The 107,469-nt window shown below is 39.0% G+C and overlaps 8 protein-coding genes across 18 annotated transcripts; 4 read left to right on the plus strand and 4 right to left on the minus strand.

Annotated features, from left to right (window-relative positions):
* Positions 1 to 2,736: 2,736 nt before the first annotated feature.
* Positions 2,737 to 15,184, plus strand: emc1 (ER membrane protein complex subunit 1). 3 transcript variants are annotated; one of them, XR_007038971.1, is made up of 24 exons: positions 2,765 to 2,871; positions 3,248 to 3,375; positions 3,471 to 3,536; positions 3,636 to 3,729; positions 3,828 to 3,956; positions 4,048 to 4,174; positions 4,306 to 4,455; positions 4,589 to 4,756; positions 5,241 to 5,312; positions 5,492 to 5,590; positions 5,721 to 5,817; positions 7,145 to 7,261; positions 7,451 to 7,459; positions 8,635 to 8,834; positions 9,031 to 9,180; positions 9,405 to 9,566; positions 9,735 to 9,854; positions 9,967 to 10,104; positions 11,946 to 12,119; positions 12,282 to 12,492; positions 12,599 to 12,683; positions 13,005 to 13,134; positions 14,309 to 14,562; positions 15,023 to 15,184. XR_007038971.1 is itself a non-coding variant. In XM_047370295.1 (23 exons), the coding sequence occupies exons 1-23, from the start codon at positions 2,780 to 2,782 to the stop codon at positions 14,486 to 14,488; spliced, it is 2,898 nt and encodes a 965-aa protein (XP_047226251.1). In that variant the 5' UTR covers positions 2,737 to 2,779; the 3' UTR covers positions 14,489 to 15,184. The 3 variants fall into 3 exon arrangements, 2 of the variants coding, with proteins under 2 accessions (XP_047226251.1, XP_047226260.1); XM_047370295.1 differs by having other exon boundaries at positions 2,737 to 2,871; positions 14,309 to 15,184; XM_047370304.1 differs by lacking the exon at positions 7,451 to 7,459 and having other exon boundaries at positions 14,309 to 15,184.
* A 217-nt stretch (positions 15,185 to 15,401) lies between these two features.
* Positions 15,402 to 26,641, minus strand: LOC124871292 (ERBB receptor feedback inhibitor 1). Of its 3 annotated transcripts, XM_047370507.1 has the most exons (4): positions 26,462 to 26,641; positions 20,840 to 20,998; positions 20,370 to 20,449; positions 15,402 to 19,092 (listed from the first exon to the last, which is right to left on the minus strand). In XM_047370507.1, exons 2-4 carry the CDS (start codon positions 20,884 to 20,886, stop codon positions 18,101 to 18,103), a joined length of 1,119 nt encoding a protein of 372 aa, XP_047226463.1. In that variant the 5' UTR covers positions 20,887 to 20,998; positions 26,462 to 26,641; the 3' UTR covers positions 15,402 to 18,100. The 3 variants fall into 3 exon arrangements, with proteins under 3 accessions (XP_047226463.1, XP_047226470.1, XP_047226455.1); XM_047370514.1 differs by lacking the exon at positions 26,462 to 26,641 and having other exon boundaries at positions 20,370 to 20,466; positions 20,840 to 20,958; XM_047370499.1 differs by lacking the exon at positions 26,462 to 26,641 and having other exon boundaries at positions 20,370 to 20,970.
* Positions 26,642 to 39,695: 13,054 nt separating this feature from the next.
* Positions 39,696 to 48,363, minus strand: zgc:154075 (uncharacterized protein LOC556929 homolog). Its single transcript, XM_047370437.1, has 14 exons — positions 48,226 to 48,363; positions 47,584 to 47,692; positions 47,147 to 47,231; positions 46,992 to 47,065; positions 46,852 to 46,911; positions 46,579 to 46,686; positions 46,291 to 46,347; positions 45,330 to 45,460; positions 45,068 to 45,122; positions 44,528 to 44,620; positions 44,296 to 44,430; positions 43,187 to 43,288; positions 40,661 to 40,822; positions 39,696 to 40,523 (listed from the first exon to the last, which is right to left on the minus strand). Exons 1-14 carry the CDS (start codon positions 48,237 to 48,239, stop codon positions 40,395 to 40,397), a joined length of 1,314 nt encoding a protein of 437 aa, XP_047226393.1. The 5' UTR covers positions 48,240 to 48,363; the 3' UTR covers positions 39,696 to 40,394.
* Positions 48,364 to 51,341: 2,978 nt separating this feature from the next.
* Positions 51,342 to 55,123, plus strand: taf10 (TAF10 RNA polymerase II, TATA box binding protein (TBP)-associated factor). The gene is made up of 5 exons (XM_047370628.1): positions 51,342 to 51,754; positions 53,382 to 53,539; positions 53,770 to 53,834; positions 54,568 to 54,682; positions 54,827 to 55,123. Exons 1-5 carry the CDS (start codon positions 51,628 to 51,630, stop codon positions 54,914 to 54,916), a joined length of 555 nt encoding a protein of 184 aa, XP_047226584.1. The 5' UTR covers positions 51,342 to 51,627; the 3' UTR covers positions 54,917 to 55,123.
* A 1,530-nt stretch (positions 55,124 to 56,653) lies between these two features.
* On the plus strand, positions 56,654 to 81,394 carry ppih (peptidylprolyl isomerase H (cyclophilin H)). The gene is made up of 9 exons (XM_047370641.1): positions 56,654 to 56,830; positions 70,100 to 70,164; positions 70,253 to 70,276; positions 71,089 to 71,133; positions 75,168 to 75,210; positions 75,918 to 76,010; positions 76,143 to 76,230; positions 76,314 to 76,354; positions 81,043 to 81,394. The coding sequence occupies exons 1-9, from the start codon at positions 56,765 to 56,767 to the stop codon at positions 81,109 to 81,111; spliced, it is 534 nt and encodes a 177-aa protein (XP_047226597.1). The 5' UTR covers positions 56,654 to 56,764; the 3' UTR covers positions 81,112 to 81,394.
* si:dkeyp-100a1.6 lies at positions 62,100 to 68,049 on the minus strand. Its single transcript, XM_047370529.1, has 2 exons — positions 67,788 to 68,049; positions 62,100 to 63,594 (listed from the first exon to the last, which is right to left on the minus strand). The coding sequence occupies exon 2, from the start codon at positions 63,552 to 63,554 to the stop codon at positions 62,445 to 62,447; it is 1,110 nt and encodes a 369-aa protein (XP_047226485.1). The 5' UTR covers positions 63,555 to 63,594; positions 67,788 to 68,049; the 3' UTR covers positions 62,100 to 62,444.
* Positions 81,395 to 84,726: 3,332 nt separating the features above from the next.
* Positions 84,727 to 89,532, plus strand: ybx1 (Y box binding protein 1). 4 transcript variants are annotated; one of them, XM_047370553.1, is made up of 8 exons: positions 84,727 to 84,997; positions 87,195 to 87,258; positions 87,522 to 87,555; positions 87,633 to 87,722; positions 87,814 to 88,152; positions 88,425 to 88,510; positions 88,789 to 89,075; positions 89,178 to 89,532. In XM_047370553.1, exons 1-7 carry the CDS (start codon positions 84,892 to 84,894, stop codon positions 89,027 to 89,029), a joined length of 960 nt encoding a protein of 319 aa, XP_047226509.1. In that variant the 5' UTR covers positions 84,727 to 84,891; the 3' UTR covers positions 89,030 to 89,075; positions 89,178 to 89,532. The 4 variants fall into 4 exon arrangements, with proteins under 4 accessions (XP_047226509.1, XP_047226498.1, XP_047226527.1 ...); XM_047370542.1 differs by having other exon boundaries at positions 84,728 to 84,997; positions 88,425 to 88,525; XM_047370571.1 differs by having other exon boundaries at positions 84,728 to 84,997; positions 87,814 to 88,089.
* arhgef16 (Rho guanine nucleotide exchange factor (GEF) 16) lies at positions 89,532 to 104,383 on the minus strand. Of its 4 annotated transcripts, none has more exons than XM_047370404.1 (15): positions 104,206 to 104,383; positions 102,918 to 103,574; positions 101,977 to 102,022; positions 99,421 to 99,584; positions 99,137 to 99,193; positions 97,417 to 97,577; positions 94,588 to 94,740; positions 94,384 to 94,513; positions 93,724 to 93,798; positions 93,526 to 93,618; positions 93,231 to 93,382; positions 91,688 to 91,873; positions 91,312 to 91,382; positions 90,146 to 90,247; positions 89,532 to 90,055 (listed from the first exon to the last, which is right to left on the minus strand). In XM_047370404.1, exons 2-15 carry the CDS (start codon positions 103,536 to 103,538, stop codon positions 89,916 to 89,918), a joined length of 2,151 nt encoding a protein of 716 aa, XP_047226360.1. In that variant the 5' UTR covers positions 103,539 to 103,574; positions 104,206 to 104,383; the 3' UTR covers positions 89,532 to 89,915. The 4 variants fall into 4 exon arrangements, with proteins under 4 accessions (XP_047226360.1, XP_047226342.1, XP_047226351.1 ...); XM_047370386.1 differs by having other exon boundaries at positions 102,918 to 103,592; XM_047370395.1 differs by having other exon boundaries at positions 102,918 to 103,592; positions 104,087 to 104,219.
* Between the last annotated feature and the right edge of the window lie 3,086 nt (positions 104,384 to 107,469).

Raw genomic sequence — 107,469 nt, forward strand, 5'->3', positions numbered from 1 at the left:
TTGGATTGTAATAGTGATGAGCATATTGTTTATCCTTGTTATGGAAAAAAGCTGTGAAAATAATTATTCATGCAGACAATGATCAACTCTGATGATACCAACCGTAAAACCTGGTATTCTTTGAATTGTTACATTTACTTCCTGAAATTCTTTTCCATATTTTTTTCTATGAAATCAACAATACGTGCTGTGGTTATGTTTCCAAATCTAATTAAATGCAGTTGTTGTATTTTTATGGTACAGCTGGATGACTGAATGTGATTTCTATAGAATGGTCCCCTTTTTGATAATGGGATTTTATTTTGTAAGGCTCTGACTGTGGGATTCTGCAGTGTTCTGTGAAAAATCTAATGCCAAAAACACGAATTATTATTTAAAACATACCATCATATATCAGCATTTCAATTAATAGGACAAAATATAGAGAAAATCATTTATGTATATAATTACCCAACCCTAGATTGTGGCACGTTTGGCACTTAATATCTGTGTAATATTTCTTCCTGCATGACATTGTATTCCAGGATTTATACTCCGTGCACCTTTAATTTCATGGAAATGAGCTAGAATTTTTAATAATATGGGGTTTTGAGATATACAAGCCTCCAATCAGATTTTTGTTGACCATTACTGCACTCTTAGTAAACAATTCTCACTCACAGTTTTGCACAACATGATTTCACTTTGTGGAGTAATACACTAATTACTACTTATAGGATAGTTTATCATCAAGAATAATTAAAGAATATTCTATTTTTTTTTTTTCATTTGTTTGATTAAAAAAAGCTATTTTTGGTTCCCTTGTTAAAATGCTCTAATCATGTGTACCGGTACTCAAATTTTTTGTTTGCATTCATAAAGTCATTTAATACGTCTTGAAAAATGATATGTTTGAAAATGTTTACTGTTCTAAATATCAGAGAGAGGCATACCGATGACAGTGTAATTGATAATAAAGTCCTAAGATTAATTCTGAAACATAATTATATTCCTTGTCCAGTAACTCAACAATTTTGAAATGATTAAAACTGTAATTGGTGTCCTTTTCTTTTTATTGGATTGCAAATTTTAATCTTTATGGATAATTTTTCATCCACAGGGTCCCAGATCATAACAGTAAATATTTCCTTTTGTAAACCCATTATTCATATATGTTTTAAAGTTTAAAAAAATGAAGTAATATACATTGCTGCACATATGATTATTTCCCTTGAATTATGCAAAACTATGTAAATTAAAGAAGCAGTCAAATATTTATTTTGTTGAGCAGTTTCATTTCTGTCATTAAACGTTTTTAGATGAATGTTCTGCACCCTAATCAAACTGTGTACTTTAATAAAGAGAAAGGAAAAAAAGCTTTTATTCAGCACCTTCTTTAGAGTTTGCATGCATAAGAGATTGATAAAGCAGTAATAAAAATGGAGAAGCATTTTCTTATTTAATGAAATTCTTTTGATAAAACAGTTATCATGTTATCTGAAGACAATTCTGCAAATTAAAAATCACTTATACAGTATGAAGTTTTCATTGTTAACATTTTCTCATTGCTTTAAAACACAAATAAAGTCCATAAAAGCTTTTCTGAAAATTAGTAATGCATCCGCATATTTTAAACAAATGAAGTTGAACATCTTCAATGCATTATGTCTTTGTCCCCTGCATATTTTCCACTGACCTCTTCACCCAGAAAGAATTTTAGAGCTACTGCATTATATTAATGACATATATATATCTGTAGGCAGCACGAATAACATATTTATGTTTTGTTTATTTGTTCTTATCTTTCAATGTCATTTTTTTATTTCATGTTGTGTTAAAGGTAACTAGAAATCCAACTTGATTAAAGAAGAAAATAATTAGAAATACAAACAGACAGCTAAAGTTCTATGCATAATTAGGGTCACAGGGGCATTTTGGTAAACATGTCGTTGTGATTAATAAGCAGAAGAGAGAACAATTATTAAATATACAATCTATATAAATAATATTTATACTAATTCAAATTAAATTCGTTGTAGTCCCTCAAAAGTAAAGAACAGGGCTTTTTATGTTTTTTAATGACCCCGCAAATGTTCAGCAATTATTGTGAGTAAATATTTCAACATGAAATGTGTTTATATATTACATTATAAAGCATTGTCTTATAAGGGCTGAAAATGCCACAATACATATATACTGTACATTCATACATAGGTGGTCAAATAAATACTATTATATGTGATAATTTAAATAAAATTCAAAATACATATACTAAATAAAATATTTTACAATTATCTAAATGTTTTAACATTTATTAAATAGACGATTAAATAAATGAATCTGTTTTTATTGAGATTTGTTAACTACATATACAATTATTTTTGTATTATTTATTTAATTGTTTCATAGCCTTTCAACCTATTATAAATTGACATTATCCATCAGATTTACCCTTTAGAAAGTGGGTGTATTTAACACTGCTTTAAATACTGATTGAGACATTAAATTATAGATGACATGAATGTAATTATATACATTCCTGTTTATTCTATTTGCCACAGTTTAATTTGAATGTTCACATTTTTAAATATTATTATTTCTTTTTTTTTTTTATTGTTAAAGTTTTGGCCATCTATACTGTTTAACCTTGAGCATTATTTTGTGCATGAATACTGCAAAACAGCGACAATGCTTTGCACTTCTTGACCTGTTGGTGGCAGCACTTCCATTTTAGGAGACATATAGGGAGTGCGACAACTTCCGACTTCCGCCTCCCGTTAAGCAAGTCAAAGCTACTGCAATGGCAAAGCTAATTTTGCTGTTGCTAAAATTATGTATTTTATTCTTTGTTGTCCATGCTGTATTTGAGGATCAAGTGGGAAAATTTGACTGGTAAGAACAGCCCAATGGGCCATAAAAAAAATAAGGTCCTTCTAAGGTGTGTTTGTTTTTAATACTTTGAAGATGCTAATGCTAACACCTGTCAAAGCCATTAGCTTCCAGTCGGTGTGTTGAGCGAGCACTTTTAGTAGAGGACATTAAAAAAATCTATCTATCTATTAAGTTAGATTAACAAATAATGTCGAACTAAAAAACGAGCCTCTTAAACTCCTTTAGAAAAATAAAATTTGGCTGATTTTTAAGTATAGAGCATCATGTTAACTGAATTGTTAATTACACGTTTTTCACCTGAGGCTTCGTCATAACACCAGTTGTTTTTCTGTTGCGAAAATAATAATGAATGCTTTACTTGTTTCTTGTTTCACAGGAGGCAGCAATATGTAGGAAAAGTTCGCTTTTCTCATTTTGACACACAAATGCAGTCATCCAAAAAAGTCCTTGTAGCAACAGAGAGTAATGTTTTTGCAGCTCTAAATACTAGGACTGGAGAGCTTTGTAAGTATTTTCTGTAGCCTTAAACAGACACACCTGTCAGTTGTCATATAGTCTCATGTTTGTGTTATTACACTGTCCTATCCTGTCTGAAACAGTATGGCGACATGCGGACAAAACTGGTCCAGAGGGAAACATTGATGCCCTTCTGCACCATGCACAAGGTGTTTTTCTTCTTCTTTTTAATATACAGTTTGAGCTTGAGTTTTTATCTCTGCATATATGTTTATTCATTATTGATAAAACTGGTTTTCTCTCCTTAGATGCAGTACTAGTGGTTGGAAATGGGCGCATGTTACGCTCCTGGGATGTTAACATTGGTGGTATGAACTGGGAAATTTTGCTGGACTCTGGCAGGTGAACACCATCGTGGTTTGCAGTTGTAATGTTTGAGATTAAGTGAATTAAACAATAACTGCTTTATGTTTTTTTTTTTCTTTTTTTTTTTTTTTTAGTTTTCGATCAGCATGTTTAGTTGGGCAACAAGGCACAGTCAAACATGTTGCTGTTTTGAAGAAAACTGTCATCTCTGTCCATTATTTGTCCAATGGGCACCAAAAATGGATAGAGAACTTACCAGAAAGGTAAAACCTCTTATTTTTTTGTTCTTTTAAAAAAAATATATAAGCAGCATATTCTTTATTATTAATCCTATGTCATTTTTTATCATTATAGTGAAATTGTGGATTACCAGACTGTGTATTCGGGTGGAAATGGTCAAGTTTTTGTGTTGGGAATTGTTCCCCATTCCCATATCACTATTGTTGTTTACAGCATGGAGGATGGAGAGATAATCAAGCAGGTATGCCCTAATATTTTAAAGCTTGAACGTACACAAACTAAAGAAAATGTAGATGGAAAAACAATGTTTTTATTTATGAAAGAAAACCTGTACTCCAGTTTATACTTTTCTTTGGTTTGTGATTGTTCCAGGTCTCAGTTGAAGCTCCATGGCTGTCCAACATACCAGTCAGCTGTGTAGTGGTTGATCAGGGGATACTGATGTGTGTAGACTCAACAACAATGTCCATAAACACACTTGACTTACACCAACAGCTACATATGACACAGATCCCCCTGCAGGTATCAAGCAAATTAAAACAGCTCTATTAAATTACTTTACGTTTTTGCTTCTCTGCATCAGTACTCTATATATATTGTCTGTGTGAAAACCTTTTCCATTTGTTCCCTGATTTCCATGTTTGTCTCATCACAGTCACTTGGACTTGAAGTGGACCCAGACTTTCATCCATCTCTGGTGTCGCACCAGCCCAACCCTGCCCAAAAGCCATTATCAGAGTTCTTCCTTCAACTTGGGCCTGAACGCTTTTTGCTTCTGCAGTTGAACAATGGGCAGATAGTAACACTTAGAGATTTCAAGCCTGTATGTACTTGTTTCTTCATATTTCACCTTTTGGAGTCTTTTAAAGTTTTTATTTTTTATTACTGTATTCCTGTATTCATCTAATTCAAGTGCAAAGGAGCTTTCTCATGGCCACTGTTCTTAAGGGATGGGATGTTATGACTCTTTCCACAGGAGAATTTCTACTTTCTAAACTCTGCAAGTGTGCAAAGCTCTGATCTGAAGGAGCCTCATAATTCCTTGGGGGGGACAAATGTTGGGAGATTTATCCCAGATTCTTTCGTTCAAATGCGGCCCAAGGCTACTCTGGTGGAAAGCTTTATTTATCTGCCTGGCTTGAGTAACTTTTAGATTTGACTTTGATTAGACTCAGTAAGAATCCCCTAAACGTAAGATCCAGATGTGTTATTTTTGTACTTTTAACATCAAAACGTTTCTTAAGATAAATAGTAGTTAAAAAATAGTAATTGGTGAGTAAAATAGTGACACGTTTCTTATTTTATAGGCCCTGCTGGCTTCGTTTGCTACCAGTGGAGAGAAGACGGTAGCTGCTGTTATGTCACCCAAAAATATGACTGTAAGTTAATTTAACACTGTGCTCTCCAGTGTGTATATCTGGCAGTAAATGGTGTATACATTTAGTTTAGTGAAATGCAATGAATAACATTGGGTTTAGTCAGGTAATTTATGTAAGTGATGAGATTATTAATTTCCTCAAATTAATAATAAAAGTGATTATCTGTTATCACCCCACAGGCTTGCAGTATTAACCTCTTTAGTGCTGACACTGGTCGCAGACTTCTTGACACAACTCTGATTTTCACTGTGGATCCCAACGGAGGGAAACCAGAGAGGGTGAAATTAGTTTTTTTTTAAGCAACATTAGCATTAAAAGTATCTTACCATTATTCAACCATTAGTTTATCAAGTTTTGGAGTTTAAAGAGTCTTTTTATAATGGTATTAATTTAAATTCTGTCTTACAGCTGCATGTCCAAGCTTTCCTGAAGAAGGATGACTCGGTCGGCTACAGGGTCATGGTGCAGACAGAAGACCACGCAGTGACTTTCATACAACAACCAGGTATGGTGAAGCAAGGAACGGAGGTTCCATCAGTCTCCATTATTTGCCCTTTCACTCCCACTGTTATTGCATGGTTCAAACCTGCCTGCTTCTTTATTTTATCTCGACTTCCTCTATAATTATGCAAATAAAGTCAGCAGCTCTGTTAGAATGAGGATGTTGCTGGTAAAATGGGGCTTAAATTCCCCTTGAAGCAAGTTGTTAATCGGTGTATAGCGATGTGATGTCGTAGCTCCGGTCTGACAATCCCTAACAGTATTCCAGTTTTCACACGAAATATATCTAATCAGGACCTGCATCTGCTTGTTGGTCTCATTGTTAAAATTTGTGTCTGAAAGATTTAACATAAAGAACACATCAGCTTCCTGTTTGTACAAAGTTTTTGATTAAGGACTCGAATCCTGCTCAGGGTTTCATTGGTACTGGAGCCAATCCCAGCAGTCAACTGATAATGGGTGGGTTCACCAGTCGATTGCAGGGCCAATACAGGGACAATCTCTTACGCATACAGGCAGTTTAAAGTTACCATTTAACCCATGCATTTTTTTGTTCAGCAGAGGAAAAAACAGTACCTTGCAAAAATCCACATGCACACAGGAGGAATGTCCAAACTCCATAAATTAGAGCCGTAGCCGGGATTTGAACTCCTTGCTGTGAGGCAGAAGGTCAAACCGAGCAATGAACAGATACTGTTCAATAATTGTGTGGAGCTTGAATAGAGCTGACTTCTTCTCATTAAGAAAATCAGTATCACATATTGAACTGAAACATTTTTGTCTCCTCCCACTGTTCTTGCCACTTCCCAGGAGAGTCTTAGTCATGAGTAAACCCAGTGTTTATAGTAGCTGAGGTACTTCTGTGCAGTGAGAAGTATTACATTTTTGTTTTCTATTTTTTTTAATCCATCAGAGATTTTTGTATTATTTTTTTTTTGGTCAGATTTTTCTCATAGTTACAAAAACTAGGTGAGATGTTTTTGCTAGACTATAGTTAAAAGTATTTGCTTTTATAGGAATGTTACTTCTGTACATGGGCTGTCTTGTGGGCGGTTGAGAAATACTACATGCATGATCTTTTTAAAATATAAATTAACCAGTGAGGCGTGCCTTGCCTCTTGATGACGTTAAAGTATATGCCGCCTTTTAATCGTGATAACACCAGACTCCCAGATGTCCCTGTACGCAAATAGTTTTGTTCCTTTCCACAAGCCTCAAGGGGAAAAAATGCCATGATGTTGTTAATGGAAAGCTCTGAACCCTGTAGACTTTCACAGGGTGTGGAAGGTAGAATAAATGATTACAGAGGAATAATACGTCTTCTTTTCCAGGGCGTGTAATGTGGACAAGAGAGGAGGCCTTGTCGGATGTGGTGACAATGGAAATGGTAGATCTGCCCCTTACTGGGACACAAGCTGAGCTGGAGGGAGAGTTCGGCAAAAAGGCTGGTAAATGCTTCCAATGTTTACCCCTAACTTACATCTTATCAGTTATCACCAGGAAAGTAGTGTTGTTTTTTTTTTTTTTTTGGCCGATAGCCATTTCTAACAAGTAGCTCTTGTGGTTGTGAATCACCTGGTTGTTTTATTATGTTTACCTTTGTGTTGTCCTGTTTTTATTGCTGCGTATGGATTCAGCCATTCAAGGTAACACGTTTCTCTTTGCAGTTTTTCTTGTCCATCATGTAATAAAAACACACCCTATTTAACATTCTCTGTGATGGAGATGCACCGATTAAATTTCTGTGGCTGATTTCAAATCTCCAGTTTTCTTAAAGCTTTGACCTGCTTCCTACCAGGAGCAGAGGTGATGTCATTTGTTTGTAAAAGCGCAGTCGCTGCAAAGGTTGAAACTTAAAATGATTAGATAGTTGACGTTTTAAACTGTCTTCAGCATTTTATATTAGCAGTCATTACAGCTAGATGAATAATACCACAGTATCAGTGTGTATTTCCAAAACAATGTAGATCCTTACATAACTCTGACATTTCCAAAGACATGCCAACATTTCCAGAACAGCTTTGCTATATTCCAATTAGCCATCCTGTTTTCTTCTGAAAATCTCTCTCTCTCACTCTTCACAGCCTGAACAAATCAATATGTTATAGAAAATAGTTTCCTTTTAAATAGTTTCTTTTGTTTGACTGCAATCTCTGTCTTTAGTTTGATACACCTAATTAGTCCGAAAAGGGCCGTCTTTGAGCCTTTTTCACCCAGTAAACACATCCACACTGAAGGTGGTTGCTGTCAACGTGACCCGATAACAGCGTATGGTGTGTTCTGGGGCTGAAACAGTTAATCAGATTAATCGTGATTAATCGATTATTGAAATAATCGTCAACTAATTTAGTAATCCAATAATCGTTAACTGGAGAATACAGACTTTAAAGCATTCTATTTGCTGAAAGAACAACCCGCTCAGAGCAGTAATTGAGCCAAAGTCGTACAAAAAAATGTATTAATTTTGCAAAAAAAACAACACAATTTGCTTACCAAATATTAATCGATTAATTGAAAAAATAGTCGACAGATTATAATCGATTAGCAAAATAATTGTTAGTTGCAGCCCTAGTGTTTTCACTGATCGAAAAAAAAAGTTTTATTTTTGAGCTTCCGACCAGCCAATCAGAGATGATCAAGTGGAAAACCGGCTGATTTCTAAGTGCGTCTCTTTTCTGTACCTTTTTTAAATCATCTTTATTCTCCAAAAAGGCAGTTTTATCTTATTGTTTTGATTTAGTTAAAATAAGTGAATGATGACTCTGGACACTTGGAGTGCACCTTTACAGAACCTGTTTGCTCTTGTTTTAAACATTTCTAGATGGGTTGATGTCCATGGTGTTGAAGAGGCTCTCCTCTCAGCTCATCATGCTGCAAGCCTGGATTGCCCACCTATGGAAGCTGTTCTACGACGCTCGAAAACCCCGCAATCAAGTCAAGAACGACATCTCCATCGAGAACCTGTCGAGAGACGAGTTCAACTTGCAGAAGATGATGGTTATGGTTACATCATCAGGAAAGGTACGAGACTAAAGGTCACCCTCTAATCTTTCGGTGTTTGTTGATATTTATGTTGAAGGATAAGCTGCAGTGCATGGTTGTGGTTAAACTAGATTTGCTGTATATAGTCTTAGGTTCAGACAGACACACATAGAAGTAAAACAGACTTTTCAGTTTTTTCTATACTGTTGATTCTGGATTTTCTTTTCCTGTTAAGCTGTTTGGGATTGACAGCAAGAATGGTGGAATTTTGTGGAAGCGCTACCTTGACAACGTCCCATCCAATGCTGCTTTTAAATTAATGGTTCAGCGGACCACTGCACACTTCCCTCACCCTCCACAGTGCACACTGCTCATCAAAGACAAGGTATCTAATCAAACACTGGGGCCTGTGTTTAAAAAGTTTAATCCCCAGTTTCAGTATCTTCATTTTATTCTGTAATCGGCGGCTATCTTGCTTTTTAAAGTCTCTTATTTCAAGTCACAGCCATCTGGCACGCAAAAGTGCTGATCTAGCCTTTGTTACATAGTAGTTAGTGAATAGTTCATTGATAATACATTTTTGTTTTGTTTGGGTTCTTTGGGTCACAGGACACGGGTCTGGCCACGCTTCATGTGTTTAACCCCATCTTTGGAAGGAGAAGTCAGGTCACACCACCTGCCCTACCTCAGCCAATACTTCAGTCACTTATGCTCCCACTTATGGACCAGGATTATGCCAAGGTCCTGCTTCTTGTCGATGACCAGTACAAGGTCTGTAGCAAATATTAAACCAGGTCAACGGCTCTTGTTGTCATCTATGCATCATTTACAGGCTTATAATCGTGTGAAATGATTGTATCTTAAGTTTAGAATCGAAACATCTTGATTAAGTTATTTCCCACCTAGAGTTGGCACTTTTTTTTATTGATTTCATTCCAGGTTTCTGCCTTTCCTTCAACCAAGAATGTCCTGCAGCAGCTTCAGGAGACTGCTTCATCCATCTTCTTTTTTCTTGTCGACTCCAGTCAGGGAAGACTCTCTGGTTACAGACTTAGAACGGCAAGTTCATCCATTGACATTATGTTGTATTTTGGTTCATGCAGTAAACTACCGTGAAATAAAACATTAATTAGTCAGTAAGAGTTAACCTTGGTGGTTTTTATGCTCTCAGGACTTGTCAACTGAGCAGGTCTGGGAGGTCGTCATTCCAACAGAGGTACAGAAAATTGTGTCTGTTAAGGGGAAACGGCCTAATGAGCATGTTCACTCACAGGGCAGAGTGATGGGAGACCGCAGTGTGCTCTATAAGGTACAATGATGTTCTCTACAATCTTTATTTGAATTTGGAAAGGGTTCTAAAATAGCTAAAACAAAACTACTGTCATGTCTTATATTCCAATTGAAGTTAGAAAATCTTGGGTTTGTGTTCAATATTAATCATGATGGTGGAACAAAAGAACCGTGCTGAAGATGTAAGAAAGTTCATGTTGGAATTTGATTTAATAATTTTCCAGGTCTGGATAAGTATGTAAATCTATCTCTCTCTTTCTCTCTCTCTCTCTCTCTCTCTTTCTCTCTCTCTCTCTTTCTCTCTTTCTCTCTTTCTCTCTCTCTCTTTCTCTCTTTCTCTCTCTCTCTATGGCAATACTATATGAAAAAGTGGACAAACTATGTGCTAAGATTTATGAGGATTTGTAGGAGTTGTTGAGGTGACTGTTCTATATTGTGTTTGATACAGGGGTTGGACAATGAAACTGAAACACCTGTCATTTTAGTGTGGGAGGTTTCATGGCTAAATTGGACCAGCCTGGTAGCCAGTCTTCATTGATTGCACATTGCACCAGTAAGAGCAGAGTGTGAAGGTTCAATTAGCAGGGTAAGAGCACAGTTTTGCTCAAAATATTGAAATGCACACAACATTATGGGTGACATACCAGAGTTCAAAAGAGGACAAATTGTTGGTGCACGTCTTGCTGGCGCATCTGTGACCAAGACAGCAAGTCTTTGTGATGTATCAAGAGTCACGGTATCCAGGGTAATGTCAGCATACCACCAAGAAGGATGAACCACATCCAACAGGATTAACTGTGGACGCAAGAGGAAGCTGTCTGAAAGGGATGTTCAGGTGCTAACCTGGATTGTATCCAAAAAACATAAAACCACGGCTGCCCAAATCACGGCAGAATTAAATGTGCACCTCAACTCTCCTGTTTCCACCAGAACTGTCCGTCAGGAGCTCCACAGGGTCAATATACACGGCCGGGCTGCTATAGCCAAACCTTTGGTCACTCATGCCAATGCCAAACGTGGGTTTCAAAGGTGCAAGGAGCGCAAATCTTGGACTGTGGACAATGTGAAACATGTATTGTTCTCTGATGAGTCCATCTTTACTGTTTTCCCCACATCCGGGAGAGTTACGGTGTGGAGAAGCCCCAAAGAAGCGTACCACCCAGACTGTTGCATGCCCAGAGTGAAGCATGGGGGTGCATCAGTGATGGTTTGGGCTGCCATATCATGGCATTCCCTTGGCCCAATACTTGTGCTAGATGGGCGCGTCACTGCCAAGGACTACTGAACTATTCTTGAGGACCATGTGCATCCAATGGTTCAAACATTGTATCCTGAAGGTGGTGCCGTGTATCAGGATGACAATGCACCAATACACACAGCAAGACTGGTGAAAGATTGGTTTGATGAACATGAAAGTGAAGTTGAACATCTCCCATGGCCTGCACAGTCACCAGATCTAAATATTATTGAGCCACTTTGGGGTGTTTTGGAGGAGCGAGTCAGGAAACGTTTTCCTCCACCAGTATCACGTAGTGACCTGGCCACTATCCTGCAAGAAGAATGGCTTAAAATCCCTCTGACCACTGTGCAGGACTTGTATATGTCATTCCCAAGACGAATTGACGCTGTATTGGCCGCAAAAGGAGGCCCTACACCATACTAATAAATTATTGTGGTCTAAAACCAGGTGTTTCAGTTTCATTGTCCAACCCCTGTAGTTATATCAACTGATGTCATTTTAGACCTTACCTTACATAATCTTTTAATTGCCCAGGAACATGTTTTGTTTTCTCTTTGAAATGCAATTCAAAGCATGTAAATGCCTAAAATGTTTTTTTTAATCCATTTATTTCTTAATAGTACCTGAACCCAAATCTGCTGGCTGTGGTGACAGAAAGCATAGACATGCATCTGGAGCGTAGCTTCATCGGGATCCTGCTCATCGACGGTGTGACCGGTCGTATCATCCACGAAGCTGTTCAGAGAAAAGCCAGAGGACCGGTGCATGTGGTGCACTCTGAAAACTGGGTTGTGGTAAGCAAGGATATATTCCTGAAGTCAACAAATGTCATCCTCCGTCTTGTAGATATGAAGTTGCTGCAGTTTGAATTTAGTCAGTAGCGTCATTATGTGCAGATAAAACCTTCAGGGTAATTTTAACTCTCTTATTCTTGTTTCCTCTGTCTAACGTAACAGTATGAGTACTGGAGCACAAAGTCGCGCAGGAATGAGTTCTCTGTGATCGAACTTTACGAAGGAATGGAGCTTTACAACAGCACTGTGTTCAGCTCGCTGGATCGGCCACACGCTCCTCAGGTGCTTCAGCAGTCCTACATTTTTCCCTCCTCCATCTCCACCATGGAGGCCACCCTGACTGAGAAAGGCATCACCAGTCGCCATCTGCTCAGTAAGTTTACAAATGATTATTTCCTCTCCTGTCCAGATTTAGTCTTTGTAAGTAAACCACAGTGTTTAACACTTTTGCAACATTTGTTTTTTTCCATCTGTCACAGTTGGTCTGCCATCCGGGGGGATTCTGTCATTACCAAAGATGTTCCTCGACCCACGCAGGCCAGAAATAATATCTGAGCAGAGTCGGTAAGTGCCGTTCAGATGTGGTTGAAAATGGAGCAGATATATTGGCATTTTATGTGATATACCAGCACAAAGTAGTGCATAATTATAATGTGAAAGGAAAATTATACACACACGTTCTGAAAACATCTTTCAATAAAAATCTGGGGCGGAGAATGAATACAATCACAAGCCACACTTTGTAGGTTTTTATTTTAGTAAAAAGCTGTGGAAACAATGTATGGTTTTCCTTTCACTTCACAAATGTTGTGTTGGTTTATCACATAAATGTTAAAAAGTGTGAAAAAAGTTCATCTAAATCCAAAATGCACACCTAATTTACAGGGAGGAAAACCTGATCCCATACGCACCAGAGCTGATCATCCGTACGGAGTGGTTCATCAACTACAATCAGACTGTTTCAAGAGTGCGAGGTATTTACACGGCTCCGTCCGGACTGGAGTCAACCTGCTTGGTGAGTCCAGCATCACAAAAACAACATTAAATAAAAATTACAAACGCTGTTTGTGTTTTAACAAAAAATGTTCTCTGAATTTAATTATTTGCCAAATAGCTTGCACATCTTCTAATTTCTATTGTCTTTTATTTAAAACAATGTTTATATTTTTATATAAAGTAATGGGATGCGTTACGATGCTATTTAGGAAAAATGGCTGGAGTGTCTTTAAAAACGCCAGAATAAACCTAATCTAAAGAGGTTTTATAGGTTTAGTTTTGTTTGAAGGTTTAGGGGGCTTGTTGCCTGTAAGCAGGATGGTACCATGATGCTGCAGAAGTGGAAAAGTAAGAACATTTGTGTTTGGTGGATTCTTTCTTTGTGTTAACGAGGCTTTTTAGCAATACATTTTACACCTTTTGAAACCTGTTTATTTCCCTTGAAATGGTGCCATATTTGTATGGAAGTGCATTTGTGAGTTGAGTAATTGGTTTGCTCCCAACAAAAACTCTCCAGAACTTCTCTGCCAATCCCAAACAGATTATTCTGCTTTTGGCTCTTGTTTGGTGGCATTTACTGGACTGGATGACTGAAGTTTGGGGAAAAAAAAGACATAACAATAAAAATGTAATAATTTAAAAACAGATGCCCCAGTAGTGAGATAAAGAGAACTGTATTTTCCATAAATTAGCCAGTGTGGTTAGCCAGCAGGCCCAAGCTGATCCCAGAAGTGTTCAGGGTGGTTGAAGTCAGGACTGCAGGCAGGTCATTATATCCTCTCCAGTGTAGGGAAGAGGTTGGTCTTTAATAATGCAGATATTGGATTGCCACATGCTGCAGGATCTTATCTTGATGTCACTCAGCATTGAGATTGTCTCTGTTGTGCCAAAATAGTTACTCCTGCCTGAATTTGTTTCCCGTCCGTTGGGAGCGGCCACTCAGCAGGAAGACCAAATGTTTTGCCACCGTGAACAGATAAATGGGTATTAAGAATGGACAGATGATTTTCATTTCCCTTTTTGTAATTTCGTTTACTTTTTGTATTCACAGGCATTTTAGTCATGGTTATCGTGATTCTTAATCAGTTTTTAGTCTAGTTTTGTACTTAAAAAAAGGTCTTTAACAAAATATTTTTTCCGTGGTTTTATTCAGCGGTGTTAACACTGATACACATGTTGGTTTTTTTTGGCAGGTGGTGGCATATGGTCTCGATATCTACCAGACTCGCGTATATCCCTCAAAGCAATTTGACGTGCTAAAAGACGACTACGACTACATGCTCATCAGCAGCGTACTCTTTGCCCTTTTCTTTGCTACCATGATCAGCAAACGCCTGGCAGAAGTCAAACTGCTTAACCGGGCCTGGCGGTAAAGTGATCTTATGAAGTCCTGCACCTGAGAGCCCCGCGGCTGCACGAAGGACCTCGCTCCGAGGAGATGAGACTGGTGAGGCCGTGCCTGTAGGGAAAAACGCAGGCCGAAGTTCAATAAGGCCCTTAAAGAACTGCAGGGGGTGGTGGGGATGGAGGGGGGAAACTAGGGGTTAAGATAAGGGGTTAGATAAGGTTTTATGTGTTTGTTTCTTAATTTATTTTGCAAAAAAAAAGGAAATGACTACATAATAGAACCATTTTTTCCCCACATCACTTCAAATGTTGAACACATAACTCATTACAAACGAATTTAAAAGAGTTGGGTTTTTTAAACTATACTTGTCAAGTTAGGTGCTTAAATATAGTTTATTCTAAAAATACTTTAGATATCATACATAATTCAGCAATCCTAATGGAAAGTTATAATACCTTTTTAAAATCAGAAGAAAACAATTTGTGAGCCTTAATGTTTACTGTAATGCTCTTTGTTCTTTAGCCTGCTAAACTGGCATGATATTGTTTTGGTTTGATAGTAAAGGAGCTGAATTCTGAGACAGGACCCGGCCAGGACAAGATGATGACCTCTGGCCAGTCATAAAGATTTCTAACAGAATGCGCTGTTATAAAATTAAAGGAAAATGTCCAGCAGTAGACTTCATTTTCACTGTTTTGTTCCATTAAAATCTTTCTGAGAATTCCAGTCTGAATGTTTTTCTTTCCAAAGCCTGGTAAGTGTGCTGCCAAAAAGATTGTTGAAGCGTTAAACCCCTTGAATATGATTTCAAGTGAACATCATGCATTTTAGTCTGTGTGCACGACTTCATGTGTGTGGTCACACTTACCCCCCCAAAAACCCTTCACAGCATCTATTTTATTTGCGTCTGGCTGAAGGATCAAAAAAAAGAAATGACACAATGAATAAGTTATTTATTTAATTAAATATAACATAAAACAATATTATAATCTGCAGCCTTTCTAGGGCCCAGATCCATGTCGAACCTTCATAAGAACTTCCATGAAGTCGGTGTAACAAAGGTTGTAAACATGAGTGAACTTCAGCAGTGTAAACGTAACGTGATTTCATCTCCATCCACAGATCTTTACAAAATAAATCCAACATGGACCGTTAACTTTTCAACTAAACAGATGTTAACATTAATTTACAAATGTGAATAAATGATTATCCTAAATGTGACAGCTGATTAGAGCTAAACATACCTCGTTTGTCAGAACAATAAACCTGGAGAACTAGGAAATATGTAGAAAGAAGTATATTGTAAAATAAAATTAAATGCAGTGATTCCTCATTTTAACTTCGTTTAAACTTTAGGTGAAGATTTTTCTCTTCAGATGTCTGAACCTTTCAGTAGAATATGCGCTAGTTGGAAGCTAATGCAGCAAAATACAACAAGTTAGATTGTTACATGTTAAAATCTGTTAAAGATTAGAAATAAGAAACCCCGTTTCCAAAATCCAAATCTGAAAATATGACAGCTAATATTTCTGTAGCTCCACAGGTAATGTTTACTAAACGTACCCTTAATTGTCACATTTACCATAACTCCAAATGTGTGAAATGATTTGGCAAAATATTACTTATAAATACAAATCATAAAAAACAACTTGTACAATCAGCATACAGGCACAAGCCCAGCTTGTTCCTTTTAATTATTTGCTCTCTTAAGAAAAACAGTATTATTTCAGGTTGATTTTAGTGGCATTAAAACAGGATAAAACAATACTCAGTGATCACACATAAACAACTACAGGAAAAGTACATCTTAACATTATAGAATATCCTTAAATAGCTCATTTATTTCAGTTATTTGGTTCAAAAGGTAATTAACAGATTCATCACATAGTGATATATTTTAAATGTTTATTTAACCCCTTTTTTATTTTGATAATTATAGCTTACAGTTAATTAAAACCACTAATAGATTTGTCAGATAAGAATATTACATAAAACTATATAAAAATGCTTTAATTTATAAATATCTTGTTATGACCTTCACAATCACAAGGAAGAATGCCTACTTCCACAAGGAGAGTAAGCCACAAACGGTCATCACTAAAGAAGCTGGCTTTTCCCAGAGTGCTTTATGCAAGTATACTAGCAGAAAGTTGAGTGGATGGAAAAAGTACGTTAGCAAAAGGTCCACATGTAGCAAGGAAACCCACAGCCTTGAGAGGAAGTCCCATTTATGGATTTTAGGGAGATTAATAAAGTGTGGACTGTAGCTAAAGTCACTGCAAAAAGAGTCACACCAATGGAAAGTATTAAAAATCTTTTACCTATTGGTCTGATGTAAAATCCTGAGAAACTGAATACTGAGTGTTCATTAACCGTAAGCCAGGATCATCTCAATGAACAGAAACAAACACCTGAAATATATCACTCTGTGCCAAGTGATGGATATGGTTTTATTTTTTAAAACTAAGTTTCTGAAATAACTGATATTGCAATTTATTGAGAAATACTTATTAGTGAAAACTGTTCCATGAGGTAAGTATTTTTCCTGCACTACTAGGGAAATACTCTAATACTGAGTGCTGTACTTTAATTGTCATAGGGTGAACAGTAAAAAAAATGCCTCTAAAAATACTGACCGGTAAGATATTCAGTCAAAAACATCACAGTGAAACAAAATAAAATAAATGAGTAACAGAAATGAACATAAGTACAGCAGTGTATTGTGTGGACATTAAAGATGTCAGGCAGGCATGGGCCAGCGCTGGTACCAAGGTTTACCTCGGTTTTAAAAAGTTACGGCTTCCAAACCGGTCATAACGTTCTTGCGGTTTAAAGTCCTTTTAATGAGATTCCAGAGAAAGTGCTGGAGTGACCAGAATTTATTCTATCTGGAGTATTAAATAATGCAGCACTCCCCCCTCTCCTAGCTGTTGCTTTGCACTGCCAGTTAGCTGGCTGAAAAGAGGCTACTAAACATTTGCCTTGCAAATGAACTAGTAGCAAAAATTACGTCAGTTATGATGTGCATCTTACCCCTTTTAAGGAAATTTCTGAAATGTTATCTGAAAATTTGTCTTATCTAATGACAAAAAAAAAAAAAATGTGAGTTTGGAAAAAGTTTGATTTTCCAAACTATTCTCTCGTCTTCAAACTTGTAAAAGATGAAAATCCTATAAGTTTACAAATTGTGCTTTGAAGATCTTCCTTGTATTTTAGGATGCTTCCAATTTTTTCATAGTCCAGATTCCTCAAAAGCAGTGAAATGATGCTAAACCACACTTAAAAATTGGACGTTGGTTTCAGCATTTGTAGAACCTACATATAGGACTACTATTTTAGCAGTTAAAAGCTAATACTTGAAAAATGTATTAGAAACCATGGTACACTGCCCGGCTAAATAAACAGCTGATGTCAGCTTTGTAGTCTCCCAGTGTTACTCTATGAAGGGCAGAATGGCAAAAATGGATATTATTTCTGCACAAGAAGTTTATAAAACTAAATTGTACAGAAACTAAATTTATGATATTTTGTTATCAATACCACAAAACTGTGTTTTTAAAAAAAAAATGATACCATGAGAATCTCCTACCGGCCCATGCCTAATGTCAGTCACTGTTTTGTGTCCATTGGAAGGTTTCTATCTTTTCTGCCAGACACATCCTGGCCTGTTGGGCTCACTCAGGAGCCTCCCCCGTCTCTCGGTGTGAGCGGGCCGCTCCGGCGGCATCAGAATGTAATGTGTGGCGCTGGCCTGTTTGCCATCCTTCAAAATGGGAACGATACAGGGAGAAAACTGTGCAGCTGGCGGTGCCCTTTCACTCTGCTGTCTCTGTAAAGTCTTACTCACATAATTTGGATTAGCAGCAAAACTCTGTGTGACAGGCATCACTCCGTTGATATAAATTGGGAGGCTTTTGGGGCTCGGAGTGCGTGGTGGGCAGGGTGGGACCAAAGGGACCCTTGGAGGGATTTTGGGGGGCTTTTCGTCCTCGTTGTTGCTTACTGGCTTTGTGAGAGCAGAGGATTTAGGCGGGATGGGGATACGAGGTGGGATTTGAGGTTTTTCCGGGGATGTAGGCTGGTAGTTCATATGGGCTTGAGGAGGACAGGAAAGTCGGTTTCTGAATGATGATTGAGGTTGTTCTGACTGTTTGTCTCCAAAAGGGAACACTTCATCCTGGTTGTCTCTTTTTGCATGAGAAAAGTACCCAAAGTTAAAGTTGTTTGCTGCAATTCTGCTTCCTCTACCCAGTGGTCTGTCCTCTCTGCTTGGCCAAGAGAAAGCGATGGAGTCATTTCCAGCAACCCTGATCCCCAGTAAGCTCCCCTGGTAGGCGTGATTTACCTGACCACAGTCTTTGTAGCTCCCTCCAGTTATTGCCTTTGGGCAGCTTTTGGGCAGGAGAGGCTGGCGGTCGCTGGTAAAGAATTCAACCTCACTGTCTGCAGCTTCATCCGACAGAAGGTCTTCAGGGTCAGGCAGCGGCGGGAGGGGCTTGGCCTCTTTCTGACGGTCTCTTCTCTGGGAGGAAGGGACCACCTGGTCTCCCTCGCAGCTCTGCAGAACGTTACCCGATGTTAGGTGGTAATTATCTAAGTAGAAAGCAGGAAAGCGGACGGAGATGCTGGCTGTGGAAGGAAAGAATGAAGCATTAAACCATATCAAAACCAAAAACTACCCTTTAACTAAGAACTCGTTTAGTTGATGCAAAGCATCTGCTATCACTGTTTCTTCCTGAAGAGAAGAAAAAACACTCTCAGAGGAAGAAACATGGAAAAACATCTTGCAGTAAAAACAGATACAGGACAGGAAACAAGTGTGAAAACAAGTGTGAAAACACTCGGCTAACCTATCACCTTATTCGTCAAACATCAGTCACAACACCCTGATTAACACAGGAACTGTCATTATCTGCAGAACGGGCCATAATCTTAACGGAGCTTCCCATAACCTTCTCTGTGGAAACATCCGACATGCCCCAGACTGCCAGGACAGCTGGTGACCAACCAGCGATAGCTTCAACTCCTCCTCCTCCTGTCCCTCTGATACCCAACTCAGCTCTGTGATGCCAAACTCATCCGCTCCTTCTGAGGCTTTTTATCAGACACATTAACCAAGAAAATGACTCAGATGAAAGGAAAAAATGTTTTCCATATCTGACATTAAGTTGATCATTCTCTATTTCAGCTGCTCACATTTTAGATGTAGTAACAATTACAGTGAATCTATTGTTAATTTACAATAATTTATGCAAACAAAATGAACACAGATATGGATAGACACCACTCTTCTCACTTGTTGACTCATGTGGTTAAAGGTGTGTGAAAACCCTTAAAATAAATACAACACATTAATGTTAAAACATTTAGAGCAACTGAACCTTTGATTATAATTAATTAGTATAGAAAACAAAATCCAATTTTAAATAAGATTATTTTGAACAAAAATCACCTGTGCCACAATTTTTGGTACCCCTAACAAAACATGTAAATATATGTAACAGAGCCATTTTTTTCACACAAGTAAAGAATATTTAAAAAGCATAGTTTACTTATATTTTTTTATTTGTTCAGAGAATCTAGGAACTTCTAATGATTAGTCCATGATTTCCTGATTCCTGTGGTATAAATATGACCTCACACAGAGGCCCATTTATGTAAAATGGGAAAAACATAGATTCTATGCTGGATTTCCTTCTCTTCCACTTAAAACAATATTACTCAAATTAAAGGTTGTATATTCCCTGAAATGTTCCATGTGAGGTGATGCTGCTGCAGGAAAATATTAGCTTTTGTTAAGTCTTTTTACACCAGGTGATCCAGTGAAAGTGGAGGGCGCTATAACCTGTTTTATCCTCCTTAGTTACTGTACAGCAAGTTAAAGGAAACAGTAATATCTGACTCACAGTTAACCTCCTTGGCCATTTGTTGTTGTTGAAGCTCCCTCAGGCTGGGCTCCATGTCAGCACTCAGGCCGAAGCACACTCTGCAAAGCAAAACAGGCTGAGAAATCCACGCAGAGATGTGGAAGCTTGTCAATGATTCCTGCATGTAACCTTCTGTCAGTTATTGTGTTGAACAACAACATCAATGCATTGTTTAACAGAAAATATGTTCCACTCTCCGTATTAGAGGTTAAAAGAAATCTTTAAACACTTTTACCCTGATTTACCAGACATGTTACATCGCTTTCACTCATACTGTTTATTTTCTTTGTACCGCATGTTGTATTTATCTGTGTAAGGGAGCTTTCATCTGATGCTTTTATTAAGATTTTTTCTTGGCTTTTTCCAAATAAAACACATTGTGCTATTTGCCGTAAATATACCAGTTTTTTTTTTTTTTTTTTTTATATATTTAAGAAGCATTTGTTTACCTGTGCAGTTCTTGGTGCCCCCAGTAGTTATTTTGATTTCCGTCCATGTTGTTGCAGAAAAGATGCTTTTACTATTCAAGTTGTGATTGGTTTTGATGCACCAGTCAGCTCCATTAAACACATCACAGGATCATTTTAGGAAGCAGCTGCAGCAACAAGCTGTTGGGGACACACAGAAAAACTTGTTAGAACTGCTGAGGTACTGCAGAAATAAAATTTACTTTAATTAACGTTTGGCTTTCAGGCATCGTCTCCGCTTTTGTTTAAAGAGGATTTAGTGGTATTAAAAAAGCTCTTAATAAAGATACATGAACAACATGTAACTTGATTAAATACTTTAGGAGAAGTAGGAATAGGAACATATATAAGAACATATAACAGTAAATATAAAATGATTTTATTTATTGACAACTGTGCAGAAAGGTTAGTGTTTTGAATGAGGTAGGGTACAGGGCTGTGAAAACGTTCTAAAATCACATTTTCTTCAAAGTTAAGGTCTTGATCGATATACTTTATTTTTTGCTGCCATTTCATTCACTTTGTTATTTTTCATGGATATTTATTTTTTTTTTTTTGGTTTGATTCAACTCAACAACTATTAGGTTAATATTTTAGGTGTTTTACAGTTTATCTAAACCAGCCTGTTTAATTAAAGCCAAGACAATATGTCTAGAAACTTGATGCAACAATGCAATGTTATTTTTATTTTATCTGATAGACCGACACAAAATAGTGAATAACTGAAGTAAAAGGAAGACAAGATAAAGTTTTTTTTTCCTAAACAAATATCTAAAAACTATGCATTTGCATTTAGTCCCACTGACTCTGATACGCCTACAAAAATTCCAGTGCAACCAATTGTCTGTAGAAGTTACATAATTAGAACCTCTGTGTGATGTAATCTCAGCATAAATCCTACTGTTCTGTGAAGGCCTCACAGGTTTCATGAACACCAAGAGAACACACCAGACAAATCAAAGATAAAGTTTCTCTGGAGGAGCTGCAGAGATCCACCACTCAGTTGGGATAATCTGTAGACAAATATTCATTTTGACTGCCACAAATCAGGTAAGTGGTAGGAAGAAAGTCATTGGTGAAAGAAAGCAAAGAAAAAGAAGTCCTATTTGCCACGGCTGATGTAGGAGCCACAGCAACCACATGGAAGACGGTGCTCTGGTCAGATTAAACCAAAATTGAACTTTTTGACCTACATGCAAAGCCCTGTGTGTGGAACAAGACACACACTCTGCATCACTCTGACTACAATATCCACACCTGGAAACATGGTAGAGGCAGCATCAGGCTGTGGGGATGCTTTTCTTCATCAGGGACAGGGAAGCTGGTCAGTTAATGGGAAGATGAAATACAGGCCAATCCCGGTAGAAAACATGTTTACATACATACATTTAGCCAGGGCAACAATGAAATTGTTTAGATTGAAGCATATTTATGTATTAAAATGGCCCAGTCAAAATACAGATCTCAATCTAATGGAGAATCTGTTGACTTGAAAATTGATGCTCACGAACACTTTCCATTCAGTATGATTGAGCTTGAGGTAGTTTGCAAAGAAGAATAACCAACATTTTCAGTCTTTAGATATAGGGGGTTTGGCTTTTATTTCCCTTTCGCTTCATAATAATGGTTTTCTTTATACTGGTCTACCACATAAAACCCCAAAAGATGCCTCATTCAGTGAGTTTAGGAGGCTTTTTATGCCTGAATATATCATACACCACAGACATGTGGCTTAATACACACAAAAGACTCTGAAAATGGTCAGTTTTTGGACTGGAAAAAAGCTTTGAAAGAGTTTCGGAGATCATAATGAACTGTCAATCAGATCATCTTTAAAAAGTAACAGGAATGTCAGGCCCTGTGCAGTACTATAAAGACCTGTACACACAAATACAGGATTGCTCTTAAAGAGAAGACACAAAAACTTTGAGCTTTGGAACCAATCCCCCTTTCCTGGCACAAAACACATTAAAACATGTTGTACTTCTGCACAATTTTATGGAAGCATATAAAAAAAACTTGTCAACAGCCGACCAAATGACTTCAGTCTGCCCTAACAGCTGCTGAACAGTATGTTTTGCTTTGTACTCCCAGGCTGTTGCGCAACCTCTGGGTCAGATGTGGGAGGGAGACAGCTCTACTCACTCCTCTTCCTCTCCTTTCTCTCTCTCTCTTTGACCATGAAACACGGCAGTATCCGCCCGCTCAACAGGGGCTAATTGTACAGCATTCCTCTGATGCAGAATCTCAAACACAACCAAAATACAGCGATTAAACACACAAAGTTCAGTGTGATCTAATGCATCTCATCTGGTTGCTTATTAATCAGTTGAGGAAAAAGCATCCAGGAACTCTTAAAATCGTTTCATATCGCCTTGACTGGAAAAGCGAATTCCACTTCAAGTTAAAACATTACGAATTGACACTTCTCGAACAATCAGATGCAGAAGGAGAATTTCACACTAAAATGTGGACCATAAATTAATCTCACCCCTGACTGAAGGCCAACACATCACCTTGACTAATGGATCGTCTCCTAAATCTTACAGTCCTGCTTTTTTTCATGTCCAACAACAGATGTCTGAAAATTGAAGTGGGAAGCAAACCATTCAAAGCATGCAAAGATAACCCCACACACAACCAAACAAAACATTGGCTCATATGTGTGTTTGAATATTAATATCATCTCTAAACTAACCCATCTGTGGCGTCATTTCCACCCGAGAGCCTTGGACATAGAAGATGCTGAACAATTAGGAATTCTGTGGGCAATTACTCAGCATCCATGAATGGAAGCACTCTCAGCCATGAATGGGCCTTTGTGCAACCCCGTTGCGGAGTCGGCCAAGCCTGAAAATACAAGTGAACTCTCCCATGAGGTTAGGACGAGAGATACGCCATGGAGACGGGCCGGCACAGCTGAAGCATGAGCCCGTGCCGTACGGCCCTTGCAGGGTGAATGTGTGTGTTGGCGCACTGGGAAGGACGAGACCCAGGTTGAAGGAAACAGTTTGTTTCAGGTCAGAGTTTGATGTGCTGTTCTTGGCAGCACCAACCTCACATTTGTCAGGCTATTCGCTGGTCAGATGGGCATGGATGAGGTTATTGTTCTAATGTGTTGCCACGAATGATGTGCTTTAAATTCACAATAGTTATGTTCATCAGTATGTAGTGAGATGTTACCAACCAGCATGAAGTTTTTTCAGCCTTACCCCACAGAGCACTTTCATTCAAGTTTGCCAAAGTTTTAAGCCATAAGAAAGAAACAAATCAAGTGTTTTATGAATTTTACTAAAGAAAACTTTAAATCCCTGATCTAAGTTCTTAAAAAAAACCAATCCAAATTTAAAACTACCATAGGTTTTAATAAAGGTAAAAAAATTTGATTTTTTCCATAAACAAACCAGATCTGCAGCAGACTGCCAGCAGTAAACTCAATATAAGTGGTTTTTAATAACCCAGATGCGCAAGCCCTATGCTGTAAAGTTTACATGACCAAAGCAATCGTTAAATTGCACATTTCAAAATGGAAACAGGTCTGTACTGCATGCAGCAGAGGAATAAAAATTACACTGACCTTACACAGAAGCATGTGAAAAAACACAACCCCCTAAATAAAAGTAATATTCTGATCCAGCCATTGTCATCTGCTACAAATGACACATTACTTAAAATAATTCAGAAACCTATCGACAACTACGTTCAAAAGTTCCAAAGCAAATTAATGAAATCTAGAACCTGATTACACATTGTAAACCATAAAAAACTCTTGGCACGCCTATGATGTATCTCATAAAGTCAAGTAGGACGCAGAAAACAGGCCATAAAATGAGTACACCTTTTTCTTTTTAAAAAGACATTTCATTCCAATTAAACCATTCCAATGAATATTACAAAAGAAATGAATTTAATTTGCAGGAACCACCTTTATGAAAAAATATAACATAATTCTATGGCTTTGGTTCTCACACTGTGGTACAAGTACCAGTGGGTACAGGAATTTGATGCAGTGGACAACAGTAAACCAGGAACAGTGCCAGTGGGTACTTGTACTCTGTTTTGTACAACAATAGCTTACTTTACACACCTTCTTTTCTTGATATACAGATATTTTATTGGAATTTTGTGTGATTTACAACAGTGTTGTAAAAATGACGCATGGTTATCAATATATTCTGCAATATTTTCTGCAAATAAAAAAAAAAATTGTGGTTCACATATTTATTCATTCGCTCTGAGTCATAACCACCTTTTGCTGCAATTACAGCTGCTGAAAGATGTACCTCTGTCCCAGTCTCAAGTCTTATGCAAGATCATTAAGGTTTTCTTTCCAGGATTTTTTTTTTGTGTTTAGCTCCATACATCTTCCTATCAACTCTAACCAGTTTCCTATTTCGGCTTAAATAATGTATCCCCACAGCATGATGCTGCCATCACCATTTTCACCGCGGGGGTGGGGATTGGGGTCTTCAGGGCGATGTGTAGAGCTGGTTTTTCACCACACAGATTACTGGATGTTGGCCATAAAGTAAACTTTTTATCAAAGTGGGATTTTTTATAGTCACCTTTCGAGAAAAGGCAGATTTGTGAATTAATTTTAGTTGTCCTGCTGACAGATTCTCCTAACTGAGCTGTGAATCTCAGCAGCTCCTCCAGAGTTAACATTTGCCTCACTTCTCTGATTAAGGCTGTCCTTAACCAGCCTGTCAGTTCAGGAAGACAGCCATATCTTAGTATAACCCTAACACTGCCATTCTATTTCCATTTTCAGATAATTGATTTAAAAGCTTTATATGAGACATCCAAAGCTTGGAATATTGCTTTATAAACTAACACTATTTTAAACTTTTCCACAACTTCAACCCTGACCTTTCTGTTGTGTTCCTTGGTCTTCATGATGTTGTTTGTTCACTAACGTTTTCTAACACACATCTGAGGCCTTCGCAGAGCAGTGGTATTGGCACTGTGATTAAAATACACAGTGACTGACTTTTTATGCCAAATGATTACAATTGATTTTATTTAGTCATATCACATCAAAGAGGCTGAATACATGCACTTTTTTAAAAATGAATAAGTAAAGTTTAAAAAACACGTATCCTTTCACTTCTACCTTAAAATTATGTTATTTTGTGTTGGTCTATCAATAAGACATAGTTTGGTGACGAAATGTAAAACAGTTTATCTGAATACTTTAGCAAGGCACTTTAGACCTCTTCAACGCCCTCTGGCGGGTGCGAGGGGAATTATTTGTATTTCACTGCTGTCAGTAATCCAGTAGCAGGACAGTAGGACAGCTTAGAGTCCCACTGGACAAATAACCTCGTCTGTGTGGGTTATTAGCCTTTTCGACCCAGTTACACGAGCAGAATTTGAACAAGGGTTTTAAATAAAGGGTCTAAAGTTATCAAAAACTATTTTTGACAATTTTTAAATTAAATTCCTGTGAGGAAAATAACCAACTCTCACAGCTTAGACTAGTTTAAGAAGACAACGCGTTATTTTGAAAAAGGTCTATACAGATTTCTGGTCAGCCTTTTATCGGTCATTTTAAAACCCAGTTCATCAGAAGAAACACAGTCGGTAAAAGCTGAAAACTCTTACCAAAAATAAATCCCAACTACGTCTCCATCACGTAAACGCGTCTTAGTCGATCTCTGCTTCTCCAGAGTGTCAAAATCAAAGTACAGTTATTTTGACCCGGAGTCCCAACAGATCCGAACCATGTGCAACATCCTTCCTCTGTCAACAACGTTGGGAGGTGAAACTGATTTGGTCAGAGTGACGCAGTTTTCCATAACGCCTTATAAATGGATCCAACACCCTGTGGGCTGTACTGTAACTCCACCCATAGCTGCCTTAAAGGGGAAAAATCTCCCTGAACAATGAACCATCCCACCATTCATAAAAACACATTAAAAAAAAAAGCTCAAAAATCACACATGAAAACATTTGCTCAGTGGTTCTTCTTAATATCTTCTTAATATTATTAATATATATTCACATTTAAAGAAGCACATTGCTTAAAACCTAAAACTTTTATGTTTAAAACATGAAACACTAATAAAATAAGACACATTTTTATTCAAGTGAGACAAGTTTAACTGATGTATTCATGAGCTCATAAAATCTGCCTCTTTTCACCAGAACCATCTTTAAAACGGCAGTTAATACTATATAGCTATTTTTCCTTATGTCCAGGAATTAAATGGTGACAGTATAGGCCTGTGTGAATGTGATCATGATATGTCTGAAATATACTTAAAGCCATGCAAAACCTGCTGCATTTCCATGTTATGACATAAAACGTGTGCATCGTCCCTGTAAGTGAAAAGCACAATTTATCAACACTCAAAAATCCACTAATATTAAATCAGGCTGAAAACATGCAGAAAATCCTTAGATGTCAATTGTGTTGCGTAATGAGAGTCTAGTTGAGGCATTTCATAAATCAGTAAACAGTTTTGATGTGACCTGTGTGGGAGTCAGAGAGCGTGTGGGTGGACTCGGTGCAGCACAGTGTTTACACAGGAGAAAAAGTCAATTGGTAGCTCGCTCGTTGCAGATGATGGCTTGTTTTTGAAGCCATTATGTCGTACTTGACTGTCTGTGTTTGTCTTTCCCCATGCTGAGAGAAGCTAAAGGATGAAGGATAATACAAAGAGCCATTTTGCAGAGAGCAACAGCCCATTTCTGTTTCCTGTAACCAGTAGACTTCAAATCATCAGCACATATAAATCCTCAGGGCAATAGACACTTTAAATATAGAGCTGAGTCAAACCTATAAAAGTGTTGCAGAAACAGCACATTAACCCCTACAATCATCACTGTTCCACAGCAGTACCACACGATACATCCATTTAAGGTCGCATAAGGATTAGGACCCCAATCCTTATGCATTGTGTGCAATGTAAATCATAAACCTACACAATGAATACACCACATGCTGTGTGAAAATCTGGGTCTGCAATCACCCACTGTCCCCTATAACATTTGTTTACTCAAAGGGAGACTCATTCTTTTTCAGCAAGTACGCTGTCTGATCGACTCTATGTTGAGCAATGAAGTGCATGGTTGTACCTGTGACCTCAGTGGGACATAGTGGTGAAACTTCTGTCCGTTTTCATCGGCGCCCCGAAGCTTACAGTGCCATGCAAAAGTATTGATACCCCTTGAACTTTTATACATTTTGTCACATTAGAAATACAAACTTTAGTTTATTTTATTTGTATTTTGGGGGATTTACCAACACAAAGGAGAGCATAACTATGAAGTGTAAATTATTGTAAAGAGTCTTTTTTATGCACAAATATGCATGAACATTTTGCACATTTCTTTTAATCTGAGTACATTATTTTTAATACCTGCACTGGATGTTTTATTATGCTGTAAATTTTACCTTACTGTTTTCTTATTTTTTAGTTTTTATATTCTTCATAGTTTAGTTTATATATTTTTTAACCTTTGTGTGTATCTGCATACTTGCGCTTGCCTTTTATTTTGCTGCTGGTACACCTGAAGTTCATCACTGTGTAAATGGATATTTCTATTTTATTCTCCTATTCTAAAGGATACATGGTTTTCAACAAATAAAACTCTGAAAAGTGTGTCAAGGACCACATTTTACTGTAATTGCGGCTGCAAGGCTTTTGAGGTATGTCTGTACTGGCTCCTCTTTGCAAAATAGTTCAAACTCAGGCTGGTTGGAGAATATCTGTCCATATTAATTTTCAAGTCCTAGATTTAGGTGTGACTGGGCCAGAATATGTTTTGATCTAAACCCTCCCATTCTAGTTCTGGATGTATGTTTAGGGTGGTTGTCCTCCTGGAAGGAGAACCACTGCCCCACTTTCAAATATCTTGGAGCCTCTAGCTGGTTTTCTTCTTGGATTAGCTCCATACATTTTCCTATCAACTGTGACCAGCTTCCTTGGGAAGGTGTGCTCAGGATGATGTGAGTGTTAGCCTTACTCCGCACATATTTTTCATTTAGAGCAAACAGTTTAGGCTGGTTACCACTGACGAGAGCGCTTTCTTATCCCTGCATGACTTGATGCAAACTGCAAAGGGGACTTTTCATAGTGTTTGTTCAACAATGGTTGTCTGGCTGCCACATACATCTTATCTTACATACAGGTCACAGTTAATAGATGTCCTGTTCATACACCTGAGCTACAGATATCGGCTGTTCCTCCAGAGTTACCCAGGGCCTCTTGGCTGCTTCTTTGATTAATGCTTTCTTGGTCTTGCCAGTCAGTTTAAGTGGACAGCCATGTCGTGGTGGGTTTGCAGTTGTACAATTCTCTTTTTATTTTTAAAAGATTGAACAGTCCTCTGTAAATTTTGCTAAGCCTTGGATATTATTTTCTAACCCAACTCTGCTTTAGACTCCACCACAACTTTCTCCCTGACCTGCTTGCTGTTCCTTTGGTCTTTGTGTTGCTGCTTCTTCACTGGTGTTCTCTAACAAACCTCTGAGGCCACATTAAATCCCAATAAATTACATTGAGTTTTGTGGTTTTAATGTGACAAATACGTCAAAGGATATGAATACCTATGCAAGGCGCTGCAGGTGTTTATCTTCTTAGATTTAGAACATTATTTTTTGAAAGATGTTATTTCCTAAATTTGTAGAGATGATTTAAAATGTTTTCCCCTTTGATCAGCAGCTCTGAGCCTCCTCCATGTACGGATGTAGTGACTCTGGATTCTCAAAGCTGTGGGAGTTGTTGTCGGGGTGGGCCAGTCTCTCAGAGCAGAGGTCAAATCATTTCCTGCTCTCAGAGATCTCTGTCTCTCACAGCTGTCAGTGCAGTAACAAGCCCACCTTCCACATCTGCAGCAACTCCCAGTTGGACCAAACATGATGAACATTTTCAAAGGTGACATTAATCATAAATTAGGATTCCCCAGCAAGAAAGAGGCTTCCAATCTTGCAGAAAATAAATGTCTATCCAACTCTTATTGTATAGCGTCTCAGGCTACAACAGGAGATGAGGGAGGAAGGTGTTAACATGTGTTTTCTATGGTAAATATGACTGTGTGGGTGGATGTGCTGACATGGTGACACAGGGAATTCTCTTATGGAGGAACCAGCTGTGCACAAACATGTAATAGTAATTAGTAACAGCACCACAGACTGCAGGCAGACATGCCTGCTGCTGCTTTCAAAGTTACGGTCAACCTGTCCTCTGTTTGAGCTTCACATTCCTTTGAATCTTAACGCTCTTAGCCCAGGAAATCTGGAAGTAGTTGTTGCAACTAAAGCGTGATACAGGACAGCTTTGTTTATGAGACACATACATTTGTAAAACATGTGAAAACAGCTGCAGATTCAATAAGTTAAAATTCCTATCCATTGAATAGACATATCAACACTTACACACATAGTCATTCTGCGCTGATGCAACAACAACAAGGAGAAATTCGAAACTATTGAATCTAATTAGCTGCAGTTCTTTGTTACCACCCACCTCTTCCTCCAGCATGACACGCTCTATTCCCATTTCTTTTTTCTAGAGAAACGCCTAGGATTATGTGTTCTGAATTATTAAGGGTGATTTGAAACACACTCCCTCCCTTTGCCTGTTCTCTTTAGTCTAAATGTTATACGGTTGGGGTTTGACAAGCTGGAGGAGGCAGGAAGAAAATCAGGCTCCTCAGATGTCCGAGTGGGTTTCAACCCACAGCCTTTGACCTCTTTCTGTGAGCCGACAGCTCAGTTGTTGAAGAACTGCCAGCTGTCAGGAGGAAGAGTGGGGAATAAGCTGACAAATGATGCTGGGGTCCAGTTTGATTGCTGGGCTGTTGGACAAAGTTGACAACCAAGAAAGAAATCAAACTGCATTAAAAAGAGGTGAAATTACAATTTTGAAGTGGAACACACAGACAGACACGCATTTATAAACGTAGGATTTATGAAAAAAATTCCTTTGAATCTTAACGCTTGCCAGCAGAGGCAAACTGATGTCAGAAGTGGCAACCGTAAATGCAATAACAACAAAACAATACATAAAAAATAATATTAAAATGTTTATTCTAAGAGCCATTTTTTCCCATTTTGTTTTATTACCAGCAAACATGTGGAAGGATGTGCTCTGGTCAGATGAGACCAGCATTAAACTCTGTGCATGTGTGGTGGAAAACTAATGCTGCATATCACCTTGAAAACCCTATGCCTGATGTGAAAACGGTGGTGGCGGCACCATGCTGTGGGGACGCTTTTCTTTAGCAAGAACAAGAGTCAGAGTGTATGGGGAGATGGATGGAGGTACAAAAAAAACAATCCTAGAAGAAGCCTGACTTGAGACTGGGGCCGCGGTTCACCTTCCACTACCTCAATAACCTCAAACGGCCAGAGTTACAATGTAAGAGTATAGATCAAACCACTGACTAGCACATTCTTGTGTTAGAATGGCGTAGTCAAAGTCTACACCTAAATTCAGTTGACAATCTGTGGCAAGTCTTGAAAATTGATGTTCACAGACACTCTCCAACCAATCTGACTCCAATTGGGCTATTTTACAAATTAGATATCCCTCTCTAGATGTGCAAAGCTGGTAGAGGCGTACCCCAAAAGACTTGCAGCTGTAATTGTAGGTAAGGATGGTTCTACATAACAGTCTATTATGTTCTTAAAGTTATAAAATTGTATCTGTAAACAGTTTTGAAAACCATAAAAGCTTTCTGTCTGCTTTACAGTCAAATTCAGTCCTTTAAAATACATTGAAGTTTGAGGCTGTAATGTTCAAAATGTTTTATTATTGTCAGAGAACTGCATAAAAAGAACACCTCTTGGCCGAGATTTAAAAATGAAGGCTAGAGTCCCACGGGCATCTAAAGTCTCATTCCAATACATTAAATGTATCAATTTATTGGAAAAAATCCCTTTCCCAGCCCATTGTAAAAAAATAAAATGAATCTAGATTATAATTTGGACATCATGTACCAGTCACCACATTCTCTAAGTAAAACGTTGTTTTTTTGGCCTTGAAAAAGCTCTTCAGGTAGTGTTTTTAACTTGTTTCTGTCAGAGTACATGGAATGAGATAAATGTCAATATTTGAAAAATCTACAGCTTTGACATCATGTCCTGAGAGCAAAGTCTGTTTGAATCAGACCAAGATACACAAAGTCTAGCAGAAACGAGTCACGACTGGTGAAGACTTTGTTTGATGTTTATCCACAGTGTGTCCATCTCACTATTTCATTACGTTTGGCACATGATCAGGTCAAGGTCCATTGATTTCTTCAGAGAAGATTGGTCAGTCTCCCCACTCAATTGTTTGAAGTCTTGAAGCATGACACAGCCAATCTTCTCCCACTCCAACCCTCCTCCCTTTCCGTCTCTCACCTCACTTACTCCAGCTCCATCGTTTCCTGTTGAGTCACAGATGGAGCCAGACTGTTCCATGTTTTACAGTTTACTGATCCCCTCTATGCTTTCCTTCTCCATTTCCTTGTTCACGGGTGCCTCTCTCGTACAGAGGAACTGTGACGTTATGAAAGCACTGGAGTGGAAATTATTGTCTGGAAGCAGCCAGGAAAAAAGAAAAATCAGGGCAATGCAGGGAGAGAAGTCTCTTCTTGGCAACAGGCATGTTTCATTAAGCAAACTGCTTAGAAGATTATAGGATAAGCAGCTTGGCAGATAAATCACCACCTCATTCGTAACAACATGCCATTAGTCTTTTTCATCAATGGGGAAAAAATGTTACTTTAGGCAAAAAAAAGAATAGTAAAAGGCAATAATTGAAATTCCTACTTGGAAAACCGTCACTTTCTGCTTTTATCTAAAGACATTTCAAAGTAGGAGTAAGTGATGATGTAGTGAGGTTAGAGCTTGTGTTAAACATATTAATGGCATGCCTGTGTGAGAAGGAGGGTTGAGGGCAGGGTGCAGGGAAAGGAAAGGTCTCAGCGGTGAATGGGTTGAGTCACTGAAAATGCAGCTGCTGACTCAGTTGGCAAACTTGTCTCCTGGACTATGTCTTTAGCCTATGAGTGTATAACCTGTTAAAAATGGAATGGAAGTCTTTCAAAAGGTCAGTAATAAGCTAGGTTTAGAGAAAATCTCAAATATGAGTCACAAATGTGGCCTTTTGGTTTACTCTGAGATTTCTAAAAATTTCCAGCAAATCACATTAAATAGAAAATAATGCACTGCTTGAAGGTGTGCCAGTTTACATCACTCTCTTAATCCCATTCTGGCAACAGGTCAAAGTTTTTTCTGATTCAACCATTTCGTCATAATTCTCTACACACCCTTCTTCCAAAAGCAATCCTATAACTTCAACAATACTATCTTCAACACATAAGCCTCCATGAGTACGGACTGTGGAATACACTATGGAGTTAGTTATCCTGTATGTGTTGCAAAAGGTTAGGAATGGTACGCTGCTGTTGACATTATGATGTAAACAGGGTAATTAAGGACATCTCCCTCCATAATGCAATGTGACGTCCTGATAACAATCTGGGAAGCTATTCAAATGGATCGTGAAGATTATGAGAATCACATATCATTAGTATGAATCACTCTAGGATGTTAAAGTGCATATTTGCTTAGTAGATTGCACTGTATTAAATTAGTAAGATTGACAAAGTCTTGCACAAACTAACTGACTGGGCAACTGTGGCTCAGTGGGAGCAGTAGTTGTCTTGCAATCCAAATGTTGTGGGTTTGATTCCAGCTTCCTTCTGCCACATGTCAGTGTGCCCCTGGGCAAGGCACTTATTCCCAAATTGCCAATCTGTGTATTGTTGTACAATTGGGTGAATGTGGCTCTAGTATAAAGTGCTTTGAGTGGTGGGTATGACTGGGAAAGCACTCTGTAAGTTCAAACCATTTACCTAACAAACTTATGCTCACCTAAGCACACTGCAGTACATAGAGTTCCCCATTTTACAAAGCTAAAATGAGGGATTAGGCAGGGATATCTTGGTTTAACCTACAGTATCTTTCAATCGATATCACTGAAGCAATCACAGATAAGTTACCATGGTAACTTATTCTGGGATGTTAGCCTGGTCAGGATGAGGCTAACAGCTATGCTTAGTTAATGCTAGTGGGTATTTGCCTTCTCAGTCAGGATTAAAATTGACTATTTACAGGTATTCATATGTTTTACACATTGTACATATTTCCATACGAGAGTGGATTGTAATCTTCACAATGACTTTTGATCCATTGGTGTTAAATGCCCGTCCAGATTCAAGCTGTATTTATGCAGTTGTTAGGATGGGATAAAATCAATACATGTGTATATATTTATAAATGGCAACTTGAGTGAATAATCTGCTCAGAAGTGTTTTTGACTTGAAAGAACATAGGGTTTAACACTGCATTATCATAAATGTTTTCACAACTAAAATGACTGGGTAACAACACAAAAATCTTACATTTGGGAGAATAAGGGAAACTAGTTATGTTAGAGCAAGCAGTACTGGGAAAAAAAATAATATATCTAGTAAAATCCATATAAGATTTTTAAATAAAACATGTTTTTTAGGTTTTTAAATTTTGTCTGAACTTAATGCAATGAGTTGATGAAGCTGGTTAAATTGTAACCAAATGTGATGCGGGTCTTTGTGTTATTTTTGGCCAGCAGTTGTTTTTACCTTGGAAATCTCCCATGGAGGCAATTTTTGCTCAGTATCTGTTTTGTTGATTAAACATAAACACTGACCTTCATTGACACAAGTGAGGCCTGCAGAGCTTCGGATGTCGCTCAGGGTTATTCTACCTCCTGGATGATTCATTGATGCTCTCTTAGTTTCTCTTAGTCTCTTAATTTCTGTTTGCTGCTTCCGGGAAGGTTCAATGGTGTTTGCCTACTTCATGTTCTCAGACAGGTTCCATTTAAGTGATTTCTTGATTCTGTATGTCTGGCAGTAAACAGGCCTGGGTGTGGTAAGTTAAATTAAAAAGGAATTGCTCACATGGGATCAGGTTGGATAGCTTTTCTCCTTATATAAGTAAAATCATTGTTAGTGAACCTTATTTTTTTCTACTGAGATGATCTTTGTTAAATATTAAAATTAGCTTGATCTGAAAAATTCAAGTTTGATAAAAAAAAAAAGAAAAAACTGAAAGTCAGATGCAGATTCCTTTGAAATGCAACTGAAATAGGTCCTCCTGATTTCCTTATTGCAGTTGCAGACTGTGCTTTTTTCAGATTGGGGAATGGAAAGGGAAAACAACCGGGAAGGAGTGGTGCAGAGACCATGAAGCACAGTTGGAAATCTGCTGGAAACAAGAAATTACTTAATCCCACACGTCATATAGAAAACAAACCACACAGGGTTACTGCATATTAAAAGATTCACCTTAAAATCAGCTTTTTATGTTTTCTCTACCCTCAGAAACTGCCAGCTATGTACTTCTACTTCTACTTGTACTTCAAGTTCTATGTATTTGTATTTTCTGTACTGATACATGCAACTGTCAGACAAGGTATGATTTAAGACTAGGAACAAAAATCCTTAAGTAAGGTGTTGGTCAGGAGTAAGGGAGGAGGTGAGGGCACCACATTTTCTATATGTAAAATCTTTGCTGGAAAAGATAATGCTATTTAAATCAGCGTAGCTCTGAAATTACGTTTTGTTGTAGAAAGAAAACGTTGGGTAGAGCGAGACGAAAGTAGAGCCAGACATTAGGTTGAACTTAATCACCACCCAGAGGTAGATTAAACGCAATCCAAAAAGCTCAAGGCTTTAGAAAATGTGACAAATTTCTGAGCTGGATGTTGATAGGGAGTATATTATGATTCAGACAGGACATTAAAGTCAAAATTCACTAAGATATCAGTGACATGACTACTAAAGGCACAGCTATCTTTTTGCCAGATAAAATCATGCTGCATAAGTCCATACATTGGATATCTATGTGTCTAATTGAGTGCCTTGCAGAACTACTCATGTATCTTAAACATTTTCATCTTTTATAGTTTACAAAACATAATTGTAAAGTGAAATTAAAAGGATACACGGCTGCATGATTTTTAACAAATCCAAATCTGAAATGTTTACATTTGTATTCAGCCCCCCTCAGTCAATCTTTAAAGAACAATTTTTACTGCACGTACAGCTGCAAGTCTTTTGGAGCATGTCTCTACCAGCTTTGCAAATCTAGAAATTTCTGCCCCTTCTTCTTTACTGAATAACTCAAGATTGAACTCAGAGCATTTCTGCAAAGTTCCTTTCAGTTTATCACAAATTCCTGATTGAATTTAGATCTGGACTTTGACTGGGTGACTGAAACACATACATTTTCTTTCACCTTAACCACACTATTGTTTCCCTGGCTGTATGATTAGGGTCATTGTTCTGCTGGGAGTTGAACCAAGGGTTTGCAGCCTATGAAAGGTTTTGATGCCAGGTTTGAATTTAGTTTCATCATCTTCCTCCTCGTTAGTTTAATGGGACACTCGCTTGATTGTTGGTTTGCATGTGTCCCATGTTCCATTCAATTTTGGATGATTTGAATGACCAACTGAACCATGATTAGTCAGATATTAAAAATTGGGTATATTGTTTTTATAGCCTTACCCTGCTGTTAACGTGTCCACAGCTTTATCCCTGAATGCAATACATTGCACTGGATTTTATTTAGTATCATCTTAAAAGGGACTGAAAACATTTCCATGCCACAGTTTTCAGAGTTTTAAAAGAATATTCCTGCATGGCAATTATATGCAACTGTCACATAAATCTGCAGTTTGTGATAGGAACATGACAAAAAGTTCAAAACATATGAAAACTTTAGCAGCCAAGGTACCTTAAAGATTCTGAATATATCAGCTTGAACATTGGGCAAAAAAAAAAGTACACTCTTTTGATTTACTCATAAAGTGCTTGATTAGTGCCTTAATGCTGCGAATCAGAAACTCATTTACTTGTGACTTATGTACGGATCCGTTAGCCTTCTGTTAGTGAGCAGTTAGGTGTGTATTTGAATATTTGTTGCAACAAAACTGCTTGACTGCATTTCTGTCTCTTTGCTGTTTTATATGCACTGTAACTGTGCTTGTCAGTAATGTTCATGTGATTAATATGATATTTCACATAATATTGAGAGGTTCCAGTAAAAAATAACATTATGATCAAACCACTGCCAATCCATTAATTTCAATTTGTTGACTTCACTCATGTAAAGCACAACACTGACACCTAGTGGTTACAGTGTAACACCAATAGATAATTCTGCAAACATTGATTAGAACAGTACAAGTTTTTGTTACTTTTACTAATTCTAATTATAGGATTTCTATAACGTGTCTCGAATATCTTCCTTGTCTCTGAAAATGAAATTAATGCAAATACCGAGTGGGATTGGATACAAAACAAGTGCAGATGAGCTTTTTCTGTTGCTGGAAATTATAGCATAATAAAGGGTTCCTCAGTTATGATTTTGATCCTTTAGCTAGTTTTATAACCCCTTGTGGCATCATTAGCCACTGGGACTGACAGTCCCAATGTGCAGTCCACCTGACTATTGTATATAGTGGTGGGATTATTGTGGTCACAACTGTGTCTCAACTGAGATTAAAATTAATTTATGCAGTACGATTTTGATGACTCCAGCTGTTACATTTACATGAGGAATATGGTAGAAAAAGCTGGTACTTTTGAGATTTTGCTGTTCTTTGTGTGTGTCAATGAGAAAGCCATAAAACAGCTTCTTAAGATAATTGGCATGTAAACTTAAGACCTGCATGAATCATAAGAAATAAAAAAGAAAATTTAGACAAATTAAATGTAACGTTATCTTGAGTTGTTGTTTGTTGACAATGGCACGAGAGTCCAGCACTTTTACAACTATGGTCATGTGAAGAAATTAGAAGACCCTCTGAAAGTCTGTGTATTTTTCTGCCACATTTGGACAAATGGATGTTTAATATCAATTTTAACAACACTGAAAAGTTTAGGCAACTTACATTATAAATAAAAACTGAAGACAGTACCTTTTAAAATATTCTGTAATGTCCCAGACATTTTGTTTGATGTGATCCTGACTGTTAAAGTGAGAGTGAACACTATGGTAAGATCAAAAGAGCTCTCTGAGGCCTTCAGAAAGAATATTGCAGGAGTGTCAGATTATAATGGATTTAAAATGGCCTCAAAAGAAATTTAATTTAGCATTTCTATCATATGGAAAACAGACTACAAGTGAAGGAGAGCTGGGCCAATAAAGTTTAACCCGAAAGCAGAAGACACGATGCTAAAATAAGTCTGCAAAAAAAAAACCTAGTCATTAGTAAACCTACAGTGGATATTTCGCTCCTGTTGTTATGAAAGTGGGTGTCTGTACAATTAGAAAAAGACTGCACAACCTTAATTTCTTTGGAGGTGTTCAGAACAATGACCCTAATCATACAGCCAGGGAAACAATAGCATGGTTTAGATGAAAGAATATTGAGGTGTTCCAATGACCTAGATCTAATTTCAATCAGGAATTTTTGACAAACTGGAAGAGCGTTGCACAAATGCTCTGAGTTCAATCTTGAGCTATTCAGTAAAGAGAAGGGCTCGGAAATGTCCATCTTTAGATGTGAAAAGCTGGTAGAGACGTCCCCTAAAAGATTTGCAGCTGTAATTGCAGCAAAGGATGCTTCTGCAAAGATTGACTGAGGTGGGCTGAATACAAATGTATACATTTGACTTTTGGATTTGTTAAAAACCATGCAGCCACCTTTTTATTCCACTTGACAAGTATGTGTTACAAACTATAAAAGATGAAAATGTTTAAGATGTATGAATACTATTGCAAGCCACTCCATGAAACGTAGAGATATACAATGTATAGATTATGGAGCATAAACATGCTACATAATCCATCACTGGGAATAAAGGTCAGACTGAGGTTGGCCACGGAAAACATAGACAACCACCAGAACTTCTGGAATAGTATATTTTGAACAGATGAGTCTATAACTGAATATTCTGAACACCAGAACAGGGGACATGTTTGCCATAAAACAAAAACGATGAAGCACAGAGGATGAAGTGTCATGTTTAGGTATGCTTTGCTGCAGTAGGACCTGACTAGATCAGAGAGTGCTTAAGAAATGTTTGAGACCATCTATTAAAAAAATGTAAGCTGAAGCCAAACTGGACCCTGCAACTTGACAATGGCCCAAAACATACCAGTGTATCGACCAAGGACTGGCTTAGAAATAGGAAATGCAAAGTTCAGGGCTTAGTCAAAGCCCAGATGTTGATCTGCCTGAGATGCTGTAAGGTGTGGGGCTGTGGCTGTTCCCTCAATCATTTCTCAGCTGAAAGGGAGAAGTGGGACAAACTTTCCTCATATCATCAGAGACTGGTACCAGAAGTGTCTCACTGAAGTTGTTTCTGCGTATAAGACTAGATATTAGAGAATGGGGTGTCCTAACTTTCTCCTCAGTTAGAATAAACATTTTATTGAAACCTTTTGTTTAAGGAAACAGTTGTGTTTTGGTCACTTGCCTGTGACGAAATCATTTTCTTTCCAGAGATAAAACAGGACTGTACATTATCCAGCTTTAAGCTTCTTAGTGATTGGTTAAGACAGGTTTTAGTTAACTGCTAGAGCTCCTGTTTTCTACCATTATTAAATATAACTTTTTTATAATGCATTAAGAACCTTTTCATTCTATTTGGCAAAACATAAAAATGAAAGTGATTTATTGAAATAAAAAAAAGTTGAAGGAGAAGCTATAAATGAATAAATATACAAATTTAAGACATAACTAAATGAGAATTAATTCCTTGCATGGGAAATGGAATATTTGGGCCTATAATTGAGATGATTAAAATTTAAAAATTTCATACAAATAAACTGGATGAAACGTCTGTGCAGAGTTAATCGATTCGTAATGATTTGTTTTTAATCTTCTTTAATCTGCAACATAATTTTACAAATTACATGAAAAAGATTTGAACCCTAAAGATAACTACAACAATAATCAGAGAAACAAATAGGAAAAGTTTAATAAAAGTGTTATTCTTTGTAAACACTCTGTTGTTCCTCTAGTACTAGTTTGTGAAGAACATGATGACAATTACTGGACCAAGAAAAGTACTCTTAATTTCCAGTACGTTTCTACAGACAGAAAAAGCAACTTAAATGTGAAATTTTACAATGAAATTTGCAAAGACACCCTGATTTTAGTAAACAGTGATCAAAGAACTTTAACAAAGCAAGATAATTAATTAATTTCCTCTGTCATATAATGCATCATTAGTTGTGTCTTCATTCATTAAGCAGGTGTTCAGTCCCAGAGCATCAAAAAAGGCTCCTCAAAGTGAGAAACACACTGGAACAGGCATTTAAAGGAACATTACAAAACTAATCAGTCATATAATCATAACATTAACTCATCAACATCATAATCACATTTATGGCAGTGCATTCTCTTTCAAACAAACACATGCATTATTCAAGTTATTATAGTCCACAGAGGATTCGGATCCCGTTGGTTTGAGACCTGTTAGTATCCTGTCACAGTTCAGCTTGTACGAACTGAACACCGACATCCTGTTGCTTTATAGTCCTCTAGCTTTCAGCTGTGTCTCCACAGTACACCACCCTGCTCTCCACCCTCGATCGCTCAGCTTCAAACACAAGCAAATGGCTGATCAGCGTCTCCTCAGGGCCTGATCGAATCATGGACGGATCATTGTTCTAAAAACACAAGCAGATATTTAATGGCAAGAAACTAATTTTTACATAGGTGCCTATGTACAGAAACAGTCAACTCACATTCCTTCTAAAAGCTGTTTTTATTGAAGTGAAATAAAAGAAATGGAAGTAACACTTACAGCCACTGCAGAAATAAAAGCATTCATGAGGTGGTAGTCGGCCCCACCATGCCCACTTATGCCGTAGTGTTTGAGATCTTCACTGCTTGCTGTGTGCTTTGTGGGTATCCTGGTCAGAAAGTCAAACACGCGAATCTCACGGCCATTATAAGACAACTCTCCCTATGAGGACACAGTTTATTAGGCAGCAAGCAGAAAAAACTCAACTTCAGAAGTAACTTAGAGAACGTATTGTCTAAATGTGCTTCACTTTAGTTACGATGGTGGGTACCTTGAAATCTTTCCAAATTTTCTCATGTGAAATCCACTAACTTCAATGTATCTTTGGAGGGATTTCATGTGATAGTTTAACTCAAAGATGTACATATTTATGAAGCTGAAGAAAAAAAACTACCTTTTTTGGGCCGTTAAGGTATACAGGTCCTTCTCAAAATATTAGCATATTGTGATAAAGTTCATTATTTTCCATAATGTCATGATGAAAATTTAACATTCATATATTTTAGATTCATTGCACACTAACTGAAATATTTTAGGTCTTTTATTGTCTTAATACGGATGATTGTGGCATACAGCTCATGAAAACCCAAAATTCCTATCTCACAAAATTAGCATATTTCATCCGACCAATAAAAGAAAAGTGTTTTTAATACAAAAAACGTCAACCTTCAAATAATCATGTACAGTTATGCACTCAATACTTGGTCGGGAATCCTTTTGCAGAAATGACTGCTTCAATGCGGCGTGGCATGGAGGCAATCAGCCTGTGGCACTGCTGAGGTCTTATGGAGGCCCAGGATGCTTCGATAGCGGCCTTTAGCTCATCCAGAGTGTTGGGTCTTGAGTCTCTCAACGTTCTCTTCACAATATCCCACAGATTCTCTATGGGGTTCAGGTCAGGAGAGTTGGCAGGCCAATTGAGCACAGTGATACCATGGTCAGTAAACCATTTACCAGTGGTTTTGGCACTGTGAGCAGGTGCCAGGTCGTGCTGAAAAATGAAATCTTCATTTCCATAAAGCTTTTCAGCAGATGGAAGCATGAAGTGCTCCAAAATCTCCTGATAGCTAGCTGCATTGACCCTGCCCTTGATAAAACACAGTAGACCAACACCAGCAGCTGACACGGCACCCCAGACCATCACTGACTGTGGGTACTTGACACTGGACTTCTGGCATTTTGGCATTTCCTTCTCCCCAGTCTTCCTCCAGACTCTGGTACCTTGATTTCCGAATGACATGCAGAATTTGCTTTCATCCGAAAAAAGTACTTTGGACCACTGAGCAACAGTCCAGTGCTGCTTCTCTGTAGCCCAGGTCTGGGGAATGCGGCACCTGTAGCCCATTTCCTGCACACGCCTGTGCACGGTGGCTCTGGATGTTTCTACTCCAGACTCAGTCCACTGCTTCCGCAGGTCCCCCAAGGTCTGGAATCGGCCCTTCTCCACAATCTTCCTCAGGGTCCGGTCACCTCTTCTCGTTGTGCAGCGTTTTCTGCCACACTTTTTCCTTCCCACAGACTTCCCACTGAGGTGCCTTGATACAGCACTCTGGGAACAGCCTATTCGTTCAGAAATTTCTTTCTGTGTCTTACCCTCTTGCTTTAGGGTGTCAATAGTGGCCTTCTGGACAGCAGTCAGGTCGGCAGTCTTACCCATGATTGGGGTTTTGAGCGATGAACCAGGCTGGGAGTTTTAAAGGCCTCAGGAATCTTTTGCAGGTGTTTAGAGTTAACTCGTTGATTCAGATGATTAGGTTCATAGCTCGTTTAGAGACCCTTTTAATGATATGCTAATTTTGTGAGATAGGAATTTTGGGTTTTCATGAGCTGTATGCCAAAATCATCCGTATTAAGACAATAAAAGTCCTGAAATATTTCAGTTAGTGTGCAATGAATCTAAAATATATGAATGTTAAATTTTCATCATGACATTATGGAAAATAATGAACTTTATCACAATATGCTAATATTTTGAGAAGGACCTGTATTATTAAAGGGCAATGATGAACAGAAACCTGCTGAATGCCAGAAAACCAGGTCCACATACAGCCTTGAAAATGATTATTCACAGACTTTATCCTCCCAATCTGACTGAACTTTTAACAGGGAGAAACAAAGGTCTGAAGACACACAAAACTGGTAGAGACATATTCCACAAGACGTCCTGCTCTAATCAAAGCAAAAGATGATTTCACGCAGCCTTGAAAAAAAACATGGACTTTGTGTTGGTCTGTCACATAAAATCCAGATTAAATACATGAAGGTTTTTGGTTGTAAAGTCACAGAATAAAAAGAAATTCAAGGGTTATAAAGACTTACAAGGCACCGTAAGTGACCAGTTCAACATCATTTCTACATGTAATGTTTTCAAAGATGACCTTGTTCTGGTCATTGAGTCAACACATTCAACTACAAATCATGAGCTTTTCTCCCCAATGAGTAAAGATTTGTTTTGTTTCTTTTAGGGATGTAGTTGACATTTAAGAAAAACATGCTAAATTAAAAAAAAGTGAATTGTAATCGTACTTTGCTGCCATATATTGTTGTTTTTCGTTGGCAAATCTCCTCAGTGAAAGCCACCATAGAGAAGGCAGCTGTTAAGCCCTCTTCAAACTCCATGTTTACAACCTGTAAGGAAATCACAGATGAACATCAAAAAACAAGGAGTAGTGCTGGCCAAAAAATTTGAAAATTGTATTTATATCAAACTGCTAGACTGTTTGTGAAAAAGAGGAAAACAATGGAAGAGATAAAAAAAAAAAAAAGTGGCAAAACTCCCATCGGACTAAGACGTCATTCCTCATGTCAATAGTACTATAGCTGTTAAACGTTTCCACCAACTTTCTCCGATGAACATGGTTTTAGGCTATGGTCCATTGTGTTTCCACTAAGGTAGCAAGATCAGACAAATTAGGTCTGACCATCTGCGTCAGTCCTCCATAATAATGTGTTGCTGGAGCGTTGCTGCTTTGAAGAGTTGCTTAGAAGCCTCCTGTACATATCAACCCATGGCCAAGATGTGGAAAAAGTCTTCAAATTAAATACATTTTTGTTGCAGAAGCATAACCTTACACTGAAAAATTATAATCAGAACAATAAATAGTTGCTTTTATAGGGTTATTGTTGTCAGTGACAACCCATGCAGTTTCTATAAAGTGAATTTAACTGAAGCACGTTATTCTCAGTGAATACAGAGGGCTCTGTATATGTCATCTATAGCTAGTAAATTTGTTTATTTACAGTTATTGGTTTTTTTTGTGTAAAAATAACCACCTAACTTGGTCATTAATAAAGTCATGGTCCTGCAGCAGGAGATGAAGCTCTAGAGAGGGGCCGGAAAACATTGGAAATAACCAATAGTCCATTTTTGTTTATTGCATCATTGCAGTTACAAAAATATATATGAAATCACTCCAAATGTTGTGGAAATGTTTAACTGTCACAGATTTGAACTGAATTTCTGTCTCTCTCTCAACAGAAACTAAGAGAAACTAAGTTATCGAACATTTTTCTAATTTTATTTTTAAGTCTCAAATTGCAGAAATTATGTTAGAAACTGAAGTTTGGTAACAACATTTTTCAGTTAAGCAAGACAATAATGTTCAATAATATATGGAAGTAAAGAGTTCTCCAACCTGGTTACTGCAGACATCGTTGTCGCAATCATAGACGCAGCGGCCATACGGTCCAGTCCTCAGAGCTTCAGTGACGGACTCAATGTCAGGGAGTGAGTTTGGGCAGATGACTGACACCGGCCAGCCAGTGTGACCCTAGCACAAGCATATACACAATGTACACTTTTAAAAATATGCACAGGAAGTGAGGAATTACTTACCTTAATGATACATTATGTGTGAATTAATTTACCTGCTTCACACTGTCCACATAGATTTTGCATGCCGAGTATGGACAGTTTCCTTCTACCGAACAATCGAGACAACGATCTCCAGCACCTGTTGGCTGATAAAAAAACTATTGAGCCATGTTTCATACCTGCAGCATCAGAAATCAAGCCTGTCCCAAAACGCTGTACAGAACACAGCGGTGGCAAAGCTGAGGAAACAGTTTGTTTAACCTTGAACAGGAAAGAATCAGGAACAGAACTCAAAACCTTTGCTTAACATTGGGAGCAGAGAAATAGACAAAAGATGAGAAGGAAGCGGATTAACTAATCAGGAAATAAGAAAATACACACTATAAACACAGAGCACAAACAAGCCTACAGAGATGGGTTTATGAATGGAGGGGATACAAATTGGATGAGTCGGCATTACATTTTTAGAAAAACAGATTAGAAGTGCACTAATAAGAGGGGTTAATCGTTTTCTACATAAACAGCTTTGATAGAGATAACACAAAAGACATAAAGATATAAACCGAGAACAGTTACTGATAGTGTGGACACACCTTTTTCTCTTTCTGGAAGTGGCTGACCGATCCAAAAGATGACACTTTTACACACCTGCCAAGTGCAAAAGGTAACGACTTATTCTCAGGATATGTAGCCCCAGACTAAAAACGGTGTAAATGCCGACAAGATGACCTGAATATAGCATCTAAAATATTATATAATACCAGTATAATATTAATTTACTACAGGGCCAAAAGTGTGTCACTTCTGAGTAACAAACAACCCTGGTCTATCATTGACTAGTGTTTTTCTGTTTACCTGCGGGCTCCAGCCCAGTGATGTATTAGGTCAATGTCATGGCACGATTTAGCCAGCAGAGCGAAAGAGCTCTCAGCTTCATTCCTCCAGTTACCTCGAACAAATGAGTGAGCAAAGTGATAAAACCCGACCTAGAACGAGAGTTTCATACCATTTTAAACACTTGCACTGGTCAGTTACGAGTCTGTGATTGCAAGAAGGTGTCAAAAATCTACACAAATGAGGTATAATATTGTGACCACTTGACTGTGGAGTGATGGTGCCCTTCAGCTACAAAAACAACCCTGACCCATTGAGGCATAGAATCCATTAGATCAACAAGATGTTAACTGAAGATACATTAATTCATGTACGTTTTTTAGGTGGCGCCTCCATGGATCAGAGTTGTTTCTCCAGCACATCCAACTTATGCTCGATCGAATTGTCCAGCACTGCTTTCATTCCGTGAATCACTTTTGATGCATACTAAACATTGCAGACCAGGAACACCATACAGTAGCTGCGGGTTTAGAGATGTTCTGACCCAATCATTTACCCATCACAGTTTGGCCGTTTTTTGCTTCTGAGATCAATTTTAAGAACAGAATTCTGGCTCGCTGCCCAAAAGAAATCCCACTTCCTAACAGGCACCATGACGAAGAGATAATCATCAGTCAGTGGTCATAATGTTAGGCCTCATCTCCATTTATCCCCACTACATCTGAGCTCATTCTGAAAAAATATTTAGATTTTTCTTGAATTGACCACAGCTTAATCACAAGATAAATTGAGTCTTTTCTGTGACAAAAACATCTTTATGCAGTTGACACTTTTGTCATCTGCATAAAGATGCAAAATAGAATTTCAAATTATTCATCTTAAAATCTGAAGGTGCCGAAGAGTTCAGATGGTTCTCCAAGTAGTACCCATCATGCAAATACAGTATGAAGCTCATTCACAAATGTCCCTGCAGCATTCTTACCGGCTCAAGGTGCTGTATATGGATCACATCACCAATCACTCCAGCATCTATGAGCTCCTACAAAATAGATCAAAATCCTTCCAAAAACTCTTTTACACCTTTATGTGCCACTAGAAATACACTGTGCAACAAACCTAAACAGAGAAAGATAAATAAACTTCTGATAGTTCTGCACACTGAGATTCTGCTCGGTTACTTCCCTACATAGACACAGTTATCAGGTAAAAAAAAAAAAAAAACAATAAATGAATGAATATGCTCAGTTTAACAAGGTAATTACCAAACTACCTTGATCTTGTGAATAAGTGGATCATATCGGAGAACGTGACCCACAGACAGCATCACACCACCCTGAGTGCAAGCTTCCACTATTGCTGTGCAGTCCTCTGGGGTTGTCTAAAGATATACAGGGACAGCAATGCAAAAGGAGAATAAAACCAAAACGTACAATACAACATATGGACAATGTTAAGTAGTGTTCTTTTTCAAAGAGAGAATTCTTAACTTTCATTTTAGGGCTATGAAGCACACATTTTAATATATTTATTTATAAACACTTACTGCCATTGGTTTTTCCAGGAGAATGTGGTAGCCCTTCTTTGCAAAAGCAACAGCAGGATCCTTGGAAACACAAAGTTGTTTAGAAAAAATTTGCCACAGATGACAGAGAGGTTTTCCAAATAAATGTATAATATGTAAACCTTATGAATGCGATCTGGAGTGCAAATTAACACAGCATCTGCAAACTTATCTCGTTCAACAATGCTTTGCCAGTCTGTAAAAACAAAAGAGACCACAATAATATATTTGATATTCGTAAAACAAATTCCTTAAATTAGGTTTCATTAATGCTGACCTTCAAATACATTTTTATCCTCAATTTTGTGCTTCGTTTGCAGTTTGGTGCGGGCAAACTTTCTTGGATCAGCCACAGCAACAACCTAAACATTTCAATATGGACAAGAGAAGAATATTGTTTTTATTATAAAGATCACGCTTTTTTAGCTATTACAAGTCCCAAAACAGGAAATATGTAAAATATATTTCCAATTATATTTTTGTTATATGATTTTTATTTATTAAAAACTGAAAGTAAAGCACCGGCAATCGGTGCATAGTTTTGAATAAAAAATATTTCGAAAAACTTTTAATGGGCAGTTTTCTTTGACACATTACTTTTCAATGTTACACTAATAATTAAAGCTTTTTTTTTTTTTTTTTTAGAAGTTATTCTTTTTTTTTTTTACACCAAAAACAACCTGAGTGAACATAAGGCTCTTAATCTCTCCTGACCTTCATGCGTTTAGGATGAATTGAAGCAAACTGGGCGTAGATCTCCCCTCGACAGCCAGCTCCCACAATGATCACATGGACAGGTGTAGTCATATTGGACTCCTGTGAACTTTTACACAAAGCAAAGTTTTCAAACACACCTAACACTTTGGGTCAGTACCATTTGTACGCCACCGAATCAGATTCAGCGGCGAGGGCGGCTAACTAGCACCCTGGCCTCACAGTGTTTTAACATGCAACAGTTTTACATACATGAATGAAGCCAATGAATCTGTTTATGATATTTGTACCTGTAAACCTTAAGCACTAAGGGTTCCTTATTAACTGCCCAAATAAATTAGATTACAACTACCTTGGTTTTCATCATCAATTCGAGCTAGCTTAAGCGCCGGTGGCATAAAAAAGAGCGGATCAGATGACCAAGTAACTAAGCTATAGTAAATGTTTACAAATGTACTATTACTGCTGACGAGATTGCCTAGCTTGGTTTTTATTTGTAGGAAAGATTTACTAACAAGGAATAACCTATCTGGCAAACGCAGGCGGAGATGAGGCATTTCTGCAACATGCTACATTATAAACATCGTTTTCTGGTATATTTCTGGTATATATATCTAATCTAACGCAAACTGGTCTTTCTACCTGTTTTGTCCCATAAAGCTGTCAGATCCTGCAAGATTTATTCAGCCTTAGTCCATTTCTTTCGAAAGCAGACACGAACAGCTTGTTTCCTGACGCCACCTACGCCGTGCACGGAATCCGTGCTGCATTCACTGTACGAGGCAAACTACAAAGTTTCAATTTTTTAAAGTCGCTGCTTCAGTCGAAAACTAAAATACTTTTTAATAAATGACATAACTCAGATGCAATTGCCCATATAACTATACGACACCTTTTCCACATAACCTTAAAGATGGTGATGATTTTGTTGACGCATAAGTCATCTGGTCTTTTATTTTTGGTAGTGTAAAATATAGCAAATCTGACCCAAAGAGAAACCTGTTGACGTTCGGACTCTTTTCTAGTAAAAGTAAAGTATAATGATTAATATATATGTTTTCTTTTTTTTTTTTACCACAAACAAATAGATTAGGTCTACATTGCTAAAAATTCTACAACCACAAACGCAGCATTTGGAGATCGTCGGCTTAGTTAATAGAAACATTTCTATTGGAACCAGTACACATTGAAGTTGAGGGAAACAATCGGGTGGCAAAAAGGGCAACAACAACAGGACAAGTCAACTTTACAGTAATAACGAGCTAATCAGTAGCAAGAAGTATCGATTAGGGGTGCAACGATCGCAGTTTTCTGGCCGATCACCCGATTACGATCTTTAAAAAGCACGACCTGCTGATTTCGATTTTGGCCGATAGGTGTCAGGTTTAATAAGGTCACAATACACCTTCAAAGTTCTAATCTTATTTTATTCAAAAACACTGAACAATATCTGTGAAACAATACAAACTTGTGTTAATTGCAAATGAGGTAGTGCTCTCAAATACAGGTCCTTCTCAAAATATTAGCATATTGTGATGAAGTTCATTATTTTCCATAATGTCATGATGAAAATTTAACATTCATAAATTTTAGATTCATTGCACACTAACTGAAATATTTCAGGTCTTTTATTGTCTTAATACGGATGATTTTGGCATACAGCTCATGAAAACCCAAAATTTATATCTCACAAAATTAGCATATCATTAAAAGGGTCTCTAAACGAGCTATGAACCTAATCATCTGAATCAACGAGTTAACCCTAAACACCTGCAAAAGATTCCTGAGGCCTTTAAGACTCCCAGCCTGGTTCATCACTCAAAACCCCAATCATGGGTAAGACTGCCGACCTGACTGCTGTCCAGAAGGCCAATATTGACACCCTCAAGCAAGAGGGTAAGACACAGAAAGAAATTTCTGTACGAATAGGCTGTTCCCAGAGTGCTGTATCAAGGCACCTCAGTGGGAAGTCTGTGGGAAGGAAAAAGTGTGGCAGAAAACGCTGCACAACGAGAAGAGGTGACCGGACCCTGAGGAAGATTGTGGAGAAGGGCCGATTCCAGACCTTGGGGGACCTGCGGAAGCAGTGGACTGAGTCTGGAGTAGTGAGCATCCAGAGCCACCGTGCACAGGCATGTGCAGGAAATGGACTACAGGTGCCACATTCCCCAGGTCAAGCCACTTTTGAACCAGAAACAGCGGCAGAAGCGCCTGACCTGGGCTACAGAGAAGCAGCACTGGACTGTTGCTCAGTGGTCCAAAGTACTTTATCGGATGAAAGCAAATTCTGCATGTCATTCGGAAATCAAGGTGCCAGAGTCTGGAGGAAGACTGGGGAGAAGGAAATGCCAAAATGCCAGAAGTCCAGTGTCAAGTACCCACAGTCAGTGATGGTCTGGGGTGCCGTGTCAGCTGCTGGTGTTGGTCCACTGTGTTTTATCAAGGGCAGGGTCAATGCAGCTAGCTATCAGGAGATTTTGGAGCACTTCATGCTTCCATCTGCTGCAAAGCTTTATGGAGATGAAGATTTCATTTTTCAGCACGACCTGGCACCTGCTCACAGTGCCAAAACCACTGGTAAATGGTTTACTGACCATGGTATCACTGTGCTCCATTGGCCTGCCAACTCTCCTGACCTGAACCCCATAGAGAATCTGTGGGATATTGTGAAGAGAACGTTGAGAGACTGAAGACCCAACACTCTGGATGAGCTAAAGGCCGCTATCGAAGCATCCTGGGCCTCCATAAGACCTCAGCAGTGCCACAGGCTGATTGCCTCCATGCCACGCCGCATTGAAGCAGTCATTTCTGCAAAAGGATTCCCGACCAAGTATTGAGTGCATAACTGTACATGATTATTTGAAGGTTGACATTTTTTGTATTAAAAACACTTTATTTTATTGGTCGGATGAAATATGCTAATTTTGTGAGATAAGAATTTTGGGTTTTCATGAGCTGTATGCCAAAATCATCCATATTAAGACAATAAAAGACCTGAAATATTTCAGTTAGTGTGCAATGAATCTAAAATATATGAATGTTAAATTTTCATCATGACATTATGGAAAATAATGAACTTTATCACAATATGCTAATATTTTGAGAAGGACCTGTATAAATTAAATGCTTAGAGCATTGCAGTTCCTTTATTCTTTAATTTTTCACATTTTTAAAAGAAACAAAACTTCCACAATAGGTTAGACAAGTGGATAAGATTAGTGGATAAGATGGGTTTCAGACATACGTATCGGCTGATCAGGATTTCCCAAAATGAAGGAAATTAGGGCTGATCGATTGGCTGGCCAATCAATCGGTGCATCCCTGGTATCAATTAAACAAAAACTGAAGGAAAAGTGGCATAAAGAATGTAATGAGGAAATCAGAGGAAGATAGTATCATAAGATTCAAGGGAAGGTGGGAAAAATTAGAACAGGATACCGGAAATTGTCAACATTGTGGTGAGAGTGAAACAATAGAACATGTAATTTTAGCATCTCAGAGATATGAGAGAGAGAGAGATGATGACGATTAAAGAATTTAAAAAGATTAAAGAAACTTTGAATGGAAATAAACATACTGCAATAAAATCAGGAATTAAAATTATTCAAATTCTTATGAAGTTCTTTAGCAAAACAAAACTGAATAATAAAATATGATTATGAACAGTACATACACGTTCCATAGCAGTAGATGACGGTAAAGCACATTATTTTTGCCAACAGTCAAAAAACCCTAGAAGAAGAGGAAGAAGAAGAAGAAGAAGAAGGAGGAGGCCTGGGGTTTCCTCGGCAATCGCTAACTGGGTGGTCACGTGACAGCACTGTAGCATGACCTCAGCTTTCTGATAGACGGCAACAGCAGACAAATCTATCCCAGAGCTAGACCAAGTCATTTTGATTTTGTCAAATATTTTTTCTTCATTTCGTATACTTTAGTAACGGATTAGTGTAGCAACTAAATAGCGCGGAGGTGCTTCTTTTTTTCTATTCTTTCACACCTTCCTGAGTTAGCTTACCGAGGTTTAGCGCTTTAGCTAACATCAACATGAATATAGACAACGTAAACCAGTCTGTTACAACCGGAGTCCCTGCTACGACCTCTTCAACGTCCAGTAACTGCATCGCAAATGACAATGCAACGACAAACGTCAGCAGCATCCCTTCAGTGACGAGTAATGTTAACGTTGTGTCACTGCGGCTGTTTGTTTTTAATGTGCTCGGTTTGTTTATCTGTGTGATTCTACTGTGAAGTTATTCAGCATTTACAGAAGTGCAGCAACTGTTTTATATAGATTATGGACAGCGCATAGCATCACCAAACTGCTTACAAACGTGCTTAAATTTATATCATACCAAATATTCAGCATACACTTGTAGTTGGTTGCCTCCGAGAAATAGATATTACAAAAAGGTGTATCAAAATGTCTTTGAATCCAAGTAAAACAAAATTTGTATTATCTGGCAAGTAAGAAACGTATATGAATGACAACTCTGAAGTTAGCATCCGACTCATCTCTTGATTAAAGGGCTATTTTACTGCTTTTAACGAATCTGCAGAATATTTGGCCAGCACTAGTTTAAAATCTAAAATGCCCAGAAACTCAAACTTGAACTCGACATTTCAAGTTCAAATTTAACAACTGTTTTAATACCAAAGTGAAAATGGTCACAAAAGGGAACTGAGATTTTTATAAAGATTCTAGAAGTTTAGGTTTTGTAAAAACCAGTTTTTATTTGTTAAAACAAAAAAAGGGTTTTAGTGCTTTACTTTGCTTCAGAGTAAATTAAGACGGTCCCGATTGAAAAACTACACTATCCAGACCGGTCATTTTAAAATCTTTTTCTCTACCTAGTTTTTAAAATGAGAAGCCCAGTAAACCTTTACTTAGAATCTTTTGACTTTTCACAAATCGTAAAAAGGCTTCCCCAATCTTAACCTGTCTTCTATCGAATCTATCAATGTAGAATATTTCTGTCCAGGTTTGAGCTGTCCAGGTACTGTGGTTAAGTGACGCAAATACTAAAAACGGCCTTTTAAGTTTTCCCAATTTCACAAATTACAGTCTGTGTTTTATAATTTTTGTCAATAGGGTAGAAAGATTGTGTCCAGGTTTGACCTTTCTAGATATTGTAGTTGTCAAGATGGACCCCATGTAAGGTAGTTATAAAGCATACCAATAGTCCTTTTGGCTTTTTACAAATTGAAACAAGGCTTTCAGAAATAACAAACCTTTTTTTTTTCTGTAATCTTTAATGAGTATGAAAAATTCCAGTTCATGCCTGACCAATCAAACTATTTTAGATTTTGAGCTAATGCTTAGTAAATATACCCCAGATTCATTTAATGTTGTCTCTTCTGTCAAAGTGAAAGCAGTGAAAGTATAAAACTGGTTTTGGAAAAAAAGATGAATCCACTATTTCAAACAACCAAATTATTAAAATTCACTCATTTGATTCACGTTTTGGCAGTACAAATTATGTGTAAAACAGTAAACCTATTCCGTGGTAAAACACAAAAATGTCGAACGAAGTTGAATTAAATGTATTTGTTAAAATGTAATTATACTTGTATGTAAGTGCTTGGATGCATGTTAGTATATTTTTGGTATGCACATGTAAATGTGCTGAATTTGGATAAAATTAGAAACTTCAACAAAAAGAGCCAACTAATAATTGTGGTATAAATAGAGGTCATGCATAAAGATATTATAATATCTCAAGTCTCCTTCTGCTCCTTTTAAATAAATTCACATTAGTTTTGCAAATAAAAATGAGTAATTAAAACCTTCTCATTTCCAGCTGGAGCCTCAGCCCCCGCTGTGACACCATCTGCAGACTCCTCAGTTTCCAACGGGGTTTACCTTCCGAGTGGAATCACAAATGGAGACATAAGGCCTGCCTCCTCCACTACACCTTTGGCAGATTTCCTCATGCAGCTAGAGGATTACACTCCCACGGTGAGCCAGTCAGCTTTTAACGTGGAGAAATCCTTCCTGAAGACACATCATCATAAAGGCCAATACTGGGCAAATGTTTGGGCTGATCATCACCGAGTATGCACTAATAATGGTTATTATTCATGCTTCCATGTGGGAAGAACTTAGCATGTTGTACGTGGATCGAGCTCATGCAGGCCTTGTATAAATACATGTGTTTACTTATTGTTTGTCATTATGATTGGTTTCAGATTCCTGATGCAGTTACAGGCTACTACCTCAACAGGGCAGGCTTTGAGGCTTCTGATCCAAGAATGTGAGTACAATATACAGCAGTTACCTGCAGAAATCTGGCTGCATCAACTGTCACTCAGATCTCAAAGCAGTCTAAGGTCAGGCACAGATTTCAGCTCCATTCTTAAAAAAAAAAAATATATATATATATATATATATATATATATATATATATTTCTGCAGTTTATTGTCAGAAGTATATTTGCCTGCTGTAGAAATGCTTGTATAAGAAGAAAATGAGGGATTTATTACCTGATTTATGAAAATAACCATTGGAACTAAAGAAAAATTATACTTTTATATTTAAATAGTTATCTTTTTTAGTTTTCTTTAAATGTAGCTGCTTTATTTGTACTCGTTTACAACTGTCATTGCAGAACTTCTACACCCCTCAAGAGTTGTATTTTTTGTGCTATTAATGTGCATTTAAGTAAAACCAAACACAATATAAATTTTCATTTCTTAAACATTCTATTTTTTTTTTTTCCAAAAATGTTTACTACGTAATTTTGTTGTCTTTATTTCTGCAATCTTTTACATTTTGTAAATATCATGAACCATTTGTTTTCCAATTTTGGATTTGATTTACCTAAAGCAAAGTCATTACAAATGTTTTATTAGAGTCAGTAAAGATTCAGTGAGCTGTAAAGTTATTTGGAAATACTTCCAAAGGAATTTTTAACGTTTCTTTCAGATACTTGTAAAGACGCAGGTTGGAGAAAAAACTTTAATGATTTTCTTTGGCATCTTTGCAGAATCCGCCTGATCTCCCTTGCTTCCCAGAAGTTTATCTCAGACATTGCCAACGATGCTTTGCAGTACTGCAAAATGAAGGGAACTGCTTCAGGAAGCTCCAGAAGTAAGACGAAGGTGAGGCCCGACATAGCCCTTTCGAATCTGACCGCATAATGTCCGCATAATATATTAGATGTTGGTGATGGAGGAAGTTGATTGCCGTTTTAAAAATGTTTTGTGACTTTTGTCTCTCAAAACTTCATTTTCTTTTCTCCCCAGGATAAAAAGTACACTTTGACAATGGAGGACCTGACACTTTCCCTCTCTGAATATGGCGTAAATGTCAAGAAACCTTATTACTTCACATAGAACTCTTCACTTAAACCTTTTTTTGATTTTTAGTATTAATGCGTCTTCTGGTAATCTCCTAGTTTCATTGACAAATGTTTTTCAACCATGGTTTGGGACTGCTTTGTAAAATCTTAAGCCACTTGTCAGGTTTTTGTGAAGCTTTCTTTGCATTTAGTTAAATTGAGGAATTTTGTTTTATGATGAAAATAAAAATCTTTACCAAAACTGTCTTTTGAGTGGTGAAGCTGTCTGGAAATCCAGACATGAATTCATAATGCATTAGTACAAGCTGTTCTTAATTTTGCATATAAATTGCTACTTGTGGAGAAAAACCAACTCTGCACGTCATCCCGAACCATGCGCATCTCATAGCTTGGTGGTGGCAGCTTCAAGCATAGGGGAAAGCTTTCTTCAGCCCAGAAAAGGAAGCTGGTTGAACCTATTGGGGATATGGATAGAGCTAAATACAGGGCAACCCAAGAGGAAAACCTGTTATAAACTGAGGTGAGGTTTACTTTCCAGCAGGACAGAGAGCCGAAACATACAGCCAAAGCTAAAGCGGAATAGTTCGGATCAAAATGTATGCATGCATTAGAATGATGTAGTCAAAGCACAGACCTAAATGCAATTGAGAATCTGTGGCAAGACTTGAAAATTGATATTCACTGATGCTCTCCATCTGTTCTGACTGAGCTTGAGATGTCATACAAAGAATTATGGGCAAAGATCTGGCAGAGACATACACCCAGAAGACTGGCAGCTGTAAATGCAGCAAAATGTGGTTACACAAAGTGTTGACTCAGGGTGACCGAGTACAAACTGACAAAGTCCAATATTTCAAATTTCAGGCACTTTTTGAGCAAATATTTTATTCTGAGACATTAAGTGGTTTGATAGTGTTCAAGCTTAACTCAATATGCATTTTGATGCAAACAGACTGGAAGTTTAAGCTATGATGTTGACAAGTTAATTTAAATTTTAGTGCTATCTTTTGTTATGATCATGATTTTATTTTTCTAGCCTCAGATGGAAATACACGTGTATGCAGTTGTAATTAATCCGAAGCAAACTTTCTTGTTGCACAGAGCTGTACTTATGAAGGACCCAAATCTCAAATGCATCTGGTATTCTTTTTTTTTTCATCTACACACAAAAGTTTTATCAATAATGCAATTAATTATGTAATTAATCTGGAAGTACTTAGTTTAAAACACAGTCAGTCAGTCATTTTCTACCGCTTATTCCATAGTGGCTCACGGGGAAGCTGGCGCCTATCTCCAGCACTTTATGGGCGAGAGGCGGGGTACATCCTGGACAGGTCGCCAGTCCATCGCAGGGCAACACACAAACAACCATGCACACACTCATTCATACACTTAAGGGCAATTTAGATTGACCAATTAACCTAACAGGCATGTCTTTGGCCTGTGGGAGGAAGCCGGAGTACCCAGTGAGAACCCACACATGCACGGGGAGAACATGCAAACTCCATGCAGAAAGACCCCCGGCCGGGAATCGAACCCAGGACCTTCTTGCTGCAAGGCAACAGTAATACCAACACATTTCCTTAAAATTAGAGGAGTTTTAGTTTTTTTATATGGAAGGAGTATTTCTAGATTTATTAAAATGGAAACCCAGATACCTTCATAAGAGTATTTGTCTGTGGTCCACGTTTGTAACCTTAAATGGCCACCAGGGGGCACCCTGGTAAAGGTTCACTTTCGAGCCTGTCTTTTGTCCCGCATTACAACTGTCCCTGGTGAGCCACCATCTCTTTAATCTGCGCATGCTCCATATAGTCGAACCATTCAAATGATTCAATTGTGAACTTTATGTTTAGTGTTTTATTTAATAAAGAGCATCAAAATGTCTGTTCAACCATCGAACCCCAACAACCCGATTGTCTTCTTTGACATCACCATCGGAGGGCAGGTAAGTCTACCCGCTGACGTTGAGTCGACGTCCCTGCTTCTCACCAACCTGAACACAACGTGACGTTTAGAGTAAAGTGTTGCTTCTTGAGCTGCGTTAAATACGTTCAAACTGCTCAAATTCAGTTTGTGTGTGTAAATTACAACAATTAGCAAGACCCCAACCTTTCTATAACTGTTTCTCCTTTGCTGGGCTGAACACAGCTGTGTGTTCCTGTTCTTGTTTAGTCAGATAAAGTTGCTCAATATGGGTCACACTACAGCCCCTAGCTGTTAAAGTAACTTTTTTTGCCCTGCTCTTTGACGTTGTAATGCCCATATTGACAAAAGCGATGCTAAAAGTAAGAATCCAAACATACATAAAGGTTTATTTAAGTAAAGAGGTAAGAGATGATCAATTGCTACTACAGGTCCTTCTCAAAATATTAGCATATTGTGATAAAGTTAATTATTTTCCATAATGTCATGATGAAAATTTAACATTCATATATTTTAGATTCATTTCACACTAACTGAAATATTTCAGGTCCTTTATTGTCTTAATACGGATGATTTTGGCATACAGCTCATGAAAACCCAAAATTCCTATCTCACAAAATTAGCATATTTCATCCGACCAATAAAAGAAAAGTGTTTTTAATACAAAAAACGTCAACCTTCAAATAATCATGTACAGTTATGCACTCAATACTTGGTCGGGAATCCTTTTGCAGAAATGACTGCTTCAATGCGGCGTGGCATGGAGGCAATCAGCCTGTGGCACTGAGGTCTTATGGAGGCCCAGGATGCTTCGATAGCGGCCTTTAGCTCATCCAGAGTGTTGGGTCTTGAGTCTCTCAACGTTCTCTTCACAATATCCCACAGATTCTCTATGGGGTTCAGGTCAGGAGAGTTGGCAGGCCAATTGAGCACAGTGATACCATGGTCAGTAAACCATTTACCAGTGGTTTTGGCTCTGTGAGCAGGTGCCAGGTCATGCTGAAAAATGAAATCTTCATCTCCATAAAGCTTTGCAGCAGATGGAAGCATGAAGTGCTCCAAAATCTCCTGATAGCTAGCTGCATTGACCCTGCCCTTGATAAAACACAGTGGACCAACACCAGCAGCTGACACGGCACCCCAGACCATCACTGACTGTGGGTACTTGACACTGGACTTCTGGCATTTTGGCATTTCCTTCTCCCCAGTCTTCCTCTAGACTCTGGCACCTTGATTTCCGAATGACATGCAGAATTTGCTTTCATCCGAAAAAAGTACTTTGGACCACTGAGCAACAGTCCAGTGCTGCTTCTCTGTAGCCTAGGTCAGGCGCTTCTGGCTGTTTTTGGTTCAAAAGTGGCTTGACCTGGGGAATGCGGCACCTGTAGCCCATTTCCTGCACACGCCTGTGCACGGTGGCTCTGGATGTTTCTACTCCAGACTCAGTCCACTGCTTCCGCAGGTCCCCCAAGGTCTGGAATCGGCCCTTCTCCACAATCTTCCTCAGGGTCCGGTCACCTCTTCTCGTTGTGCAGCGTTTTCTGCCACACTTTTTCCTTCCCACAGACTTCCCACTGAGGTGCCTTGATACAGCACTCTGGGAACAGCCTATTCGTTCAGAAATTTCTTTCTGTGTCTTACCCTCTTGCTTGAGGGTGTCAATAGTGGCCTTCTGGACAGCAGTCAGGTCGGCAGTCTTACCCATGATTGGGGTTTTGAGTGATGAACCAGGCTGGGAGTTTTAAAGGCCTCAGGAATCTTTTGCAGGTGTTTAGAGTTAACTTGTTGATTCAGATGATTAGGTTCATAGCTCGTTTAGAGACCCTTTTAATGATATGCTAATTTTGTGAGATAGGAATTTTGGGTTTTCATGAGCTGTATGCCAAAATCATCCGTATTAAGACAATAAAAGACCTGAAATATTTCAGTTAGTGTGCAATGAATCTAAAATATATGAATGTTAAATTTTCATCATGACATTATGGAAAATAATGAACTTTATCACAATATGCTAATATTTTGAGAAGGACCTGTAGGGGAACATTATCAGGAAACTAGAGATGCATCAATCAGTCGAAAAAAAACCCAAATCGGCCAGTTTTCTCTTAATCATCTTGATTGGTGATCAGATTATGGAAAATTTAATTTAATTTGTTTTGGGTGTTTTTCCTGTCCAATAAATGCATCTAAACGGATGGCTCCCACAGTTTTCGATTAGTAAACGCATCATGTAACCACAAGTACCTTGATTCACTTTTCTTTAGTTGAATAAAATTCAGATAACGGCTTGTAATATGTGTGATTCATAAACTAGGGTAATCTTATAATTAGTTGTTTTTGAGAGATTCAAATCCTCTGCCTCTGTCAAAGCTCTTTTTTTCTTTCTCTTTTACGTGTTGTTTAAACTGTCACCATTTGCCATGAAAAGCCTCATCAATTCAACCTAAAATACTTTCTCAGTTGCCTGCATAAAAACAGCTGAACATATTTTTTTTTTCAGAACTGAATGCCATTTATCTTCATTTATTTATTTAACAATTCAATTTAAGAAAAACATTTTCTCCATCAAGTGTGGCCCTGAGATCACTTTGCTCCAAACACGAAAAAGGAACTAGAAAAATTTGCATTTCCTGCGAAAATGCAGTGTGAATGCTGTAAGCTGAATTTTTTAGCTGAAAGCTGGCAGAAACAAGCTGAAATTGACTGCAGAAAATCTGCTGAAATCTGATAAATTAGTAGAAATAGAAACAGCAAAGAAAAACTGTCATCTGATCTGTTTAAGCAGGAAGACTATTAGCTATAAAACAGTTTAACAATTTAAAGTTACCTCAAAACTACTTGTTGAAAGAGTTGTTGAAATGCAAGAACTGACAAAAACTTTAAAAAAGCAGGAAAGAGCTGCCCATAGATGAGCTGAAAAAGCATAGACTGAAGCAAAAATATAGCCTAAGAAGTTGAAGTCAGAGCTAAAATACATTAAAAAATAGGAGAAATTTCAGAAAAAATGAACTAACAACAAGTACGCTGAAGAAACACAAAAACAAACAGGAAATTGCCTACAAAATGCAAATTTGTTCTTTAGCTAAGAGAGGAAAAAAATAAGCTACAATCCTAATGTTAGCATATTCTTTCTGGTTCTGATTGAGTTTGGACCTGGTTCTGATAAGGCGTGCCTAACTGGTCCTGATGGAGAATTCCTCCTGGTTCTGATGGAGTTTGGGTCTGGTTTTGATGGAGATTTGTTCCTGGTTCTGATAGAAGTTTCCTCCTGGTTCTGATGGAGTTTGTGTCCGGTTCTGATACAGGTTTGTACCTGGTTCTGATACATAATAATAATAATAATAATAATAATAAAGAATAAAGAGAAACAGGAACACTATTAGTGTGAATGCCTACTGCATTCACACTATTAGTCTACACATAAAAAATACAGTGGGAGATCATGGTCATCATCATGTCACCTTGACACAAATATAATATAAATATAGCATGCCAAATAGTACCAGTTTGTAATTTTATTATTGCTTGCACTGTTATTAAGATGATAATGCATTTAAGATATATTGTGCATCCCTAGTGTGCATAATTCTTTGGTCTTTCTTTATTCTTGGATATTGTCCTGCCAAAAAGTCAGACCTTTTTGAATCTTCTGAGGCGGATCTTTGGGCATGCTGCTAGAAACAGACTGACACAACACTTACCTGAACGTTGATGACCAGCTGAGTCCTGACTTCTTTTCTTTGTTGTCCCCTTCTCTTTTCACGATATGTAGTCGTCATACAGTGTGGGCTTAAGAACCGGACAGAATATGAGTGATAAAAGCTACACACATTGAAAGAACCTTTGAAAGACCGTCCAATAACTATTTAATTAATATGGGTTTTTCCATCTTTAAGAAGGTAATCAATAAAAAAAATAGATCAATTTGATGTGACATTTATCATGTATAATTCTAATGAAAAAAAACTCAAATCTGTCAAGAGAAATATATCAAAATATTAAAAAGCTGCAATAGTTGGGGAGCATGGGCGTGCACACCCTGAAAATACTGGTCATAAACTGGCAGTCCAACTGCCTTTTCATTTAATTATAACGTTTAGCCTTTGTGTGGACACACCTAACTTAAATAATCTCAAACCTGATCAACTGGAAGTAAAGTTAAGCTTTATTGCTGAAGTTTCCTAACATTTCTTTTTTATTTAATAGCTAAAGGCACAGTTTCTTGAGATGTTATGAACAAAACAATCATACTGTACAAAAATATCAATTAGGGGAAGGGTAACAAAAACCCACAAGGTTGTGTATATACCATGGTGCTGTGAAGACAGTCATCAGCAATAGAGAAAAATATGAGGGTTTTTTTTCACTAAAATTAATGAAAAGACAAGATGGAAACTAGTCATGTAGGCAGCCAAGAAGCTAACAAGTACGTTGAAAGATCTGCAGAAATGTCTGTCAAGTGCTGGTTGATTTCTACCTGGGGCAACAATCTTCTGTATTTTCCATTTATTTGGTCCAAAGGGTGTTTTTTGCAAAACAGAATAATTTTCTTCCCAAGATACAGCCGTGGGTAAAACCTTGTAGAATCAGATGTTATGGTTGAATAAAATCCAGACTAAAACTTGTGGTCATAGTTTCAAAAGAGATGTTTTACAAAAACAACATACCCACAATGAAGCCTGGTGGTGGCAGCATCATGCTCTGGGATTATTTTCCCTCAAGTGAAACTTATGAGCTCCTAGAAAGCTTAAGATGACAAGGGAATTTATTTTTCTAGCATCATAGCGAGTCAAAGGAACAAAAATAATATCTTCATGACGGGAAACTATGGCAGAGCCAGTGTCCAAAACTAAATCCGAGAGAGAATCTTGAGGTTCACCTGAAGAGAGACTTGGAGAACTGCTGCAGGGAAGAGGGAGCAGATATTGTCAAGATGTGGGATGCAAACAGACTTTTACTAAAGGAGATGAATGCTGAAGCTGAATCTAAAGGTGGTTCTTCTACGTGTTAATTTAAGGATGTGCACATTTTTGCAACCAGGTTGTTTTTTTATTGTTTACATATTTTTTTATATTTTCTGCTTATTTTCAGATTTTCCTCCTAACAGACTTGTTTTTCAGTTGAATTATATAGGTTACATCCCACATTACAGGTGCACAAGGTTTGGAAAGGATTTGTTGTAGTCGAATCTTTCTCCATCACAGAACCTAATGTTTTAACAGGGGGTGTGCACTTCTGAGATCCCTTGGACTTTAAATACAATGCTTTAAAAAAATATCAGTGACAGGAACCATATATCAAAATACTTTATTTTTTTTTTTACAAACATGTATCTGTTGAGTCCACAAAGTTAAAAGAACAGAAGATAAATGCAAAGTAACGTGACATGCTGCATTTAACAGTAAGTGATTTTTTTCCCATCATGCAAAGTAAACAGTTACAAAAGTTGGGCTTTGTAGGACTTTGATTGTACAGTCCAGTTAAAACTGCTATATCTCGCCTCTTGGCTGCTAGAGAGTCCAGTCTTAGCAACATTCCTCCATGAGCTGACCACAGATTCGGCTTGATTCATGTGCCAGATCATTTTTATATAAGTTACATAGTTGTGTCTTGACTTTGGGCTGCTTTTGTTTTTTTTACCCGTGAAGTGAACTGTTCTTCCTTTTAAGTGATGGATTAAACAAAGCAACGGGCAGAAGGGACAGTCGTATATCTCTGCTCAAATGCCAGTAAACCTGCCATAAGCACACGTTCTCTGGTAGACTGCTGTAAGGCCCGTTTTTGCCGCTCTTGGCCCAGAACACCAAACCCACCAGGAGGCTGTTGGAGCACTCCAACCACAGAAGGTTAAATGAGAAGTATGCGGGTACACCAAAGCCGCAGATCAAACAAGTCATGGACATCACCAGATATGGCATCCAGAACAATAAAAAGCCAAGCGTCATGCCGAACCACAGAGGAGGCCTCTTCAGGCTGTTCTCCTCCGGCTGTTCTTCCAGGCCGATTTTTGTTCCTGGGTTGGGGTTCCAGGTTGAAGTGAAGAACAGGTCACTTCCTGTGTTCTGCTGCTGCTCCCGAGCTTCAATCAGCCTGTCGGCTTCTCTCACCCAATGGGAAATTTTGGACCAAAATGGCACCAGCGTCAGGAGGCTCGCTGTGGAAAGTCCCAAAATGAAGGCTGTGATCAGTGTTGACTCTGTCACTTCACAGACAAACACCTTTATCTCCCCCACATCATCCAGTTCCACTGGCCCTGCATATTCTGAGTAAAATGAGAAATAAGCAGCAACTGCCCAAACCACTAGTGTCAGGATGACATTCCTGAGTGTTTTCCAGAACACTGAGCAGCCACTCATAAAGATGTCTTCTAAACAGTAGTCCACCAAGCCCAGGAGCATCATAGGCAGTGGCAGAGCTCGATATATTGTTGAGGCGTTGGCCAAAAGGGAGCAGGGTGCCATCAAAGACTTCTCAGCTCCAAGAAACCAGGTGGATCCCATTAAAAATGTAAGAAGAAAATCAGCCACCAAAATGGACAGGCTGCAGACACTCAAAAAGTATGTGTACTTTTTGGGACTACATGAGTAAAACACAGCTGTTTCCAGTCCAAACTTGATGAGGAAAAGCATAAAATACTTCTTAGTGTTGTCTGTATATTGGTTAGACGACTCGTCCCACTGCTCTATGACAGCCAATATTTTCCCCGTTTGACTGTTCTCCAAAGACGGGAACGATACCGACAGCATTTCTGTGCAGAGTTCGGAATAAAGACGGACCAAGAAAAATCTGTAGAAGACAAAACAGAATCATCAGAACACTTTCTGATCCAGCCTAGTGGGGATCTTTAATCAGCAACAAAAAGGGCTCATTTAAAGTCAGCAGAGATGACTGAAAAGCATGAATTCCTTTCACTTTTAATTCCTCACTGTTTTATTACCAACTGCTTGTTTAATCTGTGTGTTTACATGATGTAATCCTCTTGGTCATTTCCTTGTGTGTCTCTAGTACTCAAATATTTGTCTTTTCTTAACCTCTTTAAAACACTTTCTGTTACAGTTGACTATGTGAGAAGTGCTCCTTTTAAACAAAGTTTGACAGAAAAACGATTAGATTATTTGTTTTTTAGTTTTTGCCCTGCCGATCACAGATCAGAGCCAAACAAAGGGAAATCATTTTGATCTCTTGCTGACTCACTGGTGCACCTCATTAAAAACAGCATTATTATGTACAGGCCGTGTACAGGGATTTACTCCCATTTTATTGTTAGGCACCCTTAATTTTGAACACTTTATTATAAATATTTTATCCCTGGAAATGTCCTCCTTTACAACCTTTCAGTCAGGAATCAGGATTTAGAGGATTTCCTGTCTGATTTTACCTGATTATAGTTTAAATGCTTTTGCAATAATTAATTGAAAGTGTTGCAGATGTCCCAAACAAATCTCGGTGTTTGATTTTCTACCCATCAGATACAGGTCCTTCTCAAAATATTAGCATATTGTGATGAAGTTCATTATTTTCCATAATGTCATGATGAAAATTTAACATTCATATATTTTAGATTCATTGCACACTAACTGAAATATTTCAGGTCTTTTATTGTCTTAATACGGATGATTTTGGCATACAGCTCATGAAAACCCAAAATTCCTATCTCACAAAATTAGCATATCATTAAAAGGGTCTCTAAACGAGCTATGAACCTAATCATCTGAATCAACGAGTTAACTCTAAACACCTGCAAAAGATTCCTGAAGCCTTTAAAACTCCCAGCCTGGTTCATCACTCAAAACCCCAATCATGGGTAAGACTGCCGACCTGACTGCTGTCCAGAAGGCCACTATTGACACCCTCAAGCAAGAGGGTAAGACACAGAAAGAAATTTCTGAACGAATAGGCTGTTCCCAGAGTGCTGTATCAAGGCACCTCAGTGGGAAGTCTGTGGGAAGGAAAAAGTGTGGCAGAAAACGCTGCACAACCAGAAGAGGTGACCGGACCCTGAGGAAGATTGTGGAGACGGGCCGATTCCAGACCTTGGGGGACCTGCGGAAGCAGTGGACTGAGTCTGGAGTAGTGAGCATCCAGAGCCACCGTGCACAGGCGTGTGCAGGAAATGGACTACAGGTGCCGCATTCCCCAGGTCAAGCCACTTTTGAACCAGAAACAGCGGCAGAAGCGCCTGACCTGGGCTACAGAGAAGCAGCACTGGACTGTTGCTCAGTGGTCCAAAGTACTTTTTTCGGATGAAAGCAAATTCTGCATGTCATTCGAAAATCAAGGTGCCAGAGTCTGGAGGAAGACTGGGGAGAAGGAAATGCCAAAATGCCAGAAGTCCAGTGTCAAGTACCCACAGTCAGTGATGGTCTGGGGTGCCGTGTCAGCTGCTGGTGTTGGTCCACTGTGTTTTATCAAGGGCAGGGTCAATGCAGCTAGCTATCAGGAGATTTTGGAGCACTTCATGCTTCCATCTGCTGAAAAGCTTTATGGAGATGAAGATTTCATTTTTCAGCACGACCTGGCACCTGCTCACAGTGCCAAAACCACTGGTAAATGGTTTACTGACCATGGTATCACTGTGCTCAATTGGCCTGCCAACTCTCCTGACCTGAACCCCATAGAGAATCTGTGGGATATTGTGAAGAGAACGTTGAGAGACTCAAGACCCAACACTCTGGATGAGCTAAAGGCCGCTATTGAAGCATCCTGGGCCTCCATAAGACCTCAGCAGTACCACAGGCTGATTGCCTCCATGCCACGCCGCATTGAAGCAGTCATTTCTGCAAAAGGATTCCCGACCAAGTATTGAGTGCATAACTGTACATGATTATTTGAAGGTTGACGTTGTTTGTATTAAAAACACTTTTTTGTTTTTGGTCGGATGAAATATGCTAATTTTGTGAGATAGGAATTTTGGGTTTTCATGAGCTGTATGCCAAAATCATCCATATTAAGACAATAAAAGACCTGAAATATTTCAATTAGTGTGCAATGAATCTAAAATATATGAATGTTAAATTTTCATCATGACATTATGGAAAATAATGAACTTTATCACAATATGCTAATATTTTGAGAAGGACTTGTATAAGAGCTCTCTTTCTGCCCTGAACCATCAGACAAGTTTCTGGGGGATTGTTTTGTATTATTTGTAGCATTAAATTATTTGCAGTCTTTGTGGTCTTCAGGGCTTTTTGGGTGTTCTTCACCACTGGTTTAGGAAAGGATACAGTCCATGATTAACCATTGCAAAAGTCTGTTGGTATACTTGAGCTGTTGACACTAGAAATTGGTGTATGACCAAGTTGCTCCCTCTGCTTGGTCCCTGACTTTAATCTTTTGCAAACACAGGGTTTCAACAACACAGGCTTACAGTGCAATGTCATAACAAGCCAATTAAAAGCGTTAAAAAAGACAAAATTTTATCATATCAAATTTAGGCCTTAAAATAGCTTCAGTATGTCCAAATTTCCCATCATATTGTAGGTGTTCAGTTTCATTTAGTTGGCTCTTAAAGTTGTACCACCATTGCTGCTTCTGTTGACATTTTTGTTAGTTAGTTTGTTAGTAAGTGAATGTGCTGACATTAGTTAGTCAGTCTTTGTGTCTAATTTTAGTGAACAAAGTATGGTGGTGACAGAACTGCAGTGCTTGTGGTACAGGTTGGCATGCAGCCCTTTGTGAAGGAATTTATAGAAAACTGTTCATTCAGCTGTCTTGTAGGTGATCGTTTAGGGATGTGACATAGCAAATGCTCATAATACAGTTAAGACCAAATTTATTCATACCCCTGACAGATTTAGATTTACAGTTATTTTCATTCAACTAGGAATTTTGTTTCTGATTAGACATGAGATAGGTCTCTCAGAAAATGTAAACGGAGGATCACTTTGGGGAAAATTGTTTGTTTTACTCTCACAGGAGCTCTGCCACTCCCTATGAAAGATATCCTCATTGCTCCTGGAAAGCAGTCGGCAATCTGTTCCTTCTGAACCGCAAGTTACTCTTTGGACCTTCCACAATGGCTCTTAACAACTTTGGCTAAAAATGATCAAGAACCAACTGTTGTTTTTAAATATAGATACAATAACAAATGTAGGTTTTAATAATTGTTTTTTTTTAATGGAATAATTGCATTGAATTCCCACAACAGAATGACATTGAAAGTACCTGTTATATTTATTACATACATTTTTCTTGTCCTCAGGACGGATACACTGTGTTCTACGGGATTTTTATATTTCTTTTCAGTCTGTTTTTGCAATGGTTTTATATTTTTCTATATTTTAAAACCTAAAAATAGAAAAAAATGGGAATCCTTTAAAAATGACAACACATTTCCTATATTTTTATCAAAAAATATGAGTTGTCTTTTTTTCAAAAGGTCATGCAACGTTTGCAGCTCTAAACGACTTTTATTTAGCTGAACACGACAAAAATAGCTCTTTGGATTGTAAAGAATGCAGACCCCTGATCTAGGCCTTAAAGTTCTATCATGATGTTGTTGAAAAGTTTCGAAAAAGTCTGAAATATAACTTACGATGAGTTGCAGAAAGCCTACTTACAGTGTTTCTGTCATTAGTGCTTGGCAGGGTTAGGAAGCATCTGTCAGCATGTAAATAAACTTCCTTTTTTAAATACAAAATGACTGTCAGAACAGCTGTCGGCAGGTTATGTTTTTCTGATGCTCTTGTTCAAGGGACTGGTCGAGAATCTTCTTAATGAAACATACTTTTCTTTAGTTTTGCACATATGCAAAACTAAGTTCCGTATCAGTCACCATCAGTTCTACATTTGAAACGTTTGTACCCTTCCCTGCACCGGCCGTTTTGCTAGCAATCTCTCAATTATTGTTCCACACCAGCAGTGCAGCACTCATTAGCAGGTTACATTTTAGCCTCAATCACGTGTAAAGCTAATCCTCCATGATGCATTATGAAAGAACTTAAATGTCATAGTAAAGTGAAATGGTGAGACTCTACCTCTCTGCCTGTTGTATTTCCTCTGTATGTCAGTAAACTTCAGCAGAGGTGGCGATCCAGCAGGATGCTGGGGCTTCTTGTTCCTCTAAGAATATAATCTTCAGGTGGAGTAGTTCTCTTCTTAAACTGCTCCAAGGCTCCACCTTTTTATTTTAGTTGCAAAAGACCCAAGGCCACACCTTCTGATTTTCTCAAGAAGCCTGTTAATTTTCATATTCTAAATGTCCTAAAGGTTTGCCTCCTCTCCCTCTCCTCCAGTGACTGGTTTTTCCTGTAGTTCGGAGCTCAGGGTGTCTAAAACAATTGGGTGAAGACACACCCTGTGGGCGGGTTTTGTTAATCTACACCAGGTAGATTAACTACCTCACAATTCCGCGAAAAGGATGCTGGCTTTGCATGTTGTAGGCCTCTGGTTGCTTCTTGGAAATATGTTTTTCCCAATTGTTTTGCTTTGCATGTTTGCTCTCTGAGGGAATATTCCTGTTGCTTTGAGCATTGTTTATTAGAGATGCAAATGTTGTACAATTCTTTGAGTTTCAGTTCTGGAGCACGATAGGTGAAACTCCTGTTCTCCCTTCTGTACGTCACAGCTGTTGCTTAGCCTCTCCTCAAATTCATTCTTGCCCTGTTTACCTCCTATTTCCAGGAAGAGACAATACAGCTTATAATTATCAAAGATCCGCTGTACACTTTCTTTTATGCTCAGAAACAACCTCCTGTGAGGTGAACGAGTCCTCCCTTCTGCTGCCGTCTGTGAACGTTGAACTGCGGTCAGATAAATCCTCGCTCAGATCAGGAGCGCTGTGTTTGATAAGTGCTCTGTCTTGACATTCTTTGTTATACCTTTGCCTTTTAGACCTTCAAGTGCTTTGTACCATCTAAATAGCAGCAATAGGAGACCCAGTAGCTTTTTGTTCTGTTTGGCATGGTTGTGCAGTGACGTCGTCAGGACACTGTGCGCTATTAGTTTTGCGTGCTGTCATTTAGACACAGAGACACACACATTGTTATACTGCCAGCCACCTTAATGGCTGACCTGTGTTGTCCAACTTCTTTGAGAAGAGAGAACTATGCTGCCTGATACATGTATATCTCACACACACATGTACAAGAAAGCAATGTACATAGATTATTTTACGTGTCATAAAGTGGGGAGGGAAGCCTGTTCTGGTTGTTGTACTTTAGGGTACACTGTAAGACAAATGAAGCTGGTAGAATGATAACATGTAAAAAGCTCCAACAACCTGGTGACACAAGTGTGCACACCTTAACAGCGATGGGGATTCATGGTACTGTTAACATGAAAATAAATTTGATTTATCATGACAATGATAATTTCCAATTCTAGGTGTCTGAAAACCCTGAAAACTGAAAGGATTGTTACATTTGCTATTTTCTCCACTGTTGTTTTCATGAAAGCATCACCTCCATTAAAAACCCCATTTCCAACTGAAGAAAAGTAACGCCAGATCATGATGCTGCCTCCACCATGTTTTACTGTGGTTAGTGTTCTATCTGTAAGGTTTACTGCAGTTGTTGTGTCAAACTTACCTGTTAGTATTGTGGACCGAAATTCTAGTTTAGACCATAACACAGGCCTGGATGTCTTGCAACCCACTCCTTAGTCCAGACAAATAGGGAATACAGGGGATTACAGTCATGTGTAGTTACCAGAAATCCCTGCAGAACCCTCAGTGCTGGTGACCCTCCCTGATGATTTTCTGTCTTCGTTTTTAAATGTTTTAAAGAAACATTCAGCTTTTGTAATGTCACTGTTGTGCAATATTGCCTCCAATTATTGCTGCCAGTCTTCACTGTGCTGTGTTGGAATAATAATTTGTAATGTTCTCCTTACTGCTACCTTTGTGCAGTGAGATTGTTATGATCCTTTGTTATGATCCACTCTGCAAACTGTGACTTTAGATGTATGATGCTGCTAAGCAAATGTCTGAAAATCCTTCTTGGTAGATGATCCTTACTTGTGGGTTAATCAGATTAACTATAATTGATCATAGGCGTGTACTAAGAAAAGATAAATACAAAAATTACATTAAAAGGTTTAATCAAGAATCTTTGAGTTTAACAGGTACACGTTTATGCAGCTAGGTTTTTGCTGCATTTTTGTGATTTTCACTCGAAGTGTGCAAGATAAATAGGACATTATACATGGAAAACGTTTTGTAATGATTTATCAAACCTGCCATTTCAACAGGATTGTTTGGACTTTTGAAATCTACTGTAGCTCAATGCCATGTAATAGTCCCATTCAGTGTCTGATCCTTGGACTCAACATTATCTCAACTGTGCGGCAGGATGTCGGACGGATGAAGATAGAGCTATTTGCTGATGTGGTTCCAAAGACTGCTGAGAACTTCCGGTAAGCGGCAAGCATCACATCCCACCTTTTAATGTATCACACAGTGGGTTTTAAACATGTTACTAATTATTTTTTTCATCCCTCACAGGCAGTTCTGCACAGGAGAGTTCAGGTAAGGTTGCCTCATACAGAGCTACCACATTCATGTAGTTCTGCCCTCACTGATTGGCAACTCTAAAGGTAAATATTTGTAAAAAGCCTTAAAATGAACTCTTTTTCAATTGCAGTAGCATGATCTGATGGTATAAAATAATAATAAAAAATGTCAGTATTTAATTTGAGTAAATGTTGTCCATAGAGGAAAAAAATCCCACATTACTAAACTGTGGTTTTAGAAAAATCACCAGTGACTATGAGTGTAACAATACCTAAAACTCACGAGACAAGACATGATATCGAGTTAATGAATTTTCATCCAGTTTGAACTAAATGGTGCTTTACAGGCCACATGTGAAACAAACGGTTTAACGACCCAGCAGGTTAGGTTATAACAGCAGTATACAGTTCTATACAAGAGATTGTGCTTATTTAATAGCCTGATAATGATTAACAAGTGTTTCTTGACATTATTAAAGTTTAATTTAACTATGTCAATTAGGATTTTAAAGGGCATTGCACATCACAAGAACATTTATATGACACAATGAATAAACCACTGACAAAAATAGCAGCAGTGTCAGGGGTTAAATGGTGAGATAAGAAGGTCCAAATTGACGATACTGATCATTGTTGACTCTTCTGCATCACAGTTGAACGTCTTCATCCAATTAAGAAGATACGTTTTCTTGTCTTAAATCTTATCCTAAGAAAATACAAAATGTCACACAAAATTATTCCAAGGATCCTCGGGCCGCCATCCTGGCTTATACAGTTTACAATAAAACATTTTTCATAAAATGTCTGTCTTCACCCTCTTCCCTCCAGGAAGGATGGCGTTCCAATTGGTTACAAAGGCTGCACTTTCCACAGGTATGTAACGGAGCCACATAATTGGTGCTTACACTATAATCGAACAGTAGAAACAGAGCACTCACCAAAGGTTTATTTATCCAGGTCTTTCTGGTTTTTAAAATGTTACTGATACATTAATTGTAAAACAAATGAGCGTTTAAACCTCTATTTGTCTTACAAAGTCCAAAGAATAGCTAAACTTTTTTTGTACTCTTTATTTTTACCTGCACCCAAGATGTACAATCTTGGTGAACATTAAATCCTTAAAAAGCCAAAGTTTTACAGATTACGGAATAATAAGTAAAATCATCTGGATTACCCCCACCCTCACCCCACCCTGCAAGTGATCCTGCAAGGAAGGTTGGATGGGTGGATCTTTGTATCAGCAGATCATAAACTTAGGAAAGCGCAACGTAAGGAGAACAACAGACAACATATTACACTGCGTCATTATTTTTTTATCAAACATTTGGCCGAAATACTCAGGCTCCGAATGGTAATTGAAAAAGGAAGAATCACGTTGATTGACCTTTCGTCAGATGATCACCTCTAATAAAAGCTAAATTTACAGCGGTTTGCTACGAGATTTTCACGAGTGGATACTTTTCAGTATCAGTCATTGCAACCAGCCATTAGTCCAGAAACAGCGCCTCAACAGCATTTAAAGAGACCGCACCAAAACAAGTTGCTCTCAGGCGCACCTCAGAACAGAGGTCAAAGAGGAACCTGTGGAGATACAATAACAAGGAATTCCGACCAAAGCATTGCAATTCCCCTTTACATAGACCATGTATGAATAATTTAAGTGAGAAAAGGAAGGATTTAAAAGCATGATATGTCCCATTTAAGTCTTCTGAAACAATGTCATTTGGACAAACAATACAAAGTAGAGATGTTTGATTTTGCTCAGCACCACATTAGCCCCGTTTCCACTGAAAGCCCCGGGATTTAAAGAGCCAGGATTTGTTTATACCGGGTAATAGGAATCCCAGGGAATTGTGTACTTTCTTTTTCCACTGCTTACAGAGGTCATGGACCAGTTATTTAAATCAGCTTAATGACGTATGAGGAAGTTGTGAACAAAATGGCACTACACCTTCAGTCTAGCAGAAAAGACTCTTGGCTAATAAATATTTTTTTGTTTCAACTGATAAGTAATAGATGATGAGCAGCTTTAGGGTTATACAGTTGATTCATTTCTTCCATAATTCCTTTGGTTGCATGGGATCCATGAGCAGGAATAGTTTAAATCATTATTTTATATTTATTTTTTACCAACCTACACCTGGCCAGAGTTGTTGCTTTACCACTTCATGATTCATTTAGAATAACTACTAAACACTGATGAACACACTTATTTTTCTTTTATTATCTTCAGGTAAACTCAGACAACTACAGAACAGTTTTAGTAAAAGATTTATTTATTAGAATAAAAAAGCAACCAATCCAGGGTACAAGGAATTGATAACTTGACTGTCTAATCATAAGCAAATATTTATATAAAGCAGAAGATGCATAGACAGTGGAGTAGATGATGAACGCGGGGGTAAAGAGGATCACTGGGAAACTGCATCCAAATCTGGAACTGCGGTCTCTCCTCCTGCAGAGCTGTTGGCATAAAACTATAAAAAATTAAAGTTATACACTTAGACTCCACTAAGTGAGGTTTACATGAAAAGACAATCTTAGGGAAATGTGTATTTTTTATGTACATGGAAAATTTAAAGTGCTCTGAACATCATTACTGCATTAAAATATTTCTTACAGAACTGTGGCAAAACAGTTTAGAATTAAAGTCTACAGTAACTTAAAATGTCACATATTTTCAGCAAAAAATATTCCGTTCTATATTCTGATACCTACAGTTATTCACCACATACCTACTAAACGCTTTATATGCACTTTCAGTCGCCACAAACCAATAACAGCAGAAGTCCCACTCCCATCGCCCAGTTAGCTTAGCAGCCAGACCAGAGCTATGCTGCTCCGAAAACCCTGACAGAATATTTCAAAGTTGGTTTATTCTTGATGAACTGACTGCAAAGATGAAGTTTTACGGTCAACTTTCTAGCCTCTTAAACATCTTAAAACTACTTTTTGTGACAAATTAATGGTATACAAATTATAAATTTGTATACTAACCTCTGCCATTACTGCAGCTGCTGGTGAAGTGGCCTCGCTGCACACAACCCTTCAACAATCCCATGGAAATCTGGAAAAAACTATTCTAGACCAGGACCATTTTCCTGTAAAAGTAAAGCCTCAGGAAAGTGAATCTGACTGGGTTAATTTGTACCAAAACGCACCCTGGACTTTCCACAAGCAATGAAAAAGATGCTTTTTACATAATTCAGACAGAGTCATGACATACGAGCTGTCAGGCACGTGGTGGAAGGATAATGATTTAGACTTGTTCGGCATTCACAAAAGCTCAGCACCTTACAGCTGTTAAATTAAACTCAAATGTGACTTCATCCCTCTATCAGCTGAAGCTGGGCTCAAACTGATCACACAGCTTATGTTTTGAAGAGCCTGTAGCTCTTCCTGGTGTTTTTCTTTGGACATGCTTAGAAGATTTTACCCAAGAACTGAAAAAGAAAGTATGGGACAATGCATGACTGAGTAAATATGTAACTGTTGTATCATTAGTCTTTACAGTTGGGTATTCTACAATGTTTGTCAATATAATGGCAAGTTTAATACAAGGAATAAGCTAAATTAAAAATCAATTAGTCATAGCCTTTATCTTGCTAGAAATCTTTTTAAACATTTAACTTAATACAGTTTTGCCCACAGTAGCAGCATTACAGAAGGGCTAATGTTCACGCTAAGTCTGGACCGGGCTGTGGAGCCTGTTTTTCTAACTCTGCGAGTTTCACTCGTCAAACAGGTAGAGTGTGAAAGCACAATCAGGGTCAGCAATGTGTATTATTTAAGGGCTTTGGGGTTGGGTTGGGGGAGACACTGCTGTTAACAAGCAGTGGGGTCTCGTACACCCCGGCCACAACCCCGGGTTGTTGTTTTTGTGGGTGCTCGGAGCACATACCATAGTGGTGGGCCCCCGTCTGGTGGCCTATGGCTCCCAGAGGTCTGTTGGGGTGTTTGAGGGATACAGAGGTTGCGCTGGACTCAGGTGGGCATCCTTTCCTCTAGACCTCTTTGGAACTGGGTGAAAGACTATGTGCCCCTGGGTACATGGGGGCACTGTTTCCGGGCTGCATTGCTGGGGGTGGTGTTGTGGTTGGGTCTAGGGGGCTCTACGTCTCGCTCTGTGCCTCTTTGGCATGGGTTGCAACTGCTCCTATGCCTTGCTGGTTACCTACTTCTGTGTGGGACTTGTGGCTGCTCTGGGGTGATGCTTAATGTCTGGGACTGCTGCGTCCTTTTGAAGCAGGGTCTACCTGCCCTTTGCTGGTCTTTGGTGCTGTGGATTGCAGGCCTTCTACCGTTCTCTCCACACTTACAAATGTACTCTTCCACATGACAAACTCACACACACCCACTCAACACAAACTCACCTATTCTACATACACGCTCACCCACCAACACATATACATACCCATGCACCAACACACAATTACTCTAAATAGTTGAAGGTCATAAATAACAGATTCATATAACATCAATGTGCCCTGCATACTATGTTGCTTGATTAAATCTGGAATTAATAAAGACTGAGGCCTCAGTCTTTGTCGCAGATGTCCCAGGTTCGAGTCCTGACCTAGCAAGACCTTTTGTCTTCTCCCTCTCTCCACCCCATTTTATGACTGTCCACTTTGAAATAAAGGCCACTAGTGCCACAAAAAAAGTAGTCAGCTAGGAGTGCGTGGGCATCTGATCAGGAGGCCTCATGAACAGCTCCTGTTGGAGGTTTTCTGGGTACGTCCTATGGCAAAGACACTCCATATAAGAACTCTGTGGGAGAAAGGAATGAATGGATGGATGGATTTGCTTTCCTGTTTTAGCAGATTCAGCTGACTGAAGGCTCTTTAAATCAAACACACTTCATCTAGTTCAGCTTTTATTAAATTGTTTTATCTGTTTATTCACAGGGTGATTAAAGACTTCATGATTCAAGGTGGAGACTTTGTAAATGTAAGTACATGTACACCTTTTCTACTTTCTGGTTAGCTTTCCTAGCACTTAAATGCCTTTGTGTATGATTGTTTACGTGGTTGGTTTTAATTAAGGCTTAAATAACCTAGGTTTTTAGTTTAGTTTTTGTGTTGTTTTATTTTCCAATGTGATCTTTAGCAAAAACTATTTATGTTCAGTATAAAACCTTTTATTACTTGGACCATGCATAACCAAGGAAAATTGGGTTTCCTTTTGTAAAATCCTTCCTTCTGTACTCTAGACATGTTTGGTAAGGTAGAATTAATCTTTAATTTTACTTACTCACAGAGTTTCTGTTTAATCCTTTCTAGCATATATGTGCTAAATTTTACATAAATCAGTGTACAGTATGAAAAGTTGGAATTCATCTGTAAAGGTTGAGGTAACTCAACCAATTTATAATGCGACTTTTTGTATTAAAGAAATATGGGGAAAAAAACCTTATGATTTACAATGTTCTATTTTTAGAACATTTCTTAAAATGTCACATTTTACTCCAGAAACAGACCAACCATGAGTCAAGTTTTATTACTACTATTATAAACTCATTAGATTAGAAAAAGGAAAGTCAATTTTGGGTTGGATAAAACTGTCTCTGTCTCCCCCTTGTGGTTTTAACGTAAATTACATTTTGCTGTCAAGATTGTGAGACTTTTCCTAAAGTACTGGTTTGTCTTTTGTAAAAGGGCGATGGTACTGGTATCTGCAGCATCTACAGAGGCCCATTTACGGATGAAAACTTCAAAATGAAGCATTCTGCCCCTGGGCTTCTAGCCATGGTACGTGTGAATATGACTAGCATTAAAGTATTCAGTAGGAACCGGTTCCAAACACTGCAGGAAGAAAAGCTAATTAGAAGCATTTAAGTTGGTTAATGCTACCAAATGTTTCTTTTCAACTGATTAATGCAGGCTAACAGTGGACCGGGGACAAATGGTTGCCAGTTTTTTATTACCTGCACTAAATGTGACTGGTTAGATGGGAAGCATGTTGTTTTTGGTGAGTAAATCCACATCATTTACTTATTTAGAGAAGTAAAATCCCAATTTTTAAAGCTTACATCCGATTCTTGATTGTTTTAGGAAAAGTAGTGGATGGTCTGCTGATCATGCGGAAGATTGAGGTAAAACTTCACTAAATACTTTTTTTCACCTCTTTTTGTCTGTCATTGTTTTTTTTTTTTTAAATAAAACATTGGATTTTATAGGTTAATATGGCAAGCTTCTGGCTAATAATAAGAGGAGTGTTGCATACTAATGTACATACCAAAGGATCTCAGTGTTATAACACCATTCATTTCATAATTATAAAAATGTAAATACCTCCTCAATATGCTGACATGTTATACATACATTTTTTTCATTTATATTTATTTGGTCAGGGTTACAAGTAACTGTTGCTGTACAGGACTTTAGAAATGCAGAAAAAGCTAAATATTTTTTCTCACACATATACTTTAATTATTTAAATCCAAAAAATAGGGTTAAAACCAATAATTTTACTTTTAAGACATTTTACAACAGAATTAAAAAACAATATAAAAGTCACAAAAAGAGCAATGCTTCTTAAAACTTTACTTGAGTTCTTGCTCAACCAATTTAAAACATTTTGGATTTCTCAAAAATCGTACGTTTATAATAGATTTCTTTCTTTAGTCAGACAGAGAGAGCTCTGAGCAAAGTATGTTTTACCTACAGAACAGAATTTGGACCGCTTGAAGCAGATCCCATGGATCGGCTGCAGGTCCACAGTTTCTGCACATAATCACAAAGGAGGTGCTCATTCATTCAGACATTTAAATATATTAAGTAATAACAATGAATGAGGTTCACATGAAATATTGTATAAATGAGATCATACATGCTGCGTTATATAGAGACTCCACAGAGTCTTTTCACTGGTAGATTTGAGACCAGACAAATGAACATGCAACTGTCAAACTGTTTCCTTTGACCAGAGAACCTTCAAGATTCATTTCAGGAGTTGTAGAAACCATTTTCATGACTTTTAATATTTAACTGATGATCTAATATCGCCGGTATGTCTCTTTTACTACCACTTTAGTGACAATATTTTTAGTTCTGACTTGAAATGATTCTAGACCAAAAACTTTTTTAGTGAAGGACAAATACTTTATTCTGAGTATTTGGAGATAAAAATGTCGTTTTCAGCCACACTGACGATGCCTCTAAGTTTGAATTGAACTCTTCTGGACGATCATCACTAGTGTTGCCCATTACATAGATAGCCATATTATCTGCATAAATCTAAAAGCCAATGTCAGAAGATGTATCAACAGTATGCAAACTGAACAGAATTTGGGCCAAAATGGATCCTTTTTGGTTTCCGTTTTTGGGGATGAGATTTAATAATTTCAGTTAGAAAACACTGCTTGTCCTTTTTAAACCTGATTCAAACCATGCTAATGAGTTCTTAGATATGTCCTTCGATTTCTTCTTAAACCAAATTAAGGTTTTTTATCGGGAAAAGTGAATTGTTGTATGTGTGTCAGTGCCTTGCAAAAGTATTCACCCCCCATTACCTAATCATCTATTTTGTTAAATTCTAACCTGTAATTTAAATGTTTTCAAACCTTATTTTATGTGATTGGCCTGCACAAAAGAGTCTAAGTTCGTGAAGTGAAATGAGAAAAAATTACATAAAAAAAGAAAGAAAATGTGCATATGTATCCACCCCTGTTTGCTATGAAGCCCCTAAAACGTTCTGGTGCCATCAGTTACCTTCAAAAGTCTCATAATTAGTGATAAGAAGTCCACCTGTTTGCAATACACGTGTCACGTGATCCGTCAGTATAAACAGACCTTTTCTGACAGGCCCCAGAGGCTGCAACACCACTAAGCAAGAAGCATCACACCATTAGGACCAAGGAGCTCTCCGAACAACGCAGGGACAAAGTAGTTGAGAAGTACAAGTCAGTGTGGGGTTATAAAAAAACATATCCAAATCTTTGATGTTCCCCTGTGGAATTTGATGTTCACCATCAAATCCATCATCTTGCAATGGAAAGCACATGGTACCACCACAAACCCATCAAGAGATGGCCGCCAACCAGGACTCACAGACTGTACAAGGAGGGCATTATTTCAGCACAGAGGCAAAGACAACCCTGAAGGAGTTACAGAGTTCCACAGCAGAGACTGGAGGATCTGTCCATAGGACCACAATAAGCCATACACGTCATAGAGCTGGGCTTTATGGAGGAGTGGCCAGAAAAAAAGCCATTACTTACTAAAAATAAGAAGGCACATTTTGAGTTTGCCAAAAGGCATGGGGGTGTCTCCCCCATGGGTGTAGGAAGGTGTTCTGGTCAGATGGGACTAAAACTTAACTTTCAGGCCATCAAGGAAAACGCTATTTCTGACATAAACCTAATACATCTCATCACCCCAAGAACACCATCCCCACAGTGAAGCATGGTGGTGGCAGCATCATGCTGTGGTAATGTTTTTCAGCAGCAGGGACTGGGAAACCCGTCCAAGTTGGGTTAAAGATGGATGGTGGTAAATACTGGGATATTCTGCCTGTGATTTGAGACTGGGACGGAGGTTCACCTTCCAGCAGGACAGAAACTGAGAAAATATTGATAAAGCAGCACTCATGTGGTTTAACTGGAAACGTTTAAATGTGTTGGAATGGCCTAGTCAAAGTCCAGACCTCAATCCAATTGATAATCTGTGGTTAGACTTGAAAGGTGCTGTTCACAAGTGAAAACCATCCAACATGAAGGACCTGGAGCAGTTTTGCCTCAAGGAACGGGCAAAAATCCCAGTGGTAAACTCATAGAGACTTATCCAAAGAGACTTGTGGCTGTAATTGCCACAAAAGGTGGCTCTAGAAAGTACTGACTTTAGGGGGGTGAACAGTTATTCATGCCGAAGTTTTCTGGTATTCTGTCCTATTTGTTGTTTTGTTCACAATTATAAAATAACACAAAGTTCAAGGTTGTAGGTATGTCCTGTAAATGAAATAGAGCATATTCTCAAACAATCCATTTTAATTCCAGGTTGTGAGTAAACAAAACATGAAAAATGCCAAGGGGGTGAATACTTTTGCAAGGCACTGTATGTCTGAATAAAACTTGTGAGACATGTGGGTAATTTCTCCTTCTTTCTCTTCCAGTGTTACATAGATCAAGGCAAAATTTCATTAGGTCTTCATCCACTCTCAAAATGTAAACAAATTAATTATCTAGGACTAATCGCATTTTGGTTCAGTTTCACTAGACACACCCAAGCCTGATAATTGTAGGTCCAAGAAAAGCATCAAATAGAACCTGTCTGACAATGCATTAAAAGAAAAGATCATCAAAAGCAACTCATGACTTGAGTTAAAGAAATTGAAGAAGAGATGAGAAGCAAACTCATTACACCCATCAGTTTGGAAAAGGTTAAAAACCTTTCTAACACTTTAAGACTTGGAGCCACAACGAGAGCCATTTTCCATAGAACAGTGCTGAACCTTCCCAGGAGTGGCCAACCTGCTAAGAATTACTCCAAGGGCACATCGACTCATCCTGGAGGTCAAAAGATAGTCCAGAACAACATCTATAACACTGAAGGCCTCACTTGCCTCAGTTCCTTTTTCAACAGCAGGAGAGTGAGAAAATTGCCCCCATAGGAGAGTTCAAAGGTGACACAAAACCCATCTCACATTTCTCAATAAAAAAAAAACCCATCTTGATGCATTTTCTGTGGACTGAGGATAAAGTGGAATTTTTTGGAAGGTGTTTTTTCTCGTTAGATCTGTGCGGTCCAAATTTAACATCAAAATATGTTATTTTGTGTCACAATTGTCTTTTGTGAAATCACTAGGCCTAATATCAATTACTGCCAAATTCCTTCAATATTAAGATGTTTTCTTTCAACTTCCGCATTTGTGGAAATAGTGTGTCACAGGCACTTTAAGCTCAAGCACATTTAGGTTATGCAGCAGGACAAAGATCTGAAGCACACCAGCAAGTCCACCTCTGAACGGATCAGTAGAAACAAAATGAAGGTTTAAAAGCTGTATAGTCAAAGTCCAGACTTAAATTCAATAGAGAGGGAAAATAATTCATCATGCTACTTTATGTGTAGTTTTAGTTAGACGTGCAGATCTGCCTTCTTATCAGTGAGGCTGACCCCGCCTGCAGAGGTTGCGTAAACACACCACTAATTACCAAAGTTACACTACGGCGTATCAGTTTATTCTCCTTTGTAGTCAAGTATTGTAATGAGTTGCGGAAAGTCATTATAGTCAAAAAAATGCTCAAGCCTTACCTATAGTTTGACATAATTGTGTATTATTTCCTGAAAACATTGTGTAACACCTCTGTTCATGTGTTTGGTTCTGATCCCAATTTGGCCCAGATGAATCTAATAAAATATGACAGATTATGAACCCTCATCAAACTAAAATAACTCTCCCCCAGCAGGCCTATAAAAATAACCATTCAGTGAAATATTCTGTTGCTTACAGTAAAATATGAGTAGATTGTTGAAAATGACTTTGATTCATTGGTTGTCAGTGGGGGTAGAAAGGTTCCCCTCTGTCTGGTACCAATCAACCTATGGTGGGTACCAAATATCTCATGGGTACCTTGCTCCATTTCATTCAGAAAAAGTCGTGTATGTAAAGAGCAATCCTCCAAATTGCCAACGTATGAACCTATGCCGTTTTGTATTACATCTTTTATGTGTAATAATTGCTGTGATTGTTGATTCTGAGGCACAAAGTCTTATTATTATTATTATGGATGTTGCTTTTTAGATGTGGTTTTAATTATGAGTTTGTTCTTCTCCAATCACACAGAATGTGCCCACCGGACCCAACAACAAACCAAAACTGCCCATCGTCATTGCTCAGTGTGGAGAAATGTGATCCAACCAGTTTAACTAGTCACGTCAGAGAAGAGCAACATTTTCATCAGTTAATGGGCGTATTATGATGTTGCTCCTGTGAATGCCTTCCCTGTACAGCAGGCTTATTGACACCTCTAACACTGTTTAGGCTTTTTAGGAAAAACTTCTAAAATTGCTCTAGTTTTGTTACTGTCGGTGTATTAAAAAGCATTTTGTGAGACTTAATGCATTTTGGTTTTTTTTACATAAAAATCTTTGCTTTCTTTCACACTGTTGAATACAATAAATTGTACTTTTTCTTATTTATGTGTCTGGCTGGTTTATTTCCTTTCTGTTCCATCTCTTCAGACCAAATAACACTTTAAACCTATATAGTTTCAATTTAAAGTATCAAATATTTGATTTTTATATTATAACTATTATTAGAAGGTTGTGGGTTCGATTCCAGCTTCCTCCTGCTATATGTCGATGTGCCCCTGGGCAAGGCACTTAACCTCAAGTTGCCTACCGATCTGCGTATCGGTGTATGAATGTGTGAGCGTTAGTGAGTGCGATTGGGTGAATGTGGCGCTAGTGTAAAGCGCTTTGAGCGGTCTGTATGACTGGAAAAGCGCTAAATAAGTTCAGTCCATTTACCATTTACCATTGTTATCAAACCTTCATTTCACCAGGCCAAACATTAAAAACAATTTCTTATTTACAACGTTAGCCTGAAAGTGCTAAAACACTTAAATGGGAAAATGGGGAGAGGGCAACAAGCAATGCGTTCATTCAATACAACAATCACATGACTCCTTAAAAACGTCCTTTACTCTGTGTTTAAAAGCAGAAAAGAAAATCAAAGTTTCAAAATGCTGTGTATTTTGAAAAAAGTTCCATCATATTCAGCAGCAAAGCAAAAAGACAAACGGCCAAAAGACTTGGCTTTAGGGACTTTCCATTTTAATAAGTTGAGAAGAATGAATTTTCTGTCTTCAGGGGTGTTGCAGTTACTGATTTAAGTAAGAAGGTGAAAGACCCAGAAGTGTTTTATAAATGAACAGTAGCCAGTGGATATTATGACGAGACTATAATGAAGGCCAATTAACCTGGTGTGTTTTATACGGGGCATTGGTGATTAATCAAATGGGAGAATGATAAATTGTATCCAGTTTTTGGAGACTTACTTTGCAAGTGTGGCAATAGATTATGTCCCCATAATCAAACAAGGGAAGAATACACATTTCAACAATGACTCTTTTAGCCAAGGATGTAAAAGAAGAGCGGTTTCTGTACAGAAAACGAAGTTTTTGCTTTGACCTTAGATTACAGCATGGTGATGTGATGACAAAAGGACAATGAGCTATCTAACCAGATTCCCAGTTACCTATATTATCTGTAACCTGCTCTAGAATGGTTCCATCTTTGGTGGTAAAATCCAAATGAGAGAGAATAAGATTTTTTTTTACAGTTAAACCATAGGACTTTAGTTTTCTTAGCATTCAAAGATAGCTCCAGATTCGCAAAGGCGTTCTGAATACCCAAGAAGCATTGTTTTAGAGATTGACAAACGGTTTCAGAGGATGGGCCAAAGTCATACAAAACAGCGTAATCTGCGTATAAAAGTACAGCACCTCTACTAACAGTTTGCAAGATATCATTAATGTACACTGAAAACAAAGTAGGAAAATTCTTGCTTGAGGCAAGAGTAAAATAAAACATAGTTTGATGAATAAGTGAAGTTGAAAACGTTTTGCTAAAGTATAACCAACCAATTTCTCTTTTACTTTTCCATTTCATCTGAATATAAAAACCTGGATTGCTAACTCGATCTCAGTCTTGGAGTGATATGTTTCTGCATGGAAACGTACAGAGGTGTAAAGTTGTACTGTGAGGAAATGTGGGATTAATGTCAACCTTATCCATGGAGCAAATTAGGGCACACTCTCCAGTGCCAAGCAATCCTTTCCTGAATTTGTGGCTACCCGTTTTATCCCAGCCAAATCCAACCTTCTAGACCCCCTCCCCCATCTTCCCATTGAACATCATTCTCTTGGCATAAAAGAATCCTTTCAGATGGAGACTCTCTTCTTATGGAGGCAGGAAGGGGGTTGTCTTTTTTTTTTTTGGAAAGAGGTTTTCTCCATGGGGAGGCTTTCTGAGCCTCATCTTTGTGTGTGGGAGAGCAGAGCTCTGCAGTTAACAGCGAGGGTTTCACACATCGTCCTGTGCTTGTAAGCGGTGCCAGTGGAGCTTTAATTAGCATGACAATGTGTGTGTGTGTGTGTGTGTGTGTGTGTTGATGGGGTATAGGAAGGAAAGTTTTCTTACACACAAGATGACCGCTTTTCATCAATTATACTGACTGTTTTGAGTGGAAAATTAATGTCATTCTATCAACACAGTCTTCATTTCAGCTTTTGTTTAGCTTTGTAATACCTTAATGTATTACAAACCTCATTCGTGTCAAACACATCGTTACTTCGGACACATAAAAAAGTCCAACAAAAAAAGCAGGATTTGAAATTCAGTCTTGGAGGATAAAGATTACAAATCTTATTTTATAAGGAACTGCATATGTTCTGTGAACTAAATGTAAAAATTCAAAATCTTGGGCAAACACAGTCTTTTAATAACATGTCTATGCTCACAAATAAATCTGGCTTCAGCGTCTTGCAAAAGTATTCACAATTCTTTGAAGTTTTGCTAATTTTTTCATGTGACAAGCACAGACCTCAATGTATTTTATGTGACAGACCTACACAAAATAGCAGACGTATGTAAGATATTCAATTGGTGAGGATTTTAAAATTCTTTACGAAGAAATCGGAAAAGTCTCCATACATTAGTACTCTGTCCATTTTACTCTGATATCCTAAAATATAATCTAGAGGTACCAATATCTTCTAGAAGTCCTTTAATTTGAAATGAGTCAAAATGGGAGTAATTTAATCTAGTATAAATACAGCTAGTTCTGTTAAGGCCTCAAAGGATTGTTAGAGAACATTAGTGATCAGACAGTATCATGAAGACCAGGAACAGACCATACAGATCAGGGACAAAGTGGTGGAGAAGTTTAAAGCACAGTTGAGTAACAAAATAATATTCAATGTTTTGAACATCTCCTGGACCGCTGCTCAATTCATCATCCAAAAGTGGAAATAGTATGGGAAAACTGCAAATCTTACTAATTCTATTCTGGCTGTAATGTGGTTTGGTGCTTCAATATCCTGCGTAGCTGTTGATTTAATAGGCTCTTTGTAAGATGAGAAATCCTGGGATTCATGAAAAGAGGTACATAATCTTTCACACAGGTGTTTTTCTCTCCTTACTTGTGCATACAATCTTTTATTTTGTACTTTTTACAAATGTGGCAGCTGAATTTAAACCCATGGGTTTGAGAGTTTGGGCAATTATTATAAAACCTATAAACAGCCATGCTTGGCTTTACCTAGTAGACACTTTATAAACTGCCACAATTAACTGATTTTTATATGTAGGGATCGTTGAACATTTCAGGTACAATCTCACTTTAGAAAACCCTTTAATGACAGTTGCACTACCCAATTAAAAATATATTTTATTGGTCGTCACACATTCCAGCCAATCAGAGGAATAGTTGGGCGGGACCTCGACGGGAACATTCCCCTGCACAGATGCGCGTTCTGCCCAGTTCGATCGGCAACGGGAGCGGAAAGAGGAAAGCTGAGAGCCCGAAGGCAGTAAGCCCCCACCACCGCCGGCCCAGGTTACCATCTAGCACCGGGAAAAATAGCAGAGAGCCGCCGCCGGCAGAAGCCATTACCAACGAGTAGTAAGCATGAGCAGCGAGGCCGAGACACAACAACCTTCGCAGCCTGCTGCGGATGCGGAGAGCCCATCCAGCCCGACAGCCGCAGCTTCCGCGGGGGATAAGAAGGTCATCGGTAAGACTACCGAAGCTAGTTGAGCTAACTAGGCTGCTAACGTGGTTTCTGTTACCGTGGAGCGATCCCCCGCTGTCACCACTACTGGCGGCCGTTAAACGAAACATTAATGGGTCATAACATAAAAAAACTAAGAGGACTTCAGTTCTTAAACCTGTTCTGGTATTTTATTCTGTAGGATGTTGGAATTAAATTGGCCTTTGTAATTTCTCTTCAGCTATGTCTTCGTATCTAGTAAACGTTGGTCTGATCGTTGTCGGGAATTTGGAATTATATTGCAGTAGCTTTATCTCTTTTGAATATCTGCCATATTCTTTCGTGAATTATGCGTTTAACATATCTGTTACATTATTTTCCAGAGGACTGTGTCAGTTGTCCAAGACTCATCGCTTTAGTATGAGGATCTGTTCCGTACAATCGTCGGCCTCCATGCGTCAGATGTCCGCTTGAGAGATCCTTCTATCCAGTCGGCCGTCACATGGGCGGACGTTAAGAGACGTTTACAGCCGTTATCAAAACCAAACTGTTTATATGTACTTCGACACACATTGGATACATTCGGTTGTGCGTCTTAACCGCCGTAAGGTCGATCTTGAACGGTTGCAGATCATTACAGGGGAAGAACCTAACCGGTTTTATTTCATATCAACTACACAGGCTAGGAACGTTAGCTGCCTAACTATCCCTTTGTTCACCCAAAAAGAGCCTGCTGGTGTTACTTTGAAGTATATTGAAAATATTCAGAACACAAACATTTGTCCCGTCCAGCTGGCCGGAGTAAGGGTTTTCTAACGCCTATAAATATTCATGTCAACGGTCAAGTCATTTTAGGGTGAATTTCTGGGTTATGACTGGCCTACATACTTCATTACTCGAGCTAAAGAGGCTATCGTAGCCTAGCGGGCTAACAGCAGCTAACTACAAGGCTTTACAGGCCCCCTAAAATGTCCGCCGTGGGTTTTCACTTATTTCGCCATTTGGTGGTATTCGTTCAAGCCCGAGTAAATTATCGGCTCGCTTTTTTTGTTACACCTTGGATGGAAAAAACCAAAACGTCCAAACAAAAATAGTTATATTAGTTTCTGTTTTGCTGGCTCAGCTCCAGCCACATGGCTCAGAGCCTTTCTCAGCTACATTGCTATGCTAATACATCCGGGTACGGTTGTACCACGTGTGAGCGCTTACGTCCTGGTATGTGTTTAGATCAGGTTCACCAAGACGGGTGTATTAGCTAAGTGACGATAGTTTGGAAACGAAATAACAATAACAGTGTGCGAATAAAATATCAACTCCATCTTGACATTCACTGCTAAAATATAAAATATTAGATTAAAATGAGATCATTTAAGTCGCATGGATCAGAAGAGAAATAAATGTTAGTTTATTAATGTGTGCACCCGCACTTTAATTTTTAACGTAAGCAAACGATTGGAAAAATATGATTTATGTATTTAGCTCAATAGAAAAAGTCTAGGAGCCATTTTGAATATGTTTATGCGAGACTTCATGGAGTGCAAATACAGTGAATATGTTCCATATATGATTTCCTCATAGATTAGAAATCGACGGATTAGTCTCAACTAAGGACATTTGCAGGGGATCTGCCCAGTCAGCAATGGGCAGAGTAGGCGGAAATTCTATCTCTGATGAAGTAACTCTGATCCTTACAAGTTGGATTTTCATCAGGCAAACGTCCGTTGTATGGGTAATGATCTGGGTAGCCGAAATGTTTCCTGTTAGAGATCAGAAGTGAAAGTAGATGTCCTGCTTCTTGCTCAACGGAACACAGTTAACGATTACGGTTATTAGTAATATTTCTCCATCACCCCTAAACCATGACATGCTTCTCGACGCAGCCTGTAACTTAAATGTGTATAATAGCAAATCTTTAATCTACTCCATGCAGCAGTCTCTCTACAAACTTTGGCTCATTCCCCACACCCAGAGCAGCTGGTGCAGGGTATTCCTAAGCTTCTAGATCTATAATAAGAGCGACAGTTGGGAGATTAAAAATAACTTTCGCATAATGCGTGGCCTTGGTTAGATTTTTATCATCTGTTCATCTGTCCCGTTAATCAGTTACCAGTTATCTGAATGTTTTAATGACACTCGTTAAGTAGCAGATATATTTTAACTGTGGTAGAAGAAGCTTAAATGGTTTAATAATCAAGTTTATTTTCATTTCATTTCATTGCAGCAACAAAAGTCTTGGGTACAGTCAAATGGTTCAACGTCAGGAATGGATATGGTTTCATCAACAGGTAAGCAGGAGCCGCCCCCATCCTTCCTTGCAAGAGACTTCTGATATAATGCGTGCGAGTGGCTGAAAGATAGTTCCCAATCCTATTAGAGTTTTGCTTTGCTCACAGAGCTGACCAGATTATGTTTTCTGCTTGTGTCCATACGGTTGCCACCGACAGTACTACATTAATCCTTGCTGGCTTAGTTTAAGTCTGTTTACAGACATTGCATTGTGTGGCTCAGCAGGACAATGCTAATTTGTATGTTTTGTTCTTTTGTTTAGGAATGATACAAAGGAGGATGTATTTGTACACCAGGTAAGTTTCTTTATCCTTACCTGTTTTTAACATTTGCAGTTTATAAAAGTTCTCATCCAAACACTTTATATTTTCAGACGGCCATTAAGAAGAACAACCCGAGGAAATATCTCCGCAGTGTTGGAGATGGAGAAACTGTGGAGTTTGATGTAGTCGAGGGAGAGAAGGTGAGCGTTTCTTAGGCTTTTAGTTTTGTTAAAGCTGCTTTTAGACGAAAACCATCGCTTCACTGACTAAATATATTCCTCTTGTTCACAGGGAGCAGAGGCAGCTAATGTCACTGGCCCAGGAGGCGTCGCAGTCCAGGGAAGCAAGTACGCCGCAGACAGGAACCGCTATCGGCGCTATCCACGAAGGAGGGGCCCTCCCCGCGGCGGAGACTACCCAGAGAACTACCAGAGCGACGAAGGCGAGTCTGGAAGCGGAGGACGTGACAAGAGCAGAGAGGGGGGAGACATCGCCCCCGAGGGAGACTCGCAGCCACAGCAGCGCAGACCAGGTTACCCTGGCAGACGGCGCTACCCGCCATACTTTGTACGTAGACGCTACGGCCGTCGGCCCCCGTACACCAACGCACCACGCGGAGAGATGACTGAGGTACGCCGTCAGAGGGCTACTCTCCTGAAGCAGGCACCCAGTTGATCTATAACTTAAGTCTGAACACCTGATTTTTGTTACGCCCTCTCCTCTCTAACATTCACGTGGTTGTGATCAGCAAATCTTGGTGTATCGGGGGTCATAGATGTTCTCAAACAGGCCCCACATTTCAGCAAAAGTGATAAGACATGAAGTCACACATTTTCATTCCAAATTAAGTATGTTCACCTCTGATAACTAAACTTTGTTTTGCTTTTTCTTTGTGCTCTCAGGGAGGTGAGGGTGACGAAGCCCCGGTAGGTCCAGACCAGGGTAACAAACCAGTGAGGCAGAACTATTACAGAGGCTTCCGACCAAGGTTCAGACCAACAAGGTTTGCATGTTGGCTTCATTGGCAGGGGGGCAGTAGTGTCAGGATAGCAACGGTTTGCATGTGCTGGTTTGAAGTCTTATTGCGCCAATTAAATTTCCAGTCTTGTAAGCGGTTAAGACGATTGCATGTGGCACTAGAAACATTCAGAGTTCATCACAATTTGCTGCTGTGCTGGCCTGCATGTTGTCGTTGCAACTGGTGCGGTTTTTGTTTCTTTTCTACTTTATCGTTCCCCAACGTTGTTCTGTGCCTGTTCAATCTAGGGGTCCATCCCGTCCCAGACCGGTGCAGGACGGCGAGGAGGACAAGGAGAATCAGGGCGGCGAAGGTGGACAGAATCAGCAGCCCCGCCAGCGGCGCTACCGTCGTAACTACAACTACCGCCGCAGACGCCAACAGACTGGTGGCAAACCTGGCCCGGAAAACAAAGAGGCCAAGACAGGAGGTGACCCATCTGCAGAGAAAACGTCCGCTCCCGAGGCCCAGCAGGGTGGGGCTGAGTAGGAAACAACCTGCACACCGGCACCTACCATCTTGTACCATCGTCCGGGTAAGTTTGGGGCCTGATGGGTTCGACAGATTTGTAAATGATGTTTGATGTCTGCGCAGCCTTCAGTGGACTGAGATTCTGCCTCCTGTTCTTGTTTTACAGTTTTTCGTTTGTCAACAAGAAGAAACATCAAACAAGATCTGAGCAATAAAGATTTGACTCTAAGACCGTCACAAGCTTGCACCATGCATTTGACCAGATTACCACTGATTGCCTGCAGAATCTATGCAGACTTGTGTTTTCTTTTCCCATTATTTTTTTGTGACAGCTACAAAACATTTTGGGGAAACAACAAATGTTTTTCTAAATCTGTCCTAAGTTTTTACACCAAATGGTTTTTAAAGACAAAAAATTGAAATTTGATATCTGGTCAGTTTGACATTTTTAAATAACTTTTTATGTATTCAGACATTTTAACAAAATGCAAGCTCAAATAAATCTTCAGAAACCAGGAAAACCGTTTTAAGTCTTTATTTTTCTCAAGTATACAGGCTATGGCCGTTGTCAGATTTTTCTTTTACATCATAAAGTAGATGTTTGAATTTGAGTGACTCTTATTTTATGAGCTCTGAGTAAAGTGACCGGGGCCGTTTCTTCACTCCATTCTACTCAAACTACACAATATTTGGCACTCTGGAGAAATGTCATGAATATGGAGCAGTAGACCCCCCCCCCCCCCCCATCCTGTGAGGACATTTGCACATTATCCTATGTGCGTAAAAGACTCAGTCTGTAAAAATGGACTTCCAGGGCTCAGCGTAACTCCTCAGTGCGGTGTGTATTAGTCTTCAACGGTGTTTATTTCACCTGCAGGTTCTGTTGGCAAACTGGCCACATCGTTCAAACATTGGTCTCTTTGCGCAAACGCTTCATTTGTTGTACATTGTTCTCCATGGCGGTGGGATTGGTGATCTCCGTGGTGCAGTTTGCTGGAAACCAGCCCTTCTCTCCGTCCCGCATTCTCTCCCCGTAGCACCATTCTAGGAAAAGCAAACGTTTCTATTAATCCCCGACACCACAAACAGAAGACAATGTTAAAAATGAAACTGACGGTGCACAGCATGCCTCACCTTCTTCCTTTTGGAGAACAATAACAAGCTCAGCCTGTCGCAGGCCAAGTTCATCCGGCTCTTTAGGCATGTAGGTTTTGGTGACTTCGTACTGTGGCAAACCTGAAACACATTCCCATTTACCTGAAATGTCAGCTGTCATAAAGTGAATGGCTTACAAGGCGGATAGATGGTAAAAAAAGTGCGTTAGCAATTTAGCAGGTGCATCCTAAAAAACATTTTTCAAGTGCAACTTGGAACAATTTGCAGCAAATGGTGATACACCTAAAGTGTTTATTTAGATGATTATGATGTACAGCTGATAACAGAAATTAAGTGAGAAAATTAGACTTTTAAATAATACCAAAAACGTCATTTTTAATACAGAAACATCTAAATTAGTGATTGGAAACTTCACACTGAACTTTCTGGGACCTTGATTTCCAAAACGGACTTTCCTATGATAAGCAGATCAGACCAGTCCCTTCCTCTCAGCCCAGGTGAGACACTTCTGAAATGTGTAGTTCTGGAGCAGCTTAACGCAAGGAATGGGATAGTTGTAACCTTTGTCCTGGTTACGTGTGTATCGTGGAGATGAGGGCAATGACTCCCACCGCAGTTAATGACTTGTGAATTTCCCCCAAACTCTTGAATGGGCTTTGCTCATAATCCTCTTCAAGTTCCACCTTTTTTTTCTTTCACTCAACCTTCGGTTAATATACTTTCATATAGTGCTGTCTTGTACACAATCTGACCCATGACTGATTCAGTCATTTTTTAATTTTGTTTCGCTTTTGGTCTCATATAATAGTTAATAAGTAACTTTATGGAGGACTTTTCACTGATAAAATGAAATGCTTTACTGTAACAACCATAATAAGCCGAGCTTTTAAATGACCAAAGCATCAAGTTAAAATGAGTGTTTAAATAAAAAGATAAAGATTGGTAGAACTCTAATCACCTATTAGCCATTTTTATAAAAAATTTCTTAAAACTGTCCACATGAATGAATGCAACTTTTTCTTCCACAAAGCAAAGTGTGTTACCCATCTGTTTAGGATTTAAGGGTCTTAAAATGTGCATATGAAACATCAGACTCATCGTCTGCTGCTGAAACTACATGGATTCCTTGGGAAGCTCATTCACTTATTCAAATTCCCTTCTGTGATCAAACCATTCGGTCTTACCATCTGTGGAAGCGAAGACCCCGACCTGCTTCTGCTCATTAAGAGCGATTATCCATCGTGCCCGGTCCACCCTTGGCAAAAGAGCACAGGAATAACAATGAAGTGTTTCTCATTAAGGGGCCACAGCTGTTAGAACATCTTGAACTACAATTTTTGCCAACAGAGGGAGCCAAAGACAAAATATGCAGTTTCTAAGAAATAAAAGTGAACAAAGATTAAGAATTATTCAGTCGGTATTAGTAACATTTTTCAGAGATTCACAATATAGTTCTGTGGATAATCGTTTTTAGATAAAAAGATGGCCATAATTTTAGATGGATCTTCACCGTAAAAGGTTTATTAACAGGACTTGTACAAATCACGGAGGCTGCAGTACCTGGAGTCAGCCACCAGGGAGATCTGCTCTGATTTGCCCTCACTGTTCTTGCTCATCCGCAGTTTAAAGGAAAGGTAGTGGGAGCTGCTTTTGCTGGGCGAAGATGTTCGTACTTCTGCATCTTCTGCAAACTCAACCTGTACGTTATCCAGAGTGGCGTAGTCCAACACCACGAAGCTCTCCTCACTGGATGTACAAAAACAAAACGGTTCATTGTCAGAAGATATGTGGTTTCAGAGATCATATACAAGCCACATTTTCCTGGCTCTGCTGAAAAACACAGACAAGAACATATTTCCTCATGAACACGGGGTCACAGTGCTGACTTAAAGCCATTATAATGACTGCAGTGTTGTCGACAATTCCTTTCTCTGAGCTCACATTGTTTGCTCTCTCCTTAATTCAAAACAGACAGCTGAAGTCAGTCGAGCTGACAAGCTGGATGGAAGAATGAAAAATCTGAAGTATGCACACACTCCTTTCCCTGTCCCTTTACTCTCCTCTTTCCTTATGTTCTCTGGGAGCAGCTGGATCTGTTTAGGAGGCAGGGGGACCAAGACACAACCGGAACATTTATGAATAACTATGGCTTGTAATATGTAACCTTTAGTTAGCCCAATTGGACCACACAGGTTCCACACTCTTTGCTGTTATCATAAAAATCCATTTCTAAAATACACCCCTAGAATTGTGTATTTTTCATAAATCCATATGTAGGAATGCCGAGCTCACAAGTGTTTATACAACTTGAACCTTTTTACATTTTGTCATGTTACAAACTCAAATCTCTGTGTTATATTGTGATTTTATGTTTTAGGCCAACATTATTATGCTAAATGATGAAATGGAAGGAAAACAATGGATTAAATAAATTTTTTTTTTACATATAAACAAGTAAAAGTGTGTTGTACATTTGTAACCCTGCTGGTTTTTGATATATGTCTCTACCAACCTTGCACATTCAGACAGAAATCTTTGCCAATTTGTTTTTTTCTTAATAGATCAAGCTCAGTCAGAATGGATGGACAGCTTCTGTTAATAGCAAAATTCTCAATTTACTTTGACTGGGCCATTCTAACACAATAATATGTTTTGATCTAAAATATTCCCATGAAGTTCTTACAGTGTTGCTCGGTATTTAGCTGGGAAGTTCTCACATGAACTCTGAAGTTTCCTAACCCTGTGCGTGCTGATGAAAAATACCCACAGCATGATGCTGCCACCACCCCACGTCAGAGTAGGGATGGTTTAGAACTCTGCATGTAGGTGACTTTTGCTCTCATCAGACCGGCGCACCTTTTCACATGTTTACTGCGCCCTCTATATGGTTTGTGACAATTGCTTTCTTTTTGCCATTGTCCTGTCAACAATAAATGCATTTATACAGAGAATTGATCACACATAGCTGGACTATAAACTATTTACATAGAATTCTACAAATACTTGGGTTTTATTTAAAATCTGGGTACTGAAATGTATCAACACTTTGTCAAATGTATCCTGAGAATATTACAGGTGTTAGTTTGTCATGAATGCCACTCACGACTTCTTTTTGGTAACGATCAGCACGTCATTGAACAGAAACAGGTAGTAGCTCCTGTTGGCGAAAGCCCTCCATATGCTGAGCTCTTCGCTGGAGACGGCCAGCTCACCACGCTTCTTCACCCATCTGGATGCTGACACCAAGGGAAATGGCTGTGAAGACAAGATGATAGGAAACACAACAGAGTTTTTCGAATGAATGATGGATGGATCTGATTAAATCTATTGAGTTCATTTTAACTTATAACTACCAAGCTAATCAGTCAGTGATATCTGAGTAAAGAAGAACCTCCTACTTTTATTTTTCCAAAATCCATCTGTTTTTGGATGGTGTACATCTGCTCTGTTCTTTCCATCCGCCTTGCTCCATCGTTGCATTCAGTGACCAGCTGTTGACATGATAATTGTAGCAAAAACAGTTGTTAACATCCTGTCAATCATAAACGTGTGCACACAGTGTTTCTTTAGATCAATCCAAGTCATCCTCAGCATACCTTGCTCATAGCTTTCAGCGACCAAACAGCAGCAAAGTACTCCGCAGTCTGTGCCTGAGTTTTCTGACAGATTGTCTGAGGATAAACAAACACACAATGGAAGAAAATAAATAAATGCAGAGGACATGTACATTGCTTCAGATCATGAAACAATTTTTTGTCAGACAAAGATAAACAAAAAAAAAATTCAGTGCTAATCAGTGCAATCTGGCCTCATGGTTTTAATAAACTATTGACTGAAATAATTGGAAAACTGGGCCAAGATTCCTAGACACGTCAGCCACTCGAAGCATTTCTCATGCTGAGGTGAGCGAATTTTCTTCAGTGATAAAAGACAGAAATAAAAGCAAAATGTTCTGTTCATTAAAACAGCCAACAAATGCTTACCTTTCCCTTTATTTTGTTTTTGAAGACAATTATACTCTATTTGGCTACTTTGACTACCAAGTGTGCCCGAATCTTCACAATCTACACTTGTTATATAAACCTGTTGCCCATTACTTCACAAAAACAATTGGTGTCTATATTTAGTTTTATCATCTAAATTTAACACACATTTTTCCCATTCTTTGTGTTTACATTTATTAATAATGGACAAAAAGAGCACAATACATCTTGTTTTGGAGCATTATATATGACAAAAGTAAAGATTAAACTGACGTCAAGCAGAAGTGGTAGTCTGGTCACACGCTGCATGGGCAGGATAAGGAACGAGAGCATGGGCAGGCCTCCACATTCACTACTTGTCTCAATTTCTTTCAGGGTCTCTTTGAACGCAGAGTTATTATTCCTGCAACACAAAAACAGAATAAGGTTCAGCTCATCTGTACGTATGAACGTGTTCTAGATCGCTCTGCCACTCACAGCAGTTTCTGAAGCGTCCTTTGCTGAAAGGTCTCATTGGAGCAGTAGACGATATAGGGGTCGAAGTGGTGTGCAGCGTGGTTCTGAACAATGTCGCTGATGTCCCGGATCACCAGTTGCTCATTGTGACGTTTTTCAAGGTCCTGAAAAAAACTGAAAATCGTGAGAGTGGCAGGTTAATACCGAGGTACAATTAAGTTCTCCAACTGAGAAATCACGAGAGCAGAAGACACATCAGGTTTATTCTTACTCTCCTGGGTCACTTCTAGATCTAGATTTGAGGGTCTGAGTGGGTCATTAGGAGACTTACTGTGTGCTGAGTCTACAGTGTATTTACCAGTGTCTTCCTGAACTAACAGGTAAGGCATTAATCAGACAAGCAGTAAGATGTCCACTGAAAAGTTGCAATGATCGACAGCTCAGGTGGGAGAATCTTTCAATGGGAAACATTTTAGTTGTGCACTGCACAGGAGTAAGGAAGAGTGGCAAGAAAGTTTGCAGTTTGCTATAAACCATGAGGGGACACAGGAAGCAGGTGGAAGAAGGTGCTTTGGTCAGACTACATTTTAACTTTTTGGCCTACATGTAAAATGTGATGTGTGGTGGATAACTAACACTGCACATCACCCTGAACACACCATTCCCACTTTAAAACATGCTGAAAGGATCATGCTGCGTGGTTTTTCTTTGCAAGGGACAGGCAGGAAGAGCAGAGTTTAAGGGAAGAAGGATGAAGCTCAACAAAGGGCAACCCTGGAAGTAAATCGGTTAGAGGACTTGAGACTGGGGTGGACGTTCTCCTTCCAGCAGAACAATGAGCCTAAACGTATAGCTAAAACTATAATGGATTGGTTTAGAGTGAAACATTTTCATGTCATTTCAAAGTTTAGACATAAATCTATTTGGGAATCAGAGGCAAGCCTGAAAACGGATGTTCATGGGTGCTTTCCACCCAGTCTGACTGAGCTAGAGCTGTTTAACAAAGAAGAATGGGCAAACGTTTTCAGTCTCTAGATGTGAAAAGCAGTAGAGTGCTTGTTCCAAAAGACTGGAGGGTTTTATTATGGCAAGATATGGTCCTATGAACTACTGACTCGGGTAGGCTGAACAAATATGAACACCACACTTTTCAGATTTGTTTTTTGTAAAATATATAAAACCATGTATCATTTTTCTTCCTTTGTACAATTATGCACTACTTTTTGTTTATCACATAAATACCAAATAAAATACACTGATGTTTGTGACTGAACTGTCATAAACTGTAAAAAAAAGTTCAAGGGGGATTAATAATTTCACAAGGTATTGTTTTGTTTAATATAACATACATGAGTATGAAGAAATAGCTAGCAACTAGAAACCTTTCAACAAATATTCTTCCAAAGGATAGGATTACACCTGACAACGGTTGGGATACACTAAACGGTTCACATAATCACATTCTGCTAAAAATTCAGTAAACGGCTTTCCAAGAAAAGAAACGACTCCCAGTCTTGCCCATTTAAACAAAAACGTGTAAAATGACGCTGAGAAAAAACAACCCCACCCACGCACCCATCTATGTGACAGTTTCACATACAGAAGCTGTAAGTTTCTCTGATTAACCCCACAGATGTTTCTAAGGTATTCTGTCCTCTGGTGTCACATTACTCTTTGAGGCTTAAACAAGAGAAAAGCCACTTCTTCTTTCACTCACTGTAATGTTTTCTACTTTCATTTAAACTGAAGTAGAAAGCAACAAACATTATCATTTCAAAGCTCAGGAATACCGCTTAGAGCAGTAGAACCAGTTTGGTCAGCATGTTTTAACAAGTTAATGGGGCCTACAGGATACTAAAGACATACTAAGGGCAAATATTTTGCCTGAAACTTCAAATCCATAATTTTTTTCACCTGGTAAAATAATTCTTGTGTGGGAACATAAAAATCACTATACATCATACTATAATAGTCACTGTATGTATTGTTCTGTGTGTCACTTACTAATAGCATTTTCAAAACCCTGGTCAACACCTAAAACTGACCACCGTTTCAACTTATTTTCAAATATCCTGTGACAAAAAAGTATTTGCCCCCTCGCTGCCACATTTAAAGGTTTCAGAAAGGCTATTTTCAAGTAATGATTTAATGAATTTCCTGTGATTAGCCCCATTTTCAGTTCAGTTTCCCTAGCCACACCCAGACCTGATTGGTGTAGAATCAAGAAATCATTCAATAGAACCTGTCCAACAACATGAAGCAGGTTTTAAAGGTCTAAAAAAGCATAACATATCTATGCGTCTGGAATGTGTGCTTACCGTTATATCTGGCATAAAACTAACACAGATTTTCTGAAAAGCACATCAGACCGACAGTCAAACATGGTGGTAGTAGTGTGATGGAACGGGGCTGCTCTGCTGCTTCAGGAACCAGACAACGTGCCATAATTGACAGAGCCATAAACTCTGCTTTTTTCTGCTAGCAGAAAATCCTTAAGGAGAATGTCCCACCACCAGTTTATGAATTCAAAGTCAAGTAATCTTGGGTTATGCTGCAGGACAATATCTGAAGCACACCAGCAAGTCCGCCTTGGAACAGCTCAGAAAAAACATGAAGGTTTAGATTGTCCAAGTCAAATTCTGGTGTTAAAATCCCACCATCCCCAGCTGCTGAGGCTGGATAGCCCTCCAACGTGGCTGTGTATAGTGGGCCATAATTTATCCACAGAAATGTAAAAGACTCACAGTTGCTGCAAACTCTCAATGGCTTGATTAGGTTTAAAATATTGTACAAAATGCAATACCCATACCAGCTAGATGTGACAAATGTTAGGGGGTTTGTTGTGCTAACCGTTGGCTAACTGTGTGGATGACAGAGATGTTGGAGAAGAGGTGGTGGTGCTCAGTGGTCGTCATCGTTTTCCTCAACTCTACGCTGTTCTTGAAGTGACGTACCAGGATGCCAAGGCTGTGCAGGTAGGAGTGCTCTGAGGTGATAATTTCAAAAATGGCCTGTAAAACAACCACACATACGCATCAGTCAACTTACATGGGAAGTGTTGTTAAACCAAACATATGTTGCATTAAATCTTTGATTTCAACTTTAAAGTCTTTTTGTTTTCTCTCTATGTAAATTTCACAGCTTCCCATTTCATCACCCAAAGGAAAGCAACATTATTTTCTACATTTGGAAGTTTCAGGTCCTGACAAAACAGTGTCGAGCTGCTACACAGTTGCAGGGCAGACTGGCTCATGTAGGCTGTTGTGAGAGCAATCACATGGTCATAACACACCTTGGTCAACATTTCTACTTGTAATGGTGAGGTGGCTTCTAGAGGACAAAAGGGCATAAACGCGAACCTGTTCATTTTAATTAGGTCCAAACATCAGCAGAATGCTCCAAAACGTTTGGAAGTTACAGTGACTGCACTTTGTCCATTTTTGAGTACATTTCTTCACCACAAAAACAGGACAGATGAGACGACTAAAGGTTCCAAACAGCAAACCAAGCACCTGTTCACAAAGCTGTAAAAGACCCATTACACAGGCAGGGTGTGGCTTTATTCAGCAGCAGCAGATCACACAATGTGGACCTTGATATTGACATCTTGGACTGCTGGGGTGGAAACATTGCCAGGAAAAATCCAAAGACAGAAAATGTTACAGGCATTACCTGAATGTCAGTTTCTGTTTCTGTGCACTTCTGGGGAACCATGACAATAAGTTTGAATTTGCTGCAGGCAGACGGCACCAGCAGATGCAAGATAACAGTTTTAATCTATTTTTTTTGGTCTTAAAATAAATCTGAGCATCACAAATGATTGTACACGAATACAACAGAATACATATTTATGCTTTAAAAAAAGAAAATGAATGATTGTTACTGTTTTGGATTTTATTTTTGGATCCAGAGTTTATGTTAGCCAGTATAATTTTTTATCTAAACAAAAGCTCAGCACCACCGCTGCTGGAGTGATGCTGGAGTCCAGGCACAGGCGATCAGGAGTTTGATAACTTCAGTAAAAATCACAACCATTAAATGATATTCAAACAAAAATGTAAAACAAACATTTGTAACATATGTGCTTTTCGTGACTGAAAATATTCCCAACCAGCTAACTTTGTCTTTCTTGTGAGGAAAAAGTGTATTAGGCTTCTTTCAGCCAGCTAAACACCAGTGCTCAGCTACATATGGGGCAGGGTCAGAGCTGCATTTCTCAATGCTCTATATTGCTAAAAAAAAAAAGCTCTTTTCATTCCGACACTTTCTCTAACATCTCCATAAAACGTCTTTAAAAAGTAAATTTTCCTCAAATTATATACTTCGATGCTGGTAGCTGTCCCGTGCCTATGTGAGTTTAAACAGAATATAAAATATGATACTATGGCTATTTATTTCACTAATGTTTTTCATCTGAACAAAAAAATCTACAACTTTTAATTAAAATGCTTTAGAGAAAACTATAAAATGTCCATTTTGGAGCCTTGAGCACTAGAAAATATGGAAAGCATAAACTCATCCATTGTGTGCAGGACGTTTTCGGCTTGAACATGCCTATACATGCACTTACCTCTTGTCTCTTTCTCTCCTGAGGTGTGATTGTGGACAGAATACCAGACTCCTTCACCTTTGCAAGACATAAACAGAAACCACAGCTAAACTCCAGCTTGTTTGTCTAGAGACTTCAAATAATAGGGTTTTTAATACTAGTAAACATATATTGTTTCAATAGTCTGACATCAAAAACAAAAATCTTGCATTTCTGCAAAATATAAAAACACTGATAAAAAGAACAATATTGGTAAATCAAGCCCCTATCAGAGTTTGTAGTCTTGACTTGATAGGAAAGTTCACCTGAGGTAACTGGCTCCAGGTAAGGTGAGCTTGTTTGTAGCTCTTCATCACAATGCCCTGGTCCTGTGCAGGAGGCTCCACTACCACAAAGTCCTCGAGCAGCTCGTCCTGGTTGGTGGAGTGCAGCCCGCGCTCTCGGATCTCCTGGTACAGGCACGGTGTCGCTGGGGAGTGCATGGATATCAACAAAACAACCATGAATTTTCTAGTATAGACTCTCTGTAAAGGACTTCAAAATACGGTCATGAGTGTTAAAATCAGGTTAATATATTAGGAGTCATAATCACAGAGGAATAAATTGTGGAAATCTAATTTGAAATTTGTCATTATAATAATCCTACTGGTCTTTAAGAAACTGACCATACTTTAAAATTATTAAACCAAATAATTTTACTCATGCAAAATATTACAATGCAATTCAGTTTTCCTACTTGTACAATGTAAAAAAAAAAGAATCAGTTTAAAAGCCCTAAGCATAACTGAAGAGCTGTGTAGGTCAGTTTGGAGCAGCTAACCCAATAACTATATCGACATCTCAAAAAGAAGAACATTAAAATTAGTAAAGAAATGGAAGAATCTGAAAAGAAAGGACAAGTGTTCACCCCTCAGGACTCAAAAGATGTTTGTCATGCTGGGGACATTCACTGGGAATGTTTTTCATTTTTTCTTCCCTTTTGCTGCCTTGAGCTTTTTCAAAGATGTGACTTTGGAACCATTTAATCCACACATCAAATTCGGATTACAATGAACAATTTTCAAATACCCCTCCTTGAACCGCCACCTTAACGTGGTGGAGGGGTTTGAGTGCTCGAATAATCCTAGAGGCTATGTTGTCTGGGGCTTAAATGCCCCTGGTAGGGTCTCCCACGGCAAACAGGCTCTAGGTGACGGGTCAGACAAAGAGCGGTTCAAGAACCCCTCATGACGACTACAAAATCGAGGCACGTGACGTCGCCCGGTACGGTGGAGCCGGGGTCCCACCCTGGAGCCAGGCCTGGGGTTGGGACTCGTCGGAGAGCGCCTGGTGGCTGGGTTGCTCCTCGTGGGACCATCCCCCAGTGGGCCCACCACCTGCAGGGGGAACCGTGAGGGACCGGTGCAAAGAGGAGTGGGCGGCGGATGAAGGTGGAGACCTCGGCGGCGCGATCCCCGGATGCTTAGGTTGGCTCTAGGGACGTGGAATGTCCCCTCGCTGGGGGGGAAGGAGCCTGAGCTTGTGCGGAAGGTCGAGAGATATCGACTAGAAATAGTCGGGCTCGCCTCCACGCACAGTGTGGGCTCTGGAACCCATCTCCTCGAGAGGGGCTGGACTCTCTTCTACTCTGGAGTGGCCCACGGGGAGAGGCGGCGGGCTGGGGTGGGTTTGCTTGTCACCCCCCAGTTCAGCCATCTCGTGTTGGGGTTTACCCCAGTGGATGAGAGGGTCGCATTCGACTGTGTCCCTTGTGATGCCCTGTGGGTGGTGCTCCAGGAATATGGAATCGGGGGCCCTTTACTAGGGGCCATCGGTCTCTGTACAAGCGGAGCAGGAGTTTGGTTCGCATTGCCGCCACTACGTAGGACCTGTTCCCGGTGCATGTTGGACTCCGGCAGGGCTGCCCTTTGTTACCGGTCCTGTTCATAACTTTTATGGCAGGATTTCTAGGCGCAGCCAAGGGCCTGAGGGGGTCTGGTTTGGGGACCAGAGGATTTCGTCTCTTCTTTTTGCAGATGACATGGTCCTGCTGGCCCCCTCTAGCCAAGACCTACAGCATGCACTGGGGTGGTTCGCAGCCGAGTGTGAAGCGGCTGGATGAAGATCAGCTCCTCCAAGTCCGAGGCCATGGTTCTCAACCGGAAAAGGGTGGCTTGTCCTCTTCAGGTTGGAGGGGAGTTCCTGCCTCAAGCTGCCGCAATAATGGGGTTGCTGTGCCGGTCCGTTGTGGTGAAGAGAGAGCTGAGCCGAAAAGCGAAGCTCTCGATTTACCGGTTGGTCTACGTTCTTACCCTCACCTATGGCCATGAACTTTGGGTCATGAACGAAAGAATGAGATCCTGGATACAAGCGGCTGAAATGAGCTTCCTCCGTAGGGTGACCGGGCACTCCCTTAGAGATAGGGTGAGGAGCTCGGCCATCCGGGAGGGGCTCGGAGTAGGGCCACTGCTCCTCCACATCGAGAAGATCCAGTTGAGGTGGTTCGGGCATCTATACTGGATGCCTCCTGGACGCCTTCCTCGGGAGGTGTTCCAGGCACGTCCCACCGGGAGAAGGCCCAGGACACGCTGGAGGGACTATGTCTCTCAGCTGGCCTGGGAACGCCTTGGGCTCCCCCCGGAGGAGCTGGAGGAGGTGTCTGGGGAGAGGGACGTCTGGGCATCTCTGCTGAGTCTGCTGCCCCCGCAACCCGGTCCCGGATAAAGCGGAAGACGACGAGTACGAGAATTTTCAAATAAAGGAAGTCTGCAACAAGCAATGAAGCTTTAAAAAATGTCAAATGTCAATTATTTCCCAATCTATTTGTAGCCCAGTAACCCAGTTTAGCAAAGCAGACAGAGTGACACATGAGTTGAACATACCATCTTTGAATGATCCACGCTGGTTCCTCTTTCTGCCCATGGTCCGCTAGAGATGACACAACAGCACAGGCTTTATTTCAGGGATGAATTGTGTGTTTTGGTCACAGACCTGCGTCGAAAACTACCCTAACACAGATTTTGAAGATGGAAAAGAATTGTGGTAATAGATCACCAGGGTTTCCAAACGTTTTCTATGTAAAACTTCCATACTTTTGTGGACTCTTGTTTATATGAGAAGTGTTTGATGAAAGTGTTTTATTCTTGTTTTATTGACCCCATTCTTGTGTGTAACTGTACAGCAAATTGCCCTTTGGGGACAATTAAGGTTAACTGAACTCAACTGAACTGACTCAATTTTTTTTATTTTAAAGGTGAAATCCAAAATTTCCCCATGAATTTAGGGCAGATATTTCTGCTGTGGACAGGATTTGGACATAAACCCTGCAAAAAACATTTATGGATGGAGAAAATATCGTATATGACTTTTAGACAATGGGGAAAACCCGGGTATTCCACATTCCCTATTTTTGCCATACTAATCCAGATCTGGAAACGTATAAATTCCAGACTTTTCCAGACTGTACAAACCCTGGGTCTCGATTGAGGTGAGCAGTGAAAAATTCAACATCAGAAGCTGGTGGTGACTGATGAGAAGAGTGAGGTTCAGTTAGTGTCATCATACTAAGCCTCTCTGAATCCAATTAAAAGACAACAATCAAAGCCCCTAAGCTCAGTCACCTCAAAAAGGAATTTCACATTAGTTTTTAGTTTCTATAAATGTATTCATGTAAATATCAAGACTGCGGGAAGATCAGTTCCTCAAATTCTTATTTGTTAGGATAAAACTAAAATGACAGAGTATAGAAATTATTTACTGGAACTTAACAATAAAAGTAAAAAAGAAGCACTTTCCTTGTGCCCACCACCTTTGTACTGTGTACCTTGCCTCCATGACTGCGAGCAGGACTGGGACTGCTTTCTCTGTTTTCATCAACAGGTTTCAGATTGGGTTTATTCTCTGTCCCGTCTATCATGGCCTCAATGTCCAGGCTGGTCACCGCGGCCCGGTATGACTTGTTCCTGCGGTTCCTCCTGAAGGCGAAACCGTCTCCATCGCTGTCATAATCGTCCCGGGAAACATCTGTTACCTGGGTTGGGTGATGGCTGCGGTTCTCGCTGCTGGAGTTTTCCAGTCCCACTGGGAAGGTCACCACTGTGGTGTGGTGGCGTTGTTTGGGCCTGCTGGCCACTGCTAAGCTCTTAGGAATCAGCTGGTGGATGCCGAGCTTCTTTGCTGCAGGGCTCTCGGTCCTCAAAATCACCTTTTGACTCTCGGTCTTCGGTGGTGCAGGATTCTCTGTGCTCAGAATCACACGCACTGGCATCACCCCCTTGTCCACTTTGTCTTCCTGTGTGGTGGCTGTTTCAGACTGGAGTGTGAGGGGGCTTTTCGGTGGGTAATCTTCATCTCCTGGCTCGTATATATGAAGGTCTGTGGAGAAGAGAGTCTCCATTTGAGAAGACTTGTTGTCCATGCATTTGTCTGACTCGCTGTGTGACATGGTGTCCTCCTGCACGTCTCCTGAGTTCTTCAGCACCTACAGCATTAGAGAAAACTTCAGAAGAAAAGCAAAACAAATTATAACATATTAAACTTGAATTGCACAAGAATTATGTATGCCTCCTCAGAGGTAGTGACATTACTCAATTTAAATTTCTCAGAGACCATCTGACATTTTCTCCGAATCTGAGTTACAAAGTCATATGAAGGGACTTGACCCATGACTCATAGCTCACTCCCACTCACATGAAAACACACACACACGCACACACACACAAACCTCCCCTTTCAATCTGTTAAACTGCAAGAAAACAAACTCACCATCTTTATGATTAATGTTCTTAACCTGCTCAGTCAGAAGTTGATTTAAAACCCATTATTAAGTAGGCAACCCAGCTCTTAACATGTTATTACAGCTTTACACAGACATGCACAAACATACAGCAGGAAATTAGATCTGCGCGCAGTGTTCAAGCTGCACAAACCCTTAAATGTAAATAACCAAATAGCTTCATGCCAAAATCCTTTCTGTTAACTTGCAGTACTTACTTTACGAATTCAACGTCGCCTTACAGACGGATTAGTTTGTGTTAGAAAAAATGTCCGCCTCACATTCCCTTGGTTGGTAGGTGAGGGCTGACAAGAAGTTAGGAGCAGAACGTCTTTACCTGAGAGAGGTGCGCTTCAAACTGCAGCTGTGATTCGGTGGGTTAAGTTCCGCGGAGGTGCTCCCGTCCGATTGAGCGGAAATGGGGCTGTATTCCTCCGCCGGGCTGCTCAGACGCTTCTCTACTGTCTTCTGCTTATGTCACTACAGGTGAGCACCAGCCAGTCACCGCTGAACGACTTGTTAAAAACAAGCCCCACAGGAAGCAACTTCGAGCACTTACGTACATGAATATTCATGTTTGACAGCCGTCCAGCAACTTAAGGACACACAACAACTTGAGGAGTTTGTAACTCATTTCCTAAAAAACATGAAATGGTAATAAAAAATCCTTCAAATTATTTCTTAACTTTAACCCCTGAAATTTTTCATCTTTTGCTTTTTCTGTTTGTTGAATTTCCATCTGACTAGTAAAAATGACGGCTCTTTGTCGCGCCCTGGTGTTAAATAATATGTATTACACTCAATTTTTAAAATCTATTTTTTATTCCATCACTGCACCGCAAAAATCCTAATAAACACATCCACTTTTTGAATACAATTGAGTTATTTGTTGTATTATTTCTTTGTGTATGTTAAGTCTTTGATGTTATTTATTACATTTTTTTTTTATAAAATTTTTTTATATTTATTATTTTTCTTAAGTTACACCTCATTTAACAGCTGATGTTTTAGGTTAGGAGATTTTGCATAAATTGTCAATCAGGACAGTGAGTTTGAAAAAGGCCAGTGTAATATTGACTTCTGGTATGGCTGGCACATTCTTCTCTGATTTTTCATTTTTTGTCTGATGTGGATGCTGGATCAAATTAAAACACTGTTGAAGCTTAGATATTTTGATGCTTATGCACCAAACAGCAGTTCAGATTACCCAGCCTTCTTGGATTCTCTAGATGGTGTCCTGGAAGGGGTGCCATCTGGGGATCTGAACCTGAACTGTATTTTTGATGGTAGGACTTCTGTGCGAGGCACTGAATGTCCATAAAAAAAAATAACATGTTTGACAACAAGGTGGTTCATAAGTGGTACCTGGACAGGATCTCAAGGTGTAGTGTAGCATGGAAAGGAGGGTGTATGGTTTGGTAACAACACAATCTCATCTTTGCTTTTCGTAGATGATGGGGTTCTGTTGGCTTCATCAGTCCATGACCTCCAGTGTGGATGTGAGAGGTTCACTGTCGAGTGTGAAGCGGCCGGGATGAGAGTCATGATCAAATAAGATCCTGGATACAAGCAGCCGAAATGAGCTTCCTCCGGAAGGTAACTTAGAGATATGGTGAGGAGTTCCATCATCCGAAGGGAGCTCAAAATAGAGCTGCTGCTCCTCTGCATTGAAAGGAGTCAGTTGAGGTGGTTTGGGCCTCTGATCAGGAGGCCGCCTGGGCGCCTCCTTTTAAAGGTTTCCTGGACATGTCCCACATGTTCCGGATAAGCAGAAAAGACCTAAAATTTGCTGGAGGGACTATATATATATATATATATACAGGGGTTGGACAATGAAACTGAAACACCTGGTTTTAGACCACAATAATTTATTAGTATGGTGTAGGGCCTCGTTTTGCGGCCAATACAGCGTCAATTTGTCTTGGGAATGACATATACAAGTCCTGCACAGTGGTCAGAGGGATTTTAAGCCATTCTTCTTGCAGGATAGTGGCCAGGTCACTACGTGATACTGGTGGAGGAAAACGTTTCCTGACTCGCTCCTCCAAAACACCCCAAAGTGGCTCAATAATATTTAGATCTGGTGACTGTGCAGGCCATGGGAGATGTTCAACTTCACTTTCATGTTCATCAAACCAATCTTTCACCAGTCTTGCTGTGCGTATTGGTGCATTGTCATCCTGATACACGGCACCGCCTTCAGGATACAATGTTTGAACCATTGGATGCACATGGTCCTCAAGAATGGTTCGGTAGTCCTTGGCAGTGACGCGCCCATCTAGCACAAGTATTGGGCCAAGGGAATGCCATGATATGGCAGCCCACACCATCACTGATCCACCCCCATGCTTCACTCTGGGCATGCAACAGTCTGGGTGGTACGCTTCTTTGGGGCTTCTCCACACCGTAACTCTCCCGGATGTGGGGAAAACAGTAAAGGTGGACTCATCAGAGAACAATACATGTTTCACATTGTCCACAGTCCAAGATTTGCGCTCCTTGCACCTTTGTAGTTGAGGTGCAAATTTAATTCTGCCGTGATTTGGGCAGCCGTGGTTTTATGTTTTTTGGATACAATCCAGGTTAGCACCCGAACCTCCCTTTCAGACAGCTTCCTCTTGCGTCCACAGTTAATCCTGTTGGATGTGGTTCGTCCTTCTTGGTGGTATGCTGACATTACCCTGGATACCGTGGCTCTTGATATATCACAAAGACTTGCTGTCTTGGTCACAGATGCGCCAGCAGGGCGTGCACCAACAATTTGTCCTCTTTTGAACTCTGGTATGTCACCCATAATGTTGTGTGCATTTCAATATTTTGAGCAAAACTGTGCTCTTACCCTGCTAATTGAACCTTCACACTCTGCTCTTACTGGTGCAATGTGCAATCAATGAAGACTGGCTACCAGGCTGGACCAATTTAGCCATGAAACCTCCCACACTAAAATGACAGGTGTTTCAGTTTCATTGTCCAACCCCTGTAGATACGTACATAGAGCATTGCACCTAATTAAAATGTATGGAACAAACTTTCTGTTTTGTACTCATAAATCCTACCTTGCTTCTAATAAATTAATGAAAATACTGATGGTGTTTGCTCCTTAACAGCAAGATTGGAGGTGCAGAAACATCTCATATTTACAGCAAACATCCACAAATTTTAGGGAAACATCTTAGAACTGGTGTGATATGCCATTATTGTGGTTGGATGCCTGTAAAAGCAACAGGGAAAACCTATCCAACGAAGTTCAAATGGTCTTGGAGACCATGAAGGGCAACATCATTGCCCTTTCAAGCACTTCAGCACCATAAATGATTAAAACCTAGTTGAAATAGCCATACAAAACAGTATTTTATTTAACTAATTGTGATTATTTTATCATTTCAGTTAGCACTGACACAATATATATATATATATATATATATATATATATATATATATATATATAGACACACAGTACAGACCAAAAGTTTGGACCAAATGTTTTCTTTATTTTCATGACTATGAATATTGTAGCCTCACACTGAAGGCATCAAAACTATGAATTAACACATGTGGAATTATTTACTGAACAAAAAAGTGTGAAACAACTGAAAATATG

The sequence above is a fragment of the Girardinichthys multiradiatus genome, chromosome 1 (genome assembly GCF_021462225.1).
Source record: "Girardinichthys multiradiatus isolate DD_20200921_A chromosome 1, DD_fGirMul_XY1, whole genome shotgun sequence".
Taxonomy (NCBI): Eukaryota; Metazoa; Chordata; class Actinopteri; order Cyprinodontiformes; family Goodeidae; genus Girardinichthys; species Girardinichthys multiradiatus.

What these genes read in the sequence shown, in the direction of transcription:
- emc1 (XM_047370295.1), top strand. Translation starts at nt 2,780, where the DNA reads ATGGCAAAGCTAATTTTGCTGTTGCTAAAATTATGTATTTTATTCTTT. An exon ending in TGTCACCCAAAAATATGACT is followed by an intron (nt 5,313 to 5,491) that starts GTAAGTTAATTT and finishes ATCACCCCACAG; the next exon opens with GCTTGCAGTATTAACCTCTT. An exon ending in ATAATATCTGAGCAGAGTCG is followed by an intron (nt 12,684 to 13,004) that starts GTAAGTGCCGTT and finishes CCTAATTTACAG; the next exon opens with GGAGGAAAACCTGATCCCAT.
- LOC124871292 (XM_047370499.1), bottom strand. Translation starts at nt 20,514, where the DNA reads ATGCAGGAATCATTGACAAGCTTCCACATCTCTGCGTGGATTTCTCAG. An exon ending in AATGGCCAAGGAGGTTAACT is followed by an intron (nt 19,093 to 20,369) that starts GTGAGTCAGATA and finishes TTCCTTCCACAG; the next exon opens with CCAGCATCTCCGTCCGCTTT.
- zgc:154075 (XM_047370437.1), bottom strand. An exon ending in TTCATCCTAAACGCATGAAG is followed by an intron (nt 47,232 to 47,583) that starts GTCAGGAGAGAT and finishes TGAAATGTTTAG; the next exon opens with GTTGTTGCTGTGGCTGATCC. An exon ending in ACTTCCAGAAAGAGAAAAAG is followed by an intron (nt 44,621 to 45,067) that starts GTGTGTCCACAC and finishes TTTTTTTATCAG; the next exon opens with CCAACAGGTGCTGGAGATCG.
- taf10 (XM_047370628.1), top strand. Translation starts at nt 51,628, where the DNA reads ATGAATATAGACAACGTAAACCAGTCTGTTACAACCGGAGTCCCTGCT. An exon ending in CAGCATCCCTTCAGTGACGA is followed by an intron (nt 51,755 to 53,381) that starts GTAATGTTAACG and finishes TCTCATTTCCAG; the next exon opens with CTGGAGCCTCAGCCCCCGCT. An exon ending in GAGGCTTCTGATCCAAGAAT is followed by an intron (nt 53,835 to 54,567) that starts GTGAGTACAATA and finishes GCATCTTTGCAG; the next exon opens with AATCCGCCTGATCTCCCTTG.
- ppih (XM_047370641.1), top strand. Translation starts at nt 56,765, where the DNA reads ATGTCTGTTCAACCATCGAACCCCAACAACCCGATTGTCTTCTTTGAC. An exon ending in AAAGGCTGCACTTTCCACAG is followed by an intron (nt 71,134 to 75,167) that starts GTATGTAACGGA and finishes GTTTATTCACAG; the next exon opens with GGTGATTAAAGACTTCATGA. An exon ending in TGGGAAGCATGTTGTTTTTG is followed by an intron (nt 76,231 to 76,313) that starts GTGAGTAAATCC and finishes TGATTGTTTTAG; the next exon opens with GAAAAGTAGTGGATGGTCTG.
- si:dkeyp-100a1.6 (XM_047370529.1), bottom strand. Translation starts at nt 63,554, where the DNA reads ATGCTGTCGGTATCGTTCCCGTCTTTGGAGAACAGTCAAACGGGGAAA.
- ybx1 (XM_047370542.1), top strand. Translation starts at nt 84,892, where the DNA reads ATGAGCAGCGAGGCCGAGACACAACAACCTTCGCAGCCTGCTGCGGAT. An exon ending in GGGGGATAAGAAGGTCATCG is followed by an intron (nt 84,998 to 87,194) that starts GTAAGACTACCG and finishes ATTTCATTGCAG; the next exon opens with CAACAAAAGTCTTGGGTACA. An exon ending in CCAAGGTTCAGACCAACAAG is followed by an intron (nt 88,526 to 88,788) that starts GTTTGCATGTTG and finishes TGTTCAATCTAG; the next exon opens with GGGTCCATCCCGTCCCAGAC.
- arhgef16 (XM_047370404.1), bottom strand. Translation starts at nt 103,538, where the DNA reads ATGTCACACAGCGAGTCAGACAAATGCATGGACAACAAGTCTTCTCAA. An exon ending in ATCCACACAGTTAGCCAACG is followed by an intron (nt 94,741 to 97,416) that starts GTTAGCACAACA and finishes CACGATTTTCAG; the next exon opens with TTTTTTTCAGGACCTTGAAA. An exon ending in AGGACGCTTCAGAAACTGCT is followed by an intron (nt 94,514 to 94,587) that starts GTGAGTGGCAGA and finishes TTTGTGTTGCAG; the next exon opens with GAATAATAACTCTGCGTTCA.